At 43.3% G+C, this 144,179-nt stretch overlaps 3 protein-coding genes and 1 pseudogene across 13 annotated transcripts; 3 read left to right on the forward strand and 1 right to left on the reverse strand.

The window, feature by feature from the left end:
• Window positions 1-1,033: 1,033 nt before the first annotated feature.
• Window positions 1,034-4,367, reverse strand: LOC123992629 (annotated as a pseudogene).
• Window positions 4,368-5,473: 1,106 nt separating this feature from the next.
• On the forward strand, window positions 5,474-21,663 carry LOC123992630 (vascular endothelial zinc finger 1-like). Of its 7 annotated transcripts, XM_046293925.1 has the most exons (9): window positions 5,487-5,586; window positions 8,276-8,335; window positions 12,410-13,194; window positions 14,185-14,286; window positions 15,385-15,454; window positions 15,686-15,851; window positions 17,504-17,548; window positions 17,980-18,048; window positions 18,242-21,663. In XM_046293925.1, the coding sequence occupies exons 1-9, from the start codon at window positions 5,554-5,556 to the stop codon at window positions 18,562-18,564; spliced, it is 1,653 nt and encodes a 550-aa protein (XP_046149881.1). In that variant the 5' UTR covers window positions 5,487-5,553; the 3' UTR covers window positions 18,565-21,663. The 7 variants fall into 7 exon arrangements, with proteins under 7 accessions (XP_046149882.1, XP_046149887.1, XP_046149881.1 ...); XM_046293926.1 differs by lacking the exon at window positions 8,276-8,335 and having other exon boundaries at window positions 5,474-5,586; XM_046293927.1 differs by lacking the exon at window positions 17,980-18,048.
• A 16,604-nt stretch (window positions 21,664-38,267) lies between these two features.
• Window positions 38,268-92,042, forward strand: LOC123992632 (CUE domain-containing protein 1-like). Of its 5 annotated transcripts, none has more exons than XM_046293935.1 (11): window positions 38,268-38,522; window positions 67,950-68,084; window positions 73,547-74,233; window positions 78,939-79,066; window positions 80,399-80,525; window positions 81,312-81,591; window positions 82,054-82,125; window positions 85,360-85,449; window positions 85,608-85,701; window positions 88,672-88,794; window positions 89,164-92,042. In XM_046293935.1, coding segments are annotated over exons 3-11 (1,233 nt in total). In that variant the 5' UTR covers window positions 38,268-38,522; window positions 67,950-68,084; window positions 73,547-73,915; the 3' UTR covers window positions 89,165-92,042. The 5 variants fall into 5 exon arrangements, with proteins under 5 accessions (XP_046149891.1, XP_046149892.1, XP_046149889.1 ...); XM_046293936.1 differs by having other exon boundaries at window positions 67,950-68,076; XM_046293933.1 differs by lacking the exon at window positions 67,950-68,084 and having other exon boundaries at window positions 38,268-38,711.
• Window positions 92,043-93,462: 1,420 nt separating this feature from the next.
• Window positions 93,463-110,166, forward strand: LOC123992633 (WD repeat and SOCS box-containing protein 1-like). Its single transcript, XM_046293938.1, has 9 exons — window positions 93,463-93,798; window positions 94,752-94,920; window positions 98,890-99,158; window positions 102,246-102,377; window positions 103,184-103,284; window positions 106,078-106,250; window positions 106,334-106,447; window positions 107,624-107,731; window positions 108,127-110,166. Exons 1-9 carry the CDS (start codon window positions 93,759-93,761, stop codon window positions 108,287-108,289), a joined length of 1,269 nt encoding a protein of 422 aa, XP_046149894.1. The 5' UTR covers window positions 93,463-93,758; the 3' UTR covers window positions 108,290-110,166.
• The last annotated feature ends 34,013 nt before the right edge of the window (window positions 110,167-144,179 follow it).

Consider the following 144,179-nt stretch of genomic DNA (forward strand, 5'->3'; position numbering starts at 1 on the left):
TTTGTTGTGGATTTAAATTGACTTTGGGTGTCTTGAAAATCACTTAAAATAGCACTGTTGTTCTAATCGTCAGATCGCAGGTATTCTGATCTTCACTGTCCATGGTGCTGAATCTGGCTGGGTAGATGAGTTTGAATGCTGAAAACTTGTTTGCCTACATTTAAAGGCCCTGTGAAGTCAAAATAATTGTATTTCATATTGTACAACAGCTGATGAAACTAACACTGTAAATGTGTTTTACAAAAATGTGATCGGGGTTGCTTCCTGATAGTTCTGGTTGAAAATACGGAGCATGTTCCTCTGCCCAGGCCTTGCTGACACTTGCCAGATCTTACACTGCCTGGATAGGTATTTTGTGTGTCAGCTAACCACATCATATGTTATAGCAATCTGTCAGTCGATGACACAATGGATGACTTGGCACACAACCATTGGTTGATGCATGCAACACCTGAGCAGGGACACATTCTTTTCACAGCACTTCAATGCAAAGTAATTTTCGTAGAAGATTTGGAGAGAATTTTCACTAACCCTAACCCTTTTCCTAACCTTAACCTCAGTTTCCTAACCTGCTACGAAAAATTCCCTTCGATATTGAAGTGCCATGAAAAGAGAGTTTCTCACATCTATACAGCACCTTCTAATCAGCAGGTTTGCATGGGAGAGAGTTTTGGCTTTCCATGGTGACATCACCATGTGTAAATTGGTTTATAGACCAACGACAAAGAGAGTGCCAATACCAGCTACTGACCACTCCCAGACAGACCTAGCAAAATTATTGCTTGAGAAAGTTTTTTTTGCAAAAAATACATTTTTGACCATTTTCATCGTAATCTATTACAGTAAGGTACTTAATTGTTACCCAGAAATGATTTGATATTGATATAAAAACGTCTGCTTTGGACCTTAAAAAGATATGTGCACTACATACTCAGAAATCACATATATTTACATTTTAGAATGTATTTTATCAAGAAATAAGTTATACATGTCTTTTTTAATCTTACTCTTAGTTGCAAATAATTAATTTGGCTGTGGTTCATTTGATTTTCAGCACAACCCTGTTTGATAACGTATAGTATTATAGTGACTTCTTGTGGTAAAATGTCAAACTCACAACTAAACTCATTAAAATGGAGGTTTTCTTTACCCTGTCTTATCAAACAGTGCAACATTTGACTGATGAAATAGCATTCTTCTAAAATTCTTACACTTCTAGATGCAAAATACAAGTCACTATTCCAATACTGTTTGATTCTGCCATTTTTGAAATACTATTTACAAATATGAGCGCAAATGTCTGAGATCGAGACACCAACATTTAACATTTCAGTTAAAAACCCTTTGGATAATATCAACATTAATTACTTAACAGCTTAACACATACACACCATGCAAATATCAATAAACAGAGGAGCACATGCAACAAATAGTTAGTGACTACCTACCAGTCAATTAAATTAGATTATTCAGAAAAATAACATTGTTATAAGAGACAAATTGCCTTTAGACAACATAAATGACTGCATCTGGACACAGGTCAAAACTACTCTGCAGAGGTCAAGTTACCAGCTATGTATGGTTCCAACACTTACATTTATTGAGTTATTGAAAGTATCCTACAAACATTGATCGAATGTGAAAGTGAAAAGGTTTTCTGAAACAGGTGTGTTTGTATTGAAGAACCCTGAGATTGTGGACAGTAGGACTTGTGTGAACAGGTGTGAACAGCCTGAAGATAAGGATGTTTTCCTTTCTCTGTCTTTCGAAACTCAGGAACAGTTTGAATGTTTTTTTATTGTAATTTAAACAATGGTATGGATGATTAAGCTGGATCTTTCTCTCTGAATCAGGAGTGCACTTTCATTCTCCCAATTTTTCCAAAAGCCCAATCTGAGCAACCTTTGCTATAAACCCTGTCTTTCCCATTGTTGTTTCAAAAGTGGAAGATTATAAATTCGATAATCACACATAATGGGCATTTCACAGCCAAGACTTTTTGATCCTTCCCATCAAGGCCATGTTGGCCAGTTTAACCTTCACCCGGTCCCTCTCTTCAAGAGTCCCCTTGGAGGTGCACTCCACAGTAGAGTTGGTCTCAAAGGAGATGGCTGGGACGTGAGTGAGCAGGTGGCCCCCAGCCTTCTCCTGGGCCATGGGCGTGGGAGTCTGCAGGACCAGCCTGCCTCTCAGAGAGTGTTTGAGCTGCAGCAGCAGAGGGTTGTGGTGGTCGTACAGCCCCACAGGGTGGCTCTCGGGCTGGAAGCAGGTGGAGCAAGTGGAGCACAGTACGCGGAAGATGTAGACCCAGCCCAGGTAGTGCAGCTCTGCGATGTTGAGCACAAAGCAGCCCACGCTAATGCTGAACATGAAGTTGAGAAAGATAGTCTTCTCGGTTGCTCGTGACACAAAGCAGTCTGTGCGGGTGGGGCAGGGGTAGGTCTCACAGTGGTACAGTTGGGGCACCTCGAAGCCAAACAGGTAGTACTGCCCCACCAGGAAGGTGATCTCCATGACGGAGCGCAGCAGCACTTGCAGGATGTATATTAGCAGCACCTGGTTGGACAGCTGAGTTGGGTCCTCCCCTACCTCTCCACAGTCCTCCTCTAGCAGGCTCTGCTCCACCCCCCTCCCCTTCCTGACCACCCCACTCCTCTCTGTATCCAGGGCAGTAGGTGGACATACCAGTCTCCATGTTCTCCAGCCCTTTCCTCACCAGCTGCCCAAACACCTTCTTGGAGGTCCGCTCAGCCATCACCTGCCCCCTCTGGACCTCCGGCTTCTTATCCTTGGCGATCTTGTGCAGGACGTAAACGATATAGAAGATGGACGGCGTGGAGACCAAGACGATCTGGAAGACCCAGAAGCGCAGGTGTGAGATGGGGGCGAAGGTGTCATAGCAGACGGTGTTGCAGCCGGGCTGCAGGGTGTTGCAGGTGAACTTGGACTGCTCATCGCTGTACACCGCGTCCCCCACCAGGGTCACCAGCAGGATGCGGAAGATCAGCAGCATGGTCAGCCAGATCTTGCCGATCACTGTGGAGTGGTTCTGCACCTCGGACAGGAAGCGTCCGAGAATGGACCAGTCTCCCATGATTTAACCTGGGGGATCACAACCTCTCAGTCCACTACTACCTAAAACAGTACAGTAGGAATCATTTAGACACCAATGTTAATTCTATGTAAAGGAACATTTTCTAATGTTTTGCAAACAGTGAGAGCAAATGGCTTCTTATCTGATCTAAGATGGTTGTATTGCAACTCACAATACAGAAAACCTTTTTATTCTGTTGAATAAATAAATGTTCCAAAAATGTCACTCATTATCTCATAACTTCTCAGACAGCTGTTGATACATGAGACATATAGAGTATGCACATATCAATGAGGGGAATACATTGCCAATTGTAACAGCAGAAAATACTGTTTCCCATTTTTCCCTTTATCATAACAATTGAAAATGCAAACAGAGAAGAACAATCCGAACAAAACAGTTAGAAATCCACTCACCCCTGGATAGTTAGTCTCTTTCCAATGCAAATCTGTAAAACATGCTTTGCCATGCAGTCCGCATTGGCTATAATTAATATGAGTGCTGTTTAATGGACGATTTGAACGGTGTTGAGCCTCGTATGGGAGAATAGGCATATTCAGACATATTCAGCCACTCTATCTGAAACCCTCATTGTACTGTGGGGATACAAAGGCAGCCAATGTACAGTTTAACAAAGATTTAAAATACAATGGGAGGCACCTTTTCTGAACAGCCGGGAATAGTCAAACAATAACAGCCGGGAACAAACTGGAAAAGGAAAACAATGCCAATTTATGCAAAGCTTCTGCTCTAAGCCTGTTTCAAAAATACAATTTAGAGAAATGGAAGATTTAATATTTCTCACTTTTCCAGACTATGCTCAATCTTTGAATGAAATGTGATGACAAAGTAGAGGAATCATCCAGCAGTTTTAGGCTTATATATAGTCACCAGTTATGACTACAGCATTTGTCTTTCTCTAGGTCACTAGCCTTAGTACTGTGCCCCATCCACTTATAGGCCTGACCTAAAACAGAGATAAAAATCTCACAATACATACAGTTCACTAAAATTGTCTTCCAGGAACTGTCTGGACTTAACAGGACTGTGGTATCCCTTCAATTTGTATACTGAAGTCCCTATAAGCAGCTAACATCAATAACAATCCAATCCAAGTCCACAGATGAAACACACAGAACAGGTTGTATCTCCATTAAAATAAGTATGTTTAGAGTCTATCCATCCACTTGAATGTCCATCATGGGATCAAATGTAAAGACCAAGCCTCAGTATCCTCCGCAGCATCCGTGTCTCTGCTTCATCATGGTATGGTCCATACACTGGCGCTCTGGAACAGAGGACATCAGGACCATTACCCTGCAGTTTGTGAGGGCTGGAATTCAATTGTTACTTTGTGTTGTTGGGCTGAAAGGCTGGATTTGGTGTGGTCCGTGTGTGTCATATGTAAATTACAGGGCAGCCAGTGCCAGTGGGCCAAATATGATCATTAACTGAATTATTGATCAAGTTCATCTAAATTCAAATATTGAGGAAGCATCTGGCTTTCTGAAAACATAAATCTGTCAAAGACAGAAATTGCTAACGAAGCACTAAGGATTGTCATGCCTAGAGCTGTAGACCCATTGATAATTTTTATAATTTAACCTTCATTTAACTAGGCAAGTCAGTTAAGAACAAATTCTTATTTACAATGACAATATACCCAGGACGACGCTGGGCCAATTGTGTGCAGCCCTATGGGACGCCCAATCACAGCTGTTTGTGATACAGCCCAGGATCGAACCAGGGTCTGTAGTGACACCTCAAGCACTGAGGTGAAGTGCCTTAGACCATTGTGCCCCCATCAGATAAAGGACAAATGGTAGGTGCTGAGCACATTTTTTTTTAAATCTGTAAAATCATATAAATGCATGTTATGCATATGTTGTTCCCTAGTTGTGTTATGCAATTCTGTGTTGATGTAAATATTTTCCAATCCCAACCAATTTTGAAAGAATTTCTTAAAATGTTATTTGAAGGGGTTGACAAATAGTAGCTAAACTGAATAGAAACAACATATTTCTTTTTACCTACTGTTTGTGTTGAAGCATAATGTAATGATTGATATATATGGGCACAATCAGTAACCATCTTTGACGATGGCATACTGAAAATGATGTAATTTTATGTTATCTCTTGAAGGCGCTCTAATGGACTAGTTAAGCTCGACAAATGGGGGGCCACATTCCATGTAGTACATATTTTACTGTTTGACACGCCACATCATATGCCATTCAGTCATTTTGCAATACATATATATTAGAAAAATGTTTTATATGAATACTATGTTAATACAAGGCAATTTACAATATCTTGATTTCTGAAAAATCTCTAACGTCCCATAAAAGTAAACTGGAAATGGTTCAGCCCGTAGCGTTACAGGAAGTTGTAGGAGCTGCCATGTTTAGCTGCTTTGTTATAGATTCCTTCTAGGTTTCCTGCAGATTTTAAGTGTTGCAATGGAACCGAGCTGGAGTACATTTTTATTCCAGGTAAGTGTCACGTATGAGTGGTAAATTTGATTAACTACATCTAAATGTTACTACATACCTAATGCATCGTTGCCCCTAGTGAATTTAAACGTTGATTTCTAATTGTTATTCAAGCAAAACAACGGTAGCTAGCTAGCTAATATTGGCTAGCCCAATCCGCTAAACGAGCTAACGTTAGCGAGCTAGCTCGCGACATCAAGCCTAGACTTCCAGCTGTGAAGTATGGATGACGCTCGAGAGGGGGGAAATCTGGTCGGTCTCCCCCATTTTTTTGTAGAAAATTTGTGTTTCGACAGATGTTTGGTCAAGTCCGCCAGTGCATGTTTATAAATCGGATTGTCCCCCAATTAGCTAAATATAAGAAGCAAGCAAAGTGACCATGGCCGCGCGTTGGTTAGTTAGAAAGCTAGCCCGCTGTAAGCTAGCCTCGTAAAGAACGAGAACAATCCCCACCTTCACTCAAGCGGCGAGCCATGCTAACCAACGAATACATTTTCGCAATCAGTGGTTTTTGTTTACTAGTTTTGATGCAATTTGAATAAATGTCTACCGTTAGCCAATCGCATTCCTTTACATTCTGGGCACGAGGATGTAGAGGAGGGACCCCTCACTTCTGATTCTTAACTTTCCCCCGTTTTCCTCGTCCCAAAATATGTAACCGCGGGTTGGAGAAAGAATTCAGACTATGCAGTAAGCTGCTAGATAATTCTTGCACTACTGATCATTTGAAACCCCCCTATGTCTGAAATTTCTATTTGGCAGCTTGCAGAGGATATTCACGTCCTTGGTTGTTTGACTTTAGTGCGATGTAAATTGCAAATCTAGGGATGGTCATCAATTGCCATTGTATTCGGAAATATTGAAATCCAAACTAGTTATTTTTACCCTTTTTAATAAGTAACCACATGATCACGATTATTTAGGAGTTTTTAGAATTTTACTGATGTGTGCTTGTAACGATGTAAAACGTCCAATAACTTAATTGGTCACTTGCCCATATTTAGCAGATGTTATCCCAGGTGCAGTGAAATGCTTGTTTATATCTCCCAACAGTGCAGTAATACCTAACAATAAACACAAAAATTAAGCAATTAATAAATATCAGGACGAGAAATGTCATTGTCTTGAATATAATATATGATGGTTTGTGTATGGACAGTATATGAATAGAAAAGGTGTACAGCAGTAGTTGTATAGGATGAGCCTTGACTAGAATACACTATATGCATATGAAGTCGGTAAAACGGTATGTAAACATTATTCATGTGCCCAGTGTTTCCTAAACTATGTCCTTCATCTTGGTTTTTGCCCTAATTCTACACAGATGATTAAAATGATCAAAGCTTGATGATTATTTGAATCAACTGTGTCGTGCTAGGGCAAAAACCAAAACGTACACTCCTTGGGGACCTGAGGACCGAGTTTGGGGAAACCCTGAACTAGGTAAATAGGGCAGCAGTCAAGAATAAATAAAAAACAAGACTTATTTAAGGTAGTAACCGCGAAAGCCGTCAACTTGGCAGGTACACTACATTCATAGATTGTAGACATTATGTAACCATTCAGAATTCGTCCACCGGCAGTCACGTGTCTGCTAGAGCTTAAAAATACATGTCTTTCCATCACACCTGAGGGATTGCATTTGAGAATCCAGAGTATCTACGCTAGTGTAGATATTTGAACCATCCTCTGTCTGGGTATGGGAAAGCAAATCAGTCATAATTTAAGACCCTTTTCTGTTTTCCTTGAATGTGTCATTAGCATAAGGGGAACAGGCTATTTCTCCTAGTGGACATGTACCTTTTTTTACTGTCCTATGTGACAACCTAAGATGCATAACAAAATGCAGTGTCGGTTAAATTATTAAATGAATTGGACACTTGACCCGTAAGCTTCACACATCCTCTCAAATGGCTTACTATGTAGTGTTCTACTCCCCATCCCAGGTCAAATGTGAACATCAGTGTTGAAATGGGGTCCTTCTGTAGCTCAGTTGGTAGAGCATGGCGCTTGTAACGCCAGGGTAGTGGGTTCGATCCCCGGGACCACCCATACGTAGAATGTATGCACACATGACTGTAAGTCGCTTTGGATAAAAGCGTCTGCTAAATGGCATTTATTATTATTTTTTATATTATATTAAAATGTACGTTTTCAAACCAAGTTTCCACTCCCCCCCCCTACCTACTCCACATAATCATATTGCAGCCATAGTGGTAGGCCTATTTAGTTCTGTTCCCTCAGCTCTTGAGAGTTGCAGCTGTTGCCAGTTAATTGCCGCGAGCCAGGGACCCATGATAATGGTTTTATTTTGTGTCTAACAAGGCACAAATACCTGAAGCTGGTGTGATGGAGCAGTGGAGGAAAATGAAAACTAAGTAGTTACTTGGAGGCGCCGTTTGATTTGCTCGATTTGATGAAGCGTCTAATGAGGCTGTGCGTCACTTGTTATTGTTCTGTAGGCATCAGAGGTTGTGGGGGGGGGGGGTTGGTGTCAAGCTATGCAGCTCTCAATAGTATTCTCGTAATCCTGAATCAGATGAAAATTAGTCATTTCTTTTCTCCCGATTTTTAGGACAAACCTACATTTTTATGATTCCTTTAAGACGATACGTAATAGGGTTTTGTTTTACTGTTAATGCTAACATTTTATTAACAAGCCCAGTATTTTCCTTTTCTTTTGTATTAGTCTTCTGTAGGTCCCATGGTTCCAGGGAATCCACGTAGGGACTACTACACAGGGATCAGAGTAAGTTAATGTTCTCCACAGTAAAATGTCCCTGTAAATCCCCCAACTTCCCTTTTCACAGGTTTTCTGCACATGACATGACCCCCACCCAGCCCTCGAAACATAGATGGAGCATAGTGTGAAGTCAGGATCTTAGTCCTGGTTTCAGGGTTAACAATCGGATCTTGTTGCTTCCCTCATGCAGGTTGGTGCCAGACATTGAGTGTGTTTATCAAGTTTTTTGAGAACAAAAGCAATACCAATATATTTGAACTATTACTGTTGTTTTTAGGATCATAAAATAATTTGGGCACTTGTCTGAGCAAATGGCAAGCTGCTGCCTTGGGGCCTCATTGTCTGATATCTAAACAGATTAACATTGTGGTGAATGAGATTCTCCTCCATTGTAAAGCCCTGCCTCCACATCCCTGACTGACTGAACAACAGAACAGGCTGATTTTTATTTGTTGTAGTTTTATTATCCACACCCCACTCTGTTTCAACACTATTTATCTGGGAATGACCTCAGCCTTCAGAGTGGATTTGTATCAAAATCATCAGAGCAGCGTGAAGGCACAGCAGGCTGCAGCTCCCTATGCGTCTGTGTGTCTTGGTCTGAGCACTTTTCTGTCTCTCTCACACATACACACACACACAGCTAGAAGAAATGCTAATGGTGGTAAGAATTCCAGTCTGGATCCAACTAAAGTGTGGACAGAGGACAAAAAGGGGACATAACACCCTGTGACTGAACCATGTTTTTCTCCCATTCCCCAAAGCACGGCTGCCTATGGTAACTCACTAAGCAGTCTGCAGCGTCCGCCAGCTGAACAGAATCCCCAAATCAGGCAGGACTGGTGTTACAAAGGCCCCCCTGAGGGCCGTAAGTGCATCACTGCTCGGATTTGTGTCTTCTACGGCTCCACAAAAGAGCATAAAGAAAAAGGAACACAATTTGGGATTTTTTTCAGACTCCCCCAGCCCAGACAACCATCCCCTGCCTGCCTGGCTGACCGTATTGGGATGCTTGGCTGAACCTGAAAGCCCAGGGGTCAGCTCTTTAACCTTGCCCTATGGTGATTACGGAAAATAACAAGATCGTCTCAATCGGGGTGTCTTTGGTCGGCCCGTTGTAAGGTTGCTGGTTACAATGTGAAACTCTATTCGCACACCAACCAAAAATATTCATAAACCCCCTGCCCCCCCCACCCATTCTTTGGGGCCTGCCGTGACCAATTGGACAATGCCAGCAGCTGCAGCTGTCCTCTGTACACTGCTCTATTAGCTACCAGTGTTGGGTCATTTTTTTGCTACCTTATCAGTTTTTGTTACACTACTACACATTTTTTTTCAACCACTGCAAAACAATAGACAATCAGCAGCATTTTGTATGATTATTAGGAGGTCATAATGGAATAATTTACTAATTTAGTGTGTTTTTAAAGGAAATATTTAAATGTTAGGTTTTAATGACTGGTTGTAGTAGGTTATATGAGCCTGTGTGATGAATGTGAGTTTGAGAGTATGACGCCTCAACCAGCCTGCGCCCACAGAGCCACTTGAAAGTGGTGTGAAATTGCTCCAAAGGGGATATTTATAGCAGATGTGTAAGCAGCTATTACAACATGTCCTGAGACACGACAGAAGTTTAATTTCAAACAGTTAGCATTGATAGGTTCTGTTACCACCATTCAAAACGACACTGAATAGTGAAGGGACCAGTTGCCCATCGTTGCAGATGGATACCGTGTTCAGGAGGCAGACCATGGGAGGAAATGTTGATGTAGATGAGAAACTACCTGAACTTTGACCAATTGTCAAAGCAACCGTTCTGGACAATATTTGTTTACCGAGGGCACCATTTTTGTCAATATAATGTAGTTTTGTGAGTATCCAAAGGTTCCTTGTGGTGCCAAGTCCGGCTCCTCAGTCTGGCGTCATATTCAGTTGTGTTGGGGTTAGGTATTGTTGACTAACATGCAGGTTGTCCCATGCTAGATGTTCTGCCAGTAGAGAGAACTAATCGGCTCATTCACCACAGGAGATCACCTTACATGCAACAGATTTAGATTGAGTGGCAGGGAGCTCTGTGTGTTCATCTCTGAAGGACTCATTTGAGCAGATCTCGAGTTGCGGCACTTGAATACTTTGGGTGTACAATGCCATATTTAGTCATCATAGTTCAAAAAACTGAAGAGTTTGTGGGAAAGGTCAAGATACTTAAGTCTACAAAGGGAAATTAACCTGTTGCTTCATTGTATGTTTACTGTATATTGTTCATGTTCTGGCATGACACAACTGACTTTACTTCACCCTCTGTGCTCAAATTGCAGTTTCTGTTTCTTTATTATACTGAACAAAAATATAAACACAACATGTAAAGTGTTGGTCCCATGTTTCATGAGCTGAAATGAAAGATCCCAGAAATGTTCCATGTGCACAAAAAAACAATTTCTCTTAAATTTTGTGCACAATTCTGTTTTCATCGCTGTTAGTATTTTTTCTTTGCCAAGATAATCGATCCTCCTGAAAGGTGTGACATCAAGAAGCTGATTAAACGGCATGATCATTACACACGTGGACCTTGTGCTGGGGACAATAAAAGGCCACAGTAAAATGTACAGTTCTATCACATTAATGCCACAGATGTCTCAAGTTGAGGGAGTGTGCAATTGGCATGCTGACTGCAGGACTGTACACCAGAGCTGTAGCCAGATATTTGAATGTTAATTTCTCTACCACAAACTGCCTCCAACATTGTTTTAGAAAATTTGGCAGTATGGCCAACCGGCCTCACAACCGCAGACCACATGTAACCACGCCAGCCCAGCACCTCCACATCCGTCTTCTTCACCTGCGGGATCGTCTGAAACGATTACAACTCATCCAGGCACACCTATGGCAGGGCCCCTGCCCAGTCGTGAAATCCATAGATTAGGGCCTAATTAATTTATTTCAATTGACTGATTCCCTTTATATGAACTCTAACTCAGTAAAATTGTTGAAATTGTTGCATTTTTATCTTTTTGTTCTTTATAGTTTATATGGAACCTGCAACAGCTGCCTCTTAACCCTTCTCTCCCCTAATAACCCTTGTCTCCTGACCCTTGTCCCCTTGTCTCTTGCCACATTCATCAAGGCTGCGCACTTGTTTTTTCTGAGGGGCTCAGATGCCTGGCCTGGAAATGACTCTCTATTTCTGAGAAATTAATGGCTGTTCCTCTGTTTTAATCAATCAAATGTATTTATAAAGCCATTTTTACATCAGCAGATGTCACAAAGTGCTATACAGAAACCCAGTCTAAAACCCCAAACGGCAAGCAATGCAGATGTAGAAGCACGGTGACTAGTGAAGACTCCCTAGAAAGTCAGGAACCTAGGAAGAAACCTAGATGGGAACCAGGCTCTGAGGGGTGGCCAGTCCTTGTATGGCTGTGGCGGGTGGAGTTTATAAGCGTACATGGCCATATAAAGCCAGATTGTTCCTCAATATGTTCAAACATTCATAGATGACCAGCATGGTCTAATCATCATCATCAGTGGTTGTAGAGGGTGCAACAAGTCAGTTTGCTTTTCATAGCCCAGCATTCAGAGTTAGACAGCAGGTCCGGGACAAGGTAGCAGGTCAGGGTTCCATAGCCGCAGGCAGAACAGTTGAAACTGGTGCAGCAGCATGACCAGATGGACTGGGGACAGCAAGGAAGACCGGGTACTCCTGAGGCAAGGTCCTAGAGCTCAGAGAGTGAATTAGAGGGAGCATACTTAAATTCACACAGGACACACAGGATAAGACAGGAGAAATACTCCAGATATAACAGACAGACCCTAGGGGATAAAGTTGTCATACTCTGCTCAGTCCTTTTGGAGAAATGGGAAGTCCTGTTGCTTTCTGTTTTTACTTTCGTCCCCATCACTAATTACAATTGTAAGCACATCTTGGAAACAGTGATAGTTCTGCTGACAAGGCTGTCCGTTTCAGCTCTCGAGCAGTCCTCCTTCTCCCCCCCCTCTGCTGTAGTAGCTTTAAGGGTGTGGGACTGTCTAGACTGTGTACTGATGTGCTTCTGCATGGCTGTCTTTGTGTTGTCCTTCTAGCAGGCCAATGAAGCCCTGCATCACCAGCACCAGGTGGCCCAGAACAGCTTGCTGCCTCTCCTCCAGTCAGGAGGACCAGAGCCTGTGGACCAGAAGCCTGTGATGCCCATCCTCTTGGACCAGAAGCCCCCAGTCAGCGTCGCTGAGCTCCTCAAGGACAATGTAGCCAGCGGGACGGGGGGAGGAGGCGGCGGTGGTCCCGTTGCAGTGGTGAAGAAAGAGCCGAAGTCCAAAACACCGTTCATCTGCGGCTACTGCAACAAAGCCTTCCGGGACAGTTACCATCTCAGACGGCACGAGTCCTGCCACACTGGCGTCAAGATGGTGTCCCGTCCCAAGAAGACACAGACAGCGCCCACGATGGTGCCCATGATCTCCACAGTGCCGCAGCGCGAGAACAGCGGCGGCCAGCCCTCTTACATATCCACCATCGCTGGCATCCTCACCACAGCAACCACCTCGGCCTCCACGGGCTCCAGCATCATGTCTCCCACCATGGTGCCCCAGCAGCATCAACATCAGCAGCATCAGCAGCAGAGCCAGCCCAAGAAGCCTGCCAAGCCAGTGAAGAAGAACCACGGCTGTGAGATGTGTGGCAAGGCCTTCCGTGACGTCTACCACCTGAATCGTCACAAGCTGTCCCACTCGGACGAGAAGCCCTTCGAGTGTCCCATCTGCCAGCAGCGCTTCAAGAGGAAGGACCGCATGACCTACCACGTGCGCTCACACGACGGGGGCGTTCACAAACCTTACATCTGCTCTGTCTGTGGGAAGGGCTTCTCCAGGTGCGTGGCACAGTTAAACTTACTCAAGTTTCCCTTTTCTTGTCCACTTACGAAATGCTGAGTAGTCCATAATGTTATTGTCCAGAGCACATGATGTTGTAATTGTCAATGCATTCTGAGAGTGAATTTATTGTGTGAGGTTAGTTGGAATTTCACACATTTCTTACCATTACCACTGCACTGAAGGTGATTCCCCTCTCCATTTCTAATATATTTCCTTATTGTGGGGTTGAAAAGCAAGAGGGCAATATTACAACTTTCCAAAAGTCGTCTTTATTCAGAATCTGTTTCATTTATGTACAGGATATGACTGTAGCCCGTTATGCCTTTATTTTTGTTTTTACAATTGGGCAGATTGTTTTGTTGGTCTGCACCTGCTGAAGTCTAACTATGTTAGATGCAGCCCTAGACGAATATGATATGGATGATGGCATACAAGTACATGGTGGGCTTGGTTGGGTAAAAACATTCCACTTAATTGATATTCAGTTGACAGTAGCCAAATAATTTGAAGGTGTGATGACTTGTAATGTTGGAAATCCCCACGTGTTGGAATGTAATTGAGTTGAATTGGACTGGTTAAACCCTCTCAATTGATAGGCTGTTAGGACCAGTGCTTTGCATACGGATGTTTCTGCTATGATGCTTTAATACACCTTCTGGCTATGTGCATTATGTACAATTTCCACTTTGAATGAAATTCCCCAAGCAAAGAACAATAAGTAGAGTATCATTTCAATGCCTAAATTCACATACCGGAAGGCCTATTTATATGGTATCTCTGAGACCTTGTCCTTTAATGGTTGTTCTGGACCACTTCTTGTTTGTGTGTAGCTTTATGAAGCTTGGCCATTATTACTGATGCCCCACGCAGCTTCCGTTTAGACCCTAGTACTGGCTCATGACATACATGGTGGGGCACTGTGTGCATTTAAACAGTATCTGGAGCTTTACGTGCGTCACAGCAGTCCCTCGTGTCCCCCCTCTCAGGGATGTCAGCACGGGACAGGGAGACTACTGCAGGGGCCAGACGGTACCAGAAGAGATGGTCCTGGGTCTCCAGTGTCACTCCTGCAGCTCCCAAGGCCAATGGTAGTGTTCTGACTCATTGACGGGTCTGATTTCTAATCACCAATTTAGCACCTCTCCTTTTTGCCCTTTCCAATATTGGAGAGCACATGTCTCCTCACCCCAACTCCTTCAGACATCCATTAAGTTGTCCGTCAACATAGTTTTGTTTCTGAGCTAAATTATTAGCAACTAGGGAAGGAAGGATATTGTATCATATCTAATGACTTGCAAAGTAACATCTTACTCTTGTGCGGCGAGAGGTGCATGTTCATTTTCACGTTTGGCAGTTCTGAAAAAGGCTATTCCCCTCTTAAACGAAGGAGCGTTGTTGGAGGGGAGATATGAGCTTTTCAGCTCCACTGCACTCCTGAGGAGATGGGATTGGACTCCTGCTAGCCATCACAAAAAGCCTGCTAGTGAGAAACCGCCTCCTTCGAGACTTTTTCAAGCCACACTCTCCTCTTTTGTTTGAGGGGAATTCTCTGGCTGCGTTTGTCCAGTAGCAACATTTCACTAGTGCGGCTTAGTTGGGGCAGAGGAGGAGAACTGAGAGACACAGCTGTGGTTGCCACATCATTGTCTTCTTCGGGGGTATATTGTAGAACAGGTATGATTTTCTGTCATGTTGTTGGATAGAGTTCCAGCTAGATTTTGAAGTGACAAAATTCCATCCTTCTCTGGTAATTTATTTTTGGTGGGGCTCAACTGAATAACTCTGGTTTTGTTGCAAGAACATAGATTATTAATAATAATAAATAATAATATATGCCATTTAGCAGACGCTTTTATTACTTTGGGAGAAGGAATGCTTGTGTCCCATGGGTCAAATATGGGCCGCCATGGGACTAACATTCATTACATAAAACATCCGCAGTAATAGCCTTCGATACAATTTACATAATTTAATTATTAAGAAATGGCAGTGGGTTCAGAGAATTTGTCATTTGCATGCAACCTTTTGTCGGCCCATTTGTTAATTTAATCACGTGTCAACGGTGTAGTAGTGTGTGCAGCTACTGTCAATGTATGGAGTGAGTTATAAAGCTGTTACCTGTATTGTAGCTACTATACCAGGTTTTAAAGTGCCTGTGCTCTTCTGTGTCCTCTCTCCCCCTGCAGGCCTGACCATCTAAGCTGTCATGTGAAGCATGTTCATTCATCAGAGAGACCCTTCAAATGCCAAGTAACGGTAAGGAGCCAGGCATCCTCCTCCGGGACGCCCCCTTCCCTGTTTATGTTCACGCTCCTATTTACTCCTGGTTTGTTGGATTAAGGAAATGATTAGTATGCGATCTCCCAATTGTAAATTAGTATACAATATTGAATCTCCCCTGAGTCTTCAGGATGCAGACTGTGTACACAGACTGATTGAGATTGTCTCCCCTAATATCCCCCTCAATGTCCCTGTATACCTCCCCAGGCCTGCACCTCTGCTTTCGCCACCAAAGACCGCCTGCGCTCCCACATGATCCGACACGAGGGCAAGGTGACCTGCAACATCTGTGGCAAGATGCTGAGCGCTGCCTACATTACCAGCCACCTCAAGACCCACGGCCAGGCCAGCTTCAACAACCCCTGTAATAAAGGTATGCCAGGCAGCCTCCACCACTCCCTCCCCTACGCCACACCTAGCCTGGGGTCCTCCAGACCCACGGCCAGGCCAGCTTCAACAACCCCTGTAATAAAGGTATGCCAGGCAGCCTCCACCACTCCCTCCCCTACGCCACACCTAGCCTGGGGTCCTCCAGACCCACGGCCAGGCCAGCTTCAACAACCCCTGTAATAAAGTTATGCCAGGCAGCCTCCACCACTCCCTCCCCTACGCCACACCTAGCCTGGGGTCCTCCAGACCCACGGCCAGGCCAGCTTCAACAACCCCTGTAATAAAGGTATGCCAGGCAGCCTCCACCACTCCCTCCCCCAAGCCACACCTAGCCTGGGGTCCTCCAGACCTAGGTATTAAATCATATTTTTATTCTTAAAAATCATTTAGGTACTTATTCCGTCTCCATCTTTATGCTGAAAGCACCCCAGGCCTTGTTGTTCAGTGCTGTACTATACACAATAGGAAAGCACTTTGTCAGGTTTGTCATGCGGGGTGTAATCATTCCGATTCTGTTGCTACACTTTTCCTAAATGGAAGCAAGCAGAATGAAATGTGGAGGGACCTACCTGAATTTGTCCAATAGAAACTCTTGTTTTTATCTGTTTGGTTCTTAAAAGGTTTCCGTAATGAATACACCCCAGGTTTCTGAAGTTGTCATCAGATTTCAGATTTTTTTTCCAGTCACAAAATCATAAGAGTGGGAAGTGACTCATGTCCGACTGTATTTGATTCCAATATATATTTGGGTCAGGATAAAGAATGTTTAGGAAAATGCCATATTTATCTTGGCTGTTTTCATGGACATTCATCTCCTTCAGAGCAGCACCAGATTACAGATTCAAATGTACTGCACAACAGTCCACAACTGACAAGGACTGTGTCGTTACCACTCATTCATTAATTGATATCATGATCATGTCAGTGTGCTGGGGCTCACCTTCAGGCCAGCCCAGTCTGGTTTGTTTGTTGTTTGCACATGTGTGGTGGTGTTGACAAGTATCTCTGCTGACAGAAATGGATAGCCTGTAGCAAGGAATCTTTTAGGAGACGGTCTAAATTTAAAGGGCTTTGCACGTTCAATTCATTTGACGCACACAGCAAAGTAGTGCAGCAACACAAGTCATTCAAATGCGATATACGATCCGTTCAAACAAATAATTCAATATCCTCTCATTAAGTGTTGATGGGCCTGTGTGCGGTTTTCAAACTCAGTGGGTATCTTGTTTCTGTCAGCTCTTGAAATTGAGGTTCATGACGTCTGCTCTGTCATTGGTTTGTCAAACTTCCACTCACTTATTGGTGTTAAGGTCCAGTTTGGAAGAATAAGATCGCTCTGACGCATTTTTCATGGGATTGATCACTCTAAAATAGCAAGGGCTATTGTTCAGCAAACCCTTGTCATTTTATACAATGGGTATGCATATGATACAACAAATCACATTTTTGTTCCCACCAGCTACGACACGCTATAAACATTTTAGTACTTGGTAGAAGACCATTCGTGTATCTAACCCAATGACCTGTAAACCCCTATGCGCTGCTGCCACCCCTGGCACTCAGGCCCAAATGATGCCCTGTCCCAATCAGTCCTGTCAATAAATGTAACCACTATCTGTCTGTATCTCTGAATAGGGCTAAGTGACTGGCAGTGGAACCACCACTCAGGGATACGAAAAGGTAATCTAGTAACTAAAGCTGAAACCCATCCCGATCCCAACCCCTCCAAATTTGTAGCTGTATATTCTTACTTATGCATTGACGTGGCCCATTTTCCACTACAGATCTGTTTTCTAGCCTAGCGTGTGTAGCTGTAGTGGTTTTCCAACCAAGTCGTTGCAGATGCTTGTGTGTTTTTGTGTGTTATGGTTATTCAGGTAACAGGGTTTTATTTCATTAAGCTGGATCAATAAGTTAGCTAGCCAAATAACTTTGATAAACCTTAAATTACAACTCGGCAGGTTTAAGTGGAATATGGGTTGTTGAAGGTATTGAGGTAATTATACCATACCATTTCAAGTTGACTATAGTATGAAATAAAGTGTTTCTGAATATTCTCTGAAAGTTAGCTGGCTAGCACATTGATCCTGCTTTTTGAATTGCCCCCTCAGGTGAGTTGACGGTAGGAGAGATCTTAAATAACTCGTTCCAAGTCCTTATGGACATCTCTCGTTTTCAAGGTAGGTTCATAAGAATCCTACCATTTTGTTTTTTCATGTCTAATCATTTTAGTGTGTGTGACTGCTGCAGTGACTCCAACCTCAGCCCCTCTAACCCTGTGGAGCTTGGGGTTATCCTAAATGGTTTGTAAGGACCGATCATCCAGCTCATTCTCTTTATTTCGCTCCTTCCCGCCCTCTTGTCTTTCCTCAGACTCCAACACCGTGCACAACTCTGGCTCGGCAACACCTGTCACCAACTCTGCCGCCATCACCTCTGCGATGAACCGCAGCAACGCCAGCAACCCGGTGACCATCGCTGCCCAGATGAACATCACCACCAGCACGGTCAACATCACCTCTCCAATCAACTTGCAGCACCCAGTGACCATCACCGGGCCCATGAATATAGCCCACCCTGTGGCCATCACCTCTGGGATGCCCATGAATATAACCGGGCCGCTTAACATCGCCATGCGGCCCATGGATAGCATGCCTTTTCTCTCCCAGGTCCTGCCTTCCTCCCCTCCCTGGTAGTAACCCCTTCCCTGGCCCCTGGTTAGCATCTCTTTATCAACCCCTCCCATCTCTCTCCTTCTACCCCCAAACCACCACCACTTCCTCCCTTGCTTTAGCAGACCTTCCTCCTTACCAGGAGTACTATAGATGATGTTGTAGTATGGGGGGCTAGCTGGACGCTGTACCCGTCTGTCTGGCTGCAGTTGCTGCAGCAGTGAATGCAGCATGATGAGAGGTGGACTGGCCAGCCCCTGTAGATGCTGGTGCATTTTATTTCATTTAACCGCCGGTAGGAGGACAGTCCTGGAAGGCATGTGAAGTCTCAAAAGGGGAAATGGAGCTTTTGAATGATGCACCAAGTGGAAGCCTGACGTAAACAAACGGGTTATGCCTCGCCTCTTGCGTCAACATACCTGCACATTTGGCATTGGAATGAAACTGTAACACAAATGTATTGCTGGTATTAATGTCTTTTAAATGCTCTCTTACAGAGCAGATGGTTTTTATATTTGTTTTCCTTTGTTATTATAGCCTGCTAATCAGTATTTAATAGTTGTAATAATTGTAAGGAGTTCAGTACAACAAAAGGGACAAAGGCTACCATTTTGCGGGAGGGTGATTTTTTTTTTTTCTGGATAATTTTTAGGCACCACAGTTATATCTTAGGCCAATGCCTTTGACTACATAATGTGAGCTCTCCCAGGTCCTGAACATCTCTGGAAAACGGTCACTTCTCACTGCTGGATACTGTAAACCTATACATAATTTTTATTTTTTTAAGTAGTTCTAAGTTGTATGTCATATGAATTCACAAAGTAGCCGGAGGACATTAGTGGTAATGTTACAGGAACACAAGGAGGAAATGCCTGGCACTGAAAGCATATCCCCAAGTTAATGTCCTGAAAACAGCAGTATTATCAAGGATCAAAAGGTTTAGTGTTGGCTGAGAGCCCTGTTAATGTAGAGGCTACCAGAGCCACCTAGTGGCACAGTAGACACTATGCTGAAAAAGTGGTCCCAAAGTTCACCTTTTAACATTTTTGAATATAGTTATGTTGGGAGAGGTTTTGATAGGGCCATTTTATCCCCCTCCCTTTTTGATTGCTAGTTTAGGATCCTATGTGTTTACTTCTACTCAAGAACCTTACTGAGTGTTGCCCAATGTTTTGATGAGTAAAAGGATCAAATCAAGTTTAACACACAACCTTGACCTTTTACCCTTTCATTGTAAATATTAAAACACACAATTATTTTGTCTTTGCCTGTCAGAAAAGAAAGAAAAAAGTAGATATCTTTCAACACAGGTCAGAGCTGCAAGTACTTTATCGTTGTCGATATGGCCGTCCAATGGACTACTTTTGCAGTTTACTTCCAAGGTTAGTTTAAGGTTTTTCTGTCTCCTGAGGTCCTTTTGTTATATTACTGTAGAACCAAAACTGCCATCTGGAGCCTGAGGTGCCCTGAAAGAGAGTGGGAGCAGAGACTAGAGGCTGTATCCACTACATGTTCTAGAAGAATCAAAGGTTATAGGTCAAGGGTCACAGGGCTGCTTCCTTGCCGTGCCTACTGGCTCTGCCTAGGCCTACGTTCAGTACACAGGCCTCTCACTCAATTGGCAGGTTCTCTTAAAGAGCATGTGTAGCTGACACGACACATTGCCCAAAAATCAGGCTGTATGGGTTTGGTAGGAACAGGCGGTGCATTCAAACGTTACACTGGTGGACACTCTAGAGACTTGTGGCCTCGCCTTCCTTGTGTCGGTCTTGGGAGCGGCAAGGTGTTTGAGGCCTTTGATAGTATTGTATGCATGCCAACACAGTGCCCCAAGGGAATTGCTGGAATGGAATGGCGGGTGGTCTTGTTGCCATTTGGATTCCTTTTCCATCGATGTTGCATGTGGATGTCTGAGCTCGTCCAAGTTTGGATTTAGTTTTTTAAAACTCGTTAGAAGGCTAGTGACTTTTACTGAAAGAAAACACTACAAAAAAAATAGTTTTGAAGTATGTGTGTTGTCCTTCCGCAGTAGCTGTAACTAGTGTGCCTGACCTACTTTGCAACAACACTATTCCACACTTCTGCTTCCTCTTCTAGATGTGATGGACATAGACTTAGACAACACTAGTGCCCAAAAGCCCATTTTTGCATGGGAAGCACCAATGAGGACTATTTGAAGTAGTCAACTACGTGGGACTTCCAATGGGTTAAGGAAGGAACACATCACATAATTCCATCCAGGTCATCAGGAGGGATCAGCCAATGAATTAAACTTGTGAGGAAACATTCCTTAACTGCAGTTGGCAGTAAATTGCCAACCCTGGATTTAAACCTGTTCAAACAACACTCTTCGTGACAGTATGCGCCCTTTCAGTTTGTTGGCCAAGTCATGGAAGTAATAGAATGTTGACTATTTCAAAATGGAGATGGCCTCAATGGCGCTGCCTGCGCTTTCGCAGATGTCATGTCTATGGTGATGGACTTGTTTTGTGAAGGAAGCCTTAACTGTTCAGATGGCTAAGAGCTAGACAGCCCCCTCAACCAAATTGAAATGTTGTGATTTTTTTTTTGAAGTATGATGAACACTGAATAAAGTGTTTTGTAAGTAACATTCTGTTAACATATTTGAGAAAATGGTCTGTTTTTTTTAAAGGGCCATTACTCTTATGCATCATCAATTTATTTTTAACCAAATGCTTTTAATTTTTTTGCAATGACACTACATTTATTTTGTTAAATGCAATGATTTGTTTTGGTCTTAACCTTTGATTTTGGAAAAGTGAAGTTGGTCTGATCTCAAATCTTTCTCTGAATTGGGAGATCTTGGAGTCCTGTGAAGGCTGCTGAATGTATATCTTTGTACAAAACCATTTAGTTCAGAGGACATGTTAGTTATGATAGACACATGCAAGGGAAAAAAACTAGAACCTTTTTATAAATCTTTTTGTATTAGAACATTAACAATGGTAATTTTGTATATACAAAGACTAGGCTTTCTGATTAGCAGAAAGGTAACATTCCTACATTTTTAAATGTCTGTCAAGAATAATTGTAAACATATGCGCAATGTTTTTATGTGCCTTTTTATTTGGGTTGTCTAAATAAAATAATTATAAAACATGATTGTGGATTGTCCATACTGAGTCTGCAGGGAGGACAGAGTTAACATTTGGCTCCCCCAACACTTCCTAAAAGGTCTCTCGCTTTCTCTCTAACTCTATTTCTCTTTCCCCCTCCCCCTCAGGTGTCTACACTGCCTGGCTCACAGTTGGAGTATGGTGTACTGATAAGTGCCTCTGTGACTGTTTGCGTACTGAGAGGATTTTAGGTGTATTGTGCCAAACCATGCGCATGAAAACAATTTATTTATTTCTACACATTTTACCTGTTGGTGCCTTTTTTTAGTCCTGACTGACTGTCATCTGGTTCTGTGCATGAGGAGTCAGCTCCCAAGTCATTTACAGGGCAAGGATAAACATGCATATGCCATTTAGCAGACGCTTTTATCCAAAGCGACTTACAATCATGTGTGCATACATTCTACGTATGGGTGGTCCCGGGGGATCGAACCCACTACCCTGGCATTACAAGCGCCATGCTCTACCAACTGAGCTACAGAAGGACGACTGAAGAGGATGGAGTGAGGACTTCACACACACACACTCACCGGACAGTTGTAGGTACACCACCGCATTCATGAAAATGGATTGCTCTGAAAGGGAGTCTGTGGTTTTATATAACTACAAACTCAGCAAAAAAAAAAAATCCTCTCACTGTCAACTGTTTATTTTCAGCAAACTTAACGTGTAAATATTTGTGTGAACATAAGATTCAACAACTGAGGCATGAACTGAACAAGTTCCACAGACATATTCCTAACAGAAATTGAATGTGTCCCTGAACAGGGGGGGGTGCACCAGCTGCATTAAGTACTGCAGTGCATATCCTCATGTATTGCACCAGATTTGCCAGTTCTTGCTGTGAGATGTTACCACACTCTTCCACCAAGGCACCTGCAAGTTCCCGGACATTTCTGGGGGGGAATGGCCCTATCCCTCACCCTCCAATCCAACAGGTCCCAGATGTGCTCAATGGGATTGAGATCCGGGCTCTTTGCTGGCAGAACACTGACATTCCTATCTTGCAGGAAATTATGCACAGAACGAGCAGTATGGCTGGTGGCATTGCCATACTGGAGGGTAATGTCAGGATGAGCCTGCAGGAAGGGTACCACATGAGGGAGGAGGATGTCTTCCCTGTAACGCACAGCGTTGAGATTGCCTGCAATGACAACAAGCTCAGCCCGATGATGCTGTGACTCACCGCCCCAGACCATGACGGTACCTCCTCCTCCAAATTGATCCCACTCCAATTTTTATGAATTTTCTTTGAAAGACAGAGTCCTGTAAAAGGGACGTTTCTTTTTTTATTTTAGGGCAGGCATTGAGGCATTGTTACACTCAAGTTCTTGTTGGTGCAAGTGACTCTTTGAACTTACAATAGCTAGCACCATATCATTTTATTTTTTTCTTGTGCTTTATGCTATTTGTCCCATGACTCCTGCATGCTTTGATGACTATGAACTTACTTGTTTACCCGGCCATGGGACAGACAATGTTTATTCCCACACTCGCGGCTCTGTCTCTGTTAGTTACTCAGACTCTTGGTCTCCCATCCTATTCTAACCACCTCTCGCCGGCTTTGTATTCATGTTACCTGATGAAATTGCTGTACAATATGATCTTGTTACCATCTGATGCACGTTCAAATGTCATAAAAAAATCAACGCTGCAGAGCTCTCCCTGTCCTCTGCCGTGCCCTGATTGTATTATTGCTGATAATATCTGGAAATGTGCACTTACACCCTGGCCCATCTACTATACTATACTATATGCCATTTAGCAGACGCTTTTATCCAAAGCGACTTACAGTCACTACTGTTGCTAGCCCCAATTCTGACTTGTGCTCTGATTTCTGCTTCACTGATTTCTGCTCTCGTAAAAGTCTAGGTTTTCTGCACGTTAACACTAGAAGTTTATAACCTAAAATGTATGAATTGAAAGTGTGGGTTCACAGCTCCAATCCAGATCTGTTGGTCATTACTGAGACGTGGTTAAGGAAGAGTTTGTTGAACACTGATGTTAACCTTTCTGGGCAAGATAGCTCTCCCGGAGGTGTTGGAGTGGCAATCTTCACCAAGGAACACCTTCAGTGCTCTGTTGTCTCTACCAAGTCTGTCCCCAAACAACTTTATCAGCTGGTTTTAAGAATTAAGCTTTCAAATAGCTCTGTGTTAACTGTTGCTGGGTGTTATCGTCCACCATCAGTACCAGCCTGTACCCTACCTGCCCCAAGTGCTCTCCGAGCCCATTACACTAAGGCTGAATTTGTCTTGCTAGGTGACCTATACTGGAACATACTTAAACCACCTGATTAAATCCTAAAGCAATGGGACTCCCTAAATCTTTCTCAAATTATTACCAATCCCACAAGGTATGACTCCAAACACCCAGAAAAGGCTGATGTTATCATCACAAATAATCCTGATAGGTATCAGTCTGATGTTTTCTGTAATGACCTCCGTAATGTCCTTCGTAATGGCTGCTTAGTTAAACAACCTTTCCTGATTTGTCATAGACACTTGCTAAAAAAACTTTCATGAGCAAGCCTTCCTTCATGACCTGGCCTCTGTAAATTGGAATAGAATCAGCTTGATCCTCTCAGACGAAGATGGTTGGACCTTCTTTTTGATATTTTCAGTGGTATTGTTAACAAACGCCTCCGTAAAGAAAATAAGAATTACTAAAAGGTTCAGCCCATGGTTCCACCGTGATCTGGCAGAGTTACTCCACCTCCAGAATTCCATTTGGCGAAAGGATGGGCACACGCATACTCAGGCTGACTGGCTCTCGTTCAGGCAAATGAGAAATAAGTGCACTCAGTTATTTTAAGTTCTCTCTCTGTGGGTCTAACCCCAAGAAGTTCTGGAAAACAGTGAAAGACCTGGAGAATAAACCCTCCTCCTCACAGCTGTCCATGTCTCTTAATGTTGATGATGTGGTTGATACTGACATGGAGCGCATTACTGAGCTCTTTAATCACCACTTCATTAAGTTAGGATACCTATTTGACTCAGCCATGCTTCCTTGCCCAGCCAACATTTCCTCATCTCCCAGCCCTTCTAATGTGACTAGCCTCGATGCTACTCCCTCTTTTCCCCCAGCCCTGCTACAAAGTTTCTCCCTGCATGCAGTCACTGTGTCTGAAGTGCTAAAGGAGCTCCTTAAACTTGACCTCAAAAAAACATCTGTATCAGATGGCTTAGACCCTTTCTTTAAGGTTGCAGCCCCTATCATCGCCAAGCCTAGCTCTGACCTTTTTAACCTGTCTCTTTTTAACCTGGTGTCTCTGAGGGGTCTTTGACCTCGTTTGCTAACTTACCTCTCTCAAAGAGTGCAGTGTATAAAGTCAGAACATTGCTGTCTCAGCCACTGTCTGTCACCAAGGGAGTACACTAAGGCTCGGTCCTAGGCCCCACGCTCTTTTCAACTTACATCAACAACATAGCTCAGGCAGTAGGAAGCTCTCTCATCCATTTATATGCAGATGATACAGTCTTATACTCAGTTGGCCCCTCCCTGGATGTTGTGTTAAGTGCTCTACAACAAAGCTTTCTCTGGCCTTAACCTTGTTTTGAACATCTCCAAAACAAATGTAATGTGGTTCGGTAAGAAAAAATGCCCCAATCCCCACCTGTGTGATTACTACCTCTGAGGGTTTAGAGCTTGAGGTAGTCACCTCATACTCGTACTTGGGAGTATGGCTAGACGGTACACTGTCCATCGCTCCAAACTGCAGGCTAAGGTCAAATCTATACTTGGTTTCCTTATTGTAATCGCTCCTCTTTCACCCCAGCTGCCAAACAAACCCTGATTCAGATGGCCATCCTACCCATGCTAGATTACGGAGACGTAATTTATAGATCAGCAGGGAAGGGTGATCTCGAACGGCTAGATGTTCTTTACCATTCGGCCATCAGATTTGCCACCAATGCTCCTTATAGGACACATCACTGCACTGCATATACCCGTCGCAAGAGCCCCTGGTTGATGCTTATTTATAAAGACCTCTTAGGCCTCACCCCCCCCTATCTGAGATACCTACTGCAACCCTTATCCTCCACATACAACACCTGTTCTGCCAGTCACATTCTGTTAAAGGTTCCCAAAGCACACACATCCCTGGGTCGCTCATCTTTTCAGTTCGCTGCAGCTAGAGACTGGAACGAGCTGCAAAAAAAAATCACTCAAACTGGACCGGTTTATCTCCATCTCAAATCAAACACGTGTTTAGCAGATGTTATTGCGGGTGTAGCGAAATACTTGTGCATCTAGCTCTAACAGTGCAGTAATATCTAACAATACACACAATCTAAAGTAAAGGAATGGAATTAAGAATATATAAATATTTGGACGAGCAATGTCAGAGTGGCATAAACTAAGATACAGCAGAATAGGATAGAATACAGTATATACATATGAGATGAGTAATGCAAAATATGTAAACATTATTAAAGTGACTAGTGTTCCATTATTAAAGTGGCCAGTGATTTCAAGTCTATGTACAGTGCCTTGCGAAAGTATTCGGCCCCCTTGAACTTTGCGACCTTTTGCCACATTTCAGGCTTCAAACATAAAGATATAAAACTGTATTTTTTTGTGAAGAATCAACAACAAGTGGGACACAATCATGAAGTGGAACAACATTTATTGGATATTTCAAACGTTTTTAACAAATCAAAAACTGAAAAATTGGGCGTGCAAAATTATTCAGCCCCCTTAAGTTAATACTTTGTAGCGCCACCTTTTGCTGCGATTACAGCTGTAAGTCGCTTGGGGTATGTCTCTATCAGTTTTGCACATCGAGAGACTGACATTTTTTCCCATTCCTTGCAAAACAGCTCGAGCTCAGTGAGGTTGGATGGAGAGCATTTGTGAACAGCAGTTTTCAGTTCTTTCCACAGATTCTCGATTGGATTCAGGTCTGGACTTTGACTTGGCCATTCTAACACCTGGATATGTTTATTTTTGAACCATTCCATTGTAGATTTTGCTTTATGTTTTGGATCATTGTCTTGTTGGAAGACAAATCTCTGTCCCAGTCTCACGTCTTTTGCAGACTCCATCAGGTTTTCTTCCAGAATGGTCCTGTATTTGGCTCCATCCATCTTCCCATCAATTTTAACCATCTTCCCTGTCCCTGCTGAAGAAAAGCAGGCCCAAACCATGATGCTGCCACCACCATGTTTGACAGTGGGGATGGTGTGTTCAGGGTGATGAGCTGTGTTGCTTTTACGCCAAACATAACGTTTTGCATTGTTGCCAAAATGTTCAATTTTGGTTTCATCTGACCAGAGCACCTTCTTCCACATGTTTGGTGTGTCTCCCAGGTGGCTTGTGGCAAACTTTAAATGACACTTTTTATGGATATCTTTAAGAAATGGCTTTCTTCTTGCCACTCTTCCATAAAGGCCAGATTTGTGTAATATACGACTGATTGTTGTCCTATGGCCAGAATCTCCCACCTCAGCTGTAGATCTCTGCAGTTCATCCAGAGTGATCATGGGCCTCTTGGCTGCATCTCTGATCAGTCTTCTCCTTGTATGAGCTGAAAGTTTAGAGGGACGGCCAGGTCTGGTAGATTTGCAGTGGTCTGATACTCCTTCCATTTCAACATTATCGCTTGCACAGTGCTCCTTGGGATGTTTAAAGCTTGGGAAATCTTTTTGTATCCAAATCCGGCTGTTAACTTCTTCACAACAGTATCTCGGACCTGCCTGGTGTGTTCCTTGTTCTTCATGATGCTCTCTGCGCTTTTAACGGACCTCTGAGACTATCACAGTGCAGGTGCATTTATACGGAGACTTGATTACACACTGGTGGATTGTATTTATCATCATTAGTCATTTAGGTCAACATTGGATCATTCAGAGATCCTCACTGAAATTCTGGAGAGAGTTTGCTGCACTGAAAGTAAAGGGGCTGAATAGTTTTGCACGCCCAATTTTTCAGTTTTTGATTTGTTAAAAAAGTTTTAAATATCCAATAAATGTTGTTCCACTTCATGATTGTGTCCCACTTGTTGTTGATTCTTCATATAAAAATACAGTTTTATATCTTTTTGTTTGAAGCCTGAAATGTGGCAAAAGGTCGCAAAGTTCAAGGGGGCCGAATACTTTCGCAAGGCACTGTATATAAGGCAGCAGCCTCTAATGTGCTGGTGATGGCTATTTAACAGTCTGATGGTCTTAATATAGAAGCTGTTTTTCAGTCTCTAGGTCCCAGTTTTGATGCATCTGTACTGACCTCGCCTTCTGGATGATAGCGGGGTGAACAGGCAGTGGCTCGGGTAGTTGTTGTCATTGATGATCTTTCTGTGACATCGGGTGCTGTAGGTGTCCTGGAGGCCAGGTAGCTTGCCCAGGTAGCTGATGCATAGGGCAGACCGCAACACGGTATGAAGAGCCCTGCAGTTGCGAGTGGTGCAGTTACTGTACCAGGCAGTGATACAACCCGACAGGATGCTCTCAATTCAAATCAAATCAAACTTTATTTGTCACATGCGCCGAATACAACAATGCAGTTTAAGAAAGAGTTAAGAAAATATTTACCAAATAAACTTAAGTAAAACATGATCAAAAGTAACACAATAAAATAACAATAACAATAACAAGGCTATATACAGGGGCTACTGGTACTGAGTCAATGTGCGGGGGTACAGGTTAGTCGAGGTAGTTTGTACATGTAGATAGGGGTAAAATGACTATGCATAGATAATAAACAGTGAGTAGCAGCAGTATGAAAACAAATGGGGCGGGGGATGTCAATGTAAATAGTCCGGGTGGCCATTTAATTAATTGTCGGGCAGTATGGCTTGGGGGTAGAAGCTGTAAAGGAGCCTTTTGGTCCTAGACTTGGCGCTCTGGTACTGCTTGCCGTGTGCTACCAGAGAGAACAGTCTATAACTTGGGTGACTGGAGTCTTTGACAATTTTTTGTGCTTTCCTCTGACACCGCCTAGTATATAGGTCCTGGATGGCTGGAAGCTTGGCCCCAGTGATGTACTGGGCCGTACGCACTCCCCTCTGTAGCGCTTTACAGTCAGATGCCGAGCAGTTACCAATCCAGGCGGTGATGCAATGGGTCAGTATGTTCTCGATGGTGCAGCTGTATAACTTTTTGAGGATCTGAGGACCCATGCCAAATCTTTTCAGTCTCCTGAGGGGGAAGAGATGTTGTCGTGCCCTCTTCATGGCTGTCTTGGTGTGTGGACCATGATAGTTTTTGGGTGATGTGGACACTGTTGTGCCTTTGGCTATGCCGGATTAAGTGATATGACATGCTATTCTATAAAATCCTTTCTCCGTAATTAATATTCCCTGATAGAGCTAATCATGTAAATGTAATTAACTAGAGAGTCGGGGCACCACAAAATAATATTTATCGAGCTGTTATCTTCTGAATAAACTCTTAAAGACCTAGTAATATTTTACATCAATAGCAGTCAATATTAATCGTCACCTTAATTCAGTCTCATCTGAAAGTTGTAAATTCTTGGTTATCTTCACGAACCCTGAGAGGAATTACATATACAAAGAATGAATCATACCTTGATTACAAATTACATCATAAAGGAAAACGTCCCTAGCGGGCGGAACAGATATGACAGCTGGTTACACAAAAGAAAAGGGGCTCATTTGGAAAATGGCACCGGATCACCTTGGCACCGGATCACCGCTGCTACCGATTGGATATAGTGGCTAACGCCACTGCCACAAAGCTAGCACCAGTTAGCCGTGAGCCAGGCACATCTCCCGACTAGCAAACTAAATTCCACAATACCTCTTTCGCCATCTGGCTTGGATTCTCTGTCGACACGTCGCCCCGTCGCACCACCACGACTGGTCTGCCGATGAATACTCCATCCGCTGTGCCTTCATCCAGCCTCCGTCGGAGCAGACGCTCCTACAAGCCCAGGGCTACTAACTTTAAACGCTGTGTCGCTAGCGTAGTGACGGCTCCCCTGTTCCATCTACTGCTGCCCCCTGGACACTATGATCACTTGGCTACATAGCTCATGCCTGCTGGTGTAACGGATGTGAAACATCTAGCTTAGTTAGCGGTGGTGCACGCTAAATAGCGTTTCAATCGGTGACGTCACTTGCTCTGAGACCTTGAAGTAGTAGTTCCCCTTGCTCTGTAAGGGCGGCGGCTTTTGTGGAGCGATGGGTAACGATGCTTCGTGGGTGATTGTTGTTGATGTGTGCAGAGGGTCCCTGGTTCGCGCCCGGGTATGGGTGAGGGGACGGTCTAAAGATATACTGTTACATTGGTGCCGTGACCCGGATCACTGGTTGCTACGGAAAAGGAGGAGGTCAAAAGGGTGGTGAGTGTAACGGATGTGAAACAGCTAGCTTAGTTAGCGGTGGTGCGCGCTAAATAGCGTTTCAATCGGTGACGTCACTTGCTCTGAGACCTTGAAGTAGTAGTTTCCCTTGCTCTGCAAGGGCCGTGGCTTTTGTGGAGCGATGGGTAACGATGCTTCGTGGGTGACTGTTGTTGATGTGTGCAGGGGGTCCCTGGTTCGTGCCCGGGTATGGGCGAGGGGACGGTCTAAAGATATACTGTTACACTGGACTGCCCATTAATCACAGTACACCATTCTGTTTATTTATTTTTTCGGCCCCAGCCGCGAACTCAGGCTCTGTGTGTAGTTAATCCGACCCTCTCTGCCTAGTCATCGCCATTTTACCTGCTGTTGTTATGTTAGCTGATTAGCTGTTGTTGTGTTAGCTGATTAGCTGTTGTTTTAGCTAGCTCTCCCAATCAACACCTGCGATTACTTTATTACTTTATGCCTCGCTGTATGTCTCTCTCAAATGTCAATATGCCTTGTATACTGTTGTTCAGGTTAGTTATCATTGTTTTAGTTTACAATGGACCCCTTAGTTCCACTCTTCATACCTCTGATACCTCCTTTGTCCCACCTCCCACACAAGCGGTGACCTCACCCATTACAACCAGCATGTCCAGAGACACAACCTCTCTTATCATCACCCAGTACCTGGGCTTACTTCCGCTGTACCCGTACCCCACCATACCCCTGTCTGCGCATTAGGCCCTGAATATATTCTACCACGCCCAGAAATCTGCTCCTTTTATTCTTTGTCCCCAACGCTCGAGGCGACCAGTTTTGATAGCCTTTAGCCGTACCCTCATCCTACTACTCCTCTGTTCCGCTGGTGATGTGGAGGTAAACCCAGGCCCTGTATGTCCCCAGGCACCCTCAATTGTTGACTTCTGTGATCGAAAAAGCCTTGGTTTCATGCATGTCAACATCAGAAGCATCCTCCCTAAGTTTGTTTTACTCACTGCTTTAGCACACTCTGCCAACCCTGATGTCCTTCTGTGTCGCGATATGCTCAGGAAAGTCAGGAACCAATACCCGCAGTCAGTCAGGAAAGCAAAGGCCAGCTTTTTAAGCAGAAATTTGCATCCTGTAGCTCTAACTCCAAAAGGTTATGGGACACTGTAAAGTCCATGGAGAACAAGAGCACCTCCTCCCAGCTGCCCACTGCACTGAGGCTAATCGAAAACTTCAACAAGCATTTCTCAACGGCTGGCCATGCCTTCTTCCTGGCTACTCCAACCTCGACCAGCAGCTCCATCCCCCCCCCCCACATTTTTAAGTCATTTACATTTAAGTCATTTAAACACATCTACTCGCCCAAGCCTCCCCAGCTTCTCCTTTACCCAAATCCAGATAGCAGATGTTCTGAAAGAGCTGCAAAACCTGGACACGTACAAATCAGCTGGGCTTGACAATCAGGACCCTCTATTTCTGAAACTATCCTCCGCCATTGTCGCAACCCCTATTACCAGCCTGTTCAACCTCTCTTTCATATCGTCTGAGATCCCCAAGGACTGGAAAGCTGCCGAGAGACTCCCTGGACCCAAACTGTTACAGACCTATATCCATCCTACCCTGCCTATCTAAGGTCTTCGAAAGCCAAGTCAACAAACAGATCACTGACCATCTCGAATCCCACCGTACCTTCTCCGCTGTGCAATCTGGTTTCCGAGCCGGTCACGGGTGCACCTCAGCCACGCTCAAGGTACAAAACGATATCATAACCGCCATCGATAAAAGACAGTACTGTGAAGCCGTCTTCATCGACCTGGCCAAGGCTTTCAACTCTGTCAATCACCATATTCTTATCGGCAGACTCAGTAGCCTCGGTTTTTCTAATGACTGCCTTGCCTGGTTCACCAACTACTTTGCAGACAGAGTTCAGTGTGTCAAATTGGAGGGCATGTTGTCCGGTCCTCTGGCAATCTCTATGGGGGTGCCACAGGGTTCAATTCTCAGGCCGACTCTTTTCTATGTATATATCAATGATGTTGCTCTTGCTGCGGGCGATTCCCTGATCCACCTCTTTGCAGACGACACCATTCTGTATACTTCTGGCCGTTCCTTGGACACTGTGCTATCTAACCTCCAAACGAGCTTCAACGCCATACAACACTCCTTCCGTGGCTTCCAACGTATCTCAAACGCTAGTATAACCAAATGCATGCTTTTCAACCGTTTGCTGCCTGCACCCGCACGTCCGACTAGCATCACCACCCTGGATGGTTTCGACCTAGAATATGTGGACATCTATAAGTACCTAGGTGTCTGGCTAGACTGTAAACTCTCCTTCCAGACTCATATCAAACATCTCCAATCCAAAATAAAATCTAGAATCGGCTTTCTATTTCGCAACAAAGCTTCCTTCACTCATGCCGCCAAACTTACCCAAGTAAAACTGACTATCCTACCAATCCTCGACTTCGGCGATGTCATCTACAAAACGGCTTGCAATACTCTAATCAGCAAACTGGATGCTGTTTATCACAGTGCCATCCGCTTTGTTACTAAAGCACCTTATACCACCCACCACTGCGACCTGTATGCTATAGTCGGCTGGCCCTCGCTACATATTCGTCACCAGACCCACTGGCTCCAGGTCATCTACAAGTCCATGCTAGGTAAAGCTCCGCCTTATCTCAGTTCACTGGTCACGATGGCAACACCCACCCGTAGCACACGCTCCAGCAGGTGTATCTCACTGATCATCCCTAAAGCCAACACCTCATTTGGCCGCCTTTCCTTCCAGTTCGCTGCTGCCTGTGACTGGAACGAATTGCAAAAATTGTTGAAGTTGGAGACCTTTATCTCCCTCACCAACTTTAAACATCTGCTATCTGAGCAGCTAAGCGATCGCTGCAGCTGTACATAGTCCATAGGTAAATAGCCCACCCAATTTACCTACCTCATCCCCATACTGTTATTTATTTACTTTTCTGCTCTTTTACACACCAGTATCTCTACCTGCACATGACCATCTGAGCATTTATCACTCCAGTGTTAATCTGCTAAAATTGTAACTATTCGCCTTCCTCCTCATGCCTTTTGCACACAATGTATATAGACTCTCTTGTTTTCTTTTTTCTACTGTGTTATTGACTTGTTTAATGTTTTACTCCATGTGTAACTCTGTGTTGTTGTCTGTTCACACTACTATGCTTTATCTTGGCCAGGTCACAGTTGTAAATGAGAACTTGTTCTCAACTAGCCTACCTGGTTAAATAAAGGTGAAATAAAAAAATAAAATGTAGAGGTGATATGATCCTGACTAGTCTCTAAAAGCACTTCATGATGACAGAAGTGAGTGCTACGGGGCGATATTTAGTTCAGTTACATTTTCTTTCTTGGTTACAGGAGCAATCAATGGTGGACATCTTGAAGCATGTGGGGACAACAGACTGGATAGCGAGAGATTGAATATGTCCGTAAACACTCCAGCCAACTGGTCTTCGCATGCTCTGAGGCCGTCTGGGCTGGCAACCTTGCAAGCGTTAACACGCTTAAATGTCTTACTCACGTCGGCCATGAAGATGGAGTGCCCACAGTCCTTGGTGTAACTGACAGTTAGACTTACAGGTTATGTCGTTGTCTTTTGTTTGAATTGTTTATGTGTCCGCTGTGCGGGGGAAATGATAATACAAGCGGAACTACGTAGCTAATACTGTTGTAACGGGGATCCTTATTGTAGCAACACACTTTTGGAGGGAAGGCAATCCTGCGCTGCGTTAGCTAAGTTTTCATGTCATCGGGTGTAGTTCATAAAGGTTGAAGAGTGTATGTTAGGATGAAGTGTGAATTCATGCAAGGAATAATAAGTGTGAAGTTTGATTTCCTCCCTTCTGTAATAAGCAGCCAATGAGGTATTTGTTCCTTTATTCATGTGTTAATCTGAACCTGTTATAACGCCGGTTAAACTGTTATGTATGTAAGCACTTCAGAGTTATACCAAGCTAATAAGTCACTCGTAAGATAAGGTTGTAAGAGTGTGCTTAACTGTATTTTTCATTTACTTTATAGTTCTCACGGAAGGTGATAATTCTGACTAAAACTACAGAATAAAGCCGCCAGTTAAAATCAAGGAACGGTTGTGCTCGTGGTTACTGAAGGAAGCTAAACTTGGTAGGCCCAACCGTGTCGGTGGCACTATGTTATCCTCAAAGCAGGCAAAGAAGGTGTTTAGCTGGTCTGGAAGCAAGATGTCGGTGTCCGCGACATGGCTGGTTTTCCCTTTGTAGCCCGTGATTGTCTGTAGACCCTGCCACATACAGTGGCAAGAAAAAGTATGTGAACCCTTACCTGGATTTCTGCATAAATTTGTAATCAAATTTGATCTTCATCTAAGTCATAACAATAGACAGTGTGCTTAAACTAATAACACACTAATTATTGTATTTTTTCTTGTCTATATTGAATACATAATTTAAACATTCACAGTGTAGGTTGGAAAAAGTATGTGAACCCCTAGGCTAATGACTTCTCCAAAAACTAATTGGAGTCAGGAGTCAGCTAACCTGGAGTCCAATCAATGAGATGAGATTGGAGATGTTGGTTAGAGCTGCCTTGCCCTATGAAAAACATTCACAAAATTTGAGTTTGCTATTCACAAGAAGCATTGCCTGATGTGAACCACACCTCAAACAAAAGAGATCTCAGAGGACCTAAGATTAAGAATTGTTGACTTGCATAAAGCTGGAAAGGGTTACAAAAGTATCTCTAAAAGCCTTTATGTTCATTAGTCTACGGTAAGACTAATTGCCTATAAATGGAGAAAGTTCAGCACTGTTGCTACTCTCCCTAGGAGTAGCCGTCCTGCAAAGATGACTGCAAGAGCACAGCACAGAATGCTCAATGAGGTTAAGAACAATCCTAGAGTTTTAGCTAAAGACTTGCAGAAATATCTGGAACATGCTAACATCTCTGTTGACGAGTCTACAATATGTAAAACACTAAACAAGAAATGTTGTTCATGGGAAGACACCACGGAAGAAGCCACTGCTGTTAAAAAAACATTGCTGCACATCTGAAGTTTGCAAAAGTGAACCTGGATGTTCCACAGTGCTACTGGCAAAATATTCTGTAGACAGATGGAACTAGAGTTGAGTTGTTTGGAAGGAACACACAACACTATGTGTGGAGAAAAGGGTACAGGACACCAACCTCAAAACCTCATCCCAACTGTAAATCATGGTTTGGGGCTGCTTTGCTACCTCAGGGCTTGGACAGCTTGCTATCATCAATGGAAAAATGAATTTGCAAGTTTATCAAGACATTTTGCAGGAGAATGTTAGGCTATCTGTCCGCCAATTGAAGCTCAACAGAAGTTAGGTGATACAAATGGACAACGACCCAAAACACAGAAGTAAATCAACAACAGAATGGCTTCAACACAAGAAAATAAGATTTCTAGAGTGGCCCAGTCAGAGTCCTGACCTCGACTTGATTGAGATGCTGTGGCATGACCTCGAGAGCAGTTCACACCAGGCATCCCAACAATATTGCTGAACTGAAACAGTTTTGTAAAGAGGAATGGTCCAAAATTCTTCCAGACCATTGTGGAGGTCTGATCCGCAACTACAGAAAACATTTGGTTGAGATTGCTACCAAAGAAGGGTCAACCAGTTATTACATCAAAGGGTTCACATACTTTTCCCACCCTGTAGTGTGAATGTTATTAGTTTAAGCAGACTGTGTTTGTCTATTGTTGTGATTTAGATGAAGGTCAGATTATACTTTATGACCAATTTATGTAGAAATCTAGGTATTTTCAAAGGGTTCACAAACGTTTTCTTACCACTGTGTGTCTCATGTCTGAGCCGTTGAATTGCGATTCCCCTTTGTCTCTATACTGATGTTTTGCCGGTTTGATTGCTTTTCGGAGGGAATAACTGCACTGTTTGTATTCGGCCATATTCCCAGTCACCTTGCCATGGTTAAATGCGATGGACTGGCTTTCCGTTTTGAATGCTCTTCATTCAAAGACTCAATCATGGACATTCTTACTGACACTTGTGGCTGCTTTACGTAATATATTGTCTCTACCTTCTTGCCCTTTGTGCTGTTGTCTGTGCCCAATAATGTTTGTAACATGTTTGGTGCTGCTATTATGTTGTGCTGCTGCCATGCTGTGTTGCTAACGTGTTGTTGCCATGTGGTGTTGCTACCATGCTTGCTGTGTTGTCTGTCGTCTTAGGTTTCTCTTTATGTAGTGGTGTGGTGTCTCTCTGTTCGTAATGTGTATTTTATCCTATATTTTTAATGCCAGCCCCCATTCCAACAGGATGACTTTTGATAGGCCATCATTCTAAATGAGAATTTGTTCTTTAACTGACTTGTCTAGTTAAATAAAATAAAAAATACTGTTAGACTGAACGTTCAAATGGGCAAAACGAGTGACCTAAGTGACTTTGAGCGTGGTATGATCGTTGGTGCCAGGCAGGCCAGATCCAGTATTTCAGAAACGTCTGCACCTCCTGGGCTTATCGTTGGTGCCAGGCAGGCCAGATCCAGTATTTCAAGAAACTTCTGCTCCTCCGGGGATTTTCACTCATTCACTACAGTGTCTAGGGTTTACCGTAAGTGGTGCGACAAAAACATAAAAAAATACATCCAGTCAGCGGCAGTCCTGTGGACGAAAATAGCTTGTTGATGAGAGTTGGAAGGAGAGTGGCAAGAATTGTGCAAGCTAACAGGTGGGCCAAAACAGACAAATAACTGCACAGTACAACAGTGGCGTGCAGAACGCCAACTCATTGATCCTTGTCACGGATGGGCTATTGAAGCAGAAGACCACACCGGGTTTAATTTGTATCAGCTAAAAACAAAAAGAAGCGGCTCCAGTGGATACGCGATCCATTGCCACATTCTGCCTGGTATCAATAGTACAGGCTGGTGGCGGTGGTGCACATCCGTCCAATCTGCATCAACTGCGTGATGCAGTCGTGTCAGCATGGACCAACATCCATGTGGAATGTTTTCGCCTTGTTGAATTTCTGCCCAGACGAATTCAGGCTGTTCTGGAGGCAAAGAGGGGTCGACCCGGTACGAGATGGTTGTACCTAAAACTGTCCGGTGAGTGTTCATTTGCACTCTCATTCCACTCCGCCATCACCACACATACATCATCTGTGCCATCACTGGGATTCTGCTCCTGGGCATGTGGCAGCCTGGCAGCTGCTGTGTGTCTGTCCTTCTGCAGCCTGTGTTGTGGCCCTGGCATGTGGCAGTATAATGGATCCATTCATTACCATTCAAGTCCTAAGAAACACATCGCATTTGTCAATTACTTCTCATTCAGAAACACATTTACACTTGACAGTTTCCCTAGATATTTTCATAATTCTGTATTGTGTATTATGGTTACATATTGGTTGAACTTGGATATTGACAGTGATTTAAGCAATAATGCCCGAGGAGGTGTGGTATATGGCAAATATACCATGACTAAGGGCTGTTCCTAATCTTGACGCAACGCGGAGAGCCTGGACACAGCCCTTAGCCGTGGTATATTGTCCATATATCACAAACCCCGAGGTGCCTTATTGCTATTATAAACTGTTTATCAACGTAATTACAACAGTAAAAATAAACGTTTTGTCATAACCGTGGTATACAGTATTATAAAATGTTGTAGCCCTGAATGCTGATTGGCTGACAGTCGTGGTATACTTACGCAATAATGCCCGAAGGGGTATGGTAGATGGCCAATATACCACTGTTAAGGGCTGTTCTTAAGCACTACGCAACGTGGTATAATGGCCATATATCACACCTCCTCGGGCCATGTTCTATATTTGAGTTACTTTTGAAAGCAAAAGTTCCCCCACATTATTGCCATTGTTTAATTCAATTTTCGTAATAGCAAGTTAGGCCTGATGGTTTGGTTAGCTGAACTAGCAAGTATGTTTGATTACCAAGGCAACTACTGTAGCTAAACAGTAGCTAAATGGCCTAACTACATTATAGGTATCACCAAAGGGAGGAATTAGGTCAGTCACACATATTGCTGACCTAAAAAAGGACCATATAGGATATCTGAAGGAAAGGGTAGGCCTATGTGTTTTTTGTCTCATAATGAAGTGCAGTACATTTCTGTCATTATGTCTTCAGACATTCATCAAACACACATGCTTTCCACTGAAGCGCAAGAGTGTAAATTCTGATCGTGAGCCTCTATAACAGTAATAGGCTACCCTTTCTCATGCGCTCACTGCTGTATTTCTCCCATTTCTCCGCTAGGAAGCTGTGTTGTTCTTTGTTTCTGGGATAACACGATGCAGGCTCTGTGCCTCCGACTGACAGACATGTTTTTCTCTCCATTGCTCTGGTTTACTATTATTATCAACCAACATAAGAATAGTTTTGTGGACAGTTCTCTGTTGCAATAATTCGGACTATCAAAACACGGGCACTGAAGGGAGTCACCCACAATCTGTTTTTGTCAATAAAAAAACACATTCACAGGAGAAATCACCGTCGTAGTTCCCCTTCGGAAACCATTTGTCTGCTTTTCAATTAGTAAGTAACATTAGCTACATTTGTTGTTTTCCAGCTAGCTAGCAAGTTATGCTATCAGGAATAACCACATTAGCTAACGCCAGCTAGATGCTCCTTTGTTTTACTTGCTAAGTGATTTAAAACAGCCAACGAAGGAACGTTTTAAGTGTTCTCGGTTTACGAAGATGATGAATTCCTAAAGGACACTGGGTAAGGTGAACCTTGATGGATTTTTCCATGTTTTCATTGTGGAATTGGGAGTCAGCGAGGCCCTAAGAACAGAAGCGTCCCAGGATTGCACCATGGTATATTTGTCACAGATAGAACAAGGGTTAGTTATAAACATTTTGTTGTGTCCCGAGTAGTTAACGTTACCCGTAGTTATCTAGCTAGTGAACAGATGTGCTTGCTTGTTTTAACTAAATGCTATCGTATTTGCATCATACTATTGATATGCACTACAGTATTTCAGCCAGCCAAATTATTGCAATGCCTACATCTCAAGTTTCCATTCCTTTCACACAATCCACTTCATTAAGCTAACGTTAGTTTGCTTTCACTGATTTAGCTGACTAACGTTAGCTGTCCTCATGAGCAGTAAATGTTAGAGAATGTTTTAATATCATAAACTCAAATCCTAAACAATCATATAAAGGTAACTGCCAAAATAAAGGAAACACTTGGGTAAAGGAGTGATACAAGGTATTATGAAAGTATTTGCTTTTAATTAAGCATTTAACATCCCATAATGCTTATGGTCAAGTATAACAATGTATAGATGTATAACAAGTATAACAATGCCCAGATTACATTTTTTTGGGGGGCTATCATGGCTAGAAGAAGAGATCTCAGTGACTTTGAAAGAGGGGTCTCAAAGGAGCATAGGGGGTTTAAAGTGTGTGTCAGTCAGTCAGTCACCTGATCTCAACTCAATTGAACACTTATTTAGATTATGGAGCTGTGTCCGAGAGCGTTTTCCACCACTAACAACAAAATACCAAATTATGGAATTTCTTGTGGAAGAAGGGTGTGCAGCCCTCCAATAGAGTTCCAGACACTTGTAGAATCAATGCCAAGTCGCATTGAAGTTGTTCTGGCGGCTCGTGGTGGCCCAACACCCAATCAAGACACTACACCATTTGACTTATTTTGGCAGTTACCTGCAGTTGACAGGAATTTGTTCATAAAGCCATCTAGCAGCACGTGCCTGATTTTAGTCAGCAACACAAACCAAGAAAGCTGCTAGAGCAATGTTGTGATGTGATGGTTCACCATTTAATAACGCCACACTGTAAAGATGTATTTACCATCAATAAGATGCAGAGACTTAAATTATCTCACATAGTATATTATGAAAGTTCACGTGCCAACAAAGCTTTCACAATAAAATGGCAAGTAAGACTAGTTTATCGATAATTATGGAATTATAGTGCCTTTTTATCATGAATGTGCTCAAAATATGTTCTGGCTGTCATTCCTACGCTCTGCCAGCTAAACAGTGCAAAATAATTGATGGTGTTCATAAGATGTCCAAGCATGTCTTTGTCAAGAATGATGACATTCTCATGTAACACAGACTGCTCTGATATGTCCAAAACATTTTGGCTGCTTTAATGCCACTCTGTCATAAGTCTAAACTGCTCTCGTGCTCTTGGATTTATAGGTTTCAAAATATTCCGGGTCAGGAGTTTGTTCACACTTTGGTTGACTCTTTCCCATAGAATAGCTTCAGACGACAGCCCATGAATTGGCCTGGTGAGGCTGAACAGAACTCACAACCATGTTTCCAGATGAGTGTCAGATGCGCTTATCGTTCAATAGAAATGTTTTGGACCGCTGCCTATGGCTTGAGAGATCACAGAGATGGTATTCTGAAGGTTTGCACTTCAGTTGGCCTCGCTCTCTCCATCCTACTCTCATGATGTCCCAGAGCGTGCCAAAGTGAACTGATTTGTTGTAGTTAAAATGCTCCCCCATCTTTTGAAAACGTGCACATTATCAATATTGTGAAGCCGATCATGTGGATGGATCAACAATTTCAAATTAGTACATGTTCGGTAATGGGCCTACTTTACGTAAAGTGTTACTTGTGCAGCAGCGTTAATGTTAGTTGTGAATTGCAAAAAAACTATAAAAAAATATGAAAACCTGATTAAACTGTTGCTGGTCAAAATTATCGGCAGAAAAAACATCCATTGAAAAATAATGCTGTTTATTCATGGATGGAAATACCAGTCGATGTACAGTGCATTTGGAAAGTATTCAGACCCCTTGACTTTTTCCACATTTTGTTACAGCCTTATTCTAAAATATTGATTGAATTGTTTTTTGTTCCCCATCAATCTGCACACAAAGAATACATTTTTTTCAACAAATGAATAATAAAAAACAGAAATAATACATTTACATAAGTATTCAGACCCTTTAATCAGTACTTTGTTGTTACTTTGTTGAAGCACCTTTGGCAGCGATTACAGCCTTGAGTCTTCTTGGGTATGACGCTACAGGCTTGGCACACCTGTATTTGGGGAGTGTCTCCCATTCTTCTCTGCAGATCCTCTCAAGCTCTGTCAGGTTGACTGGGGAGCGAAGCAGGGGAGCGAAGCACAGATATTTTCAGGTCTCTCCAGAAATGTTAGATCGGGTCAAGTCCGGGCTCTGACTGGGCTACTCAAGGACTTTCAGAGACTTGTCCCGAAGGCGCTCCTTGGCTATATTTATCCTACCATTTCTACTGTTCTGCGTTGCGTGCCAGTTATGATTTTCATGAAACGTTTTTTTTTTCTCAAAATTGTCAAGTGGTTAATCAAAAAAATCTGTAAGCAGTAAATGACTAATTAATACATGCATTAACAGAAATGTACAGTGGGCAAAAAAGTGTTTAGTCAGCCACCAATTGTGCAAGTTCACCCACTTAAAAAGATGAGAGAGGCCTGTAATTTTCATCATAGGTACACTTCAACTATGACAGACAAAATGAGAATAAAAAATCCAGAATATCACATTGTTGGATTTTTAATGAATGTATTTGCAAATTATGGTGGAAAATAAGTATTTGGTCAATAACAAAAGTTTATCTCAATACTTTGTTATATACCCTTTGTTGGCAATGACAGAGGTCAAACGTTTTCTGTAAGTCTTCACAAGGTTTTCACACACTGTTGCTGATATTTTGGCCCATTCCTCCATGCAGATCTCCTCTAGAGCAGTGATGTTTTTGGGCTGTTGCTGGGCAACACGGACTTTCAACTCCCTCCAAAGATTTTCTATGGGGTTGAGATCTGGAGACTGGCTAGGCCAGGACCTTGAAATGCTTCTTACGAAGCCACTCCTTCGTTGCCCGGGAGGTGTGTTTGGGACCATTGTCATGCTGAAAGACCCAGCCACGTTTCATCTTCAATGCCCTTGCTGATGGAAGGAGGTTTTCACTCAAAATCTCACGATAAAAATCTCATTCATTCTTTCCTTTACACGGATCAGTCGTCCTGGTCCCTTTGCAGAAAAACAGCCCCAAAGCATGATGTTTCCCCATGCTTCACAGTAGGTATGGTCTTCTTTGGATGCAACTCAGCATTCTTTGTCCTCCGGAAACACTGTAGAACGAAGTCAGCGTGTGTGCGTCCAGCCCGCCACAAGTCGCTAGAGCGCGATGGGACAATAACATCCCGGCTGGCCAAATCCTCCCCTAACCCGAACAATGCTGGGCCAGCCTGGGATCGAACCCGGGTCTGTAGTGACGCCTCTAGCACTGAGATGCAGTGCCTTAGTCCTCTGCACCACTCGGGAGGCCATTGTCTCAACATTTTTTAATTATACTCAAGACATATTATCTTTACACATTTTAGATGGTTTTCACTGACATCTGCAACTCAATAATCAGCTATGCCTATTGCCACGGGCGCTGCACAAATAGCAGGCTTCCCAAATAGGCATAAGCCTACGAGCTTGTGATTTGAAACACTCCACAGCCATTTTTTAAAATAAGCTAATGTTCCTCGATTCCTCTGTGGCTAAATCTTGCTTTCTGGTAAAGTGTTTTTAATTATTTTATTTATTTCTGTATTGACAGCAGTAGTTATATAATTTTAGCACATTTATTTTATTTTACTTCCCTATTGGACCCAACGCCAAAGTCATTTCTCTCCTATTCGATTGGTTTTCATATCAACTTTCTTTCATTGTCCAGAAGCCAAATGCATAATCCTAGCCATATTAGCAACCCATCCTAATTGTTGCATCTTTAGATTCCCCCTCTTTCTAAGTTTCTAACATAGATTTTCATCTCTGTCACGTATGGAACCGATATCCGTTGCTCTGTTTAGATTGGTGCTTTCCCGCGAATTGCATTTTGGCAAATGTTTGAAAGTGACGTTTTATTGGCTGCTTCATTACATGAGTTGCATGTTCTGTTAAGATGCATTACCAGAATCTAAAAGTGATTTCTGTAATTCTGAGTAGAGTGGGTGGTTGCTCTAATTGGTTATGCACCCAATGCATTTGGGTCTGGTAAATTTCTCAAATGGCCTGTAAATAAAAAATCTTCCCGGTCACGTAGTCTGGCGCCACATTTGACTAACGGATACCCTGCTGCCTAGTAGCACTGTTATTACATTGCTATATAGTACTTTAGTAATTCCATTGTTATTACATTGCTATATAGTACTTTAGTAATTCCATTGTTATTACATTGCTATATAGTACTTTAGTAATTACATTATTACATTGCTATATAGTACTTTAGTAATTTCACCGTTATTACATTGCTATATAGTACTTTAGTAATTACACCATAATTACATTGCTATATAGCACTTTAGTAATTACACCGTTATTACATTGCTATATAGTACTTTAGTAATGACATTGTTATTACATTGCTATATAGTACTTTAGTAATTCCATTGTTATTACATTGCTATATAGTACTTTAGTAATTCCATTGTTATTACATTGCTATATACATTTACATTTAAGTCATTTAGCAGACGCTCTTATCCAGAGCGACTTACAAATTGGTGCATTCACCTTATGACATCCAGTGGAACAACCACTTTACAATAGTGCATCTAAATATTTTAAGGGGGGAGGGGGTGAGAAGGATTACTTTATCCTATCCTAGGTATTCCTTAAAGAGGTGGGGTTTCAGGTGTCTCCGGAAGGTGGTGATTGACTCCGCTGTCCTGGCGTCATGAGGGAGTTTGTTCCACCATTGGGGAGCCAGAGCAGCGAACAGTTTTGACTGAGCTGAGCGGGAACTGTACTTCCTCAGTGGTAGGGAGGCGAGCAGGCCAGAGGTGGATGAACGCAGTGCCCTTATTTGGGTGTAGGGCCTGATCAGAGCCTGGAGGTACTGAGGTGCCGTTCCCCTCACAGCTCCGTAGGCAAGCACCATGGTCTTGTAGCGGATGCGAGCTTCAACTGGAAGCCAGTGGAGAGAGCGGAGGAGCGGGGTGACGTGAGAGAACTTGGGAAGGTTGAACACTAGTCGGGCTGCGGCGTTCTGGATGAGTTGTAGGGGTTTAATGGCACAGGCAGGGAGCCCAGCCAACAGCGAGTTGCAGTAATCCAGACGGGAGATGACAAGTGCCTGGATTAGGACCTGCGCCGCTTCCTGTGTGAGGCAGGGTCGTACTCTGCGGATGTTGTAGAGCATGAACCTACAGGAACGGGCCACCGCCTTGATGTTAGTTGAGAACGACAGTTTGTTGTCCAGGATCACGCCAAGGTTCTTAGCGCTCTGGGAGGAGGACACAATGGAGTTGTCAACCGTGATGGCGAGATCATGGAACGGGCAGTCCTTCCCCGGGAGGAAGAGCAGCTCCGTCTTGCCGAAGTTCAGCATGAGGTGGTGATCCGTCATCCACACTGATATGTCTGCCAGACATGCAGAGATGCGATTCGCCACCTGGTCATCAGAAGGGGGAAAGGAGAAGATTAATTGTGTGTCGTCTGCATAGCAATGATAGGAGAGACCATGTGAGGTTATGACAGAGCCAAGTGACTTGGTGTATAGCGAGAATAGGAGAGGGCCTAGAACAGAGCCCTGGGGGACACCAGTGGTGAGAGCGCGTGGTGAGGAGACAGATTCTCGCCACGCCACCTGGTAGGAGCGACCTGTCAGGTAGGACGCAATCCAAGCGTGGGCCGCGCCGGAGATGCCCAACTCGGAGAGGGTGGAGAGGAGGATCTGATGGTTCACAGTATCGAAGGCAGCCGATAGGTCTAGAAGGATGAGAGCAGAGGAGAGAGAGTTAGCTTTAGCGGTGCGGAGCGCCTCCGTGATACAGAGAAGAGCAGTCTCAGTTGAATGACTAGTCTTGAAACCTGACTGATTTGGATCAAGAAGGTCATTCTGAGAGAGATAGCGGGAGAGCTGACCAAGGACGGCACGTTCAAGAGTTTTGGAGAGAAAAGAAAGAAGGGATACTGGTCTGTAGTTGTTGACATCGGAGGGATCGAGTGTAGGTTTTTTCAGAAGGGGTGCAACTCTCGCTCTCTTGAAGACGGAAGGGACGTAGCCAGCGGTCAGGGATAAGTTGATGAGCGAGGTGAGGTAAGGGAGAAGGTCTCCGGAAATGGTCTGGAGAAGAGAGGAGGGGATAGGGTCGAGCGGGCAGGTTGTTGGGCGGCCGGCCGTCACAAGACGCGAGATTTCATCTGGAGAGAGAGGGGAGAAAGAGGTCAGAGCACAGGGTAGGGCAGTGTGAGCAGAACCAGCGGTGTTGTTTGACTTAGCAAACGAGGATCGGATGTCGTCGATCTTCTTTTCAAAATGGTTGACGAAGTCATCTGCAGAGAGGGAGGAGGGGGGGAGGGGGAGGAGGATTCAGGAGGGAGGAGAATGTGGCAAAGAGCTTCCTAGGGTTAGAGGCAGATGCTTGGAATTTAGAGTGGTAGAAAGTGGCTTTAGCAGCAGAGACAGAGGAGGAAAATGTAGAGAGGAGGGAGTGAAAGGATGCCAGGTCCGCAGGGAGGCGAGTTTTCCTCCATTTCCGCTCGGCCTTCCGGAGCCCTGTTCTGTGAGCTCGCATTGAGTCGTCAAGCCACGGAGCGGGAGGGGAGGACCGAGCCAGCCTGGAAGATAGGGGACATAGAGAGTCAAAGGATGCAGAAAGGGAGGAGAGGAGGGTTGAGGAGGCAGAATCAGGAGATAGGTTGGAGAAGGTTTGAGCAGAGGGAAGAGATGATAGGATGGAAGAGGAGAGAGTAGCGGGGGAGAGAGAGCGAAGGTTGGGACGGCGCGATACCATCCGAGTAGGGGCAGTGTGGGAAGTGTTGGATGAGAGCGAGAGGGAAAAGGATACAAGGTAGTGGTCGGAGACTTGGAGGGGAGTTGCAATGAGGTTAGTGGAAGAACAGCATCTAGTAAAGATGAGGTCGAGCGTATTGCCTGCCTTGTGAGTAGGGGGAAGGTGAGAGGGTGAGGTCAAAAGAGGAGAGGAGTGGAAAGAAGGAGGCAGAGAGGAATGAGTCAAAGGTAGACGTGGGGAGGTTAAAGTCGCCCAGAACTGTGAGAGGTGAGCCGTCCTCAGGAAAGGAGCTTATCAAGGCATCAAGCTCATTGATGAACTCTCCGAGGGGACCTGGAGGGCGATAAATGATAAGGATGTTAAGCTTGAAAGGGCTGGTAACTGTGACAGCATGAAATTCAAAGGAGGCGATAGACAGATGGGTAAGGGGAGAAAGAGAGAATGACCACATGGGAGAGATAAGGATCCCTATGCCACCACCCCGCTGACCAGAAGCTCTCGGGGTGTGCGAGAACACGTGGGCGGACGAAGAGAGAGCAGTAGGAGTAGCAGTGTTATCTGTGGTGATCCATGTTTCTGTCAGTGCCAAGAAGTCGAGGGACTGGAGGGAGGCATAGGCTGAGATGAACTCTGCCTTGTTGGCTGCAGATCGGCAGTTCCAGAGGCTACCGGAGACCTGGAACTCCACGTGGGTCGTGCGCGCTGGGACCACCAGATTAGGGTGGCAGCGGCCACGCGGTGTGGAGCGTTTGTATGGTCTGTGCAGAGAGGAGAGAACAGGGATAGACAGACACATAGTTGACAGGCTACAGAAGAGGCTACGCTAATGCAAGGAGATTGGGATGACAAGTGGACTACACGTCTCGAATGTTCAGAAAGTTAAGCTTACGTAGCAAGAATCTTATTGACTAAAATTATTAAAAATGATACAGTACTGCTGAAGTAGGCTAGCTGGCAGTGGCTGCGTTGTTGACTTTGTAGGCTAGCTGACAGTGGCTGCGTTGTTGACACTACACTAATCAAGTCGTTCCGTTGAGTGTAGTAGTTTCTACAGTGCTGCTATTCGGGGCTAGCTGGCTAGCTAGCAGTGTTGATTACGTTACGTTGCGTTAAAAGAACGACAATAGCTGGCTAGCTAACCTAGAAAATCGCTCTAGACTACACAATTATCTTTGATACACAGACGGCTATGTAGCTAGCTATGTAGCTAGCTACGATCAAACAAATCAAACCGTTGTGCTGTAATGAAATGAAATGAAAAATGTGATACTACCTGTTGAGCGAAGCGGAATGCGACCGGGTTGTTGAGTGCGGAAGTTCTATTCAGTAGACGTTGGCTAGCTGTTGGCTAGCTAGCAGTGTCTCCTACGTTAAGGACGACAAATAGCTGGCTAGCTAACCTCGGTAAATTAAGATAATCACTCTAAGACTACACGCTCTAAACTACACAATTATTTTGGATACGAAGACAGCAAAGACAACTATGTAGCTAGCTAACACTACACTAATCAAGTCGTTCAGTTGAGTGTAATAGTTTCTACAGTGCTGCTATTCGGTAGACGGTGGACGTTTGCTAGCTGGCTAGCTGCTGGGCAGATAGCAGTGTAGACTACGTTAGGACGACGAAATACGAAGTTGCAATAGAAGTGCTGACTGTTTCACTTTGTTGTCCTCTTTCTTTTCCTTTTTCTTCTGTCCTTCTTTTGTCCTTATTTTACTATTTTACTATATAGTACTTTAGTAATTACATTATTACATTGCTATATAGCACTTTAGTAATTACACCGTTATTACATTGCTATATAGTACTTTAGTAATGACATTGTTATTACATTGCTATATAGTACTTCAGTAATTACACTGTTATTACATTGCTATATAGTGCTTTAGTAATTACACCGTTATTACATTGCTATATAGTGCTTTAGTAATTACACCGTTATTACATTGCTATATAGTGCTTTAGTAATTACACCGTTATTACATTGTTATATATTGCTTCAGTAATTACACTGTTATTACATTGCTATATAGTGCTTTAGTCATTACACCGTTATTACATTGCTATATAGCGCTTTAATAATTACACCGTTATTACATTGCTATATAGCGCTTTAATAATTACACTGTTATTACATTTCTATATAGTACTTTAGTAATTGCACTGTTATTGCATACTAATGAAGTTGAGTGGTTTGTGTCAGTTATTTAAATGTTTATTTCTATCTCCATTGAAACCCCCATAACCTCTGGATCTCTGTCTCACACAAGGCCAATGGTCTATTCATCCATGGGATGATCAGAGTTAAAGACTGATGGAGGAGGAGGCATGTTAAAAAAACCTGACCCCATCATCTCCTTTACGTCTGCTTGTTCCAGACAGCTGCTACCACTCCCTTCCCCCTTCATAGTGTCCCCAGTTTGCAAATGGCTCCTGAGTCCTGACCCTCTTTTTGGCCATCCCTGGGGATGCTGGGAAAGGCAGGGTGAGGCCCATCTGAATAACCCCCTTCTCCCTTGTTGTCCCCCTCCTATGTCACCCCATGGTAATCGTCAGTGGTCATGTGATGCCACATGGGAACGTTCTCCTCTATCCCAGAGTTCTGTGTGGATAAGGGGATGAAAGGGTTGGGCGGGGACGCATTGACGAGTATGGTCGGTCTATGGGCTGTTTCCACTACCTGCTGTAGCCCTACATTGATTTAATCTCTCTGCTTTATCATGAAATCTTTCAGTAAGTCTTAGTAGCCATGGTATTAGCATGCAACTTTTGACTGTGGAAAGTTTTCTTCTATCACTTTCTTCTGTGTTTAAAACAAGATAATATAAAGGTGCTTTCTGCTTTGACAGTAAAAAATAAACAAGCCATTTATTTGCCATTTCATTAAAGGGTATCTCAAGCGCACTCTTCTCTGGGTTGTGTTGGGTGAAATTAGATCCATGAATCATCTCAGTGAGTTGTTCAACTCCTTCCCTGGGGTAGTAGGAGGTAAAAACTGACAGATGGCCCAGAAAGGGCCTGCTATTACCATTATTGTCATTAGATTTATAACGTGTGTTCTGACAGATGCAGCAGGCACACACATTTAAGGCTTCCTGGAAGACAGGAAGAGGAGGACAACAAAATGGTAGAGGGAGGGTTGGTTGAAATTGCCAATAACACTTTTACTGACACCGATGTGCCCTCCACTCACTCACTCAGTCAAGCACTCTCTAACATTCTATCTCTCACTCTGCTCCCTCATTCACTCACTCTCTTCCTCCTCTGTTACCAGAACCAGGTCATTGAACAGGAGGATTATGGGTTGTCACTGTCACAGTAGTCACTAGGCTTTGGTTCAGTGCTCCGTTGTCTCTGATTTGTCTGTCCCACTCCCATCATGCTTATGGGTCACAAATTATTACTGTAATGGGTTCAGGGAGGCAGGCAGCGCTTTTTCTTCTGACCTCTGAATTCACCAAACCTACACTGCTGTTCAAAAAATGTTATTGGTAGTGTACATGCATTTTGCAGGTGCAGTGAAATGCTTATGTTTCTAGCTCCAACAGTGCAGTATACACTGAGTGTACAAAACCTTAGGAACACCTTCCTGATATTGAGATGCATCCCCTTTTGCCTTCAGAACAGCTTCAATTGGTCAGGGCATGGACTCTACAAGGTGTTAAAAAGAGTTCCACAGGGATGCTGGCCCATGTTGACTCCATTGCTTCCAACAGTTGTGTGAAGTTGGCTGGATGTCCTTTGGGTGGTGGACCATTCTTGATACACGGGACACTGTTGAGCATGAAAAACCCGGCAGCGTTGCAGTTCTTGACACGCTCAAATGATTGTGCCTGGCGCCTATTACCATACCCCGTTCAAAGGCACCTACGTCTTTTGTCTTTCCCATCCACCCTCTGAATGGCACACATACACAATCCATTTCTCAAACCTTAAAATTCCTTCTTTAACTTAACCTCTCCTCCCCTTCATCTACAACGGGTATTCCCAAACTGAGGTACAATGCCATCGGGGGTACGCCAAATAAAAATGTGATTCACATTTAAAAAAATATTTATACACTTTTTAAAATAAATTTCTTCACATTTTCAGACAGTACATTTATATTTTGCAACCGGGCTATACATTTGGGTGAGTTTTTTTTCTCGCCTGAGTAGCCTGCCAAAAGTAAAATTAAACCATCTAGTATTCAGCGAAACAACAACGCAATGTCAAATACTGGTAGCCTCGTCAAATAATTAACATCCAATCACATTAATAATAATAATAATAATATATGCCATTTAGCAGACGCTTTTATCCAAAGCGACTTACAGTCATGTGTGCATACATTCTACGTTAACCGTTACTCTCTCACAGGAAACCTTCACTCTTGCGCAGATATTTAGAAACTTAACATGACCATTTGAAAAATAAGCCACGGGAGTTTTTTGAGTGAGAATTAAGACGACTTTTGAGTAGTAGGACGTATAAAAGCATCAGATACCATTAATAAGAAGGGGTTAGAAGCATCTTCTATGGTGAGCTACCGAGTGGCTAGGACAGACAAGCCCCATACTATTGTGGAGGATTTAATTCTTCCTGCTGCCGTGGATATGGCTGGGGCAATGCTGGGGGAAAAGGCCCACAACACTGTTTCACGACACAGTGACATGGCAGGAGATGTTTTGAAACAATTACTGCTTCGCATACAAGCCAGTGAATTATATGCGTTACAGCTGGACGAGTCAACAGATGTGGCAGGCTTGGCACAGCTCCTGGTATTTGTCCGTTATGTTTATGGGGGGTCAATTAAGGAAGACATCCTCTTCTGCAAACCACAGGACAACATGAGAGGATATTTTTTAAAGTACTGGACAGTTTTGTGACATCAAATGGATTTTGGTGGTCAAGATGTGTTGGAATCTGTACTAATGGGGCAAAAGCCATGACAGGAAGACATAGTGGAGTGGTAACGTGCGGGCAAGCAGATGCTCCCTACAGGGAGACATAGTGGAGTGGTAACGTGCGGGCAAGCAGATGCTCCCTACAGGGAGACATAGTGGAGTGGTAACGTGCGGGCAAGCAGATGCTCCCTACAGGGAGACATAGTGGAGTGGTAACGTGCGGGCAAGCAGATGCTCCCTACAGGGAGACATAGTGGAGTGGTAACGTGCGGGCAAGCAGATGCTCCTACAGGGAGACATAGTGGAGTGGTAACGTGCGGGCAAGCAGATGCTCCCTACAGGGAGACATAGTGGAGTGGTAACGTGCGGGCAAGCAGATGCTCCCTACAGGGAGACATAGTGGAGTGGTAACGTGCGGGCAAGCAGATGCTCCCTACAGGGAGACATAGTGGAGTGGTAACGTGCGGGCAAGCAGATGCTCCCTACAGGGAGACATAGTGGAGTGGTAACGTGCGGGCAAGCAGATGCTCCCTACAGGGAGACATAGTGGAGTGGTAACACGCGTGCAAGCAGTTGCTCCCGATTGCACTTGGGTACATCCACCGAGAGGCTCTTGCTGCCAAGGGAATGGTTAACTTTGTTAATATACTCTTGTGTATTTTCTGCACAATGCAATGATATGGGTAGCGACCATGTAACGCTTTTACAACATACAGAAGTGCACTGGTCATCAAGGGGCAAAGTATTGATACATTTTTTGGAATTGAGAGACAAACTTAAAGTTTTCTTTACTGACCATCATTTTCACCTTTCTGACCGCCTGCATGTTGAGTTTCTCACACGACTGGCCTATCTGGGTGATGTTTTTTCCTGCCTGAATGATCTGAATCTAGGATTACAGGGACTCTCTGCAATATAGTCAATGTGCTGGACAAAATTGAGGCTATGATTAAGAAGTTGGAGCTCTTTTCTGTCTGCATTAACAAGTATAACACACAGGTCTTTCCATCATTGTATGTTTTTTTTGTGTGCAAATGAACTCAAACTTACGGACAATGTCAATTGTGAGATAGCGAAGCACCCGAGTGAGCTGGGTGCGCAATAACGCAAGTACTGTAACGGCGTTCGTCTGTTGAATGAAGAGAGTCAGACCGAAATGCAGCGTGTAGGTTATTCATGACTTTAATGAAGGAATTGCGGTACATGAAATAACTGAATCTAAATACAAAAACAACAGAACGGAACGAAACTAATTACAGCCTATCTGGTGACTACAACACAGAGATGGGAACAAACTCCCACAAAATACAAAGCGAACTCAGGCTACCTAAATACGGTTCCCAATCAGAGACAACGATAAGCACCTGACTCCAATTGAGAATCGCCTCAGGCAGCCAAGCCTATACAACACCCCTAATTAGCCGCGATCCCAAATACTACAAACCCCAATACGAAAAACAACATATAAACCCATGTCACACCCTGGCCTACCCAAACATATAACAAAAACACAAAATACAATGACCAAGGCGTGACAAGTACTTTCCCAAAACGGACGACACAAACAACTGGATTCGTTATTCTTTACATGCCCTTCCTCCAGTCCACTTACTGATATCTGAACAAGAGAGCCTCATCAAAATTGCAACAAGCTGTTCTGTGAAAATTGAGTTGAATCAGAAGCCACTGACAGATTTCTGAATTGGGCTGCACTCAAGAGTTTCTTGCCTTAGAAAATCGCGCTGTTAAGACTCTGATGCCCTTTGCAACCACGTACCTATGTGAGAGTGGATTCTCGGCCCTCACTAGCATGAAAACTAAATACAGGCACAGACTGTGTGTGGAAAATTATTTTAGACAGACTCTCTCCAATACAACCCAACATTGCAGAGTTACAGTGGGGAGAACAAGTATTTGATACACTGCCAATTGCAGGTTTTCCTACTTACAAAGCATGTAGAGAGGTCTGTGATTTTTTTTATCATAGGTACACTTCAACTGTGAGAGAGAATCTAAAACAAAAATCCAGAAAATCACATTGTATGATTTTTAAGTAATTCATTTGCATTTTATTGCATGACATACGTATTTGATCAACTACCAACCAGTTAGAATTCCGGCTCTCACAGACCTGTTCGTTTTTCTTTAAGAAGCCCTCCTGTTTTCCACTCATTACCTGTATTAACTGCACCTGTTTGAACTCATTACCTGTATAAAAGACACCTGTCCACACACTCAATCAAACAGACTCCAACCTCTCCACAATAGCCAAGACCAGAGAGCTGTGTAAGGACATCAGGGATAAAATTGTAGACCTGCACAAGGCAGGGATGGGCTACAGGACAATAGGCAAGCAGCTTGGTGAGAAGGCAACAACTGTTGGCGCAATTATTAGAAAATGGAAGACGTTCAAGATGACAGTCAATCACCCTTGGTCTGGGGCTCCATGCAAGATCTCACCTCGTGGGGCATTAATGATTATGAGGAAGGTGAGGGATCAGCCCAGAACTACACGGAAGGACCTGGTCAATGACCTGAAGAGAGCTGGGACCACAGTCTCAAAGAAAACCATTAGTAACACACTACGCCGTCATGGAAAAGTTCCCCCTGCTCAAGCCAGCGCATGTCCAGGCCCGTCTGAAGTTTGCCAATGATCATCTGGATGATCCAGAGGAGGAATGGGATAATGTTGTGTGGTCTGATGAGACAAAAATAGAGCTTTTTGGTCTAAACTCCACTGGCCGTGTTTGGAGGAAGAAGAAGGATGAGTACAACCCCAAGAACACCATCCCAACCGTGAAGCAATGGAGGTGAAAACATCATTCTTTGGGGATGCTTTTCTGCAAAGGGGAGAGGACGACTGCACCGTATTGAGGGGAGGATGATGGGGCCATGTATCGCGAGATCTTGGGCCATCTTCCCTCAGTAAGAGCATTGAAGATGGGTCGTGGCTGGATCTTCCAGCATGACAACAACCCGAAACACACAGCCAGGGCAACTAAGGAGTGGCTCCGTAAGAAGCATCTCAAGGTCCTGGAGTGGCCTAGCCAGTCTCCAGACCTGAACCCAATAGAAAATCTTTGGAGGGAGCTGAAAGTCCGTATTGTCCAGCGACAGCCCCAAAACGTGATGCATCTGGAGAAGGTCTGTATGGAGGAGTGGGCCAAAATCCCTGCTGCAGTGTGTGCAAACCTGGTCAAGAACTACAGGAAACGTATGATCTCTGTAATTGCAAACAAAGGTTTCTGTACCAAATATTAAGTTCTGCTTTTCTGATGTATCAAATACTTATGTCATGCAATAAAATGCAAATTAATTACTTAAAAATCATACAATGTGATTTTCTGGATTTTTGTTTTAGATTCCGTCTTACAGTTGAAGTGTACTTATGATAAAAATTACAGAATTTTTAATGCTTTGTAAGTAGGAAACACTGCCGATTTTGCAGGTTATCAAATACTTGTTCTCCCCACTGTATGTGCATCCTTTCAAGCACATCCTTCTCATTAACCTGAGTTATTCACAATTTTTTTCTGAACAAATAAGGTTTTATATGTAAGATGGCTAACTAAAGAGCAAAATTATTGTATTATATTATTATTTGTGCCTTGTCCTATAAGAGCTCTTTGTCACTTTCCACGAGCTGTGTTGAATGCTGAGCTGTAGTCAATGAACAGCATTCTCACATAGGTGTTCCTTTTGTCCAGGTGGGAAAGGGCAGAGTGGAGTGCGATTGAGATTGCGTCTTCTGTGGATTTGTTAGGGTGGTATGCGAATTGGAGTAGGTCTAGGGTTTCCGGCATGATGGTGTTGATTTGAGCCATGACCAGCCTTTCATGGCTACTAACCTGAGTGCTACAGGGCTGTAATCATTTAGGCAGGTTACCTTTGGTTTCTTGGGCACAGGGACTATGGTGGTCTGTTTGAAACATGTAGGTATTACAGACTCGGTCAGGGAGAGGTTGAAAATGACAGTGAAGTTGTTTAAAAAAACGTTTTTACTGACACAGATGTGCCTCGAAGCGAGCATAAAAGGCATTTAGATTCGTCTGGTAGGCTCGTGTCACTGGACAGCTCGCGGCTGGGTTTGCTTTTGTAGTATGTAATATTTTTCAAGCCCTGACACATCCGACGAGCGCTAGAGTAGTAGTAGGATTCAATCTTAGTCCTGTATTGATGCTTTGCTTGTTTGATGGTTCGTCTGAGGGCTTAGCAGGATTTATTATAAGCGTCCAGATTAGCGTCCCACTCCTTGAAAGCAGCAGCTCTAGAATTTAGCTCAGTGCGGATGTTGCCTGTAATCCATGGCTTCTGGTTGGGATATGTACGTACGGTCACTGTGGGGACAACGTTGTCGATGCACTTACTGATGAAGCCAATGACTGAGGTGGTATACTCCTCAATGCCATTGGATGAATCCCGGAACATATTCCAGTGTGTGCTAGCAAAACAGTCCTGTTGCGTAGCATCCGCATCATCTGACCACTTCCGTATTGAGCAAGTCACTGGTACTTCCTGCTTTAGTTTTTGCTTGTAAACTGGAATTAGGAGGATATAATTATGGTCAGATTTGCCAAATGGAGAGAGAAGGAAAGCTTTGTATGTCTCTGTGTGTGTAGTAAAGGTGGTCTAGAGTTTATTTTCCCACTGGTTGCACATGTGACATGCTGGTAGAAATGAGGTAAAACGGATTTAAGTTTGCCTGCATTAAAGTCCCCGACCACTAGCAGTGCCGCTTCTAGATGAGCATTTTCTTGTTTGTTTATGGCCGTACACAGCTATTTGAGTGCGGTCTTTGTGCCAGCATCGGTTTGTGGTGGTAAATAGATGGCTACGAATAATATAGATGAGATCCCTCTTGGTAGATAGTGTGGTCTATAGCTTATCATGAGGTATTCTACCATGCTTATAGTGAAGGACACTCAACAAGCACAGCACTTACTTACACAAATGACTGATGATTGGCTGAGAGAAATTGATGATAAAATGATTGTGGGGGCTGTCTTGTTAGACTTCAGTGCAGCTTTTGACATTATTGATCATAGTCTGCTGCTGGAAAAATGTACAGTGCCTTGCGAAAGTATTCGACCCCCTTGAACTTTGCGACCTTTTGCACATCGAGAGACTGAAATGTTTTCTCATTCCTCCTTGCAAAACAGCTCAAGCTCAGTGAGGTTGGATGGAGAGCATTTGTGAACAGCAGTTTTCAGTTCTTTCCACAGATTCTCGATTGGATTCAGGTCTGGACTTTGACTTGGCCATTCTAACACCTGGATATGTTTATTTTTGAACCATTCCATTGTAGATTTTGCTTTATGTTTTGGATCATTGTCTTGTTGGAAGACAAATCTCCGTTCCAGTCTCAGGTCTTTTGCAGACTCCATCAGGTTTTCTTCCAGAATGGTCCTGTATTTGGCTCCATCCATCTTCCCATCAATTTTAACCATCTTCCCTGTCCCTGCTGAAGAAAAGCAGGCCCAAACCATGATACTGCCACCACCATGTTTGACAGTGGGGATAGTGTGTTCAGGGTGATGAGCTGTGTTGCTTTTACGCCAAACATAACGTTTTGCATTGTTGCCAAAAAGTTCAATTTTGGTTTCATCTGACCAGAGCACCTTCTTCCACATGTTTGGTGTGTCTCCCAGGTGGCTTGTGGCAAACTTTAAACGACACTTTTTATGGATATCTTTAAGAAATGGCTTTCTTCTTGCCACTCTTCCATAAAGGCCAGATTTGTGCAATATATGACTGATTGTTGTCCTATGGACAGAGTCTCCCACCTCAGCTGTAGATCTCTGCAGTTCATCCAGAGTGATCATGGGCCTCTTGGCTGCATCTCTGATCAGTCTTCTCCTTGTATGAGCTGAAAGTTTAGAGGGACGGCCAGGTCTTGGTAGATTTGCAGTGGTCTGATACTCCTTCCATTTCAATATTATCGCTTGCACAGTGCTCCTTGGAATGTTTAAAGCTTGGGAAATCTTTTTGTATCCAAATCCGGCTTTAAACTTCTTCACAACAGTATCTCGGACCTGCCTGGTGTGTTCCTTGTTCTTCATGATGCTCTCTGCGCTTTTAACGGACCTCTGAGACTATCACAGTGCAGGTGCATTTATACGGAGACTTGATTACACACAGGTGGATTGTATTTATCATTATTAGTCATTTAGGTCAACATTGGATCATTCAGAGATCCTCACTGAACTTCTGGAGAGAGTTTGCTGCACTGAAAGTATAGGGGCTGAATAATTTTGCACGCCCAATTTTTCAGTTTTTGATTGGTTAAAAAAGTTTGAAATATCCAATAAATGTCGTTCCACTTCATGATTGTGTCCCACTTGTTGTTGGTTCTTCACAAAAAATACAGTTTTATATCTTTATGTTTGAAGCCTGAAATGTGGCAAAAGGTCGCAAAGTTCAAGGGGGCCGAATACTTTCGCAAGGCACTGTATATGTTATGGCTTTACACCCCCAGCTATAATGTGGATAAAGAGTTACTTGTCTAACAGAACACAGAGGGTGTTCTTTAATGGACGTCTATCAAATATAATCCAGTTAGAATCAGGAATTCCCCAGGATAGCTGTTTAGGCCCCTTACTTTTTAAAATTTTTACTAACGACATGCCACTGACTTTGAGTAAAGCCAGAGTTTCTATGTATGTGGATGACTCAACATTATACAAGTCAGCTACTACAGCAACTGAAATGACTGCAACACTCAATAAAGAGCTGCGGTTAGTTTGAGTGGGTGGCAAGGAATAAGTTAGCCCTAAGTATTTCTAAAACTAAAAGCATTGTATTTGTAATTAAACACTCACTAAACCCTAAACCTCACCTTAATATTGTAATAAATAATGTGGAAATTGAGCAAGCTGAGATGCCTAAACTGCTTGGAGTAACACTAGATTGTAAACTGTTATGGTCCAAAAATATTGACGCAGTAGTAGCTAAGATGGGCAGAAGTCTGTCTATAATAAAGCGATGCTCTACCTTCTTAACAACACTATCAACAAGGCAGATCCTGCAGGCCCTAGTTTTGTCGCACCTTGACTACTGTTCAGTCGTGTGGTCAGGTGCCACAAAAAATGACATAGGAAAATTGCAATTGGCTCAGAACAGGGCAGCACGGCTAGCCCTTGGATGTACACAGAGAACTAGTAATAATAATATTCATGTCAATCTCTTCTGGCTGAAAGTGGAGGAGAGATTGACTTCATCACTCCTGTTATTTATGAGAGGTATTGACATGTTGAATGCATCGAGCTGTCTGTTTAAACTACTGGCACATAGCTCTGACACCCATGCATACTCCATAAGACGTGCCACAACAGGTCTCTTCACAGTCCCCGAGTCCAGCACAGACTATGAGAGGCACACAGTACGACATAGAGCCATGACTACTTGAAACTCTATTCCAAATCAAGTAACTGACGCAAGCAGTAAAATCAGATAAAAAGAAAACTCCTTATGGAACAGCTGGGACTGTGAAGCAACACAAACATTGGCACACACACACACACACTCACTAACATGCACAATACATACACATGATTTAATAATGTAGATAGTGTGTTGTGAAATCTGTGAATGTATTGTAATGTTTTAAAATTGTATGAACTGCCTTAATTTTGCTGGACCCCAGGAAGAGTAGCTAGTGGGTTGTCACGACTTCCGCTGAAGTGGGTCCTCTCCTTGTTTGGGTGGCACTCGGCGTCGCCGGTCTTCAAGCCATCGTCAATCCACTTTTCATTTTACATTTGTTTTGTCTTGTTTTTCCACACACCTGGTTTCAATTCCCTAATTTTCGTGTTGTGTATTTAACCCTCTGTTCCCCCCATGTCTTTGTGTGGGATTATTTATTGTAGTGCTTGTGCACGTTCCCCGTGAGCACACAACGGGTTATTTTTGTGCCTATTTATCTTGTTGTTCTGGATGCCGTTGGTTTTGCTTAATAGATCTCCGGTTATCACCCAGTTCTGCTCTCCTGCGCCTGACTTCTCTGCCACCAATTACGCACTCCGCTACATGGGGATCCATAATAAATACAAATACAAAACAGTACTCATTAAAGAAAAAAATCTTTGTCCAGTTCGAGGTGAGTAATCGCTGTTCTGATGTCCATCAACTCTTTTTCGGTTACAAGAGACGGTAGCAGCAACATTATGTGCAAAATGATTTACAAACATTGCAGAAAAATTAACAAAATAGCACTGTTGGTTAGAAGCCCGTAAAATGGCAGGCATCCCCTCCGGCGCCATTACTATATGTACAGTTGTCATGGGAATATAATAATTTCTATATGTGTTCATTAACCAATTCAATTAAAATCACTGTTTCTAAGAATTTGCATAAAATAGACAGAGACCAGTCTTATCAAAATTAGACAATAGTATTTATTCTTGGAGCGCGCTGCCCATAGAACCATGTACAACAGTTCATATATAAAATATGACGTCATAGTTTATAAAATGAATCTCCTCTCGACCAAGACAAAGCAGGTTCAAATATTTATTCCAAACCACTAGCTCACACTCCTGACACACACACTATAACTTCGGAAGTCTCACCATTATCCATCATTACTTAGCAGACAGTTCCAGATACGGAAAACCTGGAGAGGCTCTCGCTGTCTTATTTAATCGCCACAGAATTATAGCTGAGTGGGCTCAAACATAGGTTAATGAACCTCTTTGCTTACTTCAAACACACACAACACATTCCTCTCCAACCTAGTTGGAATGGTGTTTATTAGGTTTAATTACTCCTTGTTCATGCTACATAATCTCTTCCTTATGAACTAACATTATTAATCAGATATAATAAAACAGGGTAGAGTTTAATTAGTTATAGTTCTATTTAAATGTAGATATTGTTTAGTCATTATTCATAAAATTCCTAACAACAGTTGAAGTTGGAAGCTTACATACACTTAGGTTGGATTCATTAAAACTCGTTTTTCAACCACTCCACAAATTTCTTGTTAACAAACTATAGTTTTGGCAATCAGTTAGGACATCTACTTTGTGCATGACACAAGTAATTTTTCCAACAATTGTTTACAGACAGATTATTTCACTTAAAATTCACTGTATCACATTTCCAGTGGGTCAGAACTTTACATACACTAAGTTGACTGTGCCTTTTATACAGCTTGGAAAATTCCAGAAAATTATGTCATGGCTTTAGAAGCTTCTGATGGGCTAATTGACATCATTTGAGTCAATTTGAGGTGTACCTGTGGATGTATTTCAAGGCTCTTTGCTTGACATCATGGGAAAATCCAAATAAATCAGCCAAGACCTCAGAAAAAATATTGTAGACCTCCACAAGTCTGGTTAATCCTTGGGAGCAATTTCCAAACGGCTGAAGGTACCACGTTCATCTGCACAAACAATAGTACGCAAGTATAAACACCATGGGACCACGCAGCCGTCATACCACTCAGGAAGGAGTCGCTTTCTGTCTCCTAGAGATGAACGTACTTTGGTGCGAAAAGTGCAAATCAATCATAGAACAACAGCAAAGGACCTTGTGAAGATGCTGGAGGAAACAGGTACAAAAGTATCTATATCCACAGTAAAACGAGTCCTATATCGACATAACCGGAAAGGCCGCTCAGCAAGGAAGAAGCCACTGCTTCAAAACCGCCATCAAAAAAGCCAGACTACGGTTTGCAGCTGCACATGGGAACAAAGATCGCACATTTTGGAGAAATGTTCTCTGGTCTGATGAAACAAAAATAGAACTGTTTGGCCATAATGATTATCGTTATGTTTGGAGGAAAAAGGGGCAGGCTTGCAAGCCGAAGACACCATCCCAACCGTGAAGCACGGGGGTGGCAGCATCATGTTGTGGGGGTGCTTTGCTGCAGGAGGGACTGGTGCACTTCACAAATTAGATGGCATCATGAGGAGGAAAATTATGTGGATATATTGAAGCAACATCTCAATATATCAGTCAGGAAGTTAAAGCTTGGTCACAAATTGGTCTTCCAAATGGACAATGACCCCAAGCATACTTCCAAAGTTGTGGCAAAATGGCTTAAGGACATGAAAGTCAAGGTATTGCAGTGGCTGTCACAACGCCCTGACCTCAATCCCATAGACAATTTGTGGGCAGAACTGAAAAGGTGTGTGCAAGCAAGGAGGCCTAAAAACCTGACTCAGTTACAACAGCTCTGTCAGGAGGAATGGGCTAAAATTCACCTAACTTATTGTGGGAAGCTTGTGGAAGGCTACTCAAAATGTTTGACCCAAGGTAAACAATTTAAAGGCAATGCTACCAAATACTAATTGAGTGTATGTAAACTTCTGAACCACTGGGAATGTGATGAAATAAATAAAAGCTGAAATAAATCATTCTCTACTATTATTCTGACATTTCACATTCTTAAAATCAAGTGGTGATCCTAACTGACCTAAGACATGGAATTTTTACTCTGATTAAATGTCAGGAATTGTGAAAAACTGCGTTTAAATGTACTTGGCTAAAGTGTATGTAAACTTCCGACTTCAACTGTAACTAACAATACACATAAAAATGAAGTTGAAGTTATATTAGAATGTTGTTATTGTTCCCTCTAAGTGGCCTAGGCCTACACTCTGGCCTATCACTTTACATGTTAATGGAACGTGTGTATGTGGTATGTAAATTATGGATCAGCAGTGTATGCCAAAGGCAAGAGTTGGGAAAGAAAACTGGGGCCTGATAGGGGTTCAATTCCACAGGAGCTGCACTTCATTCAAAATAAATGTGTCATCAAAGACATTTGCCGTTCTGGTTCCTCCTTGTCCATTAAAACTCCATATTTCTCAGGTCCCACTGCTTACTGTGACTGCTGAAAGCCATTGTGCTTCTGATTTGGATGGGGCAGTTGGAGCCAGACATGTCAGACTGTGTGATTTATTACACACCACCTCGCTATCACTTGGTCTTGGCTCCTCTTCACTATCACTTCTGTCATCCTGTCGCCAAGATGTTGTGGTTGGCCAGGGCTGCAGGAGCAATGTGCAAATTATGCGGCGTTGTTGAATGGAACATTTCCTTTTTTATTGCGGAAACCTCTTTTTAGGTCCTCTGAATAATGACGGAACGACAAAAAAATCTTTACAATCCTGTTAAATGAACTCTATCTGTCTGATACTTCTACGGAATTTAGAGTTATGTGTTATGGTGTGCATGAGTGAACATTTTGACAAACGGGACAACATGTCTAGAAGTCTCTTGTGAATGTCTCACTCAATAATGTATTGACTGAATGTCTGTGGCATACTGTCCATACTGTCTATACACACCATTATATACATACATATTTATATTCTGCACTCTGACATGGCTCGTTCTGATATTTTCTTCTTTTTTATGTCGGGATTTGTGTGTATTGTTAGGTATTACTGTACTATTAGAGCTAGAGCTAAAAACATAAGCAATTCACTGCACCTGCGATGACATCTGCAAAATATGTGTATGCGACCAATAACATTTGATTTGATCCCATATCAAGACCCCAGGTGACTCAGAGTGTTAAGCAATGACCTTTCTCTCGACAGCATTTCGCCCCCTCCTCGCTAAAGGCGTATCTGTCTTCTGCTTCTGTTGTGGAAGCGTTATCTCATCTGACAACTTCCTGCTTCCCATTTCCTCACAGTGATTGAGGCCCTCTCTCTGTGGCACCAAAGCCTCACCAAATCAATGGTGGCCAATTGTTTCCAAAAAATGTTATTAGGTATTAGATAACAGGCCTTATATTGTTTTTTTTTATTGATTGCATCACATGCAATGACTTGTACCTTTTACCCTTTTAAGGGATGGATGAGATTTGATTTAGACTACTATGCCATATAAGAGTTATTGAAAAATAATAATGCTACAAACCTAATAGCCAGGTAAATAGATGAATGCAGGGATGGTGTGCATAACAGTTCACAGTGAAAATATGATTACACTGAAAGGCCTGAAACTTGTACTTCAAAGCCACATGACTGAATAAATGTTATGTTTATGAATTAGTCTTCAGTACAGTCAGGCCATGGCCGGATGCACCTATTGTAATGATACACGATGCTCTGTTGTGCTAATGTAGATAGGGATAATGTCTGGGTCAGGCTCTGTTTTGCTAATGTAGATAGGGATAATGTCTGGGTCAGGCTCTGTTGTGCTAATGTAGATAGGGATCATGTGTAGGTCAGGCTCTGTTGTGCTAATGTAGATAGGGATCATGTCTGGGTCAGGCTCTGTTGTGCTAATGTAGATAGGGATCATGTCTGGGTCAGGCTCTGTTGTGCTAATGTAGATAGGGATAATGTCTGGGTCAGGCTCTGTTGTGCTAATGTAGATAGGGATAATGTCTGGGTCAGGCTCTGTTTTGCTAATGTAGATAGGGATAATGTCTGGGTCAGGCTCTGTTGTGCTAACGTAGATAGGGATAATGTCTGAGTCAGGCTCTGTTGTGCTAATGTAGATAGGGATAATGTCTGGGTCAGGCTCTGTTGTGCTAATGTAGATAGGGATAATGTCTGGGTCAGGCTCTGTTGTGCTAATGTAGATAGGGATAATGTCTGGGTCAGGCTCTGTTTTGCTAATGTAGATAGGGATAATGTCTGGGTCAGGCTCTGTTGTGCTAACGTAGATAGGGATAATGTCTGAGTCAGGCTCTGTTGTGCTAATGTAGATAGGGATAATGTCTGGGTCAGGCTCTGTTGTGCTAATGTAGATAGGGATAATGTCTGAGTCAGGCTCTGTTGTGCTAATGTAGATAGGGATAATGTCTGGGTCAGGCTCTGTTGTGCTAACGTAGATAGGGATAATGTCTGAGTCAGGCTCTGTTGTGCTAATGTAGATAGGGGTAATGTCTGGGTCAGGCTCTGTTGAAATAGACCCTTTCTGGTTGCTTTTGGACTCCTTTGTCAGCTGTGAAAACAAGATGAGATGGGAAAAGGTCTTGTTTGCAGAGGGGCACAGAGTCCGCTCCCTGTCCCATGGAATGACCCCTATTGGAAGTCTGGGGGCCACTGCTTGGCGCCACTGAGTTCATTGTGTGAGGCTAAGTTAATACACAAACTAAACGTAGACTTGGACGGATTTGAGAGTGAGGGCCACCATGTTGTTTTACTTGGTACTTGGATGTATTCCCTGTGGTCCTCATGCTTCTTTAATATATACAGATGTTTTGAACGATCAATTAATTATTTGAATCAGACTTCACTCTTATTAGTACATTATTGTATACCATTGATCTTCTGCTTCTTTATAAGCAGCTCTTGTGAGTGAGTCGGCGATGACGCTACTGCCCCAAGCACTGGATTCAAGGCCTGCTTTTCAAAATGCTGTTTTTAAGAGCTGTAGCATCTGGCTGTCGTGCTTGGCCCACAGGCAGAATATGATCCCTTTTTTAATTCACATCATGTGCACAATCTGAGAACACTTGTTTTACCTTAGACACAGTAAAGAGAAACTAATGTGTGCATGCCATGTGTATGTTTTTACATTCTCAAAATAGCAATGTAGTTGTGCCTGTGTGCAGCTTTTGCCCTCTCACATGGCTGTAGCTTTTAATGTATAACTGTGTAGCCTAACCGCTGGTTCTGGGTGAAGACTGTCATGAAAATAAAACTACCCATTGTAACCATTTAATTTTTTGTGGGATGAACAGCTTACTGAAGACGGAACTGCCAGGCATTCGTGTGGATGAGTTTGTTTCTGCTGTTACATGGACTCTACAAGGTGATGAAACTTTGTTGCTCCTTGTTGAAGCAAGCAATGTGTTGTAACAAACACATCTTTGGTTGCTTTAGGCAACACCCCCCCTCCCTGCAGCAGCAGAACAGTCAGGAGTGGAGGAGAGGAGAAAATGTTTTTTTTTTATAGTGACCTCGGTCATTCGGCTGACCATTAACCGTCATCCAAAATTCCATGACCGTCACAACCCTAGCCAGAGCCGGCTCTAAGGGATGGCAAAGCTGTTCGTGTTCCCTCACGAACATAACAAATGATATATGAATTACGGTTTTGCCAATGTAGAGAACATTGTCAGGCCTGACAGTAGCGCAGACCGGGACAGAGGCTATGCTGGGTGTGCGTTCATGATCTGAGGAGAGGAAAGTTATTCACTTTTCCAGACAGCTACAGCTAATAATAGGCTAGCTAGTAGCTAGTAGCTTCGTTAAGTGTTGGTAGTGGCGAGCTGAATAATTATAGCTGGTTAATCAACATGGATATCCCAAAATGTCTGGGCACTGCCAAGAGCAACAGAGGACCACCATGTCGAGTGCGATGCCGAGTTCACATAGCAGCCCGCTGGCCCGACCACCGAGGTTGAGGATCCTAGCAGCCCACGCTGCCTGTTGACCAACAAGATCTAGACGAGCCAGGGCCTACCACCAACAGTACGAGGGTAACATCACAACAAGCACCTGCACCTCTGTTACCCCCAGCCACTAGTACCTGACGACATGTTGGATATAAACAAAACTTAACCAGGGGAAGCAGAGTTTATTGGTTCTTGCAAAGTGAATTCAAACCATAGCTAGCAACAACAAATGGACTTCGCTCAGTGTTCTTCAAAGATACGGCAGGTCTTTGTCAGCAATGCCGACTGTGCTGTTGGCACTGAAACATGGATTTGTGCGATAAGATTTGGACTTGTGCGAAAAGATTTGGACTTGTGCGAAAAATTCCTTCACTCTGAAGAACGTATAGCAGTGAAGACAGATGCAGCATGTTACATCAATGAAAAGCCCAGATTGTCCAGCTGGCATTTGAGAGCAACCGAACAAGTACATTTTGTCAGGAAGGAGAATAGAATCAAACTTCTCATGAGGAGGAGGCTGCAACTCGTCTAAATAGTAAGCTACAACCTTTATGGCCCTGGTCGCCATGCCAGAATTATACATTTATTGGTTTTCCCTCACTGGTTGTTTAGCTGATTTTTATATGTAATGTATAGTTTAGGCATTTAGCTTTTTACTTCAATGCATCTTTTAGATTTATCTGTGATTCTTAATGTAATTTCTTGCTTTTGCAGATCTAATTGCTTTTGATAGATATAGAGCTTGGCATTATTTGACAATTATAGGGACAACGACCATTAGTTGTTGTGCTCTAAAATTGACAGAGCATCTAACGTTATCTTTTCATTGTGCTGACTCGTTCTGTCCATGGTTCTGAATCAATGATTATGGTGTGTGCTTTAATGTGCATATCTTGGGCTACCAGTCTCCCTGGGGCTTCTTTTCAACATTACATGTGTATATTGCTGCATTTCCGTTTGACCTCCATTTTGTATGTATGACCAATACTGTGTGTAGCCTACCAAAACAAGTAGGCAAACTTTCCCTCTTTCATCCATTTGCATTACACAGTCATTGTATGATGGGCTACTGTAAAAGTGATGTCATTGTGCCCAATAATTTGCTTTTATGAAAATATTGCGCACCTGGAGGAGTGGCGGCTTGGTGATGCTCATTGCGTAGTGTCACAAATTCGACAGAAATCTAAGAATCCTGTAAGAATCCTGTCACGCTGATCTGTGCGTGTTTGGTGGGGCTCATATCTTGTGTAAAGCGACAGTTGTTTGATATGTACGGCTACATTTCAGGATATTTTTGTACTTTTGAACAGTAGTAGGACCACTCTATCTTTGTGTTAGTCGGGCTCTGCATCAATTTTAGGCATGTCTTCCTGGAGCTGGGTCTGGCACAAGCTGGGTCTGGCACTAGCTGTAGTCTTAAGTGGGTGTCTTGGATCTATCTGGCTCTCATGCAGATGGCTGGCATAAGTCGTTGCATCCTGAGAGCTAATAAGGGTGAGTTTATTGTTGTTATTGTTGGGCCTTGAGAGTGGGGGAGGGGGATTGCCATCTCTGCCTTAGTCTGCCTGCCCCTCTGAAGAAAAGTGGGCCTCACTCTTTTCAAATGGCTGTTGAACACATGTGAAAGGCATAGGGCAGGACTGTGAACTAGCTGGTCTTGTTGGGAGAATGAATGGCAGAGCATAGATGGAGGGGAGAGACTGTAGTTAGACTAGCCAAGACTCAAAGGACTTTCAGTCACGTGTCTGTGAAGATGTAGGCCTATAGAGTATTGACACAGACAGTCTTACCATTTCTGTGGGAGATTTAGTAAGGGACTACAGAGATGATTTTCATTGTGGTGTTTTACTGCCACTTATTGAGTGTGGATGTATCATAGCTGAAATTATATTTTCTCCCGTAAATTAGAGATGTATAAATGGAGCTTTCTGGCCCTAAATAATGTGATAGTCTAGCAGCAGTGGTCAACACAGGATGTCCCACCTACAGTAGGATGGCCCCAGATGGAATGCAGGGGTCTGGTTGTCATGGGGACAGAGAGGCCTGGGACTCGTAATCGCGTTGGGAGATGGAGCCTACCATCTGAGAAGACTGTAACCTTGGAGTAATGAGACTGTTCTCCACTACATAGATAGGCTATTTAGAGAGGAGATTATTTTTTAAATGTATTTTTCTGTTGTCATTGTGTTCCTACATATTGAAACCAAATTAATTAATGATCACCCCCTCCTCCATTTTCTGCTTAACTGTGTTAATGTAGGCCAGTTTAAAGGGCTCCAGCATGAAAGTGAATGACCGGCTGCATTTAGTCATTCAGAGTCTGTTGCTCCACATAGTTACTTTAGATGAGTGTAATCCATCAGATGGTCACTTCCTAGTACTCTATCGAAGGGTCGTGTATTTTTAATTTTGACCTGCTCTAGCACCAGGGCTGCGCTGCTGTTTCCTTTTTGTTCACTGTGTGTTGGGAAACAGCCACACATACAGGCCCAGGAGGACAAATAACAATGGATTCCCTGCTAAATATATCAGGTTCTTAGGTGCAGATGAATATGGTCTTGTTGATGTGAAGAGGTCTGTGTGTGAAGGAGAGAGGAGTCTATGGCTGGGCCTGGGTTCTTTGCTGAGATGCGCACGCTTAGGCCTTGATATACATAATCAACCTTCTGAAAACAAATATGCAGTTACAAAATTAGGGATGTTGAGCCCAAAAGAAGGAAGCTATAATATGTATTTATGGTCCCATAATGCAGACAGTTATTCTACATGTATTTTTATAGCCCGGAGATGGATCAGATGCATAATTTATAATATTATCAGCATTATATACTGGAAAGTTGGGGAAATTGATCGTTTGTAGTCATCCCTGATTATATCCGAGCATTTAGTAGTCATAAGGAAGAATTATGATGTGTCTGGCATGATAATGTGAAGACATGACAGGGTGTTCTATCTTAAAGCACTTTATCATATTGTCTGATATCCTGTTTCCTGTCTGGCCAGTGACGTCCTTGCCTGGGGAGCCCAGTGTCCCAAGCTGCCGGCGGGAAGGTAACTCGCCCTTTCAGCAGCACGTACTCTGTACGTTCGAATGTGACCTCAACAGACCAGACCACACAAGCTACAGAGGGTAACATGGTAGAAACAACTATGGGCAGAAACCCACTTTAATAAGTTTTGCTTAACTGGCATTATGACTGACATCTCCCATTGAAATGTACAGGCTTAAAGAGTTAATGGATAATGTAGGTTTAAGTGAAACACTTTCTAATTTCCTAGCTAGCTAGCTAACAAGCTTGTGTGTGCAGAGCAGCACTAGTTAAAAAGATGTCTTACCTTTTTGTAGTTAATAAATCCTGTTGTGTTCTTAACTTAACTAGTATTAAAAAAGGTGATACATTCTTCTCTAATTAAACATCTCTCTCTTTAATTTCTGAATCACGCTTGTAAGCTATGTTTCAGAGGGGGAGGGGCAGGTAAGGGGGATACCTAGTCAGTTGTACAACTGAATGCGTTTATCTGAAATGTGTCTTCCGCATTTAACCCAACCCCTCTGAATCAGAGAGGTGCGGGAGGCTGCCATAATCGACATCCACGTCTTCGGCGCCCGGGGAACAGTGGGATAACTGCCTTGCTCAGGGGCAGAAAGACTGATTTTTACCTTGTCAGCTCTGGGTTTCGATCATGCGACTTTTCAGTTACTGGCCCAGTACCCAGTAAGTTTACACAACCACGCACACACACACTGCCAAAGATTTTCAGCTGGCAGGCAGACGCTGCAATACGTTTCTGAGTGACAGATGAGGGCTTTGCATATGCACTTTGTTGCCATTTTTGTGGGACAAGAAAAAAATGCCTGGAACATAAAATAACGTTATTAACCGGTTCCCATGCTCTTCAAATAAAGGTTATCTTCCGGAACAGTGTAGATCGCTTTCCTTTCTGATTCGGTTTATTGAATAATTTTCTGTTTTTTTGGTTCTGTTCCCTGAACCGGTTCCAACCCCTGGCTCCTATAAACTTGACGTAGGTGCTCATGGGTCCTGTTACAGACTTTGGATTTACCATTTATGTTTTGAGCTCGGACTTTAGCAAGTATAGCTTGTTAGCACGTAGGGCACACCAATTTGTGTCATCTCTTTGGTCAGTATGTATTGCATCTGTGCTGGTTGACATCTCCTTGGTGGGAAGGTGTTTTACCCGTGGTGGCCCAGGTGCTATTTAAGAGTGGCTGGCTTAGTGCTCCAGTTGACTTGAGATAAGTCGAGGGTCAACACCTTTAGTTGACTCTCCCTATTTGATTTCTAGAAAAACATTCCTTTGTCTGATTTCCCAGATTTTTGTTTTGCTCCACCTTTTTGGTTTTCTTCCTGTCTTCAAGTTTGGTGTGGGTGTTTCTTTTGTTTGCCGCTTCTTGATCAAATGTACTGGGCAGTCATGGTGGGTGTCTTTTTAGTTTCCAGTTGTTGTTGCTAGTCAACTTTCAGTGGACACTCCCATGAGTGTCTTTCAGAACCCCCTCCTAAAACCCACCTGTTTTGTTGGGTTGTTGTCAGTGACTCTTTGTTAGTTCCCCTTCCTGTATGAGCAACATTTTTTGGTTTTCTTGCTGGGGAATGTAACAGTCCTTTTACATGGAAATGGCCTGCCTTCCCTCTAACTGTCTACTGCAGAGAGGATGCACAGGACACCAGGTGAAACAGTCATGTGCAGCACTGGTTTCAATAGTCCTCTTGAACAATGCCTTTTGAGATTAGGTGCCTTCCTTGGGATAATCCACTTTACAGCTAAGTTTCCACAACCGTGAGAAGACCCGCTGTCTCAGTCTCACACGCACACACTATCATCAGTGCAAGGCGAGATGACCCTGTTTACATCAGAGCCAGTCTCCATGTAAAAGAGAGCGAAGTGGGAGAAGTGACGGACTCTGTCTGTGCTGCTGGACGGGGCCTGGCACTACCATGTGGGTTGGGCTGGCACTGGATGCATTGTTCCCCCATCGTAGCCAGGGATTTCTCTTCCCAGCACTACAGGGACAGAGAAGACGGAGGGAGGGCAAGGGGGAGAATAGTGATAGCTATTAACCAGAGCATCGAAAGGACACTCCAGTTCCTCTCAGAGGACCCTTACATTTTTGGAATTCTGTTTTTTTTCCTCTTCCCCCTTGGCCTCTTTCTTGTAATGGAAACCAGGATGAGGAAAATCCAGGTACTTGGACCCAGAGATGACTCCTAGCTATAGTCCTAGTCAGGGATTCTGGCACTTGTCAGGGATTCTGTGAACTAAACTGTCACTGCAACTCTGCTCTCTGTTTCAGCTGTGGAGAGGTAACCTGAAGGTAAAGGATCTTGTTTCCTATTCTAGTGTTTACTCTACGTAGCATAAACTTTTATAACTAGCAGTGTAAATACTCTACATGGCTGCTCGTTGAACATCTCATTCCAAAATCACGGGCATTAATATGGAGTTAGTCCTCCCTTTGCTTCTATAACAACCACCACCTCTCCTGGGAATGCTTTCCACTAGATGTTGGATCATTGCTGCGGAGACTTGCTTCCATTCAGCCACAAGCGTATTAGTGAGGTCGGGCACTGATGTTGGGCAATTAGTCCTGGCTCGCGGTTGGCATTCCAATTCATCCCAAAGGTGTTCTACGGGGTTGAGGTTAGGGCTCTGTGCAGCACAGTCAAGTTCTTCCACACCGATCTCAACAAACCATTTCTGTATGGATCTCGCTTTGTGCACTGGGGCATTGTCATACTGAAACAGGAAAGGGCCTTCCCCAAAATGTTGCCACAAAGTTGGAAGCACAGAATCGTCTAAAATGTCATTGTAAGCTGTAGAGTTAAGATTTCCCTTCACTGGAACAAAGGGGCCTAGCCCGAACCATGAAAAACAGCCCCAGACCATTATTCCTTCTCCGCCAAACTTTACAGTTGGCACTATGCATTGGGGCAGGTAGCGTTCTCCTGGTATCCGCCAAACCCACATTCGGCCGTCGGAATGCCAGATGGTGAAGCGTGATTCATCACTCCAGAGAAGAATGCGTTTCCACTGCCCCAGAGTCCAATGGCGGTGAGCTTTACACCACTCCAGCCGACGCATTACATTGCGCATAGTGATCTTAGTCTTGTGTACGGCTGCTTGGCCAGGGAAAGCCATTTCATGAAACTCTAGACGAACAGTTCTTGTGCTGACTTTGCTTCCAGAGTCAGTTTGGAACTCGGTAGTGAGTGTTGCAACCGAGGACAGACGATTTTTATGAGCTGAACCGAGGACAAACAATTTTTACAGGCTACATGCTTCAGCAATCGTGGTCCCGTTCTGTGAGCTTAAAGTTGACCAGGGCAGCTCTAGCAGGGCAGAAATGTTATGACCTGACTTGTTGGATAGGTGGCATCTATGACAGTTCCACATTGAAAGTTACTGAGCTCTTCAGTATGGGCCACTGTCATACTGTCAATGGTTGTCTATGGAGATTGCATAGCTGTGTGCTCAATTTTATACCCTGTCAGCAATGGGTGTGGCTGAACTAGCTGAATCCACTAATTTGAAGGGGTGCCCACATACTTTTGGCCATGGAGTGTATGTATCAAGTTTGACTCCAGGCAACAACCAGATGTTTGGTTACTGAGAACCCATTTTAACGTGTAGCCTAGGTGTGAGTTCCCATGACAACTCAAAGGTTCAGAATTTGACATTACCCTTAGCCAAAGGGTTTTAAACATGTGCCCAGCTTGCTAATAATTACCTAAATGAAAGCTCGACAGTTAGGGAGCAAAAATGATAGAGGACAATTTGTTTGCAAATTTTTTGCTGATGTTGATGGCAAGAAAATATAACCAGTTTTCAGTGCGGCCCTACAGACCTCGTTGAAGGTCGAAGGCAGCTCCCGGGGAAAAATGAATTTGAAATCCCTGCCTAGCCTTTGAGAATCTGACAGAAGGTCTGCAACTGAATGTAGGCTTACACCAGGCTAACAGTTGTGGAATGGGGCATTTTTGTAAGCTCCATCAAGCATGACAGACCATGGAGTGCATGACAGACCTTGGAGTGCATGTCAGCCAATGCTCAACATCCAGAGAGCTGGTAGATGTCCAGTCGGAAGGTCAATAGGTCACAGACTAGTATGTTACATGATACTTAATTTTCAAGCCATTGGTTTAGAATGGGTTTAAGCTCAAAACATTTTGAAACTGACTGTTTGGAGTTTACCTTGATATTCATCTGACACATTTCTGTGGTTTTTGAAAAACTGTCCGCCTTCGCTTTAGAGGTGGATTAATGGTTAAATGGAAAGAATTTCACAGTGGTTGAATGCCATGAAAGGAATATCTGTTTGTGTCAATGTCAAGTGAATCCCCAGTAAAAATCCATTCACTTATATCCATGTATTGTTTGCTGGTTATGAAAAAGCAGTACATCAGATGAGTAGTCCAAGGTCATCCAGACACATTGATCCTCTTTGTCTCTATCAGGCTTAATTCTCGCAATTGTGTCAGAGAGAAAAAAAAGGGACAGCTAAGCAAGCCCATGCTAAATGCATCACAGATCTTCATGTGGATAATCCTCATTGACCAATGGTACCTTTCTTTGCTCTTGCTGCATGTTTTTGTTTTACTGCTCTCGAGCGCTTGTCCTGGTTTGTGGTGGCTGACTGGTTCTGGTTGATTTTCTGCTGCAGCTGTCACTCCCTCCATGTCCATACCCAACCGTTCCAGTAGCATCTCAGTCAGTCAGTGGTCTAGTTGGTCTCATAGATGTCCATTAGACTAATCTGCCATGGCCTGATATCGTTCAAAGTAAGCTGGGGGTTAAGCTGGGCACCAGTTTGTGCTCGTTGTATAGATTAGTGTGTGTGGTGCAACCCCCCCCCCGCTTGGCACACAAATTCATGGCTTCTGTTAGCAGCAGCTTGGCCATCCATCCTACTTTCTCTGGACTGGCTGTGTGTAGGCCAATGTTTGGGTTCTTCCTTCAGTCCTAGTTGGCAGAACGTTTGTTCCTCTATGGCTCTTATTTGGCCCTGGGAGAAAGAAGCAGGCTTTGTTTTAGAAACTGGAAAGTGAGACTGCAACTGTATATCCTAGCCTTGTTGGTGAGTCGGATTATAGGCGTATAACGTGATTCAAAATATGATATTCTCCTACAGTGCTGGCCATGTAAAGTTTCACCTTTTCATTCAAATGCCAACTGTTTAGTCTACAGACGTTGCCATGGTAATGCCTGGTAAGGTTGAGCAGAAAGGCGGAGGGGGGACGCAGTCCATCTTTCCCCATGAGACACCCTCTTGGACAAGGCCATGTCAAATCTTGTGGAACCATGTCAGTTTCCCCTATTCTATTTCAATGGCTCTGGGGCTGTAGCCTTTTAGCCCGTAGTTGTATTGAGCCTAGGTGATTTCTTCTCAGTAGAGCCTAGGTGATTTCTTCTCAGTAGAGCCTAGGTGATTTCTTCTCAGTAGAGCCTAGGTGACTGCTTCTGTGTAGAGCCTAGGTGCCTGTTAATTAAAGGAGCAATTACCTGTGCGTATTACAGAAACATGGTAGCTTTGCTAACCCGTTCACCCCCCCCCCCCATCCTCCTTATCTCCCTCTTAGGTGCTGACTGTTTTAGACCAGAGATGCAGGTCCCCCAATTTGGCGCTCCCCGGACCTGAAACTGGTGACGGGACTGAGGAGTGGACACAAACCAAAGAGCCTCTTCTCTACAGCCAGCCGTGCTGGATGCAGCTGAATAACAAGCTGAGGAAGAGAAAAAGAAAGAGCATTTGATTCTTCCGCTCCATTCAGAGGACTGCCATCCATGTGGTGGTATGATGAGACTGTGAGCCAGGAGAAACACAATCAGACGGGAGCGTAGTGATAAAGGGAGAGAAAGAAAGAAAGGCAAGAAAGGATTAAGGGTGCGAGGTGAGTGTCTAGGTGCCCTCCTAACCCCTAGGTGGTAGCACCAGTCAGGGCAGCAAGATGACCAGCCTGTTCAGGCGCAGCAGCAGTAATGGAGGCTCCAGGGGAGGTGGAGGAGGAGGGGGAGGCAGTGGTGGTTCCACCCCAGGAGATCTCAACAACAGCCGGCCTAACCGACAAGTCCGGCGCCTGGAATTCAACCAGGCCATGGAGGACTTCAAGATCATGTTCCCCACCATGGATTACGAGGTCATCGAGTGCGTCCTGCGTTCCAACAACGGGGCGGTGGACGCCACCATCGACCAGCTCCTCCAGATGAGTATCGACGGAGAGGGATCAGATGACAGCTCTGACTCCGATGACAGCATCCCACCAGAGGTCAGTCAGTGCAGGGTCACTGACTCTCTTCACTTAAAAAATAAAAATGGCAATAGTACTGTTTGTCCATCTTGAGACGCCATAGTGAAGATCCTTGCCAGCTGGTCAGCACATGCTCCGAGTATGAATCCTGTTTAAAGTTCTTCCTTACATCGGCTACAGAGAGCGAGATCACACAGTCGTCCAGAACAGCTGGTGTTCTTATGCATGGCTCAATGTTGCTTGCCTCGAAGCGAGCGTAGAAGACATTTACCTTGTCTGTTAGGCTCATGTCGCTGGGAAGCTCGTGGCTGGGTTTTCCGGTGTAATCTAAGATAGTTTGCAAGCCCTGACACATCAGAGCCAGCATAGTAAGATTCGATCTAAGTCCTGTATTGATGCTTTGCCTGTTTTGAATACTTGTCGGAGGTCGTAGCGGGATTTCCAGGTTAGTGTCACGCTCCTTGAAAGCGACAGCTCTAGCCTTTAACTCAGTGCGGATGTTGACTGTAATCCATAACTTCTAGTTGGGGTGTGTACGTACGGCCACTGTGGGGACAAGGTCGTCAATGCACTTATTAATGAAGTCGGTGACTGATGTGGTAACCTCATCAATGTTATTTGATGAATCCCGGAACATATTCCAATCTGTGCTAGCAAAACAGTCATCTAGCATAGAATCCGCTTCTTCGGACCACTTCCATATTGAACGAGTCACTGGCACTTCCTGTTTGAGTTTTTGCTAGGAAGCAGAAGGATAGTGTTATGGTCTGATTTGCCAAAGAAGGGCCTTGTATGCATTTCTGTTTGTGGAATTAAGGTGATCTAGAGTTTTGTTACCTCTAGTTGCACAGGTGACATGCTGGTAAAAATAGGATTTTACAGTTTTTCAGGTCCTGTTGATAGGATAGTCTCGAACGGATCTCACCCAGTTTGTTCTCCAGTGTTGCACGTTTGCCAGTTGAATAGAGAGCAGTAGTTGTCTATTTGCTCGCCGACCTAGTCACGTCAGGGTTCTGGCTCGCCTGCCTCTCTTTCGCCACAGCTTCCTTTCGAGTCCCGGGGATTAGGGTCTGGTCCGGAGTAAGCAGAACATAGAAATGTTTGTCCAAATTGAAGTTAGTGATTGCTGTTCTGATGTTCCAAAGTTTTCTTTCATAGGAATTGATGGTAGAGACCTTATGTACAAAAAAAGTTAAGATCAGCTTAAAAAACACATGAAATAGCAGAATTGTCCAGGAGCACGTAAGACGGATGATATGCACTTCATTGTTATCATGTTGGACGTAAAATACTGTCAAATCACCAGGAAAAGAGTAAGGTTGGACGGGATCCACATTTTCATACTGTCATACCCTTTTTGTACCATAATGTCATACCCTTTTTGTACCATACTGTCTGTACCATATTGTCATACCCTTTCTGTACCATACCATACTGTACCATACTGTACCATACCGTCATACCCTTTCTGTATCATACTGTCTGTACCATACCATACTGCACCATACTGTCATACCCTGTCTGTACCATACCGTCTGTAGCATACCATACTGTCATACCCTTTCTGTACCATACCATACTGTACCATACTGTCTGTACTGTACCATACTGTCATACCCTCTCTGTACCATACTGTCATATCCTTTCTGTACCATACTGTCATACCCTCTCTGTACCATATTGTCTGTACCATACTGTCATCCCCTGTTTGTACCATACTATCTGAACCATACTGTACTATACCATACTGTCATACCCTCTCTGTACCATACTGTCTGTACCATACTGTCATCCCCTGTTTGTACCATACCATACTACCATACCCTGTTTGTACCATACCATACTACCATACCCTGTTTGTACCATACCATACTACCATACCCTGTTTGTACCATACTATCTGAACCATACTGTACTATACCATACTGTCATACCCTCTCTGTACCATACTGTCTGTACCATACTGTACCATACCATACTGTCATACCCTTTCTGTACCATACTGTCTGAACTATACTGTACCATACCATACTGTCATACCCTCTCTGTACCATATTGTCTGTACCATACTGTCATCCCCTGTTTGTACCATACCATACTACCATACCCTGTTTGTACCATACTATCTGAACCATACTGTACTGTACCATACTGTCATACCCTCTCTGTACCATACTGTCATATCCTTTCTGTACCATACTGTCATACCCTCTCTGTACCATATTGTCTGTACCATACTGTCATCCCCTGTTTGTACCATACCATACTACCATACCCTGTTTGTACCATACTATCTGAACCATACTGTACTATACCATACTGTCATACCCTCTCTGTACCATACTGTCTGTACCATACTGTCATCCCCTGTTTGTACCATACCATACTACCATACCCTGTTTGTACCATACCATACTACCATACCCTGTTTGTACCATACTATCTGAACCATACTGTACTATACCATACTGTCATACCCTCTCTGTACCATACTGTCTGTACCATACTGTACCATACCATACTGTCATACCCTTTCTGTACCATACTGTCTGAACTATACTGTACCATACCATACTGTCATACCCTTTCTGTACCATACTGTCTATACCATACTGTCATACCCTTTCTGTACCATACTGTCTATACCATACTATACCATACTGTCATACTCTTTCTGTACCATACTGTCTGTACCATACCATACTGTCATACCCTTTATGTGCCGTACCATACTGTCATACACTTTCTGTACCATACCATACTGTCATACCCTTTCTGTACTGTACCGTACTGTCTGTACCATACCATACTCCCATATCCTTCCTGTACCTTTCTGTACCACACCATACTGTCATACCCTTTCTGTACTGTACCATACTGTCATACCCTTTCTGTACCACACCATACTGTCATACCCTTTCTGTACTGTACCATACTGTCATACCCATTCTGTACTGTACCATACAACGCAGGACACGCTAGATAAACTAGTAATATCATCAAACATGTGTAGATAACTAGTGATTAGGATTGATTGTTTTTATAAGATAAGTTTAATGCTAGCTAGCAACTTACCTTCTTTCTGCATTCGTGTAACAGGCAGGCTCCTCGTGGAGTGCAATGAGAGGCAGGTGGTTAGAGCTTTGGACTAGTTAACTGTAAGGTTGCAAGATTGAATCCCCGAGCTGACAAGGTAAAAATCTGTCATTCTGCCCCTGAACAAGGCAGTTAACGAGGTTAAGTTAAATAAGAATGTTAATCCACTGTTCCTAGGCCGTCATTGAAAATAAGAATGTGTTCTTAACTGAAATACCATACTGTCTGTACCATAACTTATCCTTTCTGTAACATACTGAGGTATGTATACGGTATTCCCGGAAGTGCCCACAAAAGACGCCATTGTCACGATCGTCGTAAGAAGCAGACCAAAGCGCAGCGTGGTGTGAATCCATTATTTTATTGAATGAAGAAAAACAAAGAACACTTAAACAAAAACAACAAACGTGCCACTATGATAACGAGTGCTGACACAGGCAACTACACATAGACAATAACCCACGAAATACCCAAAGAAGATGGCTGCCTAAAGATGGTTCCCAATCAGAGACAACGATAAACACCTGCCTCTAATTGAGAATCAATCTAGGCAACCATAGACCAACATAAACACCTAGATGAAAACAACCCCATAAATTTACAAAAACCCCTAGACAGTAGAAGCACCCTAGAATGAGACAAAAACACTCATATCACCCATGTCACACCCTGACCTTACCCTGACCTTACCAAAATAATAAAGAAAACAAAGAATACTAAGGGCGTGACAGCTATATCTTAAATAAAATAAATTGGGCAACATGGATCTTGATCCAGGAAAGGGACGGATTTGTTTCTGCTGTAAGCAAGAAGCTTAATCTTGCCATCTAACCACTTAGCTAGCAAGTTAGCAAACCAAATGCAAAGCTGAAGCCCTGAGCTGGATGTAATTTATTTGGCACATCTATGATAGTTCACTTATAGTTAGTGATAAGCAGTGGTGTAGCACGTGCTGACGGTATGATTTACGGTTTTGAAAATCATACCAACTGTATGTCTAAATGCCCCAGTATACGGTATATCACCGAATTTTAGTGCAAATATTTTCTTTATTTAGGAAATATGTTCACAAGTATTCCCACGCATATATAGAAAGGCATATGTGATCATATCCCAACTGTAATAAAGGTTTGAAATGATTTATGTTTTTGTAAAATAATATATCTGTTTGGGATTCTTGCGGTTAATTTGCAGTCTACAAATTATTTATAGCTATGTTCTGACCATCTGCTCAAGGAAAAATGGGCCCATGGCTGAATGTAATTGGGGACCGCTGGTCCACATCCTCTGCTGGCCTCCCTCCCATCCTGTTCTTGTTGTAGTCTAGGTATTAATCAATAATAAATAATACATTATGTACCACTACCACACACAGAAAAGAAAGGAACTGCAGCCCATCTCATCTCACTAGAAATATAAATAGTAAAGGCAGCACTAATGCCTAAAAGTAATGCTGTTTGTGTGCTCAAGTTACCGTATCAGACACTAACCTAACCAGCTTCTTTCTTAAAACTGAAATTATTTATCTTACTGACATGACTGATTTTAAATGAATAAATGTGTATGAATGTTATTGATCAGGGACATGCTCTATCTTTCTCTTGCTCTCCTCCATTCCCCGGGCCAGGTTCTGGAGAGGACATTAGAACCGGACAGTTCTGACGAGGAACCGCCTCCTGTCTACTCACCGCCCACTTATGACATGCACATCTATGACAGGAAGTACCCAGAGGCCCCGCCCACTCCTCCACCAAGGTAAATTGTCATGCTATCAGAGGAGGCTGGAGGGAAAGTGCTATAGGACAAGTTCATACAAGCTCATTGTAATGACTGGAATGGAAAGAATTGTGTCAAGCACATTTTTTCCGTGTGTTTGATGTGTTTGGTACCATTCCATTTATTCCATTCCAGCCAATACAATGAGCCTGTCCTCCTATATACCAGCCTCCCACTAGCCTTCTCTGTACTATACTATACAGTTCAACAGATCTAAGAATTGCCCAGAGTGGTAATCCTTTAATCCTGTATAGAATATGTGCATCTCAAACATGAATACTGATTACTTTATGAAAGGGAGGAAGGAAGGATGCTGGTTTTAAAAAACCCAACAGGACATTTTGTTCACAGGCAATCCCCTAGCCTGTACTCTTTTTAAAGCCCAGAGGAAGTGTTCCTATGGGGCTCTGGGATTTACATGCTCTGAATTAGGAGCAGAGGTCTGTTGATGTCACAGTTGACCACATGCTCTTATTGTTAGTCAATGCTCCACCTGGTGGCCGTTTTAAGGACTGCAATGCTGTCTCAAGCTTGTGTGTGTGTGTGTGTGTGTGTGTGTGTGTGTGTGTGTGTGTGTGTGTGTGTGTGTGTGTGTGTGTGTGTGTGTGTGTGTGTGTGTGTGTGTGTGTGTGTGTGTGTGTGTGTGTGTGTGTGTGTGTGTAATTAGTGCTTGTGTATCACTGGACCAGTTAATAACAAACCTCCATGTATTTGCATTTTCTTCAAGCCCAAGATTCTATGATTCAAGATCATGTCCACATTTATTCTGCTTCACACCACCAGCTAAGAGATTTAGTTATCAAATCAAATTTTATTTGTCACATACACATGGTTAGCAGATGTTAATGTGAGTGTAGCGAAATGCTTGTGCTTATAGTTCCGACAGTGCAGTAATATCTAACAAGTAATCTAACAATTCCTCAACAACTACCTAATGCACACACATCTAAAGGGGTGAATGAGAATATGTACATATAAGTAGATGGATGAGCGATGTTCGAGTGGCATAGGCAACGTGCAGTAGATGGTATAAAATACAGGATAATAAAGTGGCATTATTTAGAAGTCAGTTATTGATTTCTTGGACTGTACAAAGTAATGTGTTAAATGTGGTGACTGCTGCTCAAAGATGATTTTATTGTAAAGACAAACAGACATTCATTATTATTTGTGTTTTCATGCATTGCTTACTTTTCACAGCATCAGTACGCAATGTATGACGTGTGCATTTAGTTTAATTATAGTATGACATGGCATATGAATCTCTATCTAGTCTGACCGTAACCTTTTTTTGACCCTTGTCTGACCTAGGTTCGAGGCTCAGCCACCTCCAGGTCACCGGCAGGTCCGCAGCTTCAGGAACTGGAATCCGCCATTGCTTGGCAACCTTCCAGATGATTTCCTGCGGATCCTGCCACAGCAACTGGACAGTATACAGGTACACAGTAGATGTGAAGAAAACCACACACAAAAAAACATTAGCTCTATGACATTTTTTATTTTTTGCCTTTTTTTCTCCCCAACTTCATGGTATCCAATTGGTAGTTAGTCTTGTCTCATTGCTGCACTTCCCGGTACGGACTCGGGAGAGGCGAAGGTCGAGAGCCGTGCGTCCTCCAAAACCCAACCCAACCAAGCCGCACTGCTTCTTGACACAATGTCCACTTAACCCTGAAGCCAGCCGCACCAATGTGTCGGAGGAAACACCGTACACCTAGTGACTGTGTCAGCATGCACTGCGCCCGACCCACCACAGGAGTTGCTAGTGCGCAATGGGACAAGGACATACCTGCTGGCCAAACCCTCCCCTAACCCGGACGACGCTGGGCCAATTGTGCTCTGCCACATGGGTCTCCCGGTTGTGGCCGGCTGCGACAGAGCCTGGACTCGACCCCAGAGTGGCACAGCCTTAAACCTCTGCGCCACTCGGACCCCTACTTATTTTTATTTTACCTTTATTTAACAAGGCAAGTCAGTTAAGAACAAACTCTTATTTTCAATGACGGCCTAGGAACTGCCTTGTTCAGGGGCAGAACAACAGATTTTTACCTCTTCAGCTCGGGAATTCGATCTTGCAACCTTCCGGTTACTAGTCCAACGCTCTAACCACTAGGCTACCTGCCGCCCCATAATGACATCATCATTAACAGCAGAGTGACATCCTGCTTACAGAAATCAATAGTAACAAAATTAAACCTCTCTTTCTCCATCTCTCCTCCTCTAGGGCTCACAGAGCAGTCTGTCCCAGCCTTCTTCCTCCTCCTCTCTGTCCTCCATCGTCCAGCAGACGACCCAGGGAGGTATCTCCAGGCCAGGGGCTGGTGGAGCCCTAGGGGCCCCTGGAGGGCCAGTTGGTGCCGAGGGCATGGAGGGGACAGGCACGGAGCAAGAGCGTAAACTGAAACAGTACCTGGATGATGAGCGCATCGCCCTGTTCCTCCAGAACGAGGAGTTCATGAGGGAGCTGCAGCGCAACCGCGAGTTCCTCGTCGCCCTAGAGAGAGGTGTGCGTGCGTGTGTGTGTGTGTGTGTGTGTGTGCGTGCGTGTGTGTGTGTGTGTGTGTGTGTGTGTGTGTGTGTGTGTGTGTGTGTGTGTGTGTGTGTGTGTGTGTGTGTGTGTGTGTGTGTGTGTGTGTGTGTGTGTGTGTGTGTGTGTGTGTGTGTGTGTGTGTGTCACATACAGATATATGCATACATGGTCACCTGCATGATATACTTTAACACACTCAATACATGTTCAGGACACAGTAGGCTAGTACAGTAGTCAAGTTTATGCTTTCTCTGGAGCAAGTCAGCCACTGTTGAAAATGCTCCTCTTTCTTTCATGATATGCTAGTTGCAAAGTCCCTTTTGTATCTTATGATGCTTCATCCTACAATAGTATACATTTGGGAACCATGTCCCACTTCATCAATGTTTCTTAGTGTCCCGTATTGCATCATAACATCCAGCTTTCTCTGTTTTAGATCGCTTGAAGTATGAATCAAAGAAATCCAAGTCCAATCATTCATCTACTCACATGGAGAATTCCACAGCAGGTAGATATCATTCATAAGCTTCACCAGTAAATGTGTGTGTGGGTGCTCATTCTTGGGTCATTGTCCTGTTGAAAAACAAATTATAGTTCCACTAAGCGCAAACCAGTTTGATGGCGTATCGCTGCAGACTGCTGTGGTAGCCTTCCTAGTTAAGTGTGCCTTGAATTCTAAATAAATCACCAACAGTGTCACCAGCAAAGCACCCCCACACCTCCTCCATGCTTCACGGTGGGAACCACACCTGATCATCCATTCACCTACTCTGCGTCTCCCAAAGACATGGTGGTTGGAATCAAAAATATCAAATTTGGACTCATCGGACCAAAGGACAGATTTCTACCGGTCTAATCTCCATTGTTCGTGTTTCTTGGCCCAAGCAAGTCTCTTCTTATTATTGGTGTCCTTTAGTAGTGTTTACTTTGCAGAAATTTGACCATGAAGGCCTGATTGAATCAGTCTCCTCTGAACAGTTGATGTTGAGATTAGAGGTCGACCGATTAATCGGAATGGCCAATTAATTAGGGCCGATTTCACTGATTCGAAGTGATAGTTTCCGGATTCTACCATATTATTGACCTAAGGCTCATATTTCTGTGTGTTATTATGTTATAATTAAGTCTATGATTTGATAGAGCAGTCTGACTGAGCGATGGTAGGCACCAGCAGGCTCGTAAGCGTTCATTCAAACAGCCCTTTCATGCCATTTGCCAGCATCTCTTCGCAATGCTTCAAGCATTGCACTGTTTATGACTTCAAGCCTATCAACTCCCGAGATTAGGCTGGTGTAACCGATGTGAAATGGTTAGCTAGTTAGCGGGGTGCGCGCTAATAGTGTTTCAAACTCGCTCTGAGTCTTGGAGTAGTTGTTCCCCTGGCTCTGCATGGGTAATGCTGCTTCGAGGGTGGCTGTTGTCGATGTGTTCCTGGTTCGAGCCCAGGTAGGGGCGAGGAAAGGGATGGGAGCTATAATGTTACACTGGTAATACTAAAGTGCCTATAAGAACATCCAAAGTCAAAGGTATATGAAATACAAATCGTATAGAGAGAAATAGTCCTATAATTCCTATAATAACTACAACCTAAAACGTCTTACCTGGGAATATTGAAGACTCATGTTAAAAGGAACCACCAGCTTTCATATGTTCTCATGTTCTGAGCAAGGAACTTAAACGTTAGCTTTCTTACATGGCACATATTGCACTTTTACTTTCTTTGTTTTTGCATTATTTAAACCAAATTGAACATGTTTCATTATTTATTTGGGGCTAAATTGATTTTATTGATGTATTATATTAAGTTAAAATAAGTGTTCATTCAGTATTGTTGTAATTGTCATTATTACAAATAAATAAATAAAAATTGTCCGATTAATCGGTGTCAGCTTTGTTTGGTCCTCCAATAATCGGTATCGGTATCGGCGTTGAAAAATCATAATCGGTTGACCTCTAGTTGAGATGTTTCTGTTACTTGAACTCTGAAGCATTTATTTGGACTGCAATTTCTGAGGCTGGTAAACTCTAATGAACTTATCCTCTGCAGCAGAAGTAATTCTAGGTCTTCCTTTCCTGTGGTGGTCCTCATGAGAGTCAGTTTCGTCATAGCGCTTGATGGTTTTTGCTACTGCACTTGAAGAAACTTTCAAAGTTCTTGAAGATTTCCACATTGACTTCATGTCTTAAAGTAATGATGGACTGTCGTTTCTCTTTGCTTATTTGGGCTGTTATTGCCATAATATCGACATGATCTTTTACCAAATAGGGCTATCTTCTGTATACCACCCCTACCTTGTCACAACACAACTGATTGGCTCAAACACATTAAGAAGGAAATTCCGAAAGTTAACTTTAACAAGGCACACCTGTTAATTGAAATGCATTCCAGGTGACTACCTCATGAAGCTAGTTGAGAGAATGCCAAGAGTGTGCAAAACTGTCATCAAGGCAAAGTGTGGCTACTTTGAATAATTACAAATATAACATTTATTTTGATTTGTACAACACTTTTTTGGTTACTACATCATTCCATATGTGTTATTTCATAGTTTTGATGTCTTCACTATTATTCTACAGTGTAGAGAATAGTCAAAACAAAGAAAAACCCTTGAATGAGTAGGTGTGGTCCAAACTTTTGACTGATACTATATATCCTTCTTTGCCGCACATGACCACACAACTGGGCAGTAGTTCAGGTGTGACAAAACATTGACAGACCTCTTCCCATTTTAGAAACCATTGAGTCGAATTGTTTTGGCCATGACAACTTTCTGTCTAGGGTTACACCGAGCAGTTTAGTCTCCTCAACTTGCTCAATCGCCACATTATTCAATAATAGATCCTAGATAAGGTTGAGTGGGTGATTTGTCCAAAAAACTATGCTTTTTAGTTTGAGATTGCTAATCTTGGCCAATGGAATTACATTTGCCTTCCTTCAGGCCTGAGGGCACACACTGTCTTCTGGGCTTAAATTGAAGATGTGGGATAAAGGTGCAAACATGTATTCCTTTATCAACTTCAGCAATTTACCATCCATGTTGTCGGTACCGGGGGGCTTGTCCTTATTTATTTAGTGCAACAAGTTTTTCACCTCTTCCACACCAACTTTGCAGAACTCAAAACTACAGTGCCTGACTTTCATTATTTGGTCCGTTATGCATGAATAAGAAGGCTTGGTGTTTGTTGTTTGCATGTCATGCCTAAAAGTTAGCAAATCTTGTCAACAAAAATGGTTGGCAATATCCAAGGGTTTTGTTATGAACAAGCCATCCGTTTCAATGAAGGTTGGTGCCGAGTTAGCTTTTTTTGCCAGGAATTTCATTTAAAGTACTCCAGAGATTTTTACTATCATTCTTTATATAATTTATCTTTGTTCAATAGTAAAAACATTTTTTTTAAACTACAAGTTTTGTTTAGATTCCATCAAGTCTTAAAGTTCACAGATATCTTTTTTTACGACAACTATAGTAACCAATTAAGACTTTACATGGTCAAATCAAAAATGGTTGAAATTGTTGGTTGACTACTCAGGTTCATTATTTGTGCATGTGTGTTCTTGTGTTCGTACAGTGTGTGTGTGTGTGTGTGTGTGTGTGTGTGTGTGTGTGTGTGTGTGTGTGTGTGTGTGTGTGTGTGTGTGTGTGTGTGTGTGTGTGTGTGTGTGTGTGTGTGTGTGTGTGTGTGTGTGTGTGTGTGTGTGCATAATATGTTTGTCATTTACAACTTCTTTCTTTGTTTCCAGGAGAGCACTGTGCGTCAGGGTCGATGGAGGCTTGTACTGCTGTGTCAGATGACGCCATGTTTAGAGACAAACTCAAACACATGGGCAAATGTAAGACAACCTCTACACATTATTAGCATCCCGTGTCTTTCTGGCAATGGCTTGTTAACTAACTCAATCAAGAGAACAGCATACTTAGGCAAACCCTTTTTACAATCCTTTGTTCCGGTAATTTATTTTGTGATGATACTGTTGTCTCTCCCACCTAGCAACAAGAAAGAAGCTGTTTGAAATCGCCAGATCATTCTCTGACAAGACAAAGAGAAGAAAGTTAAAAAGAAGAACCCTCCTGAAGCACCAGTCGTATCCTTCATTGCCAGTCGATTCTAATTTCCAATCAGAAACATTAGATGGGTTCCATTTTGCAGTGTTTTATAGAACTCAATGATCACGTACCACATACTGTATAATACAGATGTCCAGTGCCTTTGGTAATTTTCAGACCCCTTTTATTAGGTTTCCACCTTTTGTTAGGTTACAGCCTTATTCTAAAATGTATTAAATAGTTTAAAAAAAATCAAAAATAAACATCAGAAATATCACATTTACGGAGGTATTCAGAACCTTTACTCAGTACTGTGTTGAAGCACCTTTGGCAGCGATTACAGCCTCGAGTCTTCTTGGGTATGACTCTACAAGCTTGGCACACCTGTATTTGGGGAGTTTCTCCCAGTCTTCTCTGCAGACCTCAAGCTCTGTCAGGTTGGAGTGTTTTCAGGTCTCTCCAAAGATGTTGGATCGGGTTTAAGTCCGGGCTCTGGCTGGACCACACAAGGACATTCAGAGACTTGTCCCGAAGCCACACCTGCATTGTCTTGGTTGTGTGCTTAGTGTCGTTGTCCTGTTGGAAGGTGAACCTTCACCCCAGTCTGAGGTCCTGAGCACTCTGGAGCAGGTTTTCATCAAAGATCTCACCGTACTTTGCTCTGTTCATCTTTGCCTCGATTCTGACTAGTCTCCCAGTCCATGCCGCTGAAAAACATCCCCACAACATGATGCTGCCACCACCATGCTTCACCGTAGGGATGGTGCCAGGTTTCCTCCAGACTTGACGCTTGGCATTCAGGCCAGAGAGTTCAATCTTGGTTTCATCAGACCAGAGAATCTTGTTTCTCATGGTCTGAGAGTCTTTTGGTGCATTTTGGCAAACTCTAAGCAGGCTGTCGTGTGCTTTTTACTGAGGAGTGGCTTCTGTCTGGCCTAATTGGTGGAGTTCCAAACTTATTCCATTTAAGAATGATAACTTTCCTAGTTAAATAAAGGTTACACAATGATTGAGGCCACTGGGTTCTCAGGGCCCTTCAATGCTGCAGAAATAATCAAGTTGTAGAAGCATCTCAAGGATGATCAATGGAAACAGGATGCACCTCAGCTTCATTTTATATATATATATATATATATATATATATATACATACAGTGGGGAGAACAAGTATTTGATACACTGCCGATTTTGCAGGTTTTCCTACTTACAAAACATGTAGAGGTCTGTAATTTTTAGCATAAGTACACTTCAACTGTGAGACGGAATCAAAAACAAAAATCCAGAAAATCACATTGTATGATTTTTAAGTAATTAATTAGCATTTTATTGCATGACATAAGTATTTGATACATCAGAAAAGCAGAACTTAATATTTGGTACAGAAACCTTTGTTTGCAATTACAGAGATCATACGTTTCCTGTAGTTCTTGACCAGGTTTGCACACACTGCAGCAGGGATTTTGGCCCACTCCTCCATACAGACCTTCTCCAGATGCTTCAGGTTTCGGGGCTGTCGCTGGGCAATACGGACTTTCAGCTCCCTCCAAAGATTTTCTATTGTGTTCAGGTCTGGAGACTGGCTAGGCCACTCCAGGACCTTGAGATGCTTCTTACGGAGCCACTCCTTAGTTGCCCTGGCTGTGTGTTTCGGGTCATTGTCATGCTGGAAGACCCAGCCTCAATACGCTTACTGAGGGAAGGAGGTTGTTGGCCAAGATCTTGCGATACATGGCCCCATCCATCCTCCCCTCAATACGGTGCAGTCGTCCTGTCCCCTTTGCAGAAAAGCATCCCCAAAGAATTATGTTTCCACCTCCATGCTTCACGGTTGTGATGGTATTCTTGGGGTTGTACTCATCCTTCTTCTTCCTCCAAACATGGCGAGTGGAGTTTAGACCAAAAAGCTCTATTTTTGTCTCATCAGACCACATGACCTTCTCCATTCCTCCTCTGGATCATCCAGATGGTCATTGGCAAACTTCAGACAGGCCTGGACATGCGCTGGCTTGAGCAGGGGGACATTGCGTGCACTGCAGGATTTTAATCCATGATGGCGTGGTGTGTTACTAATGGTTTTCTTTGAGGCTGTGGTCCCAGCTCTCTTCAGGTCATTGACCAGGTCCTGCCGTGTAGTTCTGGGCTGATCCCTCACCTTCCTCATGATCATTGATGCCCCACGAGGTGAGATCTTTCATGGAGCCCTAGAACGAGGGTGACCATCAACTTGAACTTCTTCCATTTTCTAATAATTGCGCCAACAGTTGTTTCCTTCTCACCAAGCTGCTTGCCTATTGTCCTGTAGCCCATCCCAGCCTTGTGCAGGTCTACAATTTTATCCCTGATGTCCTTACACAGCTCTCTGGTCTTGGACTTTGTGGAGCGGTTGGAGTCTGTTTGATTGAGTGTGTGGACAGGTGTCTTTTATCCAGGTAACGAGTTCAAACAGGTGCAGTTAATACAGGTAATGAGTGGAAAACAGGAGGGCTTCTTAAAGAAAAACGAACAGGTCTGTGAGAGCCGGAATTCTAACTGGTTGGTAGTTGATCAAATACGTATGTCATGCAATAAAATGCAAAGGAATTACTTAAAATTAGATTCCGTCTCTCACAGTTGAAGTCTACGTATGATCAAAATTACAGACCTCTACATTCTTTGTAAGTAGGAAAACCTGCAAAATCAGCAGTGTATCAAATACTTGTTCTCCCCACTGTGTGTGTATATATATATATATATATATATATATATATATATATATATATATATATATATATATATATATATATATATATATATACATTTTCTTAAAAAATCTAAACCTGTTTTCGCTTTGTCATTATGGGGTATTGTGTGTAGATTGCTGAGGAAATTGTTTTATTTAATCTGTTTTAGAACAGGGCTGTAACGTAACAAAATGTGGAAAAAGGTCAAGGGGTCTGAATACTTTCCAAATGCACTGTATGTATCATATCCAGCCCTTTAGGTGTTTTCCTCGACCATATCCCCACTAAGACTGGGCATAGCCAACTCTACAGCCAACCTCCTGGAGGATGTGGAGGGAAGCCCAGAAGATGGCCAGCCCACAAGATCAGACACTCAAGAAGATGATGTGCCACACAAGGAGCTGTTGTCATGGTGAAAACCTGTGTTCTTCCCTGTTGGGAATTGTATGGCTTTACTCTGTGTAACTACTATAACTGCTCTAATCAAACAACTTTGGTTTTAGAAGTGGGTGGGACATAAGTTTTCATATTTTTGTATTAATTTTTTTCAGTGGTATAAGTGTTCCACACAGCCTACCCGACCGCTCGGAGGCATCCGCATGATCCTAAAGCACACCGTAGCATTGCTTTGTATCACATTCCAAGTTATAAAACTGGGGGGGCATTAATGCCATTTCAGAATGTGCAAATTTCCCATTTGAAAGTTGGTTGAAATAAATCCTTTGTTTATAGATTAACTTTTGGCTGTAATCTGACAAACATGTCACCTCCTCCATTTCAGATCCTCCAAGGCTGTACCACATCAGTGTTTCCATGGTGACAGCAGAATGACCCATGGCTGGTGGTCAAGCAATACTTCGGCTCCTCCCTCCCCTAACACAGACCAGCTAATCCCAGGCCAAGAAGTGACATGGGACCACCCACTCGCCCAGGGGGAGAAGAAGCAAACTGCTATCCACACACCACCTCTCCTTAACTCTGACTGTTCATAACTGCATTGGATTACCATGATAATCTCTGTATTATAACTCTTAGTTAATATATGATTTAATATGTAAAGGACCAGATGCATTAGTCTTTTGACAGTTCTGTATTTTTTTTAAATATCCGCTCCCTTTAATCCCCATTGCAGAAGGCATGGCAGCCTTGGTGAGGATGATCTTACCATATGGACTCATCTAGTGTTACCAGTCTAATCTATTTTTTATGGCTGGGATAGGTCCCTCCTGAGCCAAAGTGTGCACCTCTGAAATGTCCCATAATAATGTCCATGTGTTGCTACGTCCATTTGGTCACAGTTTTAAACAGACAGTAATCAGTGATGACGTGGCACGTTTTTAAACATCCCAACTAGAATCACAGCTCAATCCAAGTTCAATCCCATTTTTCCTGAAAGTTCAGGAAACAGAAAAGACTTGTAAACAGAGACCCTAACATTACAGTCAACATTATATTCAACCCCCCCCCCCCCCCCCCTGTAAATCTAGAGTTTCCTCTGAGCAATTTGACACCCTTCTGCTGCACCCTATATAAAAGAGGCATTCCAACCTGTCAATATAGTCACTTGTCCCTAGCGGGTCATATTTCATCCCATATTGTTATGTCAATGTGTAACTAAATGCCAAGCTTTCCCTTTAATCCAATTTCAGGAATTATGACAATAAACATAAGCTTTCATGTGAACTGAAATATTCCTCAAGCTACACTGACTGCCATATCTCAGTATTCTCATGTCTTTTTCAATACAGCATTTATATCTTGTTGAGAGGAAGGAAGGAGGGGTGGCATATTGCTGAATTCCAGTATTATTGAGTACACAATATAACTTGTTGAAAAATTTGATAAACATATATACCAGTCATCTGTGCACATTGATGATAAACATGTGTTTTGTTTTGTGGTGTATTGGGAAATGAACCACTTGTAATGGGAAGTGTTAGGTATGGAGAGAGCAGAGCAGGATATGGATGATGCCTCTGTGAGGACTGGCATTGTTCTTGATTAAATATGCTGTTGGATGTATCAGTATAAAAGAGAAGGCTGATGATGACCCAGTGCTGTGATATGAGCTTCAACAGACAGTCGAGGTAGATTTGAAATCAACCCTTTGAGCAACTAGCTGATTTGCAAGGCTTCACATTGATCTGTCAATTTCCCAACGATTGGAAATTATTACCAGCTTCAATCTTATTCTGAAGCCTTCTCCCCAAAGTGTGCTCTTTGCTCACAATCATTAAAAAGGAAGGGAATGACTGGTGTAGGAAATATATTTTAATGTTTTAAAATGTATTCGTAGGAGTGAGCAAGCCAAGTGCACTTTGGGGAGAAGGGTGGGGAATTGTAACACACCACTCTTCCATCTAAAATGGATTTACATGTAAATGGTTGATTTGCTACCTCTCAAATTATGACGTATCCACGATTGAAAATTAATATTTTTACGATTGAAATGTAAGATTGTTCAAATCACCCATTTACCATGTTTCCTTGATTCAGGAATGAGACATGTTTTAACCCCTTCTCTGTCAGGGATTTGACAGAAGATCTCATTGTTGTACATACGGAGAAAATTCAAGTATTGATTGTGTGAAGGGAGGCTGAAACTGACCCTTTTGGTGTTCCTTTTGAAGTCTGTTGATGTTATGGATTGGGTTTGGAATTTTGCCACGTAGACAATTTCTGTGTGTTGTCAATTTCTTGTTTGTTAGTTTTGCTCTCAGCATTTCTCATACAGGTCTTCACAAACTCTCAAGAATTGATGCCAATAAAAGGAGTTTATTTCCCTTGCCATAATGAAAACAATTTGCCAGACTGCTATAATGTCACCCAATCATTTGTACTGTTATTGAACAACAGATCATTCAGCTTACTCAAACTGCCATCAGACTATCCATTTACCTTCATTATTACTGTCATGCTATTCACACATTCATATCTATATAGGTGTTTAAAATGGGCTTTTATAAAAAATATATAGCTTTTACTGTACCAGATTGTTTCAAATATCACCCCATGATAGTGGAGTGCTTTCATGTATTTCCATAGATGACATTCTAACTCATATCTGCAGCAACCGAGGGAGCATCAGTGACAAGAAGCAGATTATGTTTGTTTACAATATCCTGTGACCTTTCACCCACTGACCAGTCAGCAGGTTTATGTCTGTTTATTCCAACATTGCATGATATCAGTAGGTCACCAAGTGCTTGCACTCCATTGGTCTTTTGCTTAGTTTTGTTCATTTCAGAAAAGCGAGAAATTAAATGTTTTGTATCTTCAGTTCCAGGCTTTTGATTGACATATGTACATGAGTGCAGTTTTGTTATTGTACTGTCGAGGGCAACACTCGTCTGCATGGTTTTGTGATGTGATTTCAAAATGGATTGATGTTTGATGACTGCTCATAGAAACTTGTAGATACGTTATCGTCTCAGGGAAGTTTCCATCTTCTTTCTACTGTTCTTCCATTTCCAATTGGTCCCACTTGGTAAAAGCACAATTAAGAATCTAGGCCGGTAGTTTATTCCATCAGAAGCTTCAAATATGATTTTGATGGCCAGACATGATTTCAAATGCTGGACCTGTATATAGGCCTAGTTGTTGTATGGAGAAGAGCATCCTCAAAGTAATTTCTCACTTTAACGTTTTAACCTTTTCTGACCAATAGACATACAGCACCACAAATGCTTGGTCAGTGATTTGTGTTGTTGTTGAGATGTTGAGACGTACAGATTATTTTATTGTACTGTATGTGTGCCAGACAGTGATATGCTTCATGATGAATGTACATGAATAGAGATGAGGCCAGTACTAGCAGACAACATGCTTGTTTACAATGCACTCATGAGCCTGCAATCTTCTATGGCTCATAACCATATCATAAGAATGTATGCTACATTTACTTTGAATAACTACCACCACAGAGCTGATGGTTTTCAGCCTCTTTTGTATTGAACTCGATGAGATCAGTGTGGTCTGTCCAGAAACAACCCCTATAGCCCCTAAACCATTTTTGTAGATCTGTTTCTGGATTGGGCTGTAACCAATCCTACCAGTCAATGTAGGTCAAACATATGACAAGTGTCGCTCATTATCAAAACTGAAATACATTTATAGAACTTCAGAATTTGTATGATTCAAAATGTGTTTGTTTGTGTCATATTTTGGAAGGACAAGGTCAGAAGCCAGTTTCTCCCCACAAAATATGTTTAAGGTTCTTTAGGTGATTGTTTTACTCAAAATTGTTTTCCGTATCAGATTTTTCTTACACTTTAAGAAAGTTTCTTATAGCTATTGAAGTAATCAAGTTGTGTTGTACCCTGTCTGATGTGATTGTGTTACATTTGTAAAGATTTATTAACATCCCTTTTCATTAAAGTTGTTTCAAATCAAATCAAATTGTATTTGTCACATGCACCATGTAGGTATAGTTATTAAAGTGACTATGCATTTCTATAAATCCCTTACACAAGATTGTCACAACTGACTCATGAAAATGACTGTTATCGCTCAACGTCAGGCTCCTGGTGAGGCCTATCTTTCTGAAGAAAGAGAAAGACCTAGGACTCTTGTGTGCTAGATTTGAAGTGAAATGTTTCTAGCTAAGACAAAACATGTTGGGAATAGATACTATAATGCACCGGTTGCACACATCTTTCTTGTTACAGTCAGAAAGGAATATAGGTGCAGTATAAACTATCTTTGGTATTGTGACATTCTTGTTTATGAATGGTAAAGGTCACGTGACCATTGACACAAACGTGTCATGTCGTGTTGTGTCCCATCCCCCAATGTAAATTATGCAAAATTGACTGTTGTCCCCCTCCCCACAGCTTTAAGCTTCAACAGAAAAAAATAGTTCAAGTTGGAAATATAATATATTTGTGATATATACTATTTGCCGTTGCAAAAGGACGGTGCACAATAAGAGTGAAATACTGTATATCAATGGTGATAAATGAGAGGGAAAACTTGAAAACGCTTACAAATTAAGGGGCGGTGCCATTTTATCACCTTGGTAACTGTGATGACGTTTGACGGAAACGTCCCAATCAGAGAGACCTCCCCTATAGAATGAAAAGATGCCATCTAGTCTACGCCTCAGCCATTGTATTTCGCCGTTGTCTCTATTCAGTGGTGTGCTGTAACTCAGTAATTTCGTCGATTTTAATAAACGCAGATTGTAGACATCCAGCTGAATTTATCAAAACCTAGTCTGCACACGGATTGCAAGAAGATATTTAGAAAAATAATAAGATTTTTTTGGGCTCACGCGATATTAAAATTAGCAGCTAGCTACCTTTTTTGTTTATTTCCCCAAAAAACCTTTGTTATTAAACCAATAGGCATTTCTCCACGGATCCGGTTTCTATTTAGATGGCAAGCTTCCCAGGTTCTGTAAATGAAAATGAAATAGGTAAGTTGAGATTCTTTTCACTATCTTGCTCTGTTGTGTTTTGGGGAGGGGTTGACTGTTTGAATATTCAGCTAGCTAGTTAATATGTATTAGCTGGCTACTATTTTACACCTTTTATCTGTCGATGACGCCATAAGTTGTCTTACTTTATGTATTTTATAGGTCAAGTCGTTTTTTCCATAAATGATATCCTTTTAACTAGACTCGCACACTAACCCGCCTGTCCCATATTCACCATGCCCCCACCGATTATGCTCCGTGGCCCCACACCAAAGACGGTATGGTAGAAACTTTGCGGCCACACACAGCGCGAGCAGTCGGCACACTTTTGTTTTCCATGTCCTTCTGTGGTGGTGATAACTACGTTTCTTCAGTATGACTCATTCCTCACTAGTCGGGGGAACGCACTGATATCTTACGCACGCTAGATGTTTTATACAACTGGTGTTTTGATGCAACACTTTTGCGTAAAAACCCGTGATATAGGTTGTCTCATTTACTTGGCCAACCATATGTTTACGGTACCCAGTTAAAATGCGTTTCTTGGACTAATAATATGTTGTGTATTATAGCCAACTTCATTCTCATTCGTTTACATTTCTAATTCTGTCAAATAACAGTCTTGACTCAATCTCTCAGTAAAAATAATTTTAAGCATCTGTTCTGACATTGAACATTCATATCCAGCTACACCAGAGGTCAGCTGAGCCTGTTGGAACCAGCCTGATCGGTGTTAATTTTATTTCACTATGAAGTGAAATAGATTGATGACTGCAGCGTCCAGGCTTGTGTAATAGAATGATAAATGCAGCATTCAGGCTGGTTCCAACAGGCTATGGTCAGTTGGGCCTGAAGCATTTTTTCTACAGTCATTCAGATGTTGCTCACAAGCACCATGTCATTATGTTATTTCTGCTTTCAATCCTAGACTGGTCTCTTGTTTCTGTTTTAAGGTAAGGCTAAGTTCATCGGTGAACTTTTAGTGCCTGTTGCTCCCTTTGACCAGAAGTCTGGGCGAGAGACCTGGACTGTAGCCTTTGCACCTGATGGTTCTTACTTCGCTTGGTCTCAAGGGCATCGCATCGTGAGGCTCGTTCCCTGGTCAAAATGCCTGAAGAATTTGTAAGTACATGTACTAGGTCTATCCACATAAAACAAATGGTTAGGCCCTACTTTAAAGGTCTGTTTACATTTTGAGGGAGGCCTATAGAGGCAACAATTCCTTTGAGTTTTGAAATTCAACCATGATGTTTCTGAATATCCTGTGCAATAAATGCACTGATTGATGTGGAGTCCTATTTGGCAGAGACAGCAGCAGAGGGCAGGGGCGCAAGAGAGACGATGAATGTGGCTGGTGTGTTGCTGGTGCCCACTGGGTATTCGTTTGGCGGCTGCCTTGCCGGTTACATTGTCTGCCGGTTTTAAGGACCTTTCAGCGCCCCTCCACTCCACAGGTCGCACTGATACATCTCACCTTACTGCACACGTACAAAGGCCACTGCAGGGTGAAACGGGGTTTGAAAAAAGTCCCATTGTAGCCCAAACAATCGTGCAGTCAACAGATGGGTCCTTTATTGAGATTTCTCTTCAGAATGCCATATTTTTAGTTATTGTTGCTTCCTGTCTCCTAGTGCTTCTTACAATATGTACTTTTGTTTTGCTTGAATATCTTAACGTTCTGTACTAGAGTCTATTTTTTTTAAAGCAACAATGGATTGTTGGTAACGTAGAGTGGACTTTCATCAATGGGGAGTTTTGGGTAAACTAAGTTGGAGGAAAGAACACTGCTTCTTGCTATTCGGGAGTGGAAATATACTCAAGGGACTTGCGTTATCATTTTGGCCCGGTGCAAAAGCTGCTTTAAAATGCAGTCAAACTTGTACAACGGCGGTCTTGTCTTTGGCAAGAGAAAGCAAAACATAGCAGCTTAGGGTTTTATTACTATGTCCTTATGTTGTAAAATAATGTAAGGTTTACTGCCATGAAGTCAACTTCTACATTTCTGCCTGTAAACCCTTCTGTAAACAATGACACATCAAATCAATACTAAAACAATGTTGAGGGCTGTAAATGCACTTTGCCATTATTTCATGGATACATCCTATTTGAGTCATAGGCCTCGGTAGCCTTGCTGACGTGGCTCACATGGTCAGAGATGTAGCGCTGACATACTGGTGTGGAGAGGATGCTGTTGCGAATGCATTATTTGCGCAGAGTTGTGCTTAATTCTTGCTGAATTTTTATTGGTTCTGACTTTTTTTGTTTGGGGGTTGATACCTCTCATTGTTTGGGCTTAAATCTAACAGTTGTATTAGAAGGGAATGATAAATGCTCAGGGACTGTAGGTGGCTGTCTGTGTGGGTGTTTGAGTGAGAAAGACAGAGGAGAACAAATCATTTAAAAAGCACAGCCTCCGTTATTGACGCATCGTGCTGACAACATCAACATAGCTTTTACAGACTCTGAAGTCGGGAGGACTTTGAGTTAGGTGTCCTCCAGACTAAATCATAGGTGCATCCAATCTGATTTCTAATATCCACAACATTCTATAACACCACAGAACTTGAAATTCATTCTAGATTCTGATAGTCCAAATTGTTGTTTACAGTTCTAGTTGTTATTGGTCTCTTTCTAGAATATTCTAGTAGTTCATTATATGTGCTATCCCTCCCTATGAGGAGGAAACAGAGGTCAGTGTGCGGTGGAGTGTATTATCAGTTGTCTTTCTGCAGAGCTGGCTCTTTTTCCACACAATAATGTCGTGCGATGCCCCCAGAATCTTTTCAGCTTGTAGACATGTTGTACACTGTTTTGTCTTGCCTATTGGGTGTTGTGTTAACCAGGCCAGAATGGTTTAGGCAAGTCCTGTCTAATAGAGATATTGTTAGAAATTGAAAACTGGTCAAGGTGTGCAAGATGCAAAATATAAGGCCAACAACTTCTATAATTAAATGTTTAATAGACAAAGATATGCATATGAGAGAAACAGACCTGCTCCTCTGAAAGCCTTTCTCAGACTTTCGGACCAGCAAGGCATGGCCTTCTTCCCCTGGTGACCGCTTTGGTAAAAAAAATAATTAACTGTTCCTTTTTCTTTATAAAAACATTGTATTTCATTTATTTTTTACTTTACACTAAATTGAATTACATATTTACTTTACTTTCTTCATGGTTTGTCGGTGTCTCTCTCTCTCTCTGGGCTTTCTTCAGGGGCTGCCTCTCTATAATTGACAAAACAATAAAATATAACATTGTGAAATCCATTAAAGCCAAGACCATGTGTTGGCTTTCACTGACTGGTTGGGCACTGGTACACACTAACAATTGTGCTATTTTTCAGATGTTGCCCTACCGGGGCTACACAGTAATATAGTCACTGCTATTAGCTTCACCACATGCATACTATGGGCCTCCCGGGTGGCACAGTGGTTAAGGGCGCTGTGCCACCAGAGACTCTGGGTTCGCGCCCAGGCTCTGTCGTAACCGGCCGCAACCGGGAGGACCGTGGGGCGTTGTCCGGGTTAGGGAGGGGTTGGCCGGTAGGGATATCCTTGTCTCATCGAGCACCAGCGACTCCTGTGGCGGGCCGGGCGTAGTGCAATTGGATACCACGAAATTGGGGTAAAGTTAATTTTAAAAAAAAACACAACAAATATACACTGGCACTGTCAAAGCTGTACAAAAGTCTGCAAACATCGGTCACAAATAATGTGTTTACAATGCCGCGTTGGTAGTAAAGCATCATTTGTTTGACTGCAACTTCTGGGATGGCTAGCTTTAGCTTGGTGCCTAGCTAGCACCAATACAATCAGCCTGAAAACAATGACCAGTAGAAACTGCAGTCATTTTCCTTATTAGCAGTGATTTCGGAATCCTTGTAAGTATTGTTGTTCTCTTGTTGACATTGAACTTCAGTTCATGAAAATAAATGGCTAGCAAGCTGCTTAACCCTGTTGCCCAAAGCTAATGTTATAAGCAGCCGGCTAGCTTCATCTGGCTAGTGAAGCTCGAACGGACCGGGTTGTGTTTTGAAGTTAGCCACAATAAGGATTAGGCAAAATAGTGGAATTTGCGGTTTGCATTCAAAATAAAATTGTCATTGACAGTGATGCATAATTCTGCTATTTGCATTCATTCTCCTTTTATTTTGAAGGCTAACTGCAAATTCCACTATTGTGGCTAATCCTTATTGTGGCTAGCTTCACATAGATGGGTCCACCATTACATTGTGTTGTTTAAGCGTTCTCTTTAGTTTTTTGAGCAGTGTATAATATATTGATATATCTATTTTAGAATAAGGCTTTAACTTAACAATGTGGAAAAAGTCTAGGTGTCTGAATACTTTCTGAATGCACTGTATCCTGTCCTCAACCTAGACTGCAGTATGCATAGTTCAGCCCATTGTGCAAATAGGCCTATGGCAAGTATTTCTTTTTAATTAACTTATTCTGCATACCGGCAAGCATTCCTCCACAGACCGGCACCGGTCCACGGACCAGGGTTTGAGAAAGGCTGCTCTAAGAAGTCAGCAGCAAATCTCTCTCTCTCCACGGCAGACCAAAATACTAATCTGTTCATTGTCTCATCCTGCCCTGGGTCACAACATTAGATCAAGGCTGAGACCTAGTGGTTCAATAGACTATACATTTGACACTAATGGCTGATTCTTATGGCTCAAGGGCCCAGATATCAGTTACGAAGACCTGCTTTATGGTGACCTCTGCACTTTGAGAGAGTACCTGGAGGCCAAATTCCAATTGGGAATAATCATCATCATAATATCGTTCTTAACAATATGACAACTTATGGAACATGTTAGCCAACCGTCTCACCACTTAGTGCTCTCCTCTTGAATGTGCATTGTTTCTTTTTAGCTTTTTGGCACCTAGATCAATTTAATTCAGGTTTGTTACATTAAAAATGAATGTGACAATTGCACTGTAGGCCAACCTGTAACTCATCTTTCTCCCTCCTTTCCCTCCATTACCCTCATTTCACTGTCTTCCATTTCTGTTCCCTTTCTTTCTCTGAACTCTCCATCTTGCTCCCCATCTTTCCACATTACCCCTCTCCTTCTATCCCACTCTCCAGTGGTGGGGAAGGCTCCAACAGAGCAGGCACTCGGCGTTTGTCGCGGCAGGACAGCGAGGGTGGAACAGTGGTGCCAGTGGGTGAGCCCAGGGAGCACACCATCGACTGCGGTGACATCGTGTGGGGCCTGGCCTTTGGCTCGTCAGTGCCAGAGAAGCAGAGTCGCTGCGTCAACATCGAGTGGCACCGCTTCAAGTTCGGTCAGGACCAGCTGCTGCTTGCCACGGGCCTCAACAACGGACGCATCAAGATCTGGGACGTCTATACTGGTGAGAACCTGATCAAACAAACATCACAACCAGCTGTACTCTTCTGTTTTCACAGTGCATCATTCCTAGTTCCATGTACCAATGCAAGTTATAGAATCAGCATGCCTGTTCTCAGTAGCGAGGAAGTTGAAGCCTCATAGGTGGGTTTATCGGACCAACTTTCTCCACACAAATCCTGGACTATGTTTTCATTCCAGAAAGTCCACCTCGTCCTTCTGCCTTTGTTCACTTTCTCACAGATCTTATATTTGAAAGCAGCACGGCCAAAATTTGGTGTGGCTGTTTACATCTATGTGAAGGGGAGAGTTCATATTATCTCTTGCCTGGAGCTCAACTGGTGCTAGCTCGCCAGTCGTGTCCTAAATGGAATTAAGGGTTTTATAATATCACTGGCCGTGCTGTGTTTCCCCTAGTATTCTTTACAGCAGCAGTGTTGGGGGAGTCGGCACTCCTGTGATATTTTTTCCTGTAGAATGACTGAGGTCACTGCTGGTGACTTTTTAAAATGACATTGTACTCTAAAATAAAAAATTCAATTATGTTGTCAGGATCTGAAATATAATTTCCCCTTCAAAAGCATTAGAACCTAGAACCTACAGTGTGGCAAAAAAAGTATTTAGTCAGCCACCAATTGTGCAAGTTCTCACATTAAAAAGATGAGAGGCCTGTAATTTTCATCATAGGTACACTTCAATTATGACAGACAAAATGAGAGAGAAAAAAATATGTATTTTCAACCATAATTTGCAAATAAATTCATTAAAAATCCTACAATGTTATATTCTGTATTTTTTTTCTTATTTTGTCGGTCATAGTTGAAGTGTACCCATGACGAGAATTACAGGCCTCTAATCTTTTTAAGTGGGAGAACTTGCACAATTGGTGGCTGACTAAATACTTTTTTGCCCCACTGTATTTGCGCAACTGAGTGGCATAGTGGCTTTAAATTAATATTTACCTAATGGGAATACCCCCAAAAGACTTTGAATGCATTAAATGCTACAAATATACTTGTCACTCCGGGGTTTTTTCTTTATCAAAATTGGGCTTATTATTTAGAGGCCCCCTTGGCCACAGATGTTTTTGCTGTTTTTAAGGGCATTTCATGCAATTATACACATTTTGTCATGGGCAGAGGAAATTTGATAAAGAAAATGAAGGCTACTTTTCTGCATTTCTACACTCATTGAGCTGAGAAGAAATTGCAGTTTTAAAGCTACTTTCCTGCAATTATTCATGTTTTGCTCTGGTTTATGTTGCGTTCTTATGCTATCTGAGTGACTCAAACATAAGTCAGTGCCCCCCCATGCCATGATATGTATTTTTATTTGGGTGATTCTAGGTTCTCAAAGATGATATTATTTTTGATCCATATTTTTTTTTTCTCCATAATTTCTGAAGTGGTCGGCAACGATGTAAATGAATATGGGGGAAACGCTGGGGATCATACACATGATTGCTGTTACATCGACCCGTTGCACAGATGCAGGATTTTTGGGTAATCTTTTAAGCAGCCTGTCATTAAAGAGAGTAGATGTAACCCTATCCCAGTAGGGTTACCTAAGTCTTCCTGATGCACACAGGGCTATAAAAGGAGTTTTATTCTAATAGAACAGCCAAGAGAATGCTCATTGTTCTGTTCGATGGGAAACCAGGTTGCCATTGCCTTCTACCCATCACGTCATCTACACACCCACTTCTAGCTGGCATCCTGTTTTGTGATCTGTGTGTTGCAGAGTCAGTGGGTTATATAACGTGTTGACGTTTGTTTTAGCCCTGCTGGTTGTTAGCTTGGGCCTCCTGTCCTGCTCCCAGTTTTTTTTTTTTTTTTTTTTTTTAACTGACAAACCTGATGGATGATGTTTGACCACGGACTCTCTCTTGCTGCTGCCATCACAGTGCTGATGTCCCAACCCTGCCAGGCTCCCTGCTCTCCTAGTTCTCTCTCTCAAACACCTACATACCCTTTAAACCTGCCTTTGAAAATGTATCTACCAGAAACACTATGTTAATGCCTACGTATGTACAAAGGACAAATAGAATGCCCTAGTCAAAGTATTTGGCCAACTTCTGTGTGGGTAAATGGTAATCTCCACAGAGTATGACTTGATTGGTGAGAGGGTGTGTACTGGGATATCACCATGTCAACCAATGATTTACAGTTAACCGCTAGCTGGGCTGTGTTGCAATTGGGTGGAGATATAGTTGTCAGGGGCCAGTCCCAGAGCCATGTTGCCATTTTCTGCTGTGCTGATGAGCGTCTATATCTGGGCTACTGTGGTCTGGTGTGTGTCATGACTATAAAAATAAAAGATGGATAGATTATACAGTAGCCCAGGATTTAATAGTTTGTTTTCCCCTTTGGCTCACCATGGAGGACAGGAAACAAAGCCTAGAGACCATAGACAGTCAGGGGATAAAGTGAACTGGTGATCTTGATTGATGTCAGAATGTCACGCTTACAAATGTTTTTATTCAATAAATAATAATATATATTCTCCAAACCCCACCACCCTTACCCTAATTGTTTTGATTAGTTTACTCCAATTGGGGGTTATTGTGATAACTATTATAATAGATTATTATACCCCAATTCGGAGTCAGTCGACTGTTGGCAGACTATTTGAGAATAACTACTGTAATTGAGTCCCATCCTCCCCTCAATGTAACCAGTGTTGGGACTGCGTATCAGGAAGCAACAAATTGCCGGGATTAAGTCTGGATTACTTTGATTGCACTTATTCTATGTCAGTCTACCCAGAGGGTATCCCATGCCACTCTGACTGTGAACACCAGGCCCAGCCTTTGAAATAGAGCTCTCCAAGGCTCTACCTCATCAGATTGAGAGAAGAAAGCCCAGTCGGTGGATCTAGTAGTTACATGGAGATTGCATTTGTGACCGCCCTCTTTCTTTCCCCCTCTTAAATTCTGTCTTTACTCAATCTCTATATTTTTGTATTTCTATATAAATTCTGTGCCTCTATATAAACTGACAGTGCCCTCGTTACTTTGCACATGGGTGAGGAACCCACACTCATTGGTCTAATTTAGTTTTATTATTAACTCTGGGGTTGTTTGCCTTTACAGGAAAGCTGTTGCTCAATCTCATGGACCATACAGATATAGTGCGAGACCTGACTTTCGCCCCTGACGGCAGCCTCATGCTGGTATCGGCATCCAGAGACAAAACCCTGAGGGTCTGGGACCTGAAAGATGACGGTAAGAACACGGAGTCCTGAGGAACGGCTTTTGATTTAGCTTGACTCAGTTTTATTATCTTGGAACTGAAACTGTTTTTCGGGGTTATTTACATAGCTTTGTACAGCTCTGCCAGCAAGCCACACTGATGCATGCAAATGTCGTTTTTGAGTGTTGAGCTAATACACATCCACAAATATTAAGCTGCTGAAGTAGGTAGCATGTGATGAGTTCCCTTTGTTCCAGTGGAATTTGCTACTGCTGCTGGCGGTTCCACCTTGAAAGGCCCCACACCCCCTGCTTGCATTCTAAGCTCACATGAACAGAGAATAATGATACATTTGGCCCAGGTCCAAGAGTAGGCTATTCTTCTGATATAGACTGCATTTTCTTATGTTTCTTCACACTTGTCTAAAATAATGGATTTATTGTGATGTAGGCTATATTACATGGATTTATTAGACTTTTAAAAATGTAGATGTTCCAAAGGTCTGCATCAGTGGCTTGCTTGTAGGCTATGCATGGAAGCCAGGATATTCTAAATGTGTGTTTTAATTCATGAGCAATTACGGCAAGACCGGCAGTTATTTGCTTGACATTCTCCATCTGACAGAATTTCATGACCATCACAGCCCTAGTTAAGCCCATTAATTAAAAAAGCCAAATTATCCCTATAGATAATCATTTTGCAGAGAATCCTGTAAACTTTGGAAACATAATCAGCAGAGCTTTGTTACTGTGACTTCATCACAATAATTTCTTAAGCAAATCATTTGTGTGCATTTTTCCATAATGTACATGTCATAACCAGCTGTGATTCTGTGTAGGTAACATGGTGAAAGTGTTGCGGAGTCATCAGAACTGGGTCTATTGCAGCGCATTCTCACCAGACTCCTCAGTCCTCTGCTCTGTTGGAGCCGGTAAATCTGTACGTACACCTGTTCCCCTTACTCTCCTTTTTGAGAACTGCTACTCTGTGTGCTATTGCTTGTGTCTAGTTATGCTCAATGACCTACCAATGAAACACTCCCACCTTCCCCCGTCCCATCAACTGAGTCTTGACCGTTATGCTTGGTGTCATAGTTCAACAACCCTGGCTGGAGTTCGGTTTGGCTTTGTTTTGAAGTTGAAACATATTTGATATTCTAATATGCATGTAGACTAAACACATGATCACACATTTGTAATAGTTCCAGTATTTATTCTCGATCTACAATCTAAACCGTTCACTTGATGTTTTAGAGTGGGGGATACAGATTGCTATGCTTTATTTAATGACCCAAATGCAGACTCAAATCATTCAAAGACATTTTCTATTAAAAAAATTGATTCCTTTTTGATACATTCTACATAAGGAGAAAATGAGATGGTTAAGAAGTTTTGTCCCCAAGATGGCTGTCCAGCCAGTGAGGGATCGGACCTCTATGGCTTCAGTCACAGATACTTTGCAACAACCGCATCAACATGCTAGTAGTTAGTTACTGTAGTCAGCTCCATCCTCCTTGTGCAGGGTGCAGCTAGATTGTTGTTAGGCTGTGTGTCCATAAGTGTCTTGCTTTCCCTGTCACAGGTGGCAGGTGTGAGTGTTTTTGAAGGGAGGGAGCGCCGCGCTGACATAAAGCAGCCGGTGCAGGCCGCTGGCTGGTGGCACCAGTGCCACTACTACTGCCGGGCTGGGACGCACTGTGCCCCTGCCCAGGGGGGCAGTCTTGCACCTACCTGACCGCAAGGTCTCCCATACGTAGGTGCTGCTGTCTCCATGTTTGTCTACCTCCGCTGTTGCAGTACCTCCTTTTATATCAGTTATGAAACTTTGATTGTAAATGGCAGTAAAGTAAAAACCTTTCCTACCCACACAGTCCCTTACCCCTCTCCTTCACCTCCTACTGTCCCTCTCTACCCCCCCCCCCCCACACACACACACTTGATTAGAAACCCTACCTATTATAGCACACCTTAACTGACATTTTGTTAGGTTTGTAGATTTTTGTCAGTCTCGCCGCCTGCCCACAGTCTAACTTGTATGAATTACATTGTTTATTTGTCTCATCAGTTATTGTAGTTTGATAGCCTTAGTTCTCCCTCGTCCTTCTGACTTCTCTCCTGTGGCCCACATTTAAGGGCCAGTCAGCACACCCGTCTGTGTTGTGGCCGCACCGCTCCTTTTGTAATGGAGTTAGTGTGCAGGGGTCAGGTCATTGTTGGCGTAAATGAGAATTGAAAGGACTCTTTGTGGCTCCGCAGACTGCCTTCATCCCCATAAATGTCCGCCTTTGTCCCAAAATTAACATGGACAATGTTGGAGTCAAAAAAACCATGATGTTAGTTATTGAATTCCCTGTTGCCTCATAATTGGCCAAAGGGCAGTATTTTCCTATTTCGGCTCCCCCACGGATATGTCCCTATGTTTGATTAGCATTCACATGTTTTTCTGTTAAAACCGAGGGAGAGAACCATAGTGGGAGAGGAAGAACAGTCTCTCATAGTGTGACTGAACTTGCTCACACTCGCCTTAGCACTGAACCAATCCTCATCCAAAATACATTCGAACTGTACTCTGAATTGCTTGAACAGAAATGTTTAAAAAGCCTCACTAAAAAGATTACAGAAAACAAGAGGCAACTGTACCTGTCTGCCATTTTGGAGCAGATTTTCCTCATCCAGTCACTGGCAACTGTGTCTGAACTGTAGAGTGGTGCAGCTTGCCTAAAATGCAGGCAGTAGCCTCATGACTTGGATTCCTTTCATTTCACACTAACTCTAGAGGAGGGCGTAGGAGAATATGAACTGAAGTAGCCCCCAGAAACCATTGACTTGATTGTGGAATGGCATTCATCTACTTTAGCGGACATGTTGCACCTTTGCTCAAGTGCAATGTTTGCAGAACTCCTTGTTATGTTTTGAATAGGCCTATACAATTTGGTTTTGGTTCTAAGTTACAAATAAATTCAACATCACTGTTAAAGCCTCCTGTAGAATTTAAATTGAATTAGATCTGTTCTGATGAATTGAAAGTTTGAACAAACGACAAGGCATGTTGCTCTTGAGCAGGCACTACATTTCGCTGGAGCAGAGAATCGTTCAAACCCATGTGGCTGACGGCTGAAAACTGTGTGCAGATGTTGCAAATGTGTGTGTCCAAAGGCGTCAACCTTTTGGCCATCAAATGTTTTTTTTCTCTTGCAGCATGTCTCTTCGTAGGCTTCCGCCGGAGGTGCGAGTCTATTGTAATCACAGTGAACTAGAACTCAAAGGGGAAACCAGTGGAGTAACATTATGTTACCTTAAGTTACTACTTGTTTTATTTTCTCATTTTTCTGTAGACCTAAATGTTAGTATTACGAAAAACATATCTAATTACAATGTTAAATGCTAGCCTCGGTCATAGAAATGACAATTTATATGGAGCACAATTTTAGCAGCTATGTTAAGAAACCAGATGTGCAAAGACATGCATTTTGTAACATAACATGGAATTGCTGCTTGAGTAGCATGAGATTTATTTGGTGCATCGTTTGGTCTGTAGTTCAAGACATAAGCCATAAAATGACACTGAGCATACAATGAATTTTCTGTTTATTTCTTGCTTTATTTTTTCTTGTGGCTTAATTTAATTACTTGTAATATAGATTCTGTCTGTTCTTACATTTCATGCTTTTAAATGCTTGTCCCTGCATAGTGTTATTCCGTGGGCTCTAACATGGACCTCTTCCTCCTGTAGGTGTTCCTTTGGGATATGGATAAATATTCCCTGATCCGGAAGCTGGAGGGTCACCATAACGATGTGGTGTCCTGTGAGTTCTCTCCCGACGGAGCCTTGCTCGCCACCGCCTCCTACGACACCCGTGTCATCATCTGGGACCCCCACATGGGCACTGTGCTGCTTGAGCTAGCGTAAGTCAGACACACCAGGAACTAAGGCAAAGCAAAGACACGATGTTAAGACCTTTTTATGTCTGTTTTTTTCTCTCCTTCAGGCACCTCTTTCCCCCCCCCTCGCCCATCTTTGCTGGAGGGGCCAACGATCGCTGGGTACGCTCTGTAGCGTTCTGTCACGACGGGCGTCACATTGCCAGCATCACTGACGACCGGTAAAGAAAAAAGCCTGAGGCCCGTGTCTGGCGCATCGGAAGCCAGCTTTAAAAATGGTTGAGATTCTTATAGCTAATGTCCACTTGTTCCTCTCTCTAAGGCGTTCTCTTCTACCTCAGGTGTAGAGCATGTGCTGGTGTATATTTGTGTTTACCATAGCTGCTTCACCACACCCTTTTGCGCTGTCACACTTCAGTGTACACGGTAAACTGCATGCTCTCTGTCTCTGCTGATGAAAACGTGTTTGCTACAGTAGCAGAGCGCTGTGAAGCAGAGAGAGCGAGAGAGACGAGTCTTAATGGGTCTGAGTGAAAGCATATCTGTTGCAGCCAGGCAGGGCCCCCTTTGCGAATTGGTCACATGACCCTCACATGACAGCCATTAATCAACTGCTGATGCCTTTTCTCCTTAGCCCCGCCCTTCTCTTCATTGGTTAGGCTGCTAAGTGTTTACCATTGAGAAGGCAGTGCTAGAGGGAGAGGAGGAACGAGCCTGACAAAATGGCGGACAATTTTTTTTTTTTGTTGCTGCCACGATGAGATTTTCAGAGAGAGAAAACATTTGAAGTTTTATTGAATAGTGAAAATAAATGGCTTTGATTTAGAATTGACTTCACCCTTTTTTACTTTGAAAGTAGAAAACCACTGAAGTGGAACAATCTGAATGAATCCTACAGTTCAGTGTTCACATGGTTGTCATGTGTTTTTATGCTGCATTTCAGCCAGCTTGTTTAGGCCCTAGTGCAGTTCCCATGTGGTCTGTCTGACCAGCGCCCCTCTTTATTTTCTCCCCTCTCTCCCCACACCCACTAACCCACTAACTCCCCCAACCCCCCGTACACACTCCCGCCAACCCCCCGTACACACTCCCGCCAACCCCCCGTACACACTCCCGCCAACCCCCCTCCCTGTACACTCCCCGCCACCCCCATACACACCCGCCAACCCCCCGTACACACTCCCGCCAACCCCCCGTACACACTCCCGCCAACCCCCCTACACACGCCCGCCAACCCCCCTACACACGCCCGCCAACCCCCCTACACACGCCCCGTACACACGCCCGCTAACCCCCCCCACACGCCCGCTAACCCCCCGTACACACGCCCGCTAACCCCCCTCTCTCCCCTCCCGTACACACCCACTAACTCGGTCTGTCGCTCCCTCTCTCCCCAGAATGGTGCGTTTCTGGACAATTGATGAGACGTCTCCCCAGGCCATCGCCCCCCTCACTAACGGTCTCTGCTGTGCGTTCTCTACTGACGGGAGTTTCCTAGCAGCTGGGTGAGGCACACACACACTCCTACATACTTACCTACACTTCCCTGCCACACACACACACCTCTCCACACACACCCATACCTCTGTCTGTTTACATACTGGGGGGGATTAATCCTGTTTGAATCGCGCACACCCTAGTCTTTAGACAAGTGGCAGGTGATCAATCAAGACTTTATGTACTGCCAAAAACGGGTCTTCCAGCTTTTTACTTGCATGCTGTAGGAAGAACAGCGACCCCTATATGTTGGTGGTTACACCCAGGCACCGGGGTCTCTTACACAACTGTTTGAACAATGTTGTAAGGTAGACTACAGCTACCTAGTACCTACCTTTTCAGTGCTGTTGTGAGGGATAGATCGACTTGGAAATAACTCTCTCTCTCTCTCTCTCTCTCTCAGGTCTCGAGACGGCAGCGTGCATTTCTGGGCGTGCCCAAAGAGCATTGCCAGCCTGCAGCACCTATGTCGCATGGCACTACGACGGGTCATGTCCACCCAGCAGGTGCAGACGCTGCCTATCCCGCCCCGCATAAGCTCCTACCTGTCTTACCAAGATCTCTAGCCCTCCACATTCACCCTCACTGCCCAACACCGCATGCTGGAAACCAATTAATATTACCTTCCTAGAAAAAACACCCAGGAAAAATACCAAAAAAATTACCGAAGAGGAAAAACTTGACTGACAAACTGTTCTGTGACAAGACACATTTTTGGGTATTTATTTTTGTAGGTTTACTTCCGTGTGTGCGTGCCATGGCCCCCATCAGGGAGCGTGGTTGAATGGTTAAGTTATTTCAGTGGCCTGTCTCTCAGCGTAAGATGGCCTTACCATATGTCACCTCTGGATAATTCTACATTATTCCTCCAATAGACTTTTTTGCTGCTGATCATTGGCCTGGTGGTGGTGGAATCAATATTGATGTGCTGTCTCTCAACCTTCTCCGACTTGGAAGCAGAGAAACCATGCAACTCCACTGACTTTACTGTACGGACTACTAAGGTTGCAAAATTCTGGGAACTTTCAATAAATTCCCTGGTTATCCGAAAATCCAGTTTGGAGGAAATGTGGAATCCGGAGGGAATAAGGAGGAAATCCGGAATCCTCCAACCAGGATTTTGCAAGTCTACTAACGACTGAGTGAGAGATGGAGGGTTCGTCCCAACGCTTTCAGTGCTTCAGAGACGGGCATGAAGGGTCGAGAAGTGTTTATGGCCACATGTACAAGTGTGTGTTTGTGTGGAAGCCAGGGGAGTCAAACTCATTTTGCCACATGGGTCTTCGCCGAGGTCTGCAGGGCTGCAAGTACAATTGATTATATTTCTTCTGTCAGAATGTGTTTTTTTTTAAAAATACCTCTTTCCATCGCTTTTGGACTTTTCGATTCTCCTTGACTGTCTAGCTTTCATTTCGATTGCCTTTTAGAAAGCTGGACTGAGTGAGGTTACACCGTTTTGATTTGGTTTTGGTAATTTCAATATCAATTGAGATTGTTTTCCATTTAAAGCAAAAAACTAAATCTAAAAGTTAATTTGAAAATGGTGTAAGTGAATGACTGCTGACCTTCTGCTGCAACGGGCTGCTGGATCCCTCCCTCAGTTTTCTGCTACCCTAGATCTCCTCAGGTCTTAACCCTTACTCCCTCGCTTGCCCAGGTGCTCAACGTGCTTTCCTTTCCACACATCCTGCCTCACTCACGCCCAGGAGGGCAAAGACTGCCTGTAGCCTACACTGTCTCATCTCAGTCTCAAAACAATAGCAACTCATGGTCTGACCTGTTTCGTTCTCATTTATTACCTGGGGGGAAAAAAATCTGTATAGACGATTGATTGATTGTGTGTGTGTGTGTACAGTGGCTTGTGAAAGTATTCACCCCCTTGGCATTTTCCCTATTTTGTTGCCTTGCCCAAAAATACATTTTAATTCAAGGTTGTATTTATCATTTGATTTACACAACATGCCTACCACTTTGAAGATGCTAAATGTGTTTTATTGTGAAACACACCAGCAATAAGACAAACAGAACTCGAGCGTGCATTATGCCCCCAAAGTCAATACTTTGTAGAGTCACCTTTTGCTGCAATTACAGCTGCAAGTCTCTTGGGGTATGTCTCTATAAGCTTGGCACATCTAACCACTGGGATTGTTGCCCATTTAAGGCTAAACTGCTCAAGCTCCTTCAAGTTGGATGGGTTCCACTGGTGTACAGCAATCTTTAAGTCATACCACAGATTCTCAATTAGATTGAGGTCTTGACAAGGCCATCCCAAGACATTTAAATGTTTCCTCTTAAACCACTGAAGTGTCGCTTAAGCCGTATGCTTAGGGTCATTGTTCTCCTGGAAGGTGAACCTCCGTCCCAGTCTCAAATCTCTGGAAGACTAAAACCGCTTTCCCTCAAGAATTCCCCTGTATTTAGCGCCATCTGTCATTCCTTCAATTCTGACCAGTTTCCCTGCCGATGGAAAAACATCCCCACAGCATGATGCCGCCACCACCATGGATAGGGTTCTCGGGGTGATGAGAGGTGTTGGGTTTGCGCTAGACATAGCATTTTCTTTGGTGGCCAAAAAGCTCAATTTTAGTCTCATCTGACCAGAGTTCCTTCTACCATTTGTTTGGGGAGTCTCCCCATGCCTTTTGGCGAACACCAGACGTTTCTGGACACTCTTCCGTAAAGCCCAGCTCGGTGTGTATGGTTTAAAGTGGTCCTATAGACAGATACTCCAATCTCCGCTGTGGTGCTTCACAGGGTCATCTTTGGTCTCCTTGTTGCATTTCTGATTTAATGCTCTCCTTACCTGGTTAGTGAGTTTGAGGGCGGCCCTCTCTTGGCAGGTTTGTTGTGGTGCCATATTCTTTCCATTAAAAAAAAAAAAAGATTTAATGGTGCTCCGTGGGATGTTCAAAGTTTTGGATATTTTTTTATAGCCCAACCCTGATCTGTACTTCTCCACAACTTTGTCCCTGATCTGTTTGGAGAGTTCCTTGGTCCTCATGGTGCCAATTGCTTAGTGGTGTTGCAGACTGGGGCCTTTCAGAACAGGTGTATGTGTACACACACACACACACACACACACACACACACACACACACACACACACACACACACACACACACACACACACACACACACACACACACACACACACACACACACACCTGTTCTGAAAGGCCCCAGAGTCTGCAACACCACTTAGATTGCACACAGGTGGACTTTATTGAACTAATTGTGACTTCTTAAGGTAATTGGTTGCACCAGATCATATTTAGGGGCTTCATAGCAAAGTGGTTGAATACATATTCACGCACCACTTTCCTGTTTTTAATTCTTTTTAATTTTTTGAAGTATTTTTTTTTTTTTTTTACTTCACCAATTTCAACTTTTGTATGTCCATTTACATGACATCCTAATAATAATAATATCAAATCAATTCCAATTACAGGTTGTTATGCAACAAAATAAGAAAAAAGCCAAGGGGATGAATACTTTTTGCAAGGCTCTCTATATACAGTACTAGTCAAAATTTTGGACACCTCATTCAAGGTTTTTCTTTATTTTTAATATTTTCTACATTGTAGAATAATAGTGAAGACATCAACTATGAAATAACACACATGGAATCATGTAGTAACAAAAGTGTTAAACAAATCAAACTATAGTTTATATTTGAGATTCTTCAAATATAGCTTTGCACAACTGGCATTCTCTCAACCAGCTTCACCTAGAATGCTTTTCCAACAGTCTTGAAGGAGTTCCCACATGCTGAGCAGTTGTTGGCTGCTTTTCCTTCACTCTGCGGTCCAACTCATCCCAAATCATCTCAATTGGGTTGAGGTTGGGTGATTGTGATGGCCAGGTCATCTGATGCAGCACTCATCACTCTTGGTCAAATTGCCCTTACACAGCCGGGAGGTGTGTTGGATCATTGTCCTGTTGAAAAACAAATGACAATCCCACTAAGTGCATACAAGATGGGATGGCGTATCGCTGCAGAATGCTGTGGTAGCCATGCTGGTTAAGTGTGCCTTGAATTCTAAATCACTGACAGTGTCAACAGCAAAGCACCCCCAGACCATCACACCTCCTCCATGCTTTATGGTGGGAACTACATATGCGGAGATCATCCGTTCACCTACTCTGTGTCTCACAAAGACACAGCGGTTGGAACAAAATCTCACATTTGGACTTATCAGATCAAAGGACAGATTTCCACCGGTCAAATGCCCATTGCTCACGTTTCTTGGCCCAAGCAAGTCTCTTCTTATCAGTGTCCTTTTAGTGGTTTCTTTGCAGCAATTCGACCATAAAGGCCTGATTCACACAGTCTCCTCTGAACAGTTGATGTTGATATGTGTGTGTTACTTTAACTCGGTGAGGCATTTATTTGGGCTGCCATTTCTGTGGCTGGTAACTCTAATGAACTTATCCTCTGCAGCAGAGGTAACTCTGGGTCTTCCTTTCCTGTGGCGGTCCTCATGAGAGCCAGTTTCATCATAGCTCTTGATGGTTATTGCTACTGCACTTGAAGAAACTTTCAAGGTTCTTTAAATTTCCTGGATTGACTGACCTTCATGTTTTAAAGTAATGATGGACTGTCATTTCTCTTTGCTTATTTGAGCTGTTATTGCCATAATATGGACTTGGTCTTTTACCAAATAGGGCCATCTTCTGTATACCACCCCTACCTTGTCACAACACAACTGATTGGCTCAAACACATTAAGAAGGCAATTCTACAAATTACCTTTTAACAAGGCACACCTGTTAATTGAAAAGGTGAAAACCTCATGAAGCTGGTGGAGAGAATGCCAAGAGTGTGCCAAGCTGTTTTCAAGGGTGGCTACTTTGAAGAATCTCAAACACTTATTTGGTTGCTACATGATTCCATATGTGTTATTTCATAGTTTTGATGTCTTCACTATTATTGTACAATATAGAAAATAGTACAAATAAATTAAAACCCTTGAATGAGTAGGTGTATCCAAACGTTTGACTGGCGCTGTGTGTGTGTGTGTGTGTGTGTGTATATATATATATCAGAGGATGTAGTATGCTTTTTACTTCTTTTTTATTCTTATGTTACTGTTGTAAACATTGTTTCCCTCTACATTGTTTTCTGTCATTTTAATGTGAAGACCTGTATGTGAATTAATGACGGTCTCTTATTGTAGAGACCAGGTTGTATTCTGCTCCTTCAGAAGTGGTAAAACTGAGACGGTGAATTTCTAGTGTGCCCTAGGACGTACAGAAACAGCCTTAAAGGCGGTTGCCATCTGTATTAATGACTGTCTGAAACCCATGTTCAGTACAAACCTCTCTTTTCTCCTGTGCTATGCTGCACAACTCTAAAGTGGTGTTCCTAAATGTAAGAAATAACCTATAGGGGAGAGCAATACAAGATCATCTTCTGAAAATAAGTAATCTTCACAGTTGCCATCTGTAGCATGGGATCTTTATTGATTGTGACAAGCCTTACTGTTATGCAGGCATTTGATAGTAAATATTAAACTGGGTAAAAAAAATATAATTATTTTCAGACAATGTTGAGAAGGGCCAAATGAAGAAGTATTAATGTTCTACTTTTTGTATTTTGTCTATGTTGCCCAAGGTACGTTTTCTGAAGTCAATGGTGATGCCAAAGGTCTCTTTCTCGTTTTGTTGTCTGTTCTTGTCAGTGACTTTTCTCTCACATGGCTAAAACTTGAAACTCTTGTGCATCTGTGCATCTGTGAATTTTATTTAATTCTGATTTTATTTCTCCTCTTAGTAAAGCTGTAAGGCTGTTGTCTTGAGTAACCGGTTGGGTTTGTGTGTTTTAGTAAAGCCTTTGCTGATAGAGCTAGAGGAGGTGAATGAATCAAAAGTGCTGGGTTCTCACCAGTGTTGGGGAGTAGTAAACTAGATGCAGTTCAACTAGTAATTTAACTACATTTTGTAGTAGCTCGGCGCTAATATAATTCAAATCTAGGTAGTGTTTTCACTCGTGAATAAACTACTACTGGAACTACACACTATTTTGGAAAAAGAAAATATGGATGTTGTCTTTTTTTTTCGGCATCAGACGTGCCTAATTCTCGAATAGTTTTTAATAGGCTGTTAACCCCAAAGGGATCTGTCTGTCTCATATTTACATATGATATTTTTTATCAAAGTAGTTTGTCGTGAACTACTTTTTCAAAGTAACTAGTTAAGTAAACTATATTTTTTTCAAAGGGTGACTTTAGTCTAACTTGTTCAGTGTGAAGTAATTGGTAGCTTGGTAAACTCTTTTCAGAGTAGTGTCCCCAACACTAGTTCTATTCCACTTTGGGAACACTATTTGACAAGTGTGTTCCCAAAATGATTGAAAGGGTTTTGGTATCCTCCAACCATTGCAATGTTAAAGAAGCTCCAATCAATGTTGAATATATTGAAATGAATGTAGTCTCTTTTTTTCTGGTCTGTTTCATGTATGTAATTTTTGCATTTATAGTTTGAATAAAATATATTTTTGAAAAACGGAATAAGTCATCCAAGTCTTCTGTTTTGCTGTTTTTTAAGTGGTGTTTTTATTTAAATCACCAGGCACATTATCCTGGAACCCACAAGGCGAAAAGGAAGAAAGGGCCCCTGAGAAACATTTAGGCAGGGGCACCAAGTTTTCAAGCCAAGTAAAAACTAAATCTATACATTCAACGACTTGTTCAGCTACAAATCTTTGTCTATTTACTGAGGCTACCAGACCGCCCTTTTCATTATTTTGTCATTGTAAAATGGGGACCTTGTAGCAGTCATAAGGGCAGAAATCAGAAGAATAAAATGCAGGTTGGCTGCTCAGTGTAGATTTATATACAGGTCTTGGTGGAAGTGCCATATCATACAAAATATAATATAAGGGCTTGGCCCCCTGGACCATACAATTACCCAGGTTGCTATTCCAACCAATAAACTGGTTCTACTGCGTAAAAGGCAATTTACACATTTATTGTCCGTCTTAACCAGACTTAATGATTATTCATGACGTTTCAACACCATACATCGATTAAGAGAAAATGATTGTTCAAAGTCCACGTAGCTTATTGCTATGCGGATTGAGGCGTGCGCGCTCCCTATTACGCACAACAAAAATGACCGAGACGTAAGATTTATGCCGCGTTCAAACAACTGGGAACTAGGAAGAATACGAGGTCAGATTTTGCTTCACTGATCTGCAAGTCGAAAAGTCGGAGCTCTAGAAAGAGGCCCGAGATAAAATTCGGAGTTCAAATCGATTTTCTCCAGTCTGAACTTTCCCCAGCCTGTTTTTTTCCCCCGAATTCCCAGTTGTTGTGAACGCTTGGAAGTCAGATATTTCCAAGTTCTAAGTTGTCTTGAACGCGGTAATTAAATTATCAGAACTTCTACCTTCAGAACTTCTACGAACGTTCATGCGCACTATAAACATCGCGCCCACTCAGAGCAGGGTAATAAATGGTTGGCTATCAAATAAAAATGTATCGTAGGCCTATCAAACATGAAACAAAAATGTCTACATGTTGCAGTAAACAGTACGGGGATGGATTGATGAAACACCAATTATCGAAGTATTGGATGGAATTTAGATTTACCACATAGGGCCTATCCATTTAAACGTGTGAAAGCAAAAGCAAACAATTCACCAGACCTGTGTTGATTGACAGTTTGCTGGTCCAATCAGAGTGCCGAGTGTGCGTAGGCCCTACTGCGGCTACTGTCTCTGGCTGTGTGTAGAGTATTTCATGTTGACTCTGTGACAAAACATTACAAAACCTGGTCAGATAATTTCAAGTCACCAGTCTCAAGTCAAGTGACAAGTTTTTCAATTTTCTGTCAAGTCAGACTCTAGTCCACAACTTTGCACCCCAGTCAAGGGGATAGTGACCCAGCCCCTTAGAGCTAGCTGTAAGACCACAAATCCCCTGTTTAAGCTTTCTCAGCTGTGGTAATTGCCCCCACAGGACTCCAGGACCTCCAGAAGATTCTAGTAGTCTGGGAGAAGGGGGAGTGAGGAGTTACTGTAGTTCTCCAGATGTCCTGCTTTGTCAACAATGTCAGCTATGACACAAATTACCAGCACACTCCTGAAACTACAGTTTGGTTTACAACAGACCAATTTCACTGACCCACACAGTACTGAAGCTCCAGTTTGGTTTACAACAGACCAGTATCGGGTGTGAAGTACTGAAGCCCAGTTTATTTTACACCAAATCCATGTCACATTGACACATGCCACATAGTACTGAAGATCCAGTTTAAAACAAACCACAATCATCAGTCCTAGATAGCGTTCCTGACACAGGTAGAAAACATGTTATATAGATTAAGTGTGACTGCAGATCCATCAAACATGTGGCATAATATTATGATGAACTTTGAAGCTTGGTGCAGAATTTTTTGTGAAATGTGTCATCAAATGTGTTGAAACCAAAGCCAATGACTAATTCTCATTGATCCAAACTGCATTATTTATGACACATTCAAAAATGATTAAATGTTTTTATTTAATATCTTTACAATACGTGGTATTAAAAACATGTTGGAGTGTGTGTTCTGATAATATCATGTTTACTGACACTGCACACTTAGCTACCTGATATTGGATAATATTTCAATCATGGAAATATACCAGCCAGCACACATGGTGTTGTCTGGTGTGGTGTAAAAAAAAAGCTGGGATCACCGACTTGCTGGTTTATCATTGACTTGAACCCTTAATACTCAGGTTAAACATTAAAGGCTTTGACTGATTAGGACATGAGCACGCTGGATAGATGGAGAGCAGGAGGCTGTTGGCTACACAGAGAGCAGAGCAGGAGGCTGTTGACTTCACAGAGAGCAGAGCAGGAGGCTGTTGGCTTCACAGAGATGGATAGCTGCAGGCTGTTGGCTTCACAGAGAGCAGAGCAGGAGGCTGTTGGCTTCACAGAGAGCAGACCAGGAGGCTGTTGACTTCACAGAGAGCAGAGCAGGAGGCTGTTGACTTCACAGAGAGCAGAGCAGGAGGCTGTTGGCTTCAGAGAGATGGATAGCTGCAGGCTGTTGGCTTCACAGAGAGCAGAGCAGGAGGCTGTTGGCTTCACAGAGAGCAGAGCAGGAGGCTGTTGGCTTCACAGAGAGCAGAGCAGGGGGCTGTTGGCTTCACAGAGAGCAGAGCAGGGGGCTGTTGGCTTCACAGAGAGCAGAGCAGGGGGCTGTTGGCTTCACAGAGATGGATAGCTGCAGGCTGTTGGCTTCACAGAGAGCAGAGCAGGAGGCTGTTGGCTTCACAGAGATGAGAGCAGGAGGCTGTTGGCTTTACAGAAATGGAAAGGAGGAGGCTGTTGGCTTCACAGAGATGGAGAGCAGGAGGATGTTGGCTTCACAGAAATGGAAAGGAGGAGGCTGTTGACTTCGCAGAGATCGAGAGCAGGAGGATGTTGATTTCACAGAAATGGGAGATTGAGCAGAGATGGGAGATTGAGATAGTAGCCTATGATTACAAAGTACGGCAAGAGCAGGTCCCCCGACCCACACTAGGCATCAAAACAGATGTCAGTTGACTATCTTGACTGTAAATCTTCCAAGTTCTTCTTTCTTGCACTGCGCTGTAACTATACATACATGACCCTTGTTCTCATTCACTGATTCACTTCCCACACATTTTTTTGTACTGTGACCCACCTAAAGCTTTTTGAAGTGTCTTGTGATTCACCAAGTAAACAAAGACATTGTTTCTTGTCAGAGGCCTAAAGGGCCTAGCAATTTTGGAATCATTGCTTTGACTCGTTAACAGGTGACTCAGTGTCTGTATTGTCATTCCATTAGGTCATGATGACATTACAAATGTTTAAAATTCTCTCTCATGAGTAGATCAATCTTAAAAGGGCAAAGGAGGAACTTCCTTGTAATTTCTAATCCATAAAATATGGAACATTTTACAAACGGAAATGGCTACTGTGGAGATCTAAATCGAATCTAGTTTTATTTTATTTGCCAGGACAGCGGAGTCAATCAGCGGAGTCAATCACCACCTTCCGGAGACACCTGAAACCCCACCTCTTTAAGGAATACCTAGAATAGGTTAAGTAATCCCTCTCACCCCACCCCCCCTAAGTTTTAGATGCACTATTGTTAAGTGACTGTCCCACTGGATGTCATAAGGTGAATGCACCAATTTGTAAGTCGCTCTGGATAAGAGCGTCTGCTAAATGACTTAAATGTAAAATGTAAAATTTCCAAACGTATTTGGTACAGCAAATCTTCCATAAAGCCGTTATCATTTCCTGTCCTTGATTGACAGGATTAAAATTGCCTCTGTGTGTTGGTATGCATTTGAGGGCATGGGGGAGAGGGATTATTTTTCTGCAGCCTTGAAAAACTAGTGTAAATTATGTGTTGGGCAGTGCAAGTCACGTGTTCAACAGACACACTTCCTCAAACAAAATAACATTGACACCTCATGGAGGGAGGGAGGGAGGGAGGGAGGGAGAGGAGAAACCACTTGCTACAGTACCTTTTCTCTATCACTTAATTTGGATCCTGGACTCTCAGTCTTTCTCTTCTTTTGTCTATTTCTCTATCTTTTTCTCTCTTTCGCCAACTGTAGTGTGTTGATTTAGTACTAGTGTGCATCAGTGGTAAGTGTTATTGAGAGGACATGGCTGAAGAAGTAACTGGCCTAGCTCGCCATAATATCTGACCGGGCAGCTGCCTCTGTGGGTCAGAGGTGTATCTCTAACCTCACTTTGTCAGGTGATCCTTGGCCAGCCAGTGTAGGTGCTCAGCAGGCTAAAAGAGATTCAGGCTGTCCGAAATCGAACCCTATTCCCTCATGGGCTCTGGCCAAAAGTAGTGCGCTATATACAGAGCATTCGGAAAGTATTCAGACCCCTTGACTTTTTCCACATTTTGTTACGTTACAGCCATATCCTAAGATGTATTTAATAAATGTTCCTCATCAATCCACACACAATACCACACAATAACAAAGCAAAAACAGGTTTTTAGAAATGTTTCCAAATGTATAAAATAAAACACAGGAATAACTTATTTAGTAAGAATTCAGACCTTTTGCAGGCGCATCCTGTTTCCATTGATCATCCTTGATATGTTTTTACAACTTGATTAGAGTCCACCTGTGGTGAATTCAATTGATTGAACATGGTTTGGAAAGGCACAGGCCTATCTATATAAGATCGCACAGTTGACAGTGCATGTCAGAGCGAAAGCCAAGCCATGAGGTTAAAGGAATTACCGTAGAGCTCTGAGACAGGATTGGGTTGAGGCACAGATCTGGGGAAGGGTAACAAAACATTTCTGCAGCATTGAAGCTTCCCAAGAGCACAGTGGCTTCCATCGTTCTTAAATGGAAGATGTTTGGAATCATCAAAACTCTTCCTTGAGCTGGCCACCCTGCCAAACTGAGCAATCGGGGGAGAAGGGCCAAAAACCTGCTGGTCACTTTGACAGAGCTCTAGAGTTCCTCTGTGGAGACGGGAGAACCTTGCAGAAGGACAACCATCTCTGCAGCACTCCACCAATCAGGCCTTTATGGTAGAGTGGCCAGACGGAAGTCACTCCTCAGTAAAAGGCACATGACAGCACGCTTGGAGTTTGCCAAAAGGCACCTGAAGACTTAGACCATGAGAAGCAAGATTCTCTGGTCTAATGAAACCAAGATTGAACTCTTTGGTCTGAATACCAAGCTTCGCATCTGGAGGAAACCTGGCACCATCCCTACTGTAAAGCACGGTGGTGGCCAGTGGTGTAAAGGACTTAAGTAAATATACTTGAAAGTACAACTTAAGTAGTTTTGGGGTGTATCTGTACTTTACTTTAAAATGTATATTTTTGACAACTTTTACTTTTATTCCACCACATTCCTAAAGAAAATAATGTACTTTCTACCCCATACAATTTCCCTGACACCCAAAAGTACTTGTTACATTTTGAATGCTTAGCAGGACAAGAAAATGGTCTAATTCATGCACTTAAATAGAAAATCCCTGGTCATCCCTACTGCATCTGATCTGGCAAACTCACTAAACACAAATGCTTTGTTCGTAAATTATGAGTGTTGGAGTGTGCACCTGTGAATGGAAAAGATCTGTACATTTAAAAGAGCAAACCAATTGTGCCGTCTGGTTTGCATAATATAAGAAATTTGAAATTATTTATACTTTACTTTTGATACTTAAGTGTATTTAAAACAAAATACTTTTGTTCAAATAGGATTTTATTCAAATAGGATTTTACTGGGTGACTTTAACTTGAGTCTTTTGCTCAAGTATGACAATTGGGTACTTTTTCCACCACTGGTGGTGGCAGCATCATGCTGTGGGGCTGTTTTTCAGCTGTAGGGACTGGGAGACTAGTCAGGATCGAGGTAAAGATGAACGGAGCAAAGTACAGAGAGATCCTTGCGTTCAGAGCGCTCAGGACCTCAGACTGGGGCGAAGGTTCACCTTCCAACAGGACAACGACCCTAAGCACACAGCCAAGACAATGCAGGTGTGGCTTAGGGACAAGTCTCTGAATGTCCTTGAGTGGCCCAGCTTGAGAGGATCTGCAGAGAAGAATGGGAGAAACTCCCCAAATACAGATGTGCCAAGCTTGTAGCGTCATACCCAAGAAAGGAAAGGGAAAGGGGGCTACCTAGTCAGTTGTCCAACTGAATGTATCTTCCGCATTTAACCCAACCCATCTGAATCCGAGAGGTGCGGGGGGCTGCTGGCCCAACGCTCTAAGACTCGATGCTGCGATCGCTGCCAAAGGTGCTTCAGCAAAATACTGAGTAAACGGTCTGAATACTTAAGTAAATGTGATATTTCCGTTTTTTAATTTGTATAAATTAGCAAAACATTTCTAAAAACATGTTTGTTTTGTCATTATAGGGTATTGTGTGTCGATTGATGAGGGAAAATAACAATTTAATCCATTTTAGAATAAGGCTGTAATGTAACAAAATGTGGAAAAAGTCAAGGGGTCTGAATATTTTCCCGAATGCACTGTAGGGAATAGGATGCCATTTCAGATCCACCACCCCTAGTGTGCTTTTACACTATGTTTTGGAATGGTCAATGAAGAGAATCTGGCAGTTGGTCAGCACAGGAGGGCCTCTCCTTCTCGCCTGTGAAACATCACGTTGTTCTCATATTGACATGTCTGTGAACAAGGACACAAATCGGGCCTTTACATAAGATCTGTACTGGATGACCCGTGCACTGAGAACAGGGAGAATATGGTGGAACTGTGTGACATAAATTGTACTAAGTCAATTTGCATTGGTGTACTCTTGTTTCTTAAACGTGGATTGACATTTGAGGAATGATACATATATTAATATAACAAGAACAGAGAGGATAAATGACTTAAATGTAAATGTAAATGTAAATATGCATAAATTCATAAGTAAATATTGATACAATGACATTACCGGAATGTGGATACATTATAGAGGGCTGTAAATATCAGGGGATGAATTAACGTTACCAACATTCTTTCCCTTCCTCCAATTGTGACCACTTCCTGTGTCTCAATCTCCTAACAGTCACTTCCTGTCCTTGTTGAGTGTCTTCATTGCCAACTACATCACTCTTTTAACAGACCTCCAAAATAATGGATTTTTTTTTACATAGAAAATATAAGGTCACTTTACAATTCATACATTGAATTGACCTGGGGGGATATGGAACTCTCTCTCTCTCTCTCTCACTCTCCCTCCCTCTCTCAATTCAACTCAATTCAATTCAAGCTTTATTGGCATGGAAAACATATGTTAACATTGCCAAAGCAAGTGAAGTACAGTTGAAGTCGGAAGCTAACATACACTTAGGTTAGAGTCATTAAAACTTGTTTTTCAACCACAAATTTCTTGTTAACAAACTATAGTTTTGGCAAGTTGGTTAGGACATCTACTTTGTGCATGACACAAGTAATTTCTCCAACAATTTTGTAAATGCAGATTATTTCACTTATAATTCATTGTATCACAATTCCAGTGGGTCAGAAGTTTTCATACACTAAGTTGACTGTGCCTTTAAATTGTTTGGAAAATTCCAGAAAATTATGTCATGGCTTTAGAAGCTTCTGACAGGCTAATTGACATAATTTGAGTCAATTGGAGGTGTACCTGTGGATGTATTTCAAGGCCTACCTTCAAACACAGTGCCTCTTTGCTTGACATCATGGGAAAATCAAAAGAAATCAGCCAAGACCTCCACAAGTCTGGTTCATCATTGGGAGCAATTTCCAAATGCCTGAAGGTACCATGTTCATCTGTAAAAACAATAGTACGCAAGTATAAACACCATGGGACCACGCAGCCGTCATACCGCTCAGGAAGGAGACGCGTTCTGTCTCCTAGAGATTAACGTACTTTGGTGCGAAAAGTGCAAATCAATCCCAGAACAACAGCAAAGGACCTTGTGAAGATGCTGGGGGAAACAGGTACAAAAGTATCTATATCTACAGTAACACGAGTCCTATATCAACATAACCTGAAAGACCGCTCAGCAAGAAAGAAGCCACTGCTCCAAACCGCCATAAAAAAGCCAGACTACGGTTTTCAACTGCTCTTGGAGTCTCTCCCCTCTGTCACTCACTGACCGTATTGTACCAGTAGATGGCAGTACATTCTCACAAGAAAGTTGGGACAAGAGGACAAAATAACAGTAATTTGAAAATAAATTACAACAATAATTTTGGAATATTTTTTAATTGAACCTTTATTCATCTAGGCAAGTCAGTTAAGAATTTTTATTTATTTACAATGATTGCCTACCCCGTCCTAACCCTAACCCAGACGACGCTGGGCCAATTGTGAGCCACCCTATGGGACTCCCAATTATGGCCGGCTGTGATACAGCCTAGAAATGAGGTCTGTAGTGATGCCTCTAGCACTGAGATGCAGTGCCTTAGACCGCTGCGCCACTCGTGAGCCCAAACATGGGGAGCAGGGTGTGCAAAACAGTACAGGAAGAGACAGGAGAGACTGTATATGGCACGACAAATTGTGTTTTACATTTACATTTAAGTCATTTAGCAGACGCTCTTATCCAGAGCGACTTACAAATTGGTGCATTCACCTTATGACATCCAGTGGAACAGCCACTTTACAATAGTGCATCTAAATCTTTTAAGGGGGGTAGAAGGATTACTTTATCCTATCCTAGGTATTCCTTAAAGAGGTGGGGTTTCAGGTGTCTCCGGAAGGTGGTGATTGACTCCGCTGTCCTGGCGTCGTGAGGGAGTTTGTTCCACCATTGGGGGGCCAGAGCAGTGAACAGTTTTGACTGGGCTGAGCGGGAACTGTACTTCCTCAGTGGTAGGGAGGCGAGCAGGCCAGAGGTGGATGAACGCAGTGCCCTTGTTTGGGTGTAGGGCCTGATCAGAGCCTGGAGGTACTGAGGTGCCGTTCCCCTCACAGCTCCGTAGGCAAGCACCATGGTCTTGTAGCGGATGCGAGCTTCAACTGGAAGCCAGTGGAGAGAGCGGAGGAGCGGGGTGACGTGAGAGAACTTGGGAAGGTTGAACACCAGACGGGCTGCTGCGTTCTGGATGAGTTGTAGGGGTTTAATGGCACAGGCAGGGAGCCCAGCCAACAGCGAGTTGCAGTAATCCAGACGTGTTTTCATCCTTCTTTGCATGATGAGATATTTATATATAATGAAACAGCAACACGTTTTGATTATCGTTGTTGATTGTATTTCTATAGACTTGCTCCAAATAAAAGTAAAGTCACTAGAGCCAAATTCAAACAGCTTAGGTCAAGCCATCATTCTCCACTGATCCAGAGAGGGTAGCAGGCAGGAGTGGCACGATGGCCCAGTTTCTCTCTAATCACCTGAAATCTAGGCAACAGGGCAGAGCCAATCGGTGTGAATGTGATTAGAATTTCATTAAACACAGCAAGTTGCCTGAGGTCAGAACCCTCTGGGCTGTAAAATTAAGTGTGTCTCTTTTTATGTATCCTTTATTCATCGAGGTGAGTTGTATTGGACTTCGAGAGTGTATGACATTTTGTCTGTATTTGCCTCCCTTACATACCATTACATTATTCCTGCTCTTCTGCAGGACTCAGGGAACTGGCCGTGTGCCCTCCCATCCTCCAGGATTTGGCTGCTCGTCCTCCTGCCTGCGTCATGAAGGGGGCTTGTTTTCTAGATGTTTGGGAGCGGGGAGCTTTCCCATGGGAAACACAGGCAGAGCAGGTCACAGCACGCCAGTCAGAGCTTCATCTCAACACACAAATTAAACAAAGACCTGGCTATTGTCTGCACTCTGCTAACTACTCTGGTTCCCACCATATTTCTCTCTCCATCGTTCTAGCTCCCCCAACCTGTATACTGGTAAACCACGTACATAGAGAACATTTAATGAACAAGTGCTGCGCTTCTGATCTTTGTATTTAGTGATAGTTAGGCCAGGGTTATTGCGATTATCGATGTACCCTTAGGCACGGCATTTAACCCTGCACCATTGAGAGCATCTTGACTAGCTGCATCACCGCTTGGTATGGCAACTGCTACAGATGGTAGTGTGTATGGACCAGCACATCACAGGGCTGAGCTCTGTGTCATCCAGGACCTCTATACCAGGTGGTGCCAGAGGAAGGCCCTAAAAAATTGTCAAAGACTCCAGCCACCCAAGTCAGAGACTGTTCTCCCTGCTACTGCACGGCAAGCGGTACCGATCCACCAAGTCTGGAACCAACAGGACCCTGAACAGCTTCTACCCTCAAGCCATACGACTGCTAAATAGTTCGTTAAATAGTTAACTAATAGCTACCCGGACTAATCTGCATTGACCTTTTTTGCACTAACTCTACTCAAATCAATCTAATTTATTTGTCACATACACATGGTTAGCAGATGTTAATGCGAGTGTTTTGCGAAATGCTTGTGCTTCTAGTTCCGACAATGCAGTAATAACCAACAGGTAATCTAACCTAACAATTCCACAACAACTACCTTATACACACAAGTGTAAAGGGATGAAGAATATGTACATAAAAATATATGAATGAGTGATGGTACAGAACGGCATAGGCAAGATGCAGTAGATGGTATAGAGTACAGTATATACATATGAGATGAGTAATGTAGGGTATGTAAACATAAAAGTGGCATTGTTTCAAGTGGCTAGTGATACATGTATTACATAAAGATGGCAAGATGCAGTAGATGGTATAGGGTACAGTATATACAGTGGGGCAAAAAAGTATTTAGTCAGCCACCAATTGTGCAAGTTCTCCCACTTAAAAAGATGAGAGAGGCATGTAATTTTTATCATATCACTTCAACTATGACAGACAAAATGAGAAAAAATATCCAGAAAATCACATTGTAGGATTTTTTATGAATTTATTTGCAAATGATGGTGGAAAATAAGTATTTGGTCACAGCGGGGTGGAGATGTTGTTACCTACCCTCACCACCTGGGGGTGGCCTGTCAGGAAGTCCAGTACCCAGTTGCACAGGGCAGGGTCGAGACCCAGGGTAGGTCTGTGGACCTATTTGGGACGGTAAGCAAATTGGAGTGGGTCTAGGGTGTCAGGTAGGGTGGAGGTGATATGGTCCTTGACTAGTCTCTCAAAGCACTTCATGATGACGGAAGTGAGTGCTACGGGGCGGTAGCCATTTAGCTCAGTTACCTTAGCTTTCTTGGGAACAGGAACAATGGTGGCCCTCTTGAAGCATGTGGGAACAGCAGACTGGGATAAGGATTGATTGAATATGTCCGATAACACACCAGCCAGCTGGTCTGCTCATGCTCTGAGGACCCGGCTGGGGATGCCGTCTGGGTCTGCAGCCTTGCCAAGGTTAACACATTTAAATGTTTTATTCACGTCAGCTGCAATGAAGGAGAGTCCACAGGTTTTGGTAGCGGGCCGTGGCACTGTATTGTCCTCAAAGCGAGCAATGAAGTTGTTTAGTCTGTCTGGGAGCAAGACATCCTGGTCCGCAACGGGGCTGGTTTTCTTTTTGTAATCCGTGATTGACTGTAGATCCTGTCACATACCTCTTGTGTCTGAGCCGTTGAATTGCGACTCTACTTTGTCTCTATACTGACGCTTAGCTTGTTTGATTGCCTGGTGGAGGGAATAGCTACACTGTTTGTATTCCGTCATGTTTCCGGTCACCTTCCCTGGTTAAAAGCAGTGGTTCACCCTTTCAGTTTGGCCCGAATGCTGCCATCAATCCACGGTTTCTGGTTTGGGAATGTTTTAATAGTTGAGGAATGTTTTAATAGTTACTCATCATATACGCTGCTGTTACTGTTTATTATCTATCCTGTTGCCAAGTCACTTTATCCATACCTATATAGTGGGGAGAACAAGTATTTGATACAGTGCCGATTTTCCAGGTTTTCCTACTTACAAAGCATATAGAGGTCTGTCATTTTTATCATAGGTTCACTTCCAAGGAAAAATAAAAAAATCCAGAAAATCACATTGTATGATTTTTAAGTCATTCATTTGCATTTTATTGCATGACCTAAGTATTTGATCACCTACCAACCAGTAAGAAGTTTACATACACCTTCACCAAATACATTCCTGACATTTAATCAGAGTAAAAATTCCCTGTCTTAGGTCAGTTAGGATCACCTCTTGATTTTAAGAATGTGAAATGTCAGAATAGTAGAGACAATGATTTATTTCAGCTTTATTTCTTTCATCACATTGCCAGTGGGACTGAAGATTACATACACTCCATTAGTATTTGGTAGCATTGCCTTTAAATTGTTTAACTTGGGTCAAACGCTTTGGGTAGCCTTCCACAAGCTTCCCACAATAAATTGGGTGATTTTTGCCCATTCCTCCTGACAGAGCTGGTGTTACTGAGTCAGGTTTGTAGGCCTCCTTGCTTGCATACGCCTTTTCAGTTCTGCCCACAAATTGTCTATGGGATTGAGGTCAGGGCGTTGTGATGGCCACTCCAATACTTTGACTTTGATGTCCTTAAGCCATTTTGCCCCAACTTTGGAAGTATGCTTGGGGTCATTGTCCATTTGGAAGACCCATTTGCAACCAAGCTTTAACTTCCTGACTGATGTCTTGAGATGTTGCTTCCATATATCCACATACTTTTCCTCCTCATCATGCCATCTAATTTGTGAAGTGCACCAGTCCCTCCTGCAGCAAAGCACCCCCACAACATGATGCTGCCACCCTCGTGCTTCATGGTTGGGATGGTGTTCTTTGGCTTGCAAGCCTCCCCCTTTTTCCTCCAAACATAACGATGGTCCTTATGGCCAAACAGTTCTATTTTTGTTTCATCAGACCAGAGGACATTTCTCCAAAAAGTACGATCTTTGTCCCCATATGCAGTTGCAAACTGTAGTCTGGATTTTTTATGGCGGTTTTGGAGCAGTGGTTTCTTCCTTGCAGAGCGGCCTTTCAGGTTATGTTGATATATGACTCGTTTTACTGTGGATATAGATACTTTTGTACCTGTTTCCTCCAGAATCTTCACACTGTATTTTGCTGTTGTTCTGGGTATGATTTGCACTTTTCGCACCAAAGTACGTTCATCTCTGTTTGTACAGATGAACGTGGTACGTTCAGGCATTTAGAAATTGCTCCCTATGATGAACCAGACTTGTGGAGGTCTACAATTTTCTGGCTGATTTCTTTTGAGTTTCCCATGATGTCAAGGAAAGAGGCACTGAGTTTGAAAGTAAGCCTTGAAATACATCCACAGGTACACCTCCAATTGACTCAAATGATGTCAATTAGCCTATCAGAAGCTTCTAAAGACATGACATTATTTTCTGGTATTTTCCAAGCTGTTTAAAGGCACAGTCAACTCAGTGTATGTAAACTTCTGACCCACTGGAATTGTGATACAGTGAATTATAAGTGAAATAATCTGTCAGTAAACAATTGTTGGAAAAATTACTTGTGTCATGCACAAAGTAGATGTCCTAACTGCCTTGCCAAAACTATAGTTTGTTTACAATAAATTTGTGGAGTGGTTGAAAAATGTGTTTTAATGACTTCACCCTAAGTGTATGTAAACTTCCGACTTTAACTGTATATTGTATTGAGGTTCAACTTCCCTGTTCCTTCCATGCCCATAATCAATAACAGTTACGTAGCCTAAGGCAGCACCTATGTGTTAAAACTGTTTATTACAGATTTTAAACTATAATTAACAGTTTATTAACTTCTTATAAAACAGTAAGACAGAAACACATTGATGAAAGGTTATGTCTGGCTGTCATCAAAAAAGTCTGTGTGATATTTTGACACATCTGTCCCCCCAAAATGAATACTGTCAGTTTCACTTCTCCCTCAAGTCAGTATGTCCCCCAGGCAACCCACAATGCACAGCTCTACTCTTCACTAAAAAAATATTGAGTTGCCACTTCCACCTTGATCCATTCACATTGTTATTCAGCTGGGTATTACAAACGGAGTGACCTCCTTATAATGTAAAGCCCTTTAGGATCATACATACATGGAGATGCCAACTGTCATTATCATCACATCACCTATTCTGTACTGGTCATATCAGGTACAGTACCAATCTCCCATGGGATTGTTGACTTCGAAGCACGAGATAAGACCGTATGTTCTGGGTTTCTCATCGCTATCATTGCCATCTTCCCAAGGAGAGAGCTGGTTCAGGGAGTGCAGATCAGAGTGCTTGTTGTGTACTAGTGACTGTAGAAACATCTAAATGTGGACTTCTCTCCCTCCCACACATTCTCAGTGTGGGCTGTTGAACAACAAAATCAAATGAAGCGCAGTGGGAGGGGAGGAAGGAAGGGGAGAAAAGGGGAAAGAAGGGCGGAGAAGATAAAGGAGGAGATATCCAACATGGCCGTTTCTTATTACAGATAAACAGTGAGGGGTTTTCTTTAAGACTGGACTGGGGGAACCAGGGAACCAGCAGTCAACAACATGGTTAGAACAAAAGAGGCAGACTAAGCCACTGCCTTTCTCTTCCTCTGTCTTTATCTGTGTCTCTCTCCTCTCTCTCCCTCCTCTCTCTCTCTTCTCCCCCTCTCTTTCTTTTTCATTCCCTTTCTGTCATGTTTGTCATTTATTGTCATGTCTTGTCCCTGTGCTCCCCATGCTATTCGTTTCCCTCTGCTGGTCTTGTTTGGTTCTTTCCCTCCTATCCCCTCTCTCCCCTCCCTCTCTCACTCTCTCGCTCTCTCTTCTCTCTCGTTCCCCTGCTCCCAGCTGTTCCTATTCCCCTAATCATCATTTAGTCTTCCCACACCTGTTCCCGATCCTTTCCCCTGATTAGACTCCCTATTTATTCCTTTGTGATCCCTGTGCCGTCGGTTCCCTGTTTTGTATTCCATGCTGTGATTGCGTTTCGCCCTGTCCTGTCGTGTTTTTTGCCGTGATTGTGTATCACCCTGTCCTGTCGTGTTTTGTGCCTTCTTCAGACGCTGCGTGTGAGCAGGTGTCTCAGTAATCACGGCCTGCGCCTACCCGGCGACCTGCAGTCTGTGGCCGCTTCTCCAGTTGTTTTCCCCTCTACAAATCTAGAGGATTTCAGTTATTCCGTTTTATTGGGTCCTCTTTCACCTGCATGACAGAAGGAACCGACCAAGGAATGGACCCAGCGACTTCAGACGCTCGTTACACTGCCGTCGAGATCCAAGGAGCCATGCTCGGCAGACACCTGTCCGCTGCTCGCCATACCGTGGAGAACCTGGCCGCTCAGGTTTCCGATGGACAGTTCCAGAGTCTAGTGCCACCTGTTACTTCCTGGCCTGCCGAGCCTCCAGAACCTAGGGTTAATAACCCACCTTGCTACTCCGGGCAGCCCACTGATGCTCCTTTCTCACGCAGTGTGAGATTGTGTTCTCTCTCCAACCCAACACATACTCTAGAGAGAGCTCGGGTTGTTTTACGTCATTTCACTCCTTACTGGCCGGGCTCGAGAATGGGGCACAGCTATCTTGATTGCTCTATCAAATTCCAGAACTTTAAAGAGGAGATGATTCGGGTTTTTGACCGTTCAGTTTTTGGTGGGGAGGCTTCTAGGGCCCTGGCTTCCTTATGCCAAGGTGAACGGTCCATAACGGATTATTCCATTGAGTTTCGCACTCTTGCTGCCTCTAGTGAGTGGAACGAGCCGGCGCTGCTCGCTCGTTTTCTGGAGGGACTCCACGCAGTGGTTAAGGATGAGATTCTCTCCCGGGAGGTTCCTTCAGATGTGGACTCTTTGATTGCTCTCGCCATCCGCATAGAACGACGGGTAGATCTTCTCGGGCTGTGGAAGAGAGCTCGCATCAACGGTGTTTCCCTGCTCCGCATCAACCATCTCCCTCCTCTGGCTTTGAGACTGAGCCCATGCAGCTGGGAGGGATTATCTCGAATAAGGAGAGGGAACGGAGGATCACCAACCGCCTGTGCCTCTATTGCGGAGTTGCTGGACATTTTGTTAATTCATGTCCAGTAAGAGGCCAGAGCCCATCAGTAAGCGGAGGGCTACTGGTGAGCGCTACTACTCAGTCCTCTTCATCTAGATCTTGTATATGTCGGTCCATCTACGCTGGACCGGTTCGGTGCTACATGCAGTGCCTTGATTGACTCTGGGGCTGAAGGTTGTTTCATGGACGAAGCATGGGTTCGGAAACATAACATTCCTTTCAGACCGTTAGACAAGCCTACGCCCATGTTTGCCTTAGATGGTAGTCATCTTCCCAGTATCAAATTTGAGACACTACCTTTAACTCTCACAGTATCTGGTAACCACAGTGAGACTATTTCTTTTTGATTTTCCGTTCACCGTTTACACCTGTTGTTTTGGGTCATCCCTGGCTAGTATGTCATAATCCTTCTATTAATTGGTCTAGTAATTCTATCCTATCCTGGAACGTTTCTTGTCATGAAGTGTTTAATGTCTGCCATCCCTCCCGTTTCTTCTCTCCCTACTTCTCAGGAGGAACCTGGCGATTTGACAGGAGTGCCGGAGGAATATCATGATCTGCGCACGGTCTTCAGTCGGTCCGAGCCAACTCCCTTCCTCCTCACCGGTCGTATGATTGTAGTATTGATCTCCTTCCAGGGACCACGCCTCCTCGAGGTAGACTATACTCTTGTCGGCTCCCGAACGTAACGAGGATTATTTGTCTGTGTCTCTTGACGCTCCGGTACCATAGTGCCTTCTTCTTCTCCGGCCGGGGCGGGGTTCTTTTTGTTAAGAAGAAGGACGGTACTCTGCGCCCCTGCGTGATTATCGAGGGCTGAATGACATAACGGTTAAGAATCGTTACTTCCCCTTATGTCATCAGCCTTCGAGATTCTGCAGGAGCCAGGTGCTTTACTAAGTTGGACCTTCGTAACGCTTACCATCTCGTGCGCATCAGAGAGGGGGACGAGTGGAAACGGCGTTTAACACTCCGTTAGGGCATTTTGAGTACCGGGTTCTGCCGTTCGGTCTCGCCAACGCCAGCTGTTTTTCAGGCATTAGTTAATGATGTTCTGAGAGACATGCTGAACATTTTGTTTTTGTCTATCTTGACGATATCCTGATTTTTTCTCCGTCACTCGAGATTCATGTTCAGCACGTTCGACGTGTTCTACAGCGCCTTTTAGAGAATTGTCTCTACGTAGGCTGAGAAGTGCTCTTTTCATGTCTCCTCCGTTACCTTTCTCGGTTCCGTTATTTCCGCTGAAGGCATTCAGATGGATTCCGCTAAGGTCCAAGCTGTCAGTGATTGGCCCGTTCCAAGGTCACGTGTCGAGTTGCAGCGCTTTTTAGGTTTCGCTAATTTCTATCGGCGTTTCATTCGTAATTTCGGTCAAGTTGCTGCCCCTCTCACAGCTCTTACTTCTGTCAAGACGTGTTTTAAGTGGTCCGGTTCCGCCCAGGGAGCTTTTGATCTTCTAAAAGAACGTTTTACGTCCGCTCCTATCCTCGTTACTCCTGACGTCACTAGACAATTTATTGTCGACTCTTCAGAGGTAGGCGTGGGAGCCATTCTATCCCAGCGCTTCCAGTCTGACGATAAGGTTCATCCTTGCGCTTATTTTTCTCATCGCCTGTCGCCATCTGAGCGCAACTATGATGTGGGTAACCGTGAACTGCTCGCCATCCGCTTAGCCCTAGGCGAATGGCGACAGTGGTTGGAGGGGCGACCGTTCCTTTTGTCGTTTGGACAGACCATAAGAACCTTGAGTACATCCGTTCTGCCAAACGACTTAATGCCCGTCAAGCTCGTTGGGCGTTGTTTTTTTCGTTTCGAGTTTGTGATTTCTTACCGTCCGGGTAGCAAGAACACCAAGCCTGATGCCTTATCCCGTCTGTTTAGTTCTTCTGTGGCTTCTACTGATCTCGAGGGGATTCTTCCTTATGGGCGTGTTGTCGGGTTGACAGTCTGGGGAATTGAAAGACAGGTTAAGCAAGCACTCACGCACACTGCGTGCGCTTGTCCTAGTAACCTCCTTTTCGTTCCTGTTTCCACTCGTCTGGCTGTTCTTCAGTGGGCTCACTCTGCCAAGTTAGCTGGTCATCCCGGTGTTCGAGGCACTCTTGCGTCTATTCGCCAGCGCTTTTGGTGGCCGACTCAGGAGCGTGACACGCGCCGTTTCGTGGCTGCGTGTTCAGACTGCGCGCAGAAGAAGTCTGGTAATTTTTTTCTGCTTCTGCTCCTGGTCTTGCTGGGTCTCAGTCTGTTCCCTGCCATCGCATCTCTCCTGTTCTTGTCCCTGCCCTTGCTGTGTCTCAGTCTGTCCCTAGTTCTCATTTTTTTTTTAGAGTAGTACCCTAGTTTCCCTTTTTTATTGTTTTTCGTTACGGTCCTGAGGAGAGGAGTTGGGTTCTTTCTCGGGACGTGCTGGACCGTTTGATCTATGATTTCCTCCGTTGCTGCCAGTGTTCCTCCTCGAGAGCGCCAGGAGGCGCTCGGTGAGTGGGGGGTACTGTCATGTTTGTCATTTATTGTCATGTCTTGTCCCTGTGCTCCCCATGCTATTCGTTTCCCTCTGCTGGTCTTGTTTGGTTCTTTCCCTCCTATCCCTCTCTCTCCCCCTCCCTCTCTCACTCTCTCGCTCTCTCTTCTCTCTGTCGTTCCGTTCCTGCTCCCAGCTGTTCCTATTCCCCTAATCATCATTTAGTCTTCCCACACCTGTTCCCGATCCTTTCCCCTGATTAGACTCCCTATTTATTCCTTTGTGATCCGTTCCTGTGCCGTCGGTTCCCTGTTTTGTATTCCATGCTGTGATTGCGTTTCGCCCTGTCCTGTCGTGTTTTTTGCCGTGATTGTGTATCACCCTGTCCTGTCGTGTTTTGTGCCTTCTTCAGACGCTGCGTGTGAGCAGGTGTCTCAGTCGACTACGGCCTGCGCCTACCCGAAGCGACCTGCAGTCTGTGGCCGCTTCTCCAGTTGTTTTCCCCTCTACAAATCTAGAGGATTTCAGTTATTCCGTTTTGAACATTAATAAACTCTGTTTCTGTTAAGTCGCGTTTGGGTCCTCTTTCACCTGCATGACACTTTCTCTCCTTTTCTCCCCCTCCTCTCTCTCTCTCTTTCTCTCTACCCCCATCTCTTTTTATCTCTAACCCACAATAGGCCTGTCTGCCCTCTACCCCCAAGCCATAAGACTCCTGAAGAGCTAATCAAATGGCTACCCAGACTATTTGCATTGTCCCACCCCCTGTTTTACGCTGCTGCTACTCTATTATATCTAGTTATTATAGTCACTTTAACTCCACTGACATGTACATATTACCTCAATTACCTCGACTAACCGGTGCCCGCGCACATTGACTCTGTACCGGTACCTCCTGTATATAGTCTCCACATTGACTCTGTACCGGTACCTCCTGTATATAGTCTCCACATTGACTCTGTACCGGTACCTCCTGTATATAGTCTCCACATTGACTCTGTACCGGTACCTCCTGTATATAGTCTCCACATTGACTCTGTACCGGTACCTCCCGTATATAGTCTCCACATTGACTCTGTACCGGTACCTCCTGTATATAGCCTCCACATTGACTCTGTACTGGTACCTCCTGTATATAGTCTCCACATTGACTCTGTACCGGTACCTCCTGTATATAGCCTCCACATTGACTCTGTACCGGTACCTCCTGTATATAGCCTCCACATTGACTCTGTACTGGTACCTCCTATATATAGTCTCCACATTGACTCTGTACCGGTACCTCCTGTATATAGCCTCCACATTGACTCTGTACCGGTACCTCCTGTATATAGTCTCACTACTGTTAATTTACTGCTGCTCTTTAATTATTAGTTATTTATATAAACATTTTTACTGATCTATTTTTACTTAACACTTATTTTTCTTAAAACTGAATAGTTGGTTAAGGGCTTGTAAGTAAGCATTTGACTGTAAGGTTGCATTCGGCACATTTGACAAATATAATTTGATTTGATTTGTCTGTATAGGCTAGTCAGGCCTGAGCTAAGTGGCTGTATGGGGAGTTGGGTTTCTCCCCAAAGGTGCGGACTCCGACCGCAAAACCTGACTCGATATAGGGGAGGGTCCGGGTGGGCATCTACCATCGGGGGACGGCTCAGGTGCGGGGCGGAGTACCCACTCCGCTCGCAGATATGATGTTTTCCTCCATGGCGGCTCTGGTGTGGGGACTGTAGATCGTCGCAGGAAACTCCGAAGTGAGAACCCCTGCTGAAGGCTCTGGACTGCAGACCGTCGCTGGAGGCTCTGGATTTCCGACCGTATCAGGAGGTTCCGGACTATAGACCGCCTCAGGAGGTTCCGGACCGTAGACAGTCTCAGGAGGTTCCGGTCCGTGGACCGTCTCAGGAGGTTCTGGACCGTGGACCATCTCAGGAGGATCCGGACCGTGGACCGTCTCAGGAGCTCTGGACTGGGAACTGTCGCCGGAAGCTCTGGACTGGGAACTGTCGCCAGAAGCTCTGGACGGGGAACTGTTGTCGGAAGCTCTGGACTGGGAACTGTCGCCTGAAGCTCTGGACTGGGAACTGTTGCCGGAAGCTCTGGACTGGGAACTGTCGCCGGAAGCTCTAGACTGTGGAAGTGCACTGGAGGTCTGATGCATGGGACTGGTACAGGTGGCACCGGGCTGATGACACGCACCTCAGGGCTAGTGCGGGGAGGAGGCACAGGACGTACTGGACTGTGGATACGCACTGGAGGCCTGATGAGTGGGACAGGTACAGGTGGCACCGGGTTGATGACACGTACCTCAGGGCGAGTGCGGGGAGGAGGCACAGGACTTACTGGACTGTGGAGGCCTGATGCATGGGACCAGTACAGGTGGCACCGGGCTGATGACACGCACTTGAGGGAGAGTATGAGGAGCAGGAACAGGACACATCTGACTGGGAAAGCGCACTTGAGGGAGAGTGCGAAGAGTTGGCATAGGACGCACTGGGTTGTGAAGGTGCACTGAAGACCTGGTGTGTATAGCCGGCATCAATTGTTGCCAAACTTTAACACACTTTTCAGGACGAGTACGGGGAGCTGACTCAGGTGGCCCCAAACTGACAACACGTTCCTTTATTCCAAATCCGTGCATCCTCCACCAACTCAACAACTCTCCCATTTCTCTCTCCTCCAAATTCTCCTTCTTCTCCCAGACTGGCTCTGGTTCACCCCTCGGCTCCGCCGACTGCTCCATGTCCCCCTCCCAAAAAAGTATTGGGGTTTCTGTGGCCTACCTCCTCGACTTCGTCGCTGTCCCTCCTTCGCTGCTTCCTCCTGCCTCCATGGCAAGCTCTTCTCTCCTGCTATTATGTCATCGTCCCAAGTCCAGGATGTTCTCTCCTTAATCTCCTCTACAGACCAGGATGCCATTATCTCCCGGGCACGCTGCTTGGTCCGTTGTTGGTGGGATCTTCTGTCACGTTCGCTATAATGATTGGACCAAGGCGCAGCGTGCGTAGTGTTCACATATTTTAATTAATAGAAACTCACCAAACAAAACAAACAAGTACAAATGAAACGTGAAGCTACTGGTGTGCACACAGGCAAATAATTGTAGACAAGTGTCACGCCTTGGTCATTGTATTTTGTGTTTTTGTTATATGTTTGGGTAGGCCAGGGTGTGACATGGGTTTATATGTTGTATTTCGTATTGGGGTTTGTATTATTTGGGATTGCGTCTGATTAGGGGTGTGTCTAGTTAGGCTTGGCTGCCTGAGGCGATTCTCAATCAGAGTCAGGTGCTTGTCTTTGTCTCTGATTGAGAACCGTATTTAGACAGCCTGAGTTCGCGTTGTATTTTGTGGGTGTTTGTTTCTGTCTCTGTGTAGTGTCACCAGATAGGCTGTAATAGGTTTCACGTTCCGTTTGTTGTTTTTGTATTTATTCAGTTATTTCATGTACCGCGATTTACTTCATTAAAGTCATGAGTAACCTACACGCTGCATTTCGGTCTGACTCTTTTCATTCAACAGACAAAGACGTTACAACAAGATCCCACAAAGAACAATGAGGAAATGGCTGCTAAAATATGATCCCCAATCAGAGACCACGATAAACAGCTGTCTCTGATTGGGAACCATACCAGGCCAACATAAACCATTACTCACCTAGATGACCCACCCGTGTCACTATCATGCCCCAACCAACAGAGAATAAACAGCTCTCTATTGTCAGGGCGTGACACTCTTCTTCTTATTGGTGTCTGTTAGTAGTGGTTTCTTTACAGCAATTCAACCATGATGTTGAGATGTGTCTGTTAAGCATTTATTTGGGCTTCAATCTGAAGTGCAGTTAACTCTCTTACCCTCTGCAGCAGAGGTAACTCTGGATTTCATCATAGCGTTTGATGGTTTTTGTGACTGAACTTTTAAAGTTCTTGAACCTTTCCGTATTGACTGACCTTCATGTCTTAAAGTAATGATGGACTGTCGTTTCTCTTTGCTTATTTGAGCTGTTCTTGCCATAATATGGACTTGGTCTTTTACCAAATACGGCTATATTCTGTATACCACCCCTACCTTGTCTCAATACAACTGATTGGCTCAAATGCATTAATTAAGAAGGAAAGAAATTCCACAAATTAACTTTCTTTTATTTTTTTTATTTTTTTTTACCACCTTTTATCCTCAATTTCATGGTATCCAATTGTTATTAGTTACTATCTTGTCTCATCGCCACAACTCCCGTACGGGCTCGGGAGAGACGAAAGTCGAAAGCCATGTGTCCTCTGAAACACAACCCAACCAAGCCGCACTGCTTCTTAACACAGCGCGCATCCAACCCGGAAGCCAGCCGCACCAATGTGTCAGAGGAAACAATGTGCACCTGGCGACCTGGTTAACGTGCACTGCGCCCGGCCCGCCACAGGAGTTGCTAGTGCGCGATGAAACAAGGATATCCCTACCGGCCAAACCCTCCCTAAACCGGACGACGCTAGGCCCCCACAAATGAACTTTTAACAAGGCACACCTGTTAATTGAAATGCATTCCAGGTGACTATCTCATGAACCTGGTTGAGATAATGCCAATACTGTGCAAAGCTGTCATCAAGGCAAAGGGTGGCTACTTTGAAAAATCTCAAATGTAAAATTCTTCAGTTTGCAAATCATCTGCATGCTCGTCATCCTGAGCAGGGTCTTGACCTGATGGCGGTTCGGCGTCGTAAATGCACACCTTCGGTAGCCGTGCTCTTCATGGATAAATCCCCATGTCGCAAGGATCTGTACACAATTCCTGGAAGCTGAAAATGTCCCAGTTCTTCCATGGCCTGCATACTCACCAGACATGTTACCCATTTAGCCTGTTTGGGATGCTCTAGATCAGGGGTGTCAAAGTCAAATGGACGGAGGGCCAAATAAAAAATTTAGCTACAAGCCGAGGGCCGGACTGTTCGAATGTTCATTGAAATTTTTTTAAATGACGCATATAGTCTAGTGAACCTAATTGAACCTACTGAAAACCTAACAAATATATTCCAATATGATCAGATAAATAAAGCAATATTTTCTTATGGCTCTGTCAGTAATCTTTAATTTTCAACAGACACAAAAGACAAATTTCCTTTATATAAAAATCCCCATAACATGAACATTAAATGAAAGAAACCGGTATTCAAGGCACCATCAGTAGCCTATATTTTCTATTTTAGCAAAAGTGGGCTAAATTTACTTCAAAGAAAAAAACAATAATAGCAATTTTCTATCATCCACTCAACTGAAATATTTTTAAAATATAATTGGATTGAAATACAATAAAATAAAGTGCAAAAATCTATTAATCAAAAACAACACTTTGTTTAAGGAGAAGTAACATGCAGTGAAAACAAATATTAAACTTGAACTTTTAAACTTGAACTGAGTAAAACCTCTAAATATGTGATTGCACAGTAATGTTCACTTGTTTGAGGTTGAGGGTGATACTTGGTGGTGTCCCATCTTTTCCACAAGTTCATCAATGTTCGGGGTAAGGCTCTGAGCTGAGGAAATCCTCAGAATTGAGTGGAGGTGTTCAGCAGTAAGTCGACTTCTGTGTGATGTTTTGTTCAAGTTCATCAAAGAAAACAGTTGTTCACACAGGTATGTGCTGCCAAACATAGACAACGTTTGAGCAGCCTGGATGCGCAGCTGGGGCATTGTGTCGGGGAGGAAACGGGCGAACTCCGCAGCACCCACTGCCGCATATTTTGCCCTCAGTGCATCATTGCATTGGAGGTCAATCAACTCCATTTGGAGGTTTGGTGGTGAGCTTTCCACGTCAACAGCAAATGGGTTACCGAGCAGTTCCAACCTGCTTTTTTGTGCTTCAAAGTCAGCAAATCGGCGTCGAAGGTCAGCGGCAAGCATACCTTTTTTATCAGCCAACTGTGCGCTCGGGAACGCACTGGTAGAGAGCTTCTCTTTCATGGTCTGGCAGCTGGGAAAGTGGCTCAAATTTTCTTTCCGCATCTGCGTCTCCCACAGAGTCAGTTTGGTTTTAAATGCCTTCACTGTACTGTACATATCAGAGATGACACGATCCCGACCCTGCAGCTGCAAGTTCATTGCATTCAGATGACTCGTAATGTCACACAGAAAAGCCATTTCACACAGAAACATTTCGTCTCGGAGTTGTGTTGTGTCTTTCCCTTTGCTGTCCAAGAACAGACAAATCTCCTCACGAAGCTCGAAACATCTTTGAAGCACCTTTCCCTGGCTTAGCCATCGCACCTCTGTGTGATAAGGCAAATCACCATGCTCCGTTTCTAACTCCGTCAGAAATGCCTTGAACTGGCGGTGATTCAAACCTTTGGCTCTGATAAAGTTAACTGTGCGCGTGATGATGCTCATTACATGCTCCATTTTCAAGGCTTTACCGCACAACGCTTCCTGGTGTATGATACAATGATAAGCTGTCAGCTCACCTGTCGCGTTTTCCTCTTGCATCTTTTCCCGTATCTTCGCCACCAGTCCGCTCCTGTGTCCACACATCGCAGGTGCTCCGTCGGTTGTCAAACCCACGAGTTTTTCCCAAGGCAGCTCCATCTCATTTACACATCTTGACACCTCTTCATACAAATCATGCCCCGTAGTTGTGCCATGCATAGGACGTAAAGCCAAAAACTCCTCTGTCACGCTTAGGCTGGAGTCCACTCCGCGGATGAAAATTGACAACTGGGCAATGTCAGAAATGTCGGTGCTCTCATCCACAGCCAAGGAATATGCAATGAAATCTTTTCCCTTTTTCACAAGCTGCTCTTTTAGATTGATGGACAACTGGTCTACTCTCTCGGCAATGGTGTTTCTGCTCAGACTCACATTTAAAAAGAGTTGCCTTTTTTCTGGGCAAACTTCGTCACAAACTTTAATCATGCAGTTTTTGATGAAATCCCCCTCCGTAAATGGCCGGGCTGATTTAGCGATCTCTTCTGCCAAAATAAAACTGGCCTTGACAGCAGCCTGGCCTTGTGATTTGGCTTTTTTGAACAGAGCCTGTCGAGATTTGAGGCCTCGTTTTAATTCCTCTGCCTTTTGTAGCCTTTGTTCCATGTCCATATTCTTGTTTTTGTCCGCGTGTTTCGTTTCATAATGTCGTCTCAGATTATACTCTTTCAGTACCGCCACACTTTCTCCACACAGAAGACACACAGGTTTTCCAGCTACCTCCGTGAACAAATACTCCGACTCCCACCTTGTTTGAAACCCCCGGTTCTCAGTGTCCACCTTCCGTTTTGCCATTTTTGATGGGTATCTGAAAGTTAATTTTACTGTGATGCTGACAACTGCTGTGCCAATAAATATTGAAATGAAGCAGCCTACTGCTCGGTGCGTCACCGTTGCATTGTGGGAAATGTAGTATTGGTGCGTGTAAAAGATCTGCGGGCTGCCGGCTTGCTGCGGTCTGCGGGCCGGTTCTAATAATAAATCAAGATCATCCCAGGGGCCGTAAAAAACCTTCTCGCGGGCCGGATGTGGCCCGCGGGCCTTGACTCTGACATATGTGCTCTAGATAGACATGTACGACAGCTTGTTCTAGTTCCCGCCAACAACCAGCAACTATGCACAGCCATTGAAGAGGAGTGGGACAACATCCCATATGCCACAATCAACAGCCTGATCAACTCTATGCGAAGTAGATGTGTAGCTCTGCATGAGGCAAATGATGGTCACACCAGATACTGACTGGCTTTCTGATCCACGCCCCTACTTTTTAAAAAATGTATCTGTGACCAACAGATGCATATCTGTATTCCCAGTCATGTGAAATCCATAGATTAGAGCCTAAATAATTTATTTAATTTGACAGATTACCTAAATATCCTTTCGATTTTATTCAGCTATATTCAATGGTTTTCTTCTTACTATAAAATACTTCCATATGTCTGAAACACAGGCTTCTAGCGAGGGCAATTTTGGGGCTTCATCATTTTTCTCTCACGCCCTGACCGTAGAGAGTGTTTATGTCTCTATTTTGGTTTGGTCAGGGTGTGATTTGGGTGGGCAGTCCATGTTCTATGTTCTATGATTTTCTATTTATATGTGTTTGGCCGGGTGTGGTTCTCAATCAGAGGCAGCTGTCTATCGTTGTCTCTGATTGAGAACCATACTTAGATACCCTTTCCCCCACCGGTTTTGTTGGAAGTTAACTTTATCTTTGTTTAGGGAACATAGCCCAAAGCTTCACGGTTTGGTTTTTGTTCTTCATTTTGTCGGCGTCATTTTTTGAATGAAGAGAAAATGTACGCTTACCATGCTGCACTTTGGTCCAGTCCTTCAGCCAGCCGTGACAGTTTCATTGAAATGTACAGCTGTGTGTCATCCACATAGCAGTGAAAGTTAACATTATGTTTTCGAATGACATCCCCAAGGGGTAAAATATATAGTGAAAACAATAGTGGTCCTAAAACGGAACCTTGAGGAACACCGAAATTTACAGTTGATTTGTCAGAGGACAAACCATTCACAGAGACAGACTGATATCTTTCCGACGGATAAGATCTGAACCAGGCCAGAACTTGTCCATGTAGACCAATTTGGGTATCCAATCTCCAAAATAATGTGGTGATCGATGGTATCAAAAGCAGCACTAAGGTCTAGGAGCACGAGAACAGATGCAGAGCCTCGGTCTGATCCCATTAAAAGGTCATTTACCACCTACACAAGTGCAGTCTCAGTGCTATGATGGGGTCTAAAACCAGACTGAAGCATTTCGTATACATTGTTTGTCTTCAGGAAGGCAGTGAGTTGCTGCGCAACAGCTTTTTCATTTTTTTGAGAGGAATGGAAGATTCGATATAGGCCGATAGTTTTTTATATTTTCTGGGTCAAGGTTTGGCTTTTTCAAGAGAGGCTTTATTACTGCCACTTTTAGTGAGTTTGGTACACATCCGGTGGATAGAGAGCCGTTTGTTATGTTCAACATAGGAGGGCCAAGCACAGGAAGCAGCTCTTTCAGTAGTTTAGTTGGAATAGGGTTCAGTATGCAGCTTGAAGGTTTAGAGGCCATGATTATTTTCATCATTGTGTCAAGGGATATAGTGCTAAAACACTTGTGTCTCTCTTGATCCTAGGTCCTGGCAGAGTTGTGCAGACTCAGGACAACAGAGCTTTGAAGGAATAAGCAGATTTAAAGAGGATTCCGTAATTTGCTTTCTAATGATCATGATCTTTTCCTCAAAGAAGTTCATGAATTTATTACTGCTGAAGTGAAAGCCATCCTCACTTGGGGAATGCTGCTTTTCAGTTAGCTTTGCGACAGTATCAAAAATACATTTCGGATTGTTCTTATTTTCCTCAATTAAGTTCGAAAAATAGGATGATCGAGCAGCAGTGAGGGCTCTTCGGTACTGCACGGTACTGTCTTTCCAAGCTAGTCGGAAGACTTCCAGTTTGGTGTGGCACAGCCCTAGTGCTACTGTGACCTTATTACAGAGCCCTGTGACTCCTTCAGTCTAAAGTTAAATGTAAAGACTGGCCACACCTAACTAACAGCCGTCAACTGATTTCCATACACTAACTAATGTTCCGCTGGTCAGCTTCTACTCTGTAATCACATCTGGCAAACCAGGGATGGACATGGCCCATATTACAGTTCCCAGTCCATTTTTCAGATATTTTTACTTTTGAGTCTCTCTCCCACTTCATTGGTAAGATCATAGAAGTGCTAGTTTGATCATTTTGACGATTTTCCTAAGCAGCAGCTACGGTGAAGTCAGTGGAAGAAACAGAAATACAAAATGATAGCTCATGTGGTGTCAGGAAACTCCCATGTGGTTTTGCAAACGATCTGTCCCCCCCTTTCATCTTTCTTTCCCTCCGTCTGGTTCGCTTTCTCCTTCCTTCTTGACCTTTTTGCTCGCAATCTTTGTCACATCTATAATTTTCCTTTGCCTTCACTAAGACGCACACAAATGTTTTTTCCACAGATGGAAAAAATGTGGGTCTTTTCATAACCGCAATACAAGCACAGCTTCAAGATATGACCTGTGATAGTGGCTGAGAATTATACCTTAAACCACTATCATCCCACAACCACGCAGGCTTTGTCTGGTACATAGAGACTAACATTGAAAGGTTGAGCACTGGCAGCCAAGGCCACCACCTGTATTCTATCAGTGAAAAGGCCCTTCCCTTGGGTCATTGTCACACACAATACACACAATTTGGTTACATACACTGTGGTAAAACATGTGGGCACAGATACGTGCTGCCTGTCTGCCCCATGGACCCACTCAGCCTGCCCCACCCCTTGCTGAGTGTCAGTGCCATGTAACAGAGCTGGGAGATGGAGAGAAAGATAGACAGTGAATAACGGCGAGCACCACAGTGGAACGAGGCCAGGCGTTGTCTGGTGCAAACCAACACCGCCTGGTTTACTCTAGTCGCTCAGTCAAGTGCATCAAATCAACTATGACCATTCTCTGATAGGGAGAGAGACAGGAGGGCATTCAGAGACATTCTCCCTCAGACTGGTCTAGTGCTGATAAAAATTTAATGTTATTCCACTGAGCACACGGCAAGCGGTACCTGAGTGCCAAGTCTAGGTTCAAAAGGCTCCTTAACATCTTCTGCCCCCAAGACGTTAGACTGCTAAACAGTTAATCAAATGGTTATCCAGACTTCCTTTTTAAGCTGCTGCTACTCGCTGTTTATTATCTATGCATAGTCACTTTACCCCTACCTACATGTACATATGATCTGAATTACCTCGACTTAGCCGTACCCCTCCACACACATTTACTCGGTACCAGTACCCCCTTTATATTGCCTACTTATTTGTATTTTATTGTGTTAATTTATTTTATAATTATTTATATTTTTTAGCAAATATTTTCTTACTTAAAAAAAAGTCTGCATTGCTGGTTAATGGTGCATTTGACAAATACAATTTGATTTGATTTGACTAGGCCAGGCTCCCTAAAACCTACCAGGACCAGCAGTGTTTGAAGATGGGAGCTTACACATATTACACCCATATTTACAGTTGCAGCTTTTTGGGTAAGAGGTCAGTTAAAATCCAGCTTTGAAAAAACAAAATACTTAAAACACTGCCATATTAAATTCAGCTCCAAAAGGTGCTAGAGGTAATGTTTGTGGCTGGACAGAGGGGTAAGACTAGAAGTAATTATTGTGACTGGACAGAGGGATACTTTCGGAAAGTATTCAGACCCCTTACTTTACAGCCTTATTCTAAAATTGATTAAGTGTATATTCTTTCTCACCAATCTACTCACAATACCACATAATGACAAAGCTAAATCAGGTTTTTAGAATTTTTTGCAAATGTATAATAAAAAAAACGGAAATACCTTATTTACTTAAGTATTCAGACCCTTTGCTATGTGTTATGCAGGTGAATGAGGACCCAAAAGCGACTTGGCGAAAACCTGAGCGGCTAGGTTCTCCATGGCATGACGAGCAGCAGACAATTCCTGCTCGTGTCTGCCGAGCATGGCTCCTTGGATCTCGACGGCAGTGTTACGAGCGTCTGTAGTCGCTGGGTCCATTCTTTGGTCGGATCCTTCTGTTATGCAGGTGAATGAGGACCCAAAAGCGACTTGGCGAAAACAGAGTCTTTAATCCA

The sequence above is a fragment of the Oncorhynchus gorbuscha genome, linkage group LG13 (assembly GCF_021184085.1).
Source record: "Oncorhynchus gorbuscha isolate QuinsamMale2020 ecotype Even-year linkage group LG13, OgorEven_v1.0, whole genome shotgun sequence".
NCBI lineage: Eukaryota > Metazoa > Chordata > Actinopteri > Salmoniformes > Salmonidae > Oncorhynchus > Oncorhynchus gorbuscha.

What these genes read in the sequence shown, in the direction of transcription:
- LOC123992630 (XM_046293925.1), top strand. Translation starts at nt 5,554, where the DNA reads ATGGAACCGAGCTGGAGTACATTTTTATTCCAG. An exon ending in TGTGGGAAGGGCTTCTCCAG is followed by an intron (nt 13,195 to 14,184) that starts GTGCGTGGCACA and finishes CCCCCCTCTCAG; the next exon opens with GGATGTCAGCACGGGACAGG. An exon ending in GGACATCTCTCGTTTTCAAG is followed by an intron (nt 18,049 to 18,241) that starts GTAGGTTCATAA and finishes GTCTTTCCTCAG; the next exon opens with ACTCCAACACCGTGCACAAC.
- LOC123992632 (XM_046293933.1), top strand. Translation starts at nt 73,916, where the DNA reads ATGACCAGCCTGTTCAGGCGCAGCAGCAGTAATGGAGGCTCCAGGGGA. An exon ending in CCTCGTCGCCCTAGAGAGAG is followed by an intron (nt 81,592 to 82,053) that starts GTGTGCGTGCGT and finishes TCTCTGTTTTAG; the next exon opens with ATCGCTTGAAGTATGAATCA. An exon ending in ACTCAAACACATGGGCAAAT is followed by an intron (nt 85,450 to 85,607) that starts GTAAGACAACCT and finishes TCTCCCACCTAG; the next exon opens with CAACAAGAAAGAAGCTGTTT.
- LOC123992633 (XM_046293938.1), top strand. Translation starts at nt 93,759, where the DNA reads ATGGCAAGCTTCCCAGGTTCTGTAAATGAAAATGAAATAG. An exon ending in GATCTGGGACGTCTATACTG is followed by an intron (nt 99,159 to 102,245) that starts GTGAGAACCTGA and finishes TTGCCTTTACAG; the next exon opens with GAAAGCTGTTGCTCAATCTC. An exon ending in GCCAGCATCACTGACGACCG is followed by an intron (nt 106,448 to 107,623) that starts GTAAAGAAAAAA and finishes CTCTCTCCCCAG; the next exon opens with AATGGTGCGTTTCTGGACAA.